Here is a 144,179-nt window from a genome sequence, read left to right as displayed (position 1 = left end):
AACCCATGGACAGTATCTTGTAGTTAGACCTTTGGTTTTTGCCAGTGAGAGACAGGAAAAAACTACAAGTTGGAAACACAACTAATATGGGGTGATGTTTAAGAGTGTTGGACTGATATCTCAGTAAATCCTCACTTGTGACATGGAAGTTTCTCTGGGTAGTCTTGGGCCAGCCATACCCTCTTAACCTAACTTGCTTCATTGGTTGCTGTTTGGAAAAATGGAAGAGAAGAGAATGATGTAAGCCACTTTGAGGCCCCATAAAGATATGCACGATAAATAAATTTTGCAAGATAAGCAAACAGATTTTGATGGAAACCAACAAAAAAGTGCATGATGTGCACAGAAGAACAATTTAAACCCAAATTTGAACGGACAGAGAAAGACATAACTATGCTTTGAGATGGCACTGTGTTACCTCTTCATAGCAGTAAATACTTCTTCATAGTAGTAAATACATCAAGCAATAGGATCTTAATGTTCAAAACTCACTTCAGGAAGCTTTTATTTTAAAGAAAATAGATTGTAATATTTGAATTCTAATACCTAGGTTAGGATTAACCTCTGAAATGCTTACTAGGACTACAATTATATCCACATATTTATCAAACTGAAAGTGAATTCTTATATCACATATTACCATCATTATGCACCTTATAGCATATTAATTTTCTTTTTTCTTTCTTTAGCCTTTATTTGGCATAATATTAATTTTCAAACACAGTTAATTTCATTTTTATAATAAATACATCCTTGAAAATATTATATAGTATATACAGACAATATTATCTAATATTATAGATTTTTGTACGTACAAACCTTAATACAACACATTTTGAAAAAGTAAATCATTTGTGTCAAAAATTGTAGTGTAATGGTTAAAATGCTGTGGTGTGGAATAGGATATGTGAGACCCAAGTTCGAATCCACACTCTGCCATGGAATTTTGCTGGGTGACTTTGGTCCAGTTATTCCCTCTCAGCCTAACCTACTACACAGAGTTATTGTGAAGTTCAAATGGAGGAGAGGAAAATGATGTAGGCACTTCAGTCCAAAAGCACAAATATTTCACAGGAAGTTTTATTAGTGCTATCAAAAGTTCCAGTTTAGATACAGGAAAAAATGGGGAAAAAATTCTGAAGAAAAAAAGTTTTCCCAAAAAAATTGTCACTCCTGCCACCTTCTTATCTCTATATAGAGATATTTTTTTCTGCAGCAATTCTGCTTCTTAATTTAAAAATCATCCATGAGTCAGCTGCAGCTATGAAAACAAACACCCTGCATTTATGTGCCAAGGAGATCACTTTTCACATTCCAGAACTCAAGCCTTGATTGTAGGAGAATTTGGTAAAATGCTGAGGTAGTGGTAGAACGAAATACATTAACTGCACATGCATTCCAGTTTTTAATGTGTGTTTTTTTTTTGCATAGAAAACCCCAAGAATATAGCAGACAAGTTTTAATCCTTCTCTTTATAGTGAGTTTTAACCCAGGAGAACACTAAAGTTTGCAGTCTGGTGTGGTGCATTCTAACACCACTTCAGTATTTACCTTATTTGCCATATTTAAATCAGGCCACTTTCATCCAAAAAAGGAGTCAAAGTGCCCCTTCTTCTGCATGTAAACAACAACTAGGAGAGACTTTTGAGGTAGGAGTGTAGCTGCCTAAAACAACACTCCATGTGGAGTTTAAGAGTGGACAGTCTGGGTCGAGCTTTGAACTGCAAGCTTTGAGCATTGAACTGAGTCTGATTGGCTCCAGCAGCCCAGCTGAACACTGACTGGATTCAGTGTTCAACTGCACACCTGCCACGAACTCCATGTGGAGTTTGGGAGTAAGGCACAGTTGTCAGGAGGTGGGTGGTAGCCTGCCCAACATTCCCCATATTATTTATTCGACACCCTTCTCCAGCACCTCCCCTCTCAGCCCACTGTCTTTATGCTACTGCATTGAGGTTCATAGCCACTTTCTCTGTCCTTTTATGGATAAGAGTGAGCAGCTGAGGTGTATATGTATTTTACTACTGCAAGCTTCCTAAACAAATGGTACTTCCTCTTGAAGCTAAAATGACTGAACTGGTGCGATTGTTCTTTGGTCACATTATGAGAAGTCAATTCAATGGAAAAAAACAATAACGCCAGGAAAAGTTGAAAGCATCTGGAAAAGAGGAAGACCTCATATGAGATGGATCTACTCAATAAAGGAAGCCACAGCCTTTCCTTTGCATCCTGAGCGACAACAGGATGTTTTAGTGGTCGTTAATTCTTAGTTACAGTGTCAGAAATTTCTTGACAGCACATCACATTTCACACACACACATCGAGTTACACTCTCCCAAGTCCTTTGAAATCTCTGTAAGATGCATAATAAGGAGTGTGAAGAGAGGTTCCTGCATCAGGGTTCAAACGAAAAGATTGCAGGAACTATTTTGGCTATCAAATATCCAATTGCTTCCCTTATCCTAATGGCTGCACCTATCTCAGATGATATTATAGTCCAGTGGTTCTCAGCAAAACTTATCCAGCTGTCCTCAACCAGAAGAAGGGCTTGGGATTTTGACCACAACCTGGTAGAACTCCAGACCAGAGACCTGCAAGACCTAGTGTAGTTACTCAACACCTGCAAGACCTCTGTCCAGAGCTTCGCAGGGAGAAAAGGTAAGTAAAACAAACCAGAGGCAGCTCCATGTGGAACTGCCCCTGCAACCTGTGGCAGTTTTGGGACCACCTGCACAAGATCGTGCGATCGGTCCTGAGGCTCCACCAGCACAAATTATGCCAGTGGCCAACCACTTCTTCCACCCGTGCGGAAATGGCCTGGCTGTTGCTGATGCTTCATGCATGTGCCACTTCATGTCATTTGGCTCCTCCAGGCTGCCAGAAAATTTGCCCCTGCACCCCTGGGTGCAGCGTTCTCTAATAACATAACCTTCATGCCCAACGTTTTGGCACAGGAAGGAAGGAAGGAAGGAATCAGACTTCCTTCCTCATCAAGGTATATCAGGCTGTATACATATATTGCATGGGAAGAGGCTGAAACGCTCGCCCAAGACCAGAAATGCTGGAGAGCACTTGTTGCCCGATATGCTACTTAGCATGGGAGGATCTAACTAACTAAACATAGCAGTGCTGTGTGGTTTCCGGGCTGTATGGCCGTGTTCTACAGATCCTCTGAAGATCTGTAGATGCCACAGATGCAGGTGAGACGTCAGGAGAGAATGCTGCTAGAACACGGCCATACAGCCCGGAAACCACACAGCACCGCAGTGATTCCAGCCGTGAAAGCCTTCAACAATACATTTTCTAAACATATATTTCAGCTTTCTGGATAATCTGGAAGTACTTTCACCATTTGAGAGCCTCTTACCCCCTCCAAGCCTTTCTGTCAAATGTTTCTAGCAATTAGAGGGTTCTTTGTCAAATTCAGTGTTCTAGGTGGTCTGGAAGTGCTGTAACCATTTGAGGATGCACTATTAGTTACCAGTTTTATGAGAGAGTCACACATATTGCCTTCAGATTTTATTTTTAGTAATCAGGGCAGACCAGATTTTTAAGGGGTACCAAATTCCAGTTGTCTAACTGGCAGAACAGGTCAAAGATTTTTCAACTACCTTTTGAGAAACAGAAAAGCTGAACGCTAGAACTGTTTCGATCTTGTAATGTATGCCTATGTGTGTCGTAAAGGAGTGGCGCAACTGAAGCTCATACCATAGATGTACTTTTGTACAAAATAAGGCAAAGCCATGCAGCGCAGTCAAGTAGGTCGGGCTGAGAGAGTTCTCGACAAACTGTGACTAGCCCAAGGTCACCCTGCAGGAATATAATAACAGGGAAACAAATCCAGTTTGCCAGATAAGAGTCCGCCACTCTTGTGGAGGAGTGGCAATCAAACCCAGTTCTCCAGGTTCAAGTCCATAGCTCTTAACCGCTACATCACTCTGGCTCCAGGGCCTCAGTGAGAAAGATAGCTCACAAATAAATAAATAGTGATCTGTTTTGTGGCTGTGTAATTAAAAAAAGAATAAAACTGTTCAATTGCAGTTCAGGTATATTGCTAATTTTCTGCCTTTCCTGTTTGGGTATGGTGCAGGTATCAGCTTCACTAAAATGGTTTCGTATCCAGTTCACCTACTTGGAACTGGTCCAGATAAATTTAGTATACAACAGTGAATGCAAAATGTTTATAATTGCAGAAAAATGGCAACAGAATGAAAACGTGATATAATTTAATAGAATAAATTTGTACATTTAAGCTTGCAGTTTGTCTGCATTTAGTACCTTCTTTTCCAGAAGTGTGTGTCATCTTTGAAAACTACAGTAAGTAGACAAAATGGATTTGGGTTCCCACATACTCTTTTAACATTGGTAAGCACAGTAGAATAGAATGCATAATTTTAGCTGATTTCAAATGTTTCTGTTTTTCATCTCTCCAAACAGTGAAGAATAGTAAGCATAAAGGTTATAAGCATCTGTGCTGTATCTAAAGCTGTTCAGGCACATTCAGTTTAGCATTAATCAGATTCCAAAGGGGGAGGGTTATGCTAAACCTCATAAAAGGCAACTTGCTGTCTGATCCTAAACATTTTTGTTCACAAGTAATGACAGAAGGAGCCTTTTCTGACCACCATCAAAAGACACTTCTGTCCTTATGCTTATTGAACTACTAATTTTGAACTTCTAGGGATTCTATTCTGGTTTGGGCTTTGATCAACAAATTCATGTTATGCTTGGATTGAGCTCCAAGTCACTGAAAAAAAAACCACTCTCTTGTTTTTATTTGGGTTTGGTTTCAGTTCAGAGGATTAATTTGCATCAACACTTTCTATTAGCACTACTTTCTGTCTGCCTATCAGCACAGTCCTGTTTGGTCAGAAGTAAACTCCATTGAGTTCAATTGGGTTTAGTATTACAGCCAAAATAACTTCTGTTAACGACAATAATTTACTTATCCTCTCCTCTCCCCTAGGAGCTCTGAACAGTATACATGACTCTCCCCATCCTTGGAGAGGGATGGGTCAATAATTAAGAGGGGATTTAAAGTCAGAACCAGTTGAAATCTATCATACTGCATAATTATATAATTATATACAGCCCATATAATGCAGGTGAAAGTGGAAAAAACATTTTTCCACGAAGACAACGCAGATCTTCTTTCAAGGAGGAATTTTTCTGAACATTTATACAGTTACTCTTTATTTTGGTGTTTTGTTAGCGTGTGTATTTTTGTTGCTGTTGTCTACATGATGTGGCATGATTAATCTGCAGAATGACACCCAGCCATAAAACCCAGATCTAAAAATGTTTCTGAATTAAAAACATTTATAATAAAAGCATGTAAAGAGGCAATGCACTGTAATGTACGTCTGATAAGAAAGACTGACATGAATGGATAATTTCTTTGTGCAGGCAAATAAAATAACTGAAACTGCAGTGAGTACAGGAATGGCTCCTGGTAATCTGTTGGTAAGAGCTGCCGTACATACACTAGTCTCTCTTGGTAAGTCATGAATCTGCTTTCTGGAGACATGAGGATATAATGTAATTAAACATCTTGAACTGTAATACCAACTGAGGAAACACTGAGGTCGATCACCTCAGCACATCATTTGCGCCTCATTCCTGATAGGTTGCTGCGTGTAATCTACCCTCCGTTTATGCGCATGACTGTCGCTTCTATACAGAAGCAGGGGGCGCGCGCTTTTTGCCTGTGCGAGTCTCCCGTTCCGCGCATGCCCAAGACATTTGTCTGTGATTGGCTGAACGGGCGAATCGAGGCAACGGAGATTCCCCACTTTACCAGCTTCGACCTGGGTTCGCCAAAAAAACTGTACCTTCCTGGTGGAGTCGGAAATTTAATGGCAGGACAGAGCAGAGCAGGAATGGACCCGCGTGGAACTCGCTGGATGTGGGGAGTACCTAGGTGGAACCTAGGTCAAGTTAGTGAGTGCGGAATCGACCTGAGAACAGTTAAAAAACACACTCATTCTTCTCTACTGATTTGCCTGCCAATCATTTGATCCACATCTGATTATTTCCAGGCTGCCCACTGAGCGCCTTCCAAAGTATCCTTTCCAAGCCTCCTCCTTTGTGGATGAAAAAGTACAGGAGATGAATTATTTCAATGGCACATTTATAGGACTGGGATTTGCCTGGAGATCTGGGAGTAGAGCCTGGAAGGAAAAAAAAACCTCTCCTGAGGAACTGATCTCTGTGTTATTTGTTTGTTTAGAATATTTTTAAATAATAAAAAAAACACAAGGAATCAGTTCCCCTGGAGAAAATGGCAGCTCTGGAGGGAAGACTCTATGGTATCATGTTATACCCTACCCTACTGCATTCTCTCCCTCTGATAGTGGCCATGCTGGCAGGGGCTGATGGGATTTGTAGTCCATGAACATATGGAGAGCTACAGGTTGCAGACCTCTGCTCTAGGAGATCCACGGGCTCCACCTGGAGTGGGCAACAAACACTATCAATGTGTGACTCCGCCATTTGAATTCTAATGGAACACCAATTATTTGGTTTCAGAAAGTAGCCTCACTGTAGAACAATCTTTAGTTACTCCTTGCTGAAATTTGAAATTTTTAAAGTGTGACAGAAGGTTTTTCTTCTGTATGTTTGCATACTACATTCCTAGACACTGGTTTTCAATGTCTATCAGAACAGTTTTCAAAACACTTAATAATTATCTATGGGTCTGTACCCTCAGAGCGTCGCTCTGAGCCGTTATCTCCTTTTGCAGCATTTGAACTTATCTTGTGGGATATAATTTTTTGTTGGGCTCAGGGTTGGCAATAGTGATAGAAACATATTAATCTTTTACATTTATGGTGAAGAAGAGAAACCACAGCTTTGGACATGCTTTAAACAAGCTATAAATACTGCTATAAGCAAATTTATATCATAAAAGTCAAAGGTATACTTTGTCCTCCAACCTACTCTTGCTTTCTTTCTTGACTTTGTGTCAGACTGGTTTAGAATGGCATTTTCTAAGATCTTCATATTTCATTTAGATGGGGTGGGGAGTTCTGTGGGCTGGCGAAATGAAATGTCACGTTCCTGAAAATGGGAGCCATTCATTACAGGAACCGAAATAAAAGACTCCAATAACTTTGGCAGATATACATTTGCCGTGACTGTCGAAATGCCTGTTGCAATGCCTTCTTCTTCCATGCTTTTCCAGCCACAGCAGAGACAGTGAAGGATATCTTCTTAATTGGAAATGTTTGGGGTGGACAAATGGAGTGTCAGAGAAGAGGGACAGACCATACTGTAAAAGCAGTCATATGAAAAACAGGAAGCCACTGCTAAGAGTGAGGGAGACCTATGCAAAAGGTTACAGACTGTGATTTAGAGAGGAACATCAATGATATCAGTACAGTTCAGAATTGCAAGCAGGGCTGGCCTGTCCACTAGGCAAATCTAGACATTCACCTAAGATGCCAGAACTGGGTGGGGGCAAATAATTAGAGGATCCCAGGAAGCCTCAGAAGTCCAGGGCAAAGAGGAAAGTGAACAAGCATCTCTCCTATGCATGGTCTACCATACCTACCCACTAACCCCGCTATATTCAATGAGATTTACTCCCAGGTAAGAATGCTTTGGATTACAAGCCTTGGAATAAGCTGGTTGATGTTTCGTTATTTTTTGTGCCTATCTGTTGAAGAGGAGACATCGAAGTCATGGTAGAAAATGCCATCAAGTCACAGCAGACCTGACACATTTTCAAGGCAACAGACATTCAGGGTTGGTTTGCCATTGGCTGCCTATGTATAGCGACCATGAACTTCCACATGGCCAAAGTCACAGGGCACCAAAAGTTCTTTGTCCAGTCCTGATTGCAGGTACATTTCCTTACACATGCACACATATACAAAATGCAGGCATGGAAACTGCAGTCTGTCATAGAAGACTCATGCAGGAGGAGAAACCTTATTCCCTTACCACTGTTTTCTGCTCTGGCTGTTTCACCCCTGAAACTGACCATGTGTTCTGTGTTGTGGAAGGGGAAAGATTTTTTTAAAAAAAGCTCTATCGCTTCTCCTACAGGAGGGTGGTGGTGGTTGCAGCAGATTAAAAATTGCCCTCTGCCTTAAAGCAGACTACCAAATTTACCTTTAAGTTCTGCAGAAAGAAAAAGGAAACAGACAAATAAATAGCCTTTAGGGTAAAGTGCATGGTGCCTGTATGTTTTGGCTTTTAACACAGTGAGGCCTGTACAAGTATCTGTTTTTCTCAAATGAACAATCAGGCTCAGTTTTGGAGACCAACATGAACATTCAGGAATGCTGTGATGCTACAATGTACTGAAAAATAACAAAGAACGATGTATAAGTAGGAAGAAGTATGTCACTGAACAGCCTGGCCAGAAAGCACACACACGCACACACACACACCAGATTTTACTGATGCAAACAATACACCAAATGCTAAGGTCCCAGGCAGTTAAGAGAGGGCTGACCTCCAAGCCAGGTAAGCCAGGGACCACAAGCAGATGTGGGGATGGCAGAAACAATGTGGGCCAAAAATCAGAAAATGTATGAGCCCCTCAGAGGTTAAGGAAAGATATGACCAAGATCAAGGAAGGGACCAGGATTAGTAGGGTGGTACAAGGAGAAGGCAAAACAAAAGGCCAAAGAAAAGCCAAGATCAGGTTCCAAGACCCAGGAGTGACTGCATCATTCTTACACTACCAACAAGATGCTCATGGTGAAGAGCCCGGACAGAAGGTCATCACTTTGAACCTTCAGGTACATTTTATTTTATTCAGCTGTTTTCATTGGCCATTTGTGCACTGTGGTCTGCTTTGCAGCAAGTGTTATGTTTACCTTCAGGTCAGATTCTTGATTGGCACAGGTTTTCCCTGCTTGAGAACTCACCATGCAGTAGATGTGATATTGTGGGACAAATGAGTCTCTGGAAATGTTTAGTGCAGTGATTCCCAACCAGGGTTCCATGATACCCTGGGGTACCATGAGCACGTCCCAGGGGTACCATGACTATGCTACCGCCTGCCCCCTCCCCCCCGGAATCAAATGGATTTTGAAGGGGGGGTTGGAAGTACCATGGGCTCCCTTTAAACAACATTGAAAAACAGCATTGTTTTATTTGCCTAAATTCGGTATGGATTGGGGGGGGGGTAGATTTAAAGGGAACTCTCCCTTTAAATCCCCCAATCCATGCCAAATTTAGGCAAGCAAACAACGCGGCTGTCAATGCTGGTTTTCCCTCCCCTCCCCCTGATTGCCACTCCCCCACACCTACAGGCCAAAATTGGAAAAAAACATAAAAAATGCAAAAAAAATCAAATGAACTTCAAGGGTACCCTGAGATATGATGAGCGAGGTCAAAGGTGCTGCGACATCGAAAAGGTTGGGAAACACTGGCTTAGTGCTTACATCAAGTTGATGTTTCAGATGCAAGGGAAGGGGAGGGAGGGAGGGTGGCATGCAAGGGAGGGGAGGGAGGGAGCAGATGAAGAGAACAGTTCTAAACAAGTCTATACACAAGTAATTCCCATTTTATCCAATGGGACATCAAGTCTTCTTAGGATTGCAACAGACATCTTGGACTGAGACTGCCCAGCTTATTGCCACGATCTGAAGTCTCTGCATTTGTTTTTCTGACTTTCTGTCTTTCCTAAAGACCAAACATGCTGGCCATGAGTCAGACAGCCTGAAGGACCAGAGACCATGAGCGATGGATGGGTGTCTGCCACAGGCAATTAATTTGCTCTTGTTGGTTGCAAGAAGACTCAGTGTTTTGTTGTGAAAGACAACAAAATGAACGCTGCCTGTAAGCATATAACTTCACAGGAATATCAAGAGACTCAGTGGGAAAGCTCTCTTGCTGAAGGGAACATTCCCAACAACTTTAATAGTTTGGAGTGTAGGACACAGTTCCCTTCGTTCTGCTCAGTTTTACCTTTACCTTGTTAAAAACAGCACAATTGTGCATCTCTACCTTTTTTCAGTCAGTTTATTTTTCTTCTTTGTTTTTGTTTCGATCCCATTTGTACAATTTCCATTTTTAAAGAAGTGCATCTATTTTGAATTTAGCTTGTTTTGGAAAGGGAAGTATGACTCGCACCCACGTGGTTTTGTCTCAACAAGTTGTTCCAGATGTCAAACTAGGGACACTTAAACTGGATTCGTCACTGATGCTTTGTGATTCCCAGAACAATGTTAGTTTTTCTCCACTCTGTCAGCAAACCAGTCTTGTGGCAGTCAAGTACAGATGCAAATTCCGGATGGTAGCAGCACTAGCCCATAGCAGCACAAGAAAGCAGGAGTCTAGTGGTACATTAATGGCTAGGCATATTTATTCCAGCAAAAACCTCTGTGAGAGAGTTTATTTAATCAGATCTGGGCTCTTTTAAGGCCCCTTCCGCACATGCAAAATAATGTGTTTTCAAACCACTTTCAGAACTGTTTGCAAATAGATTTTGCTATTCCGCACAGCTTCAAAGAGCACTGAAAGCAGTTTGAAAGTACATTATTCTGCATGTGCGGAATAAGCCTAAGACAAGCTCTTCTGAGTCCATCCATTTCTATGACAGAGTTAAGCACATGTCGCAACTTACCCCTGCTGAAATCGGTGCTATTGAAGAAATTCTAAACTGTCCTCTTTATGGTTTCCTGCCATCCTGCTTTCCTGACCTGTACAACTTAGCAAAGAACTTTGCAAAGCAGGGACCCATAGGGTATTTCTTCAAGAGACCCATCTCATCCCCTTTTGGATCCCTGTTGCTGGGTGCTTCTTTCAGCCAAGTGTGTGGTTGCTTCTTTGCATTGAAGGCCTTCAAAACAATAGCCTTTCCTTTTCTGTTTGTGTGTAGATAGTTTTTCTAATAAAACAGCCAGCCAGAGGCAGCAAATACCACCGTGAAAAAATGTGGTAAGTTTTGTACTGATGCTCCATGACATGAAAGCCCTCGGGCTATTTTCTCGGGCCACAAGCAAACATTTTAAATTGTGGCCTAAAAATATGTTTCTGTTGCAGTTGTTTTGGGCATATCTAAATGAACCATTTAAAGATGATGGTGCTTTTTGCCAATTTTAAGTTGTTACAGTTACATTATAGATATAAACAAGAGCCGGTTTTTAAAAATTCCTCCAGGTGAAAATACAGGCAAGTGAATGCAAGCGATGATCACCACTTCCATGACTATTTTGCAGTTTTCTTAGGTCAATTCTGCACTCACTAACTCGACCTAGGTTCCACCTAGGTACTCCCCACATCCGGCGAGTTCCACGCGGGTCCGTTCCTGCTCTGCTCTGTCCCGCCATTAAAATTTCCGACTCCACCAGGGAGGTATAGTTTTTTTGGTGAACCCAGGTCGAAGCTGGTAAAGTGGGGAATCTCTGTCACCTTGATTCACCCATTCAGCCAATCACAGACGAATGTCTTGGGCATGTGCGGAATGGGAGACTCGTGCCAGCGAAAAGTGTGCCTTTTCCCCCACCATTTCTGTATAGAAGTGACAGCCATGCGCATAAACAGAGGGCAGATTACACGCTGCTCATAGCAACAAAATGGAAAAAGAAAAAAAAGAGACACACGCTCACATTCCTGTCGCAACGCAGCAGCCTATCAGGAACGAGGAGTGAATGACATGCTGAGGTGATCCCACCCTCTGAGCTCAGCTCCGGCAGGACGACCTCGGCTGCTGTGGGGAGTGATAGAGGAATCAACCTACATTGGCACTTCAGCCTGACGGGTTGAACCTAGATCGAGTTGGTGAGTGCGGAATCGCCCTTAGATATTTAACTTTCTATTTTTGAAAATGGGAGGGAGGGAAAATGGCATGACATAGCTATGCTAGATCCTGGATGCTAAACAGGGTCAGAACATGGAAGGGAGACCACCAAGGAAGACTTTGCAGAAGAAGGCAATGGCAAACAACCCATCCTTCTCACTGTCAAGAGGTTCACCCTAAAGCCCAACTTCCTGTTTCCCATCCTCCTGGGTTGTCCCAAAGAAAGGGTTCTAACCCAAACACAACCTTCCTGTAAAGTAGGTAAGTTGCATGACAAATGAATGTGAATCCTTCACTGCATAACACAAAACAAACACTAATCCAGGAAACCACAAAACCTACATAATCCTGTTTTAGAGTACTTCTCCGGCCACAATACAATACAAATAGCAGACCCCCATTATAACAGAGAGCTTTCTCCCTGGCAAGATTAAACTCCTTCCCCTCTTCAGTAATGACTGGAAGATTCCACACACTCCTTTCCAGGAGAGACTATGCCCTTGTGGTCGTGATTCCCCATATACGATTCTACACATAGTCTTAAATTGCTTGCTGCATGATGACACTCGTTCTCATTGAATTGGATCTCTAATTGCCAAAGGACAGAAAAGTTCAGATAGATCTTTCATCCAAACTCTCTTGATCGATAAGAACGAGACTGTAACAGCTTTGGTGGCACTGTTTTTGGCCACAGTTCTGGTGGAAAGATCCCACGCAGAACATTCTAAACTTAAAAAGATCAATAAAACGATATCTTCTGCACAATGTAATATTAGACCATTTGTCTAATTTGAAATTCTGATGGTTTTAGGCACAAAAAGGTCTAACTAGACCTACTTTTTGTTGGGTTTAATACGCCATTAAAGGTTTCTGATTTCAGAAGAAAAAAAATAGCAGACCCAATTGGCAATTCCACAGCCTCAGTCTTCCGGTCCAGGTTTTCAGTTATGCTGCACAGATAGCATCCCCACCTATTCACATTCCAGCCTACAGACGCAGCTCCTTTTATCTAAACTTCAGCCAATCTCATTCTTCCTGCCAGGTGTTTCAGCTTTACTGAGCAAACCAACTTTCTTTTAGGAACTGGATTGTTTTCAGCTGGCTCTTCATCCTTGTCTTACACAGATATTCTTTGCAAATTTTACAAATTTTGGCCCTCAAGAAGATAAATCTTCTTGACACTCACTTGTCCCTTGCTGGGGGTCTTGATTAGTCAGCTGTGAGATGACGACACATTACACACATGCACATTAAAACAAAGAATGCTGAACTAGATAGATGTTGGTCTGTGATTTGTGAATACCCATAAGCCAAGGTCTCGGGTTTTCAACTAGCAGGTGGGCCTTGAGTCCTTCTGGAATCATAACTGATCTTCAGACAACAGAGGCCCATTCCGCACAACCAAAATAAAACATTTTGAGGCAGAACATAAAACATTTCCTCTGAGGAGTTCTGCATGGTTTTCAGCCCAAAACGTTTATTTTATTTCCAGCCTTAAAATGTTTTATATGCATCTTGGATTTTAGCGACTCTTTTTGTGAAAACATTTTCAAAACTTTTCACTTGCTGTGCGTATCTCCTTAAATGTTTTACAAGCCTCTCTGCAGTCTCTGGACTTCCTCCTCAGCCCCATTTTCTGAGCTCACTCCATCATCTTGCCTGTTTACTTCCATCATAATTTAAAAAACATTGGGATGATTCCTTTGCAGCTATGAGGACATGATGCATGAGAATCGCAGTATGATTCTTTGAAGCATTGAAACAACAAATCCACAGAGAAGACAAAATAAAACGGGAGAATCACAAAATGGCAGCCAGAGAGCATTTCGAGGGTGTGTGTGCGGACAAACAGGGAGTATTGAAAACAGTTTGCAAACATGTTCAGTGACTTGTGTGGAAATGGCCAGAGATCAGTTCCTCTGGCAGAAAGGACAGTCCCTAATGGCAGACTCTCTGGTATACCGTGGAGTCTAGGACAAACTGAAGTATCATTCAAATAATGGACCCAAATCTCCAGGAATTTCCCAAACCAGAGTTGGCAATCCTACCAGATATTGGGGAAGCAAGGAAGGACCCAACCTCTCTTTCCTGCTCCCCTGTCTTGGGCTCTGTTGAGATGCTGCAAGTGCTGAAGCAGCCTCGAGTCAAATGGCATGGAGAGGAAGAGGTTGAGTTCTTCTCTCACCATTCACTGCTTAAAAACTTGAAGCTGTGTTAAGCTGGGTTTCGCCAAAGGCCACAAGTAGATCTGCCTCTTCATCATAAGAACATAAGGGAGAGCCTGCTGGATCAGACCAGAGTCCATCTAGTCCAGCACTCTGCTACTCACAGTGACCCACCAGATGCCTATGGGAGCTCACATGCAGGATGTGAAAGCAATGGCCTTTGGCTGTTGCTGCTCCCGAGTACCTGGTCTGCTAAGGCATTTGCAATCTCAGATCAAGGAGGATTATTGTCTTTTCTAGCGGCTAAAGTACAGAAGCTTCAGTTTAGTCATTTTAGCTTCTAGAAGCATAACTACCAGGTCTAGCTTTTCTTGGCGTGTACCTTATCAGGCTGTGAAGGAGTGTGAGGTGTGTTTGGTGTTTCCCATGTCAAAATTATACATGCTGTATTTTAAAAAATCCAGGAAAACACTAGGGTGAGAAATTTTCTCCTGGGGTTAAGTTTTCATGTATGCAGAGGGGTTGAGGGGATATTCAAACATTACATACCGTATATACTCTTATATAAGTCGAGTTTTTCAGCACATTTTTTGTTCTGAAAAAGCCCCCCTCGACTTATACACGAGTCAGGTGTATTTTAAAAAATATTTTAGGGTTTTTATTTGTCGGCCGCCAGGGGGCGCAGTTTTTAGGCTAGTGGTACCAAAATATCAGGATATCATCAGGTGGCACTCCTGATGATACTACCCAAGGTTGGTAAAGATTGGTTCAAGGGGTCCAAAGTTATGGACCCCCAAATAGGGTGCCCTATCCCCCATTGTTTCCAATGGGAGCTAATAGTAGATGGGGCTACATTTTGAGGGTCCATAACTTTGGACCCCTTGAACCAAACTTCACCAAACCTGGGTGGTAGCATCAGGATAATCTCTTGCTGATACTAGCTAGGTTTGGTGATGTTTGGTTTAGGGGGTCAAAAGTTATGGACCCCCAAAGGGGGTACCCCATCCCCCATTGTTTCCAATGGGAGCTAATAGTAAATGGGGCTACATTTTGAGGGTCCATAACTTTGGACCCCCTGAACCAAATTTCACCAAACCTGGGTGGTGTCATCAGGAGGGTCTCCTAAAGATACTCTGAAATGTTGGTATTGCTAACATAAACATTCCTCCCCTGACCAAAAATCCAGTTTTGAAGGATTTTAACTCTTGTGTTTTAGCTTGGTTGCTGGTTGAGCTAAGGCTTTTGTACTTTTAAAGTTATTGTTGAGACCATATTGTTTTCCACTTACGGAGCTAGTTTTGTTGAGACCATATTGTTTTCCACTTACAGAGCTAGTTTACTAGTTTTTCTTTGAAATAAATATTCAAAAACATTTAACCTACTGATGTCTCAATTAATGTAATTTTATGGTATGTATTTTTATTGTTGAAATTTACCAGTAGCTGCTGCATTTCCCACCCTTGACTTATATGCGAGTCAATAAGTTTTCCCAGTTTTTTGTGGTAAAATTAGGTGCCTCGATTATATGCGGGTCGACTTATACATGAGTATACATGGTAAATAAAATAATGTAAGAAAAGGAGAGTTTGTATTTATACTCCACCTTTCTCTCCTGTAAGGAGACTCAAAGGGGCTTACAAACACCTTTCCCTTCCTCTCCCCACAACAGACACCTTCCGAGGTACGTGGGGCTGAGAGAGTTCTGACAAACCGTGATTAGGCTAAGGTCACCGAGCAGGAATGTAAAAATGCGGAAACAAATCCAGTTCACCAGATAAGACTCTGTTGCTCATGTGGAACAGTGGGGAATCAAATTTGGCTCTCCAGGTTAGAGCCCATCTGCTCTAACCCATTACATCAGTTCATAGGTAAAGGTGCAAGCACCAGGTCACTACTGACCCATGGGGTGATGTCACATCACAATGTTAATTGAGGTCAACATAATTTATTCTATTATTAAAAAGGATAGTTGATTATATACATTGGTTACATTTATATGTATATAATCTCTGGTGCTAGCCACAAAATACACATAAAACCAGTTTTGTATGGATTTCAATTGTTTCCACTTATTTTTCTAGACTCTTTTTACCTATTTACATCTTATTTTTCCCCTTGATGGGGATCCAAAGTGGCTTATCATGTGATTCACTCCTCCTCCACTTGTTGTCTCAACAATAACTCTGTGAAATAGGTTAAGTAGAATGTGTGATGGGCCCAAGGTCATCCACCAAGCTTTCTTGGCAGAGTGGAGCTTCAAATCCAGTTTTTCCAGGCCTACTCCAACACTCTACCCATTATGTATTGCTGGTTCAAAATCAAGGTGCTAATAATTACCTTTAATGGCCCAATCCAGAAACTGTGGTGGCCGGGGACAGCACCACCACTATGTCACAGCACTGCCTGTAGAGGGCTTCCAGGCGGCACAGGGAGGCATTGAAAACCAAAAAGTCACCAGCCACTTGAAAGTCTCCACAGGGCAAAACAAACTTACGCCACCCAAAAGTGTCGAAAGTGTTCCCAGCCCAAGAACTGGTGGAAACTAAGGTTGGCTCCATCCCTGGGAATGCCCCCAGCCTGTCCCCAGCACCTGACTTTAGACCAGCACAACTCTCAGCATGCAGGCTCTTCTGGGTTGGGCACCACAGAGTTCTGTGGCACCCACCCACCTCCCTATTTGCCCTCCCCACCAGCATAAGTGACATTTATGCCTGCAGAGTGGACACATGCACCAGCATGGCCCCACACCACCAAGATCCAATTTGCCCCCCCCCCCAGATTGGGCTGCCCATCCCTTGATGGCTTGCTTAAATTGGGCTATTGATCATATTATTTTGTTCTGTTCTGTTACACTGCAAGAAGCTTGGAGAACATATTTTGCTGAAAAGCAGGCCAGCCACTGTTTCCTAACCAAACAAATAAATGTTGATCTAATCCATGTTCTGTTTCTTATAGGTTTCCTACTTTTAATGCACAAAGCTTTTCAAAATCAGACACCAGGGAAAAAAGCTTGAATTTTTATTTATGTAAGTTTTAGCATTGATATCTGGAAATCTGAGTCTCATAACAAAGGTTTCAAAGGGAAGTTTCCACAATTTTAACTGCAAGCCTCTTAGTTTCATCTGTTGGCAGCGCTCTCTTTTTTGCTAGTACAATTCTGATCAGAGTTATAAGTCAAGGGACTTATAACAAAGGGTCTAATTCTTTTTAGAAGTATGTTGTGGATTATTTCTTCTTCCTAGAAAAATAATAATAATGATGCCATTGCTGAATATAAATGCAATTGTTTGGGTTTGTTTAGGATGCTCCTAAAACAAATGGAATAATAGATTATTTCTACCAAGGGGCCTATTACTTTGGTTAGCCAGGAGTCAAAGTTAAGTTCTCTATAAAATCCTTTCAAAGCTGGGTGAAAGAGTAAATGTTGAACTGCTTGGCTTTAGGGTACGGGTCCTGAAATGTACATTTCAAAATTCCCTAATGGTAGGTAGTTGATGTAGTGAAGATCTTAATTTATGCCATGTTTATTCTGTATCTCCTTGGTATTGTCTCGAAAGGTCCCTGGCAAAAGAAAAAGCAGATGTTAGATAGAAGTACTGTGTTCAGATTCACTTATGTGGGCTCTCTTAGTGTAAACCTTAATAATAAAAGCTCTTTATCATCCCCCCTTGTGTTTTGTCCTGCGTGCGAGCACATATCTGCACAATGCATTTGCCAAGGATACTTCAGGCTCAAAACACATTGAGCAGAGGGTTGCACTAGATCAGGGGTAGGGAACCTGCGGCTCTCCAGATGTTCAGGAACTACAATTCCCATCAGCCCCTACCAGTATGCTGATGGCCAATTGTAGTTCCCTGAACATCTGAGCAGCCGCATGGTTCCCTACCCTGAATTGTAGTTCCTGAATTTATCTATCTGAACTAGATGGTCAGTATGGCCCCTTTATTATTCTATAATGTCAGTACAACTGAGTCAGAACAAAGCACTTTAAAGACTCGTGGATTTTTAGTTTCTTCTATTGAGAGACTAATAAGGCATTGTGCATATTGAGCCTTAAAAATGCTTAATTTTGACCTGATCATCTTCTACCTGTTTTTTAAAAAATAGCTTTTAGTCTACAGTCCTGTCTGTATACATTCATAGTCTGTATACATTCATTGGTAAGTTGTGAATATAATAACGGGGGCACTGGGGCGGTGTAAAGTGCTGTCAAATCGCAACCAGCTTATGCAATCCTGTAGGGTTTTCCAAGCAAGGGATGAACAGAGGCCGTTTCCCCACTTTTAAAAATGACGTCGGTTTCATCCGGCGTGGACCTTTTCAGCGTGGGAATTGTGTTCCCCGGCTTCCCCTCTGCCCCGCGCAGAGCACGGGGTCATCGAAAGGCGCCGTTTTCAGCAGCGCCAGAAATGACGCGCGCTGAGGGGGTGTGAGAGCAGCAGAGTCGGGGCGGCTGCATTGTCGCCGCCTCTGTAGTGGGGAGTGCCGGGGGACCCCGCGCTACTTGGCAAGAGTAGCGCGCAGCAAATGGTGAGTGGGGAAAGGCCCAGAGACAATTTGCCATTGCCTGGCTCTGCGTCTCATCCCCCAACTTCCTTGGTGGTCTCCTATCCAAATAATGATCAGGCTGACCCTGCTTAGCTGCTGAGATCTGATGAAATCAGGCTAGCTGGGCCATGCAGATCACAGCAATGCTGCCACTTGCTTCTTAAATAAACATGAAGAATGTCAGCTTTAGGCCAAACTACCGAAATAAGTCTCAAAATTGGTCACAAAAAGACCAGTTAATTTATCATTTTAAGCACACATCTAAAGGACCTTATTGATGGTTGCTTGCCGTTTTAAAAACTTCTCACCTAAGCCTACATTGCTGCTTTTATTAATCACAAGAGCAACTGTCACAGAATAATTGGTAAAGATCTCATATTGACCTAAAGAAAATAGAAATCCAGAGCCTAGAAACCATGCTGAGGTAAAATGCTTTTTAAAACGTTCCTCCTAATGCTCTTTGGCTGCATTCAGTCAACCCAAGCAATCTGGAATTTGTTTGTTCCCTGTTTGTTCCCAGACTTATGATTTCTTTCCATCCGACACCACCCTGCTTTTGTTTCTCCCTTTGTGCATGAAAGCATAATTGACAAAACTTCCAGGTCGTCTGACTCCTGTATGGTGTGTCAACTAAATTCAGGTACCTTAAAAAAATGCAGGTTGCTTTTTTTGCAGAAGTCCACGAATTCCCTTTTGCAAGCCATTCGCAAGCTCCACCCCCTCCCCAACCTCAGTTGAAACGGGGGGGGGGGGAGGAGGTTAGAGCAGTATTCTATCTACACCATGCTTAAGTTGCTTGAATCACATGCTACAACAGATTGGTTAAACAAGAGACTTCCCGAAGTACACAGTCACTTCAAATGTAGCTGGTTTACACTCCAAGAAAAGAAGAAGAGGAGCTAGGATTTATACCCCACTTTTCTCAACCCTAAGGCTTACAAACTCTTTCTCTTCCTCTCCCCACAACAGGTGCCTTATGGAGTAGGTGGGGCTGAAAGATCTAAGAGAACTGCGACTAGCCCAAGGTCACTCAGTAGGCTTCATGGGGAGGGGTGGGAAAATAAACCTGCTTCACCAGATAAGAGTCCACTACTCTTGTGGAGGAGTGGGGAATCAAACTCAGTTCTCTAGATTAGAGTTCACTCCTCTTAGCCACTACGCCACACTGGCTGTCCAGATATGAAAGACAAGCTGAATACGGTTAGCTGAAATGTATGCACCTCTCAGTCACTTTTGCTTCAAGCAACCACTTCAAGAATTCTTGGGTAGCCATTTCATCCAGGAGTTCATGGAGATCACTGTTGTAAGTGCCTTCCGAATGTCTTCTGGCCAAGTCTACAGCTTTAGCAGTTCCTTCTGACAAACTTAAAAAAGGAAAAATGGACAAAATAACTTCCTTGTGGTTCAAAACAAATACGTCTCCTATAATCCAGCTCCAAATTTCCACAGCAAGAAGCATATAGCACTTTGACTATCTACTGCCTCTTCAGAAGAATTATATCAGAAAGCTATTTCAGGTTTAGAAAACCATTTCTAAAAATGCACACAGGGAAACATTTTGTGCCCAATGAAGTCAAACACTTTAATCTTGTTTCAGTGGCAGAGATTTAAACACATCTATCTACCCCACTTAAATTTGGCTGGGTAATACATGATATTATTAACTTCTGCTTGACCAAATATTACACATTAATATATTCAAAGTCCCAGTGTTCATGACCAGACTCTGCCAATGATAATGGTCATCTCATGTGTTAAACAAAATAGTGATGTAGTTGTTAATTTTTGTGACTCCACAGTTCCAATAGTAAATGGACCAAAGTCCTCTGGGACCTTGTTTAAATAAACGAAATTACTCCAGACCAGTTGGGTTATGATTTATGGCCAGTGATCATACATACAACTGAAGAGATATAGATATTTATAGAGCTGGTGCAGTTACACCAATAAACATTTGTTATGATGCTCAGAACATTGTAGATGCAGCATTTCAGTATTCTCTGGAAGCTGCATTCCCAAAGGTGAAACCCATTTACCTCACACAAAACAGTAAGGTTTGATACAATGGTATGAATGCAAATGTTTGCAAATTACTCAAGAAAGTATGAGCCAGCTGCCCCACCTGAGACAAGAGCTTTGTCAATACAAAAATGTCCTGGGAACAAATTCTGATTTCCTTGCTTAAAATTTTAATCAAGGACAGAAACAGAAGAGACAACATATTAAACCCCAATACTGCTGTCAAAAGTAAAATACAATATAAACATTCATTGTAAACATGCTACAACCAATATACTTCAGAATTAAATGTTTTCATGCCAAAGCCAACTGTTTATCATATGAGTACTTCCTTTTTGCATATTTATTCCTAGATTATAATTCCTAAGAAGGATTTTGAGGGTGAAAATATTTTGTTGTGATAGACCTAGATGGCGCTAATGATTTTGTTCACAATATGTAAACACATGCTGTACTATTCCATATCCTTTCAATGCTGTGTAAGCAAACAGACCTACAAAGAGAAATGTTAATGGTCCTACAGGATCCTCTTACCTGGTACACTGACAGAACAGTGGCCAGTAGACTGTTGTATTCCTAACCCAACATGCCTTGGATTTGTGAAAATACTTGTAATGTGAAATTGGTAGAGTAGATTTCATATCATTGTTCTGGATGCTGTTATCAAGAGCTTACAGGTTGTAACATGCAATGGTCTTCATAGATTATGGAGTACATGGATTGGGCCTGAGGTCCCCACCATGTGTCAAACACAACAGAACCATATGTGAGTGATAGACTGTCCATGCACACAGTGGCTGATTAGGATTGAGATCAAATTGCAACTGGTAAATGGACTTCTACCCGCTCCCCCTCAAATGCCATTTTAAAACCTAAAACAGTTCCGAGGGAAGTTTGTTTGGAGAAATTCACATGTTCCCTACGATCATGTGGGTTTCTCCAATAACCCAACAACAGGGCCTTCCTTGGGGCCAGTTTCAAGGTGGGGAAATGGAACTGGGACGGAGGCTGAAGCCCCGTTTCCATGTGCACTACTGTCCCAATCCTAATCAGGCACCGTACAGAACTTGAGTACCCATAACTCCTGGCAATTGAGATATGTCATAGTGGGCGGGATGGGGGCGGGGTACTCCAGATTCACCCTGCATACTCCATAAGGTATGCAGAAACTTTTACCACTTCCCAATTATTTCTCTTTATAGTCCCCTCCCAATTTTTTTTTAAAAACCTGCCTTGTTAATCTGTTACATCTGTTTCTTTTTAATTCAAAATTAACCCTTGCTGGGCCTCTTGGGAAGGCCAAAGAGAATAGAACACGAAGTAAGGTACATGAAAACTGGTTTCCAACCTGGTGTCTGATATGGATTGAATTACAAAACTAAACTCTGGCAACTGTTATAGTCAATGAAAACAGCACAATGCCACACCTCCATTAGGTTGCTTCTTTCCCCGCAACAATTGTTAAACAACATATCTTCAGGGGCTATCATCGCTTTACAGCTGTTCCAGTAAAAAGTGTCTCAAGAACTGACATACATCTTGGTTTCCTTCTTAAGTTTCAACTCACACTGTTGACTCTCAGATCTCTTTTTATTATTATTACAGTAATAGTAATCAACCTTTATAGAGTACCGATGACATATATATTGCCTTTACAACTGGCAATAGAGATTAGGAACATGAAACTGAGGGAGAAGGTAAGAGAACCCTGCTCCAAAGAGCTCACAGTCTATAGGTACAAATAAATACAGATGGAATGTGGCCTATTGATCTTTCAACTGCCAAGGCAAACATGCTGGCAAACATGTAGGGGCTCAAAGACTGGTAAGTGTGGGCACTGATGAAGGAGAGTGTGTTAGAAATGATGGAAGAAAAATACTGTTCCAAATGTATGTTTGCTGTGAAAGATGGATCAAAGTCAGCAGTGGGTAGAACAGGCCAAAGAGCAAAAAAAGAAAGGGAGGTTGTAAAAACGTGGTGCGAACAGGATGTAGGTGGTTACTGATAGAGTACAGGTGACTGACAGAGGTGTTGGCAGTCCAGAGTAATGGGATGCTTTGAGGCAGTAGAGAGGGGTAAATACTGTACATCTTGCTGAACAAGAGTGGGAAGGTAGAACAAAATCTTCTGAAGGGGCTGGGAAAGATGGTGACAGTGTGATGATGGGCTTATCAGCTATTTCTTGAAGAGGCTGAGGAACAAAGAAGGAGAGGCTCGAAGAGGAGGAGTCTCTAGAAGCTTTAAGGGTTTTTTTAAAGCTAAAAAAATGCAGATTGTGAAAGAAAGAAAGAAAGAAAGAAAGAAAGAAAGAAAGAAAGAAAGAAAGAAAGAAAGAAAGAAAGAAAGAAAGAAAGAAAGAAAGAAAGAAAGAAAGAAAGAAAGAAAGAAAGAAAGAAAGAAAGAAAGAAAGAAAGAAAGAAAATTATGGTCCAAACTGGAAAATGAGAGTGACTAGAGATGACAAAAAACTCTGGAATAAGATGACCTGGGTGAGGCTGAGAAGGAACTAGTTGATAGTTAACTACAGTATAAGAGTACATTGACCTTCAATATGAACTATTAATGGAGAAATTTCACTTATTCAAGCAAGCGACAGCACAATAAACTTGCAAAGAATTACATTTTAATTGGTCATTGGGTAATAACATGCCCATGGCAACATTTTCATGTACAAATAAGAAGTATGAAATACAATGAGGGAGGGGGGAATACATCACGGTTCCATTAGGCTTTGATTAGTAAAATCCCCCTCCCCCTCAAAAAGCTAAGGAATGCTCAAGGACAGCGGCAGACAGATTCTTACTCTCTTCTCCCTCGTCCGCTCATTAGCCAAGCAATGAACTCCTTGGCTGCTTTCTCTTCCAAGTAAGAGCTGATGTCGCTGGTATAGGTACCATCAGCGTGCCTCTCATATTCGGCGTGGCGTCTGGCAAGTCCATTGCTAAAACAAGAACACTTATTTTAGGAATGTTTCACTTTTGGGCCTTTTGCTCCAATAGCATTTATTCAACACAACCCAAACACACACACACACACACACACACACACACACACACAGATTTCTACAGCACAGCACACACACAACTAGATTTACCTCCCGGGTAATTCCTTGTGTATAATCTTTATTTTCTCCTATACAAGTAAGTTATTTACTCACACTCTGTGCTTGTTCAAGGGTAAACAGATCCTATTGGCCAGCTTGTTGATGACTCAGCCCTGACTGACATGACTCCTACAATGGGGTTGTGCCTCCCTCCCTAACATCCCTACCCCCCAGCATCATCTTAACAACAGTTGTTTCTGATTTTCCCCATGATTTTCTTCAGTCTGATTTAGTCATTTTCAATGAATTGGTTGTTGAATAAAGGGACTGTATGATTACTCTCTTAATAGTGAGGTATAACGAACTAGCCTGGTGGTGCGGATGGGTCCATTGGAGGTACATTTTCTGCAGACCATTCTGGTTGCACAACCCAGTCTCAAGAAAATTTGACTAGCAAAGCTCACTTGGGCAAAGCAGCTGCATTCTAAGAAAAGCTAGTATGGCAAATGCTAAGGTCTCCAAAGGAGAAACGCAAAGGACATAAAAAGTGGTGGTAAAGTTGCAACACAGAAAGGGGGTCAGTATGGTATAGTGGTTAGCAGAGGCATAGCTGGGCCAAACTGCGCCCGGTGCGCATTCCAACTTTCCGCCCCCGCTGCAAAAGGCCTGTTCTCAATAAAAACAGCCTGATGGGAATTGTAGTTCCTCAGGCCATTTTTACTGCCAACAGGCCTTTTGCAACCTGAAAAAGTTCTGAAAAGGAAAGGAACTAAGGTAAGTGTGGGAAGGGGGTGGGGTGGGCACTGTGGGGGGCGCCGTGGGGGGGCTGGGGAAGGGGGAAGGGCCTGGGGCGATTTACCATGCCCCCAGCGTGCGCCTGGTGCACAGCGCACCCCTTGTCCCCTTGTAGCTTCGCAACTGGTGGTTAGTGTAACAGACTAGGATTTGGAAGATCCAGGTTTGAATCCTCATTTGGCCATGAAGGTTGCTAGGGAACCACAAACCTATCTGATAGGGTTACTGTGAAAACAAAAGGTGGAAAGGAGCACCAGGTACGCTGCCCGAGGAAAGGATGGAATTAAAATGTACTAGATACATAGATGGTATCTGTACCCCAGTCATGACATGTTCAAGGCTTGGGGTGGGAAGTAGGTATTAAGCACATGAGAGACACCCAAGCAACTGATCATAAATGACAGCATGAATCCAACAATTAGTGGACTTTGCAGAACAAGATTTTCCCCCTTCCTTCTCCTGCCTTAGTCCATTTAGCCTCTGAAATATTGTTTCAGTGGGAGTGGGTCAACTGACTCTCAGGAACAGCATAGTAACAAATGGGAACTTGCTGTGGAGGGGCGGGGCTGCGTTGGTGGAAATTGCAGCAACCTTTTCTGCTAATGGAAATGTTGTTCCATCAAACAATATGATTGGATTCATACCAAAGGGTTGATAAACCTTAGCTTTGGCTTCAATATATGACATCTGTAAACAGTTACCTCTGCTTCATTTGGATGTGCTTACTGGTGGTAGAAGTTGGTCATGGGAAGAAATTAGATAGCAGGGTTCCTACACTATCCTGGTCACTAATTAGTTTTACTGTGGCTCCATTGCTCATCCATACGCAAAACTGTCTCCACCCAAGTTAAAGATGTCACAGGTTTGGGTCACCCATGTCTTTCTTTTGACACTGGAGTTGGCAATGGATGGAGGAGATAGTGGGCATGTATTACCCAAGAAGTTGAAGTTGCCTTGGATAATTCCCTCTTTGAGACACCACCAGTGCAATGTCTACTCCATAAATGTCTACATGTTTATTTTTGTTATTTTTCCCTCCTGTTTCAGATTTCCATACAATTTTCCATGAGAACTGTGTCTCTGTCATGTCACAGTAGAATAATTTCCTTTCCATACGGGATATTTTATCATCTTTGCAGTACTAGGTCCCATTTCACTTTCCTTAAGTTTCTCTGTTTGTCAGGGGTGTCCAACCCTGACCCTCCAGATGTTCGTTGACTACGATTTCCATCAACCCCTAGCAGTCCCTGATGGGAATCATAGTCCATGAACGTTTGGAGGACTGGGTTGGACACCCCCGGTTTATTTGTTTCTCACTGTCACTGTCACTGGAGAGAAGGAGGTTGGTAGATTTAGTGTCAGGTTAATTTTCTGGGAACCACTTGAGGTAAATTCCGTTAAGGGCTTTTGATGGATACCAACCTACAAATCTCTAAACCTACTAAGAACAACTTCACACATTACAAGTTTTGTGTACAAATGAAACTTCTTAGATTTACATATAAATGTGTAGCATATGTATCTGGCAAACATGTGCATTGTACATGTCCCCAGGGAAATCACTAGCATGCAATGGGCTGAGACTTGCAAAACCAGGTGCCGTGAGTGTGTGGCCTGTCCATACTTAGGGATGTGGTATTGAGCATGCTCCATCCTTAGATATCCTTTATATATATATATATATATATATATATATATATATATATATATATATATATATATATATATATATATATATATGGTGTTATATAGTGTGGCAGGGATGTCTAGGGATGGGCAAATATATATATATATATTTGTATTTTCAGATTTGTCTTTAAGAAATTTTTGATGCTGAAAAAAGAAATTTTTGAAAAAGTAAAACAAAAACTGATACCTCAGATCAGCTCTATTCACTTTTCCCAAAATATTTCTGTTTTTTAAAGCCATCAAGTCACCACTTTGGTTCAGAGGCATCATGGGACAGCTATTTGCAGGGTCGGCTCTCTTTGCTGTCTCCCCACCAGCCAGATCCGACTTCAGGGAGGGAGAGCTGTTTGCAGGCACCAGCTGAGCCAACCCCTGTAAACATCTCTCATGGCTGCCTCACCTCCTTGGAAGCCAGCTTGGGTTTTCGAGGAGACCAGGGAGGGCTGCCTGTGGGGAAAGCCGAAAAAGCCGAAATCTATTCAGCTTTTTCGGCACCGGGCTTTTTCAGCATCAGGCTATTGTGGGGGCTAACTTTTTTTGGAGGGGAAAAGCTACAATGGCTTGGGGGGGGGGTCAAGTTTATCCAGACACTCAGTCCTAAAATGCACCCTGTAGGGCAGAAAACCCTCAGTCCAGCTGGCAGCCTGGGAACAGTGGAGAAGTCAAGGCAAGCCTGCACATGCTCCTTCTACACAGGTTGCCCCACCTGTCCTTTACTTAACTGGGCTGCCGCCAGGCCTTTCCCCAAGCATGTCTGCATGGAAACCTCGGCATATAGCCCACTATCCATGCATGAACTTTGCCCACATTCCTCTCCATTCCAGCAGATCCTCCCAATTCCTGGAAAATATCATTCCAGGGGTTGCAGGATCCATGTGAAAGAACAACCATGTGTGGAAGAACAACCATGGGCTAGACTAGAGTAAGGAGTGAAATAGATCAGTGGAGCTGTCAGAAGTAGGAGGACAAATTTCACCCTTTTGTCTTTCCTTAACCCAACCTGTCCCATGTGTTTCTCTACACAGTTTCCATGACCCTGGGAATGATCTTTCCAGGGGCTAGATGGGGCTGCAGGAACTGAGCAAAATATAGGAAGAGTCCGTGCTCCATGTACAGAGTGGATGAGTACACACCATATTTCCACGTAAACTGCGAAGCAACCCAGGAAATCATATTTTGAGAGGAACTAATCTGAAACGTAGGTGTAGACTGCCCCACTGACACATGTGCCCACAATGCCAGAAGTATGGCTGTGATGCTGCCACATATGCAACTTGAAGCTGTTTCACGCTTGCCAAGTATTTTCAGCACTATCTGCCCACAGATCACTGAATCTGAACAATGATAGAAGTCTCACTCGGTCTGCTACCCCTAAACCCAACTTTTATTGCAGCCTCTGGGACTTACTTCCACAAAACTTTCCCAAGCTAGCAAGCGTGACTGTGGGTACATGTGTGCGTGCCTCTTTCTTCTAAATATGTCCCGATGGACAAAAAAATTGCTATGTAAGGGAGGTGGAAACTCGGCTCACAGAGAAAGGGACATAATGGTTCCAGAATGCCGAACATCACTGTTTAGACGGCTGATGCCCTCAGCTCTGAAAGTTCTACTCTTCTATCAGGAAGATTCTTTCCGGTCAGTTTTCTCCTCAGACAAGATGATCAAATGAGCACTGTCAGTGTTTCACAAGGGAGATGCTTCATGTTCAGCAGCACCCACATAGGAAACTGCTTCACACAAGGATCTCTAGCAATGACCACTGTGCCAGGAATATAATCAGGTATGATACTGAGGCACTGGCCTTTCCCACTCTGTTGACCCAGACAATACAAATAATACACCTGAACCAGCCTTTTGCTGATTCAAACCTTTGGTCCATAAAGTTCAGTATTGTCTACTCAGACAGCCACCCACAGGGTGGGTGGGCCTCGACCAGATGACGGGCCTCTTCCCCCACCCTCCCCTTCCCACAGGGTGGGTGGGCCTTGACCAGATGACTTTCCAGAATCTCCAGTAGAGTCTTTCACACCACCTATTGCTTGGTTCTTTTAACTGGAGATGCCAGGGATCGAACCTAGGACTTTCTGCATGCCAAGAAAATGATCTACCACTGGGCCATGCCCCCTCATTATTATCCATGTTTGTTCAGTTCCCCATATTGTAAAATGTTTAGTCACTTAAAATACCTTGAAAGCTGATCCAGCAGGTTTTCTTTCTCTGTCTCTTCTTGCCTTTGTTGTCTGGAGCAGAGGTCCACAGTCATTAGATTATTGAAATTATATTTGCGCAGGTGGGGAAGAAATCCACTTATCAGTGAACAGGTACAGTGTGCTTTCGTTAATACAATTAATACAATCTTTAGGGCTAAGAACTCTCATGACTCTGGCATTTAATACCATACGGATTCTTCTCAGTTAGTTTAGCTGAACACAGATTCAGACCATTGGGTCATCTATACTCACTCCTGATTGGCAGCAAATCCTTCAGTGGGAGAACCTGGGGATTGCACCTGGGCTCTTTCACATGCAAATAAGGCGTTTTGCAACTAAGCCATGCATCCTCCTCTAGTTATTTTGGCCTCTATTTTGGGGTTACTGTTTTGGCTTGGAGTGCATCTGACAGTACTTTGACAAACAGTAGCTAAAATTATTCAATCTTGTTCAGTGTTTTATAATGCAAGTGTCAGAATAGAGTGCCTATAGCAGCAACAGCTTGTTAAATTCACTGGTGCAAAAAAAAAAAATTAATTACATAGAAGTCACAGTTTGAACCAAACATCAAACTGATATTAACCCCAAAATTGGAATTTAAAAGTTAAATAATTTCCTGATTGAAGATTAGTTTGTTTCAAAGTCCAACTGCATGCCTGCCTTTCCTTTCTAATGCTTATGTTACTCAAGCTGCTTTCACACTTGTTAGATAAGGCACTTTCAATACACTTTGGCAGCCGGTTACAACTGGATTTTCCTGAAACCAGTGATTGCTGAAGTGCATTGAAAATACATTATCTAGCATGTGTGAAAGTAGCCTCAATCATTTACTATTTCACAGTTCTGTTAAAAGCCTAAAAAGGTATTGTTTGGAACTAGCTGGTTTTATTATCAGCTAGTCAGCAACAAAGAGCCAGTTCACAGAACCATTCAAACTTTTACAGTGCAACCCTGAACAGAGTTACAGCCTTCTTAGTCTACTGAAGTCTGTGGAGTTAGAAGAGTGTAATTCTGTTTAAGGTTTTGTTGTTTAACAACTTCTTCATGTGATCTGGTGCCTCTTGATGGACTGGTCCCCTGAATTGTTGGTCATGGGGCTTGCAGTGGTTCATTCATTATTTGGAAGGGCTGTGGTCACGAGAAACAGGATGTGGATAACAATTGGGTTGAGCCATCCGCTTTGAGCATAGATTGCAGCAAACAGGGGAAAGAAAAGCCGTAAACGTGAACTGTACGGTTGTGTGAACCAGCTCTGAAATGCCTTCTCCTGGAGAATAATTTAGGTCTTCATCACTTTTACTCAGTCGTCAAGGAATATTTCCAAGTAAATACGTTAAAGACCAGGTTGTAGGTTTTTGCAGTTCATCATTTACCCCCAATGGGCATGACCTATCCTCAGCTGAAGGCAGATGCAAAGGTTTTGAGTAAGTCTTTGCATACCAGAAGCCAAGTTCAGATACATAAGCCTTAATCATATGAAGAGCCTCTAAAATATGTCATGCTATGCTTGGTTGAACAGTGCAAGGCAAAGAACTGTAAACCCACAGTTTCAGTCCCTCAGCTCTAAAGTGCCATTTTTAATGACTTAAAGAAGAAATAGATTTCAATGGTCTGAACTGTTGGACTCTGGTCTGCTCAGAATGGACTTCCACAAGCCCTGGTTGATGCTCCACAACTATAGGAATGTAGGAAAGGTAACAGCAATCAGCACAAAGATACTTAGGAAGGCAAACTCTTCCAAAGGACAGGATTATACTTACTGATAACTTGGGACTTTTGTTTTTTTCCTATTCAGCTTGGTTGGCCAGTATCATCTGATTACGACATGAGGCAGGAAGATGATGGAACAAATGGTGTGACTGTTGAAGATGACGCATGGCCCAGAGGAAGGGAAATAATAGAACACGTAATGACGAAGTAGCAATGGAACCGTGAATGGAACACTGACGTGCAGGAAGGCAGCAAAATTACGCTGATTGTCAATGTCAGAAAATGGTGAATGATCCACATGGAAAGTGGTAATGAGCGAGGAAGGAAAAAAGTGAACGAAATCCAGAAATTCTTACAACATTTCTTTTCGGAGTTTCTAGTAGTAAATTAGTTTCAGCTAAGGTACAACTATGAGTGATTACAGTGGTTTTCAGATTAATTTCTATGGAACCCTGAGATTCCTTGTACATTTATCTGCAGATCCTCGATGAGAAGATTAGTATTGTGTCAGAAAATTTCTCTGAAATACTGCTTACCAATCTTTCCTTGAACATGCAGCTGTAGCAACGTAGTTCGTTTGAACTGGAACCCGCTTAGTTTTTTCATTGCTGCAGTGAGGCTCGAGAGGTGACATTTGCAGATAATGTGCTCAAAATGCAAACCCCCCTGGTTGTTTTGGTTTAGACCACAGGCGTCAAACTCGTGGCCCTCCAGATGTTCATGAACTTCAGTTCCCATCAGCCCTTGCCAGTATAGCCATTAGCCAATGCTCAGGTTGGGAGGGACTGATGGGAATTGTAGTTCATGAACATCTGGAGGGCTGCAAGTTTGACACCCCTGGTTTAGACTGTTAGCCATAACCTAAAAGTAGTAATCTGGGCACAGTTGCCTGTGATTTCAGACTATGTGATAGGCAACCTTTGTTATTGATGTCAGTAGCTGGCCAACTGGTAGTGATTCTGGTGCAAGCTTGGGCTATCTTGATCCTCCTTGATCTGAGGTTGCAAATGCCTTAGCAGACCAGGTGCTCGGGAGCAGCAGCAGCAGAAGGCCATTGCTTTCACATCCTGCATGTGAGCTCCCAAAGGTATCTGGTGGGCCACTGCGAGTAGCAGAGTGCTGGACTAGATGGACTCTGGTCTGACCCAGCAGGCGCTTTCTTATGTTCTTAAGCTCAGAATGAACCTGAACCCACACAAACCCACATGAAGCTGCCTTATCCTGAATTAGACCATGAGTCCATCAAAGTCAGTATTGTTTACTCAGACTGGCAGCAACTTTCCAGCACCTCAGGCAGAGATATTTCACATCAGCTACAACCTGATCATTTTAGCTGGAGACGCTGAGAGTTAAACTTGGGGTCATCTGCTTGCAAAGCAGAGGGTCTCTCACTAAGCCAGAGCTTCTCCTCAACTTGATTACTGGCAGCCCTATCCAAGGGGGAGGGGGGTAGTAGAGCAGTGGCCGGGGACAATGCTACAGTGCCGCATCCAAAGAGGCAATTGGAACAAGGGAGTGAAGGAGAAAAAACCACTTCTCTCCCAAGGAAGCCCATTGCTTCTTGTGTCTGCATCACTTTTTGTGTCTGCGGTGCAAAAAGTAGACCCCTGCACTGCCACCATGCACTGTATAATATCCCCTCCACTGGTGTATATACCTCTGGCACTGGCACCTGGGTTGGTGCAGTCTTGTGCTGTTTCTAAGCCCCCCCCCCTTTGGATTGCACTGGGGCAGCCCTATCCAACAGCTGGCTGCAGTGCTGTGGCTGCATTGGCCCACTGCTCCCATGGAGGCTTCTTAGTAGTGTGGGAAGGTGTAAAATGTAAAAAGCCCCCATGCTACTGAGAAGCTCCCATTGGGTTTAATGGACTTATGCTACCTTTTTGGCAGCATCCAAAGCATCAGCTGCTGGCACAACGTGGGCAATAGCTGGGAGGAAGCCGCAACCGTAAATGCCCCAGGGAGGGCAAAACCACCAGTGCCTCCTCTTGGATCGGGCTGATAGTCTCTTAGAGAGACCAAAAAGATTGCTATCTGAGTGCTTAGAGAGCAATCCTACGCTCTTTTCCCAGAACTCTGTTCAGGTTTGTTTTGATAGGGTTCACTCCCAGAAAAGTATTCTTAGGATTGTGCCTTGGGAAACTGCCTGTGCTTGAATGATTCCTTCTGGAACCAGTACTTCTGAAACAGACTTGAACTACTGGTAAGCAAATGCAGTTTATCCTCTTAAATACAGTTTACAGCGGAAGAGACAGTATCCGGAGTCACAGTCCAATGACTCACAGAAATGTTTTTTTTTCACTGCCTGCACTTTATAAGAAAGAATCCTTTATCTTATTTTAAATCCTCACTTGGTTTTCTTAATGAATTTGGATTACTGCAATTGTCCAAATACTGAATGTTGAAACTATTTAGTTTCTGTTTGTAGAAAGAGATGCCATTAAAGAACAGTGTGTACGCTGGCTGTACCCAGAGACTATTTATTTTTATTTTACTCCATCTATATCTCATCTTTTCCCTCAGTAAGGATCAAAAGTCCCTTACATAGTTCCCCTCTACTCCGTTTAATCCTCAAAACAATCCTTTGAGGAAGATTAGGCTGAGAATGTGTAACTGGCCCAAGATCACCCATTGAGTTTCCACTGCAAAACGGGAATTCGAATCTGGGGCTCATTCCGCACATGTAGAATAATGCACTTTCAAACTGCTTTCAGTGCTCTTTGAAGCTGTGCGGAATAGCAAAATCCACTTGCAAACAGTTGTGAAAGTGGTTTGAAAACGCATTATTTTGCGTGTGCGGAATGGGCCTGGGTCTCTTAGATCCTAGTCTGATCCTCTAGTCACTACACCCTGCTGACTGACTACAACAATTAACATTACATATGACTATGTGCCCCAAAGTGGCTGGACATTCATCACCTATAGCTTTTTAAAAATGCACAAAGAGAGGGGTTTTTTTGAAAGCCTTGGTCTGGCTATTCTTTTGTACATAAAACATTCCTACCAGACATCTACCATTTGCTTTCAAACTTTGCCAAACCAACTAGCTGTTTTACTGCATCCAGTCCAAAACAACCACAGCTGCAACAGAAGAAATTCTACAAAAATACTAAATCCCACTCTTGTGATTTAAAAAATCTCAGCATTTGGATCCTTCATTCACTTTTATATTATGCTGTTCTAGGATCAAAAATAGGACTAGTGTGGTTTGCACCAGTCTTTGTCCTTAGATTCTGTGATTTGGATATAACTTCTTTTCTTCAGTAACAATTATAGAGGAACTACCTTTTCGGATGAGTAATTCTATGTCTCTGTGTCGAGAGCATAGTAGTTCATATCATCTGCAAAGTGAATGGGGGTTTTCGGTCTCTAAACGTGGAGATTCTGTTTAGTTATCATGGCTAATAGCCACTGATGTGCCATCAACCTGTCTATTCCTCCTTTAGAGCCAACTAAAATAGTGTCTATCAACACATCACTTCACAGTAGCCTCCTCCTTTTTACCTGTTCTGAGACTACTGCCCATTAACTTTATATAGAGTTCAAGTATTACAGAGACAGAATAAAGATTATTTCTATCCATGTTCTCTACTTCATTTATAGTCTTACAAGCACCTTATCTTGTGTCCTCACATGTTAGGCTTCTTTTTTCCAAAATAAAAAGCCCAAGCATCATTCAATTTTGCTTTGTTGTTCCAATCACCTGGTGATTTTGATTGTCCACTTCTGTAATATTGTTTTTGAGATATGGCTACCAAAACTGTATGCAAAATTCCAAATGCTGACATATAGATGTACTCAGGTTATGGCATTACAATATTGGCTGCCTAAGTTATTTTCAAACCGTTTCCTAATAATCCCTCACACAGAATTTGCCTTTCTCACCATTGCTGCACATTCTTTCCTCGTCCGTTCTAACTCTGTCTGGGTATATCAGCCACAATGTCTACTACTTCCAATTTACGTTAATATTATTTTCCCCACATTGTCACCTAGTCATCCAGTCTGCAAAATCCTTTTACAGACCTATCCTGGTTCTCTCCATCCTGGTACCTGCACTTTACTGCTTACCATTCATGATGATTTACAAACCAATGTGCCAGTCCCAATAGCAATCACTTCGAAGAAGAAGAGTTTGGATTTATAACCTGCTTTTGTCAACCATAAGGAGTCTCAAAGCTGCTTACAAACTCCTTCCCTTCCTCTCCCCACAACAGACTCCTTGTGAGGTAAATGGGGTCGAGATAGAAGAGACCTGTGACCAGAGGCGTAGCTAGACCAGAGTGCGCCCGGTGTACCCTCTGGCTTTTGTGCCCCCCGCAGTGCCCCCTGCCCCTGCACCCCCCCATGGTGCCCCCTGCCCCCCCATGGCGCCCCCGCGCCCCCACCCCATTTACTTTTAGGAAAGGAGAAGGCCAGAGAAGAAGGCCGGAAGCCTGCCTGCGTTGCCTGGGCCTAGTGGGAACTACAAATGTAGTTTGTAGGCAGGCTTCCAGGCTGCTCCATTCCTAAAAGTAAGTGGGGTGGTGCACCGTGGGGGGGGGCGCTGCAGGGGGAGGGGGAGGGGGATTTTCCCGCCTTCCACGTGACTAGAAATGGTCCGCCCTGTGCGTCCCGCCCCCCCCTGCCCCCTGGTGGCTTTGCCACTGCCTGTGACTAGTCCAAGGTCACCCAGCAGGCTTCATGCAGAGGAGAGGAGAATCAGACTTGGTTCTCCAGATTAGAGTCTGCCGCTCTTAATTGCTGCACCATGCTGGCTTACTTCATTACGCTGCAATAACTGTTCTGTTTATTCCTACTGTCAGCTTCCTGTTCGACCAGTTTAATCAGTCCATGAGATTATTTGTCTTCATATCCCATGACTGCCAAAGAATTTCTGATGAAACACTTTGTCAAAAGCTTTTTGGAAACCCAAGGATAAATATCTACCAGATCACTTTGGTCACAGATTAATCTCAAAAAACTTCAAAAGGTTAGTGAGACAGTTGTTTGTTTGTTTTACAAAAGACACACTGATTCTTCTCCTTCTAGAATCCCAGGAGTAGAGGACCAGGAACTACATTTCCCATCAGTTTCTGTCAAAGCATGGCCACTGGCCATGCTGGCATTAGGAACTACAATCCTGTCAGCATGGCCAATTGGCCATGCTGGTAGGGGCTGATGGGAATTGTAGTTCCTGAACATCTGGAGAGCCGCAGGTTCCCTACCCCTGGTCTAGAGTATTTTTTTCTTAAACGCCCCGGCTCCCCTTTTTAAAATGGCTGTTTTATTTGCTACCTCCTAATGCTCTAGAGGGGAGGCAATTTTAGCAAAAAGTTGCAGATTTCTCTTAGCTCAACAGTTCCACATTTGAGTTCCTTAAGAGCCCTTGGATGTGTTCCATCCAGACCAGGTGACTTGAACACACATAAAGCTCTGTTGTACTGAACCAGACCTTTGTTAGTTTTTAATTTGCCCATCAGGTCTAGAAAGTTATTTCTCTTCTCAGTTCTTCCAGCACCTGCCTGACCACCACCCCCCCAACTCCAATTTGAATAACTGCTGCACATTTTGTGATGCAAAGAATTTGGCAACTCTTTTCCAAAATTCCGTGTCAGACTCGCTACTGTGCAAACACCATGGGAGCAGAACCAGCTTATTTTTCTGCCCCGCCGCTTACCCTCCTGATCTCTCCACCTGATGTCATATCAGTTTTCAACTCTGCTGAACCCCCAACTGAGCCAGCCCTTCCCAAAACATTCCCCTAAGCACGTTTTCTGCTCATTATATCGACTGTGTGCCATTTCGCCTGGGTTAATCAAGAGTGAAGTCCCAAATGTCCTCATTTTCTTTTCTGTACATGTACTGGTCGCTCAGAGCACATAGCTAGGGAGATATGCACTTTGGGCCGAATGTTAGTGGGCATAACACGGGGTGGGGGGATCTCTTGTTTTCCACAAAAATATGAGAACATGAGTGGGAATGTGATGTGATGCTGTGCCCCATTGTTTTTTGCTGCCGCTTGCTGTGTTTAGGAGTCTCAAGCTGCTCGCCCAAAAACAAATAAGCCAACTCCAAAAAATTGTAGTGGACACCGGGATGTTTGGCAAAGCATGCGTGGACATCGCTATTAGCACAGTGTAAATACAAAAGACCCGGTCTTGTGCAAAACAAACTGGAGTATTTCCTCCCTGTCTTCATTCAATTCCTTCACAGAAGCCATGCAAAGGGAGAAACCGGGATAAAACAGACCCGGATGGTTAGATACTGATTGTAACCCGGTATAATTGTGTCGTGTGGAAACTTCTGTTCTTCTTCACTTGACAACCACTATCTGGTGAAGTTTTTCTGCTATAGTTAACTTCTTGCAGAACAAAACAAGTCTCTGCTTAGCTAGTCATCATATTACAGTTATGAATGTTGTCAGATATAAAGTCCAACGACAATATCGACATAATGAAAAGGCATCTGTTGACCTTGGATTTCATCAATATAGTTGTTAATGCAGATTTTCTCAGGTCTTTTTTGTTGATGTGCCAGTTTTGCCATATTGAATATGACAGTGAGTTTTCCCAGCTATCCTTATCTCTGCTGTTAGTGAAATATCTTGGGTCAGCTGTTAATTACAATGACCCATCAGATGATACTATGCTGCCTCAGCTGTTGTTCTGCCCCATCCTGGCTGTTGCCTTTCCATCACAGCATGAACAGGATCAGGCCTTGAAGTAGTGTAAACTTAAATATGCCAGTTCAAGTGGTTAATGGGTCCCACTAGCAGAAGTTTAGGGTGCTAGTCATAATCCTGTCCAATGGCATGTGCGCTTAAACCACGCAGCCTTCGATGGGACTTCTGTAAACACATATTTGCTGGACTTTAGTCATTAGGAAGTTCTCACACACGTCCCTTCCCCCCAAAAATCAAAGCTGTGCAGGAGCTCATTAGTTGTTTTTGCACGATTCTCATTGATTTGAGTGTAAAGTGTTGTTGAAAGCTTTCACAACTGGAATTTTGTGGGGTTTCTGGGCTGACTGGCTACAGTCTACAGTTTAGCTCCTAATATTTCACCAGCAGCCAGTCACAGATGCTGATGAAACATTAGGAGTTAAAACCACCAGACCATGACCACATAGACCAGAAAACCCACAACAGCCTGTTGATTGCAGGGTAGCTTGTATGGGAGGACTTTCATGCCCATAGTCCACTCTCTACCAACTTCTGTGGGAAAACGTTACAAGCAACTTTAGCTAGTAATTATAGCTAATGTGTGTGCATGGAAGCGTGTGCTTATATACACACTTGTTTCTAGACAGCATTCAGAGTTCTTAACGGTAAGGCCTTAAATATCTTGAGGTCAGGATACTTGAAGGACTGCAACCTCCTATATTATCCAACCCGACAGTTTAAAATTCTCTTTATAGCCCCGTTCTGTTGCCCACTCCTACAGGGGTGGAACAGACAGTGACCAGAAATAGGGCTTTTTCACTGGCCAAGCTTCCTCTGAGAATACCTTCCCCTTGAGACTCTCCTGGCACCATCTGTAATCTCTTCTAGGCACCAGGTTAAATTAAAAGAAATAATTTAACACAGCCTTTTCAACATAGGGGATGGTCTTTTAAGCTCTTTTTACAGTGTGCCTTAGGCAGATTCCGCATAGGCCAAAAACAGCAGTGTGAAAATGATGTAAAAGGGTTTAAAATGGTGTAAGAGGGTTTACACCATTTTCACACTGTTTTCACACTGCTGTTTTTGGCCCATGCGGAATCTGCCTTAGCCTGTTTCATGAGAATCTTTTAAAGCTGTGAAATATTTTTTGCTGTAGTTAGGCTCTGGCTAGGGTTTTTTGATCTGTTTTTTTTTTAAAAAAACATGTTAACAGTTTGTAAAATTTTAACTATTTGTATTCATCTGCTCTATTTTTTGTTTTACCTGTAAGCTGTCTTAAGCAACTTTTCTGCAGAGAGGTGGCAAAGAAATGTTATAAATAAATAAATAAATATTAACACATTGCTACCAGATCTAAGTCCCCAGGATAGGACATATTCTAAATCATAATTTGTGAATGATAGCTGGATGGATAATAGATGGATAGGTGAATGAATGGATGGACGGATGGTTGGATGGATGGACAGATGAATGTTTTCTATTTAAGCATGGCTCTATCTTTGTGAAGCCTGACAAGGCATCCCTTTACATACTTTGAATCCAACTCTTTCTTGGGTTCATATGGCATTATCAAATAATCCCACTTAACACTTCTTTCTCACAGGGGACAATTTATAAGGAGGGTGGGTGGGATTTGAGATGGAGTTGTCTGTTATGCTTACCCGCTTCTTTTACTGCTCATTAACCACTCTACAAAATCTTGAGCTCTCCTCGTGTCCAAGAACTTGCTGTAATCGCTGGTGAATGTACCTTGTGAGTGACGTTTCACTTCGTTCAGCTGTCTAGAGTCATCTAATGGTTCAGTCTGGGAAGCTTTGAATAATCTATAAGTGTGGTTTGTAACAAATTAATTGCACTGACAACTGCATATTTGAAAGGCGCTGTACCTCGTACTGAGCTCCATAGTTAAATGTACATACACACACATTCTAAAATAATTACTGCTAATAAAGTATCATCAGTTGCTTGGTAATGGCAGAAACAGACCACCACCACCATAAGTCAAAGTGCAACTGTTTGAACAGGTAAATTGATGAGCAGCTGTAAATTATACTGAGATATGCTGGTATCTAATGGGAGGAAAATTCAGTTAGTATCTTAAGGGATTTTCCATGCAAGCTTGATTTCTGCTATAAAGAAATGCAACATTTGCTCGGGAGTTATCGCAATATTTAAAATTTGATGGGTGGTGTTTACCTGGATTTCTCCTCTGTTTCTTGAAGGGCACTTTGCCAGCTGCTTTGTACAATCATTAAAAGCAACCCCGCCACAAAGTACATGCTTTTCATTTTCATTGCCTGGAAGACAGAGGTAGAAGGAAAGAAGCGATTATGAGGGACTTCACTATAATTGCTTGGCAACAACAGAAGTGGATTTAGGCTGCAGCAGCTCCAACCAAGGGCCTTTCCCCACTTACCTTCTGCTGTGGCAGGCGCTTTACTTCAGGCCAGGAAGTGGTCCCGCAGCATCTTCCCCACCACTACAGGGCGGTGGACAACGCAGCCAGCTTCCCGACGCTGTGCCAAGAAACAAGCTTTGTCGCGCCCCCTCAGCGCGCGGCATTCCTGGTGCTGGAGAAAACGGCGCCTTTTGATGACCCCCCACAGACCACTTCTGGAAGACTGCCAGTGACGCGGAGTCGTGGGGAAGCCCGGGCACACACCAGAAATGACATGCGCAGTGAGTAGCGCGCAGTGACGGTGGTAGAGGGAAAAATGGGGAAAGGCCCCATAAGTATGACAACCAGGGGAAAACCTAGGGAAGTGGTGAGCAAATCGTCACTGGCAGTCTTCCAGAAGTGGTTGAACATGCACTTGTCAGGGAGTTGGACTAATTCAGATGAGCCTATAGAAGTGCTGCTTCAGTATCCAGTCATCTCTGGGAAAGTGTATGAGATGCTGGAGGGAACACAGGAGAAAAGAGAGTTGAATTCTGCCTCAGATAGAGAGCAGTGACAGCTCAGGTCTGGCTCAGGAAAAAAGGATGGGCAGAATGAAATGTAGCTCTGGTTGGTAATATGACAGAGTGGTTATCTCTGTCTCTGGGAGAAAAGAGAGTGCTTGATTGTTAGGCCTGTCTCTGGTGATCAGCAAACCTTGTACAATTTTCACTTACTCTGGGGAAAGGGCAGGCTGGTGTGGGTGGAATCCTATGTGTGAGAGAGGACCCAGCCTAGAGGCAAGTCAATAAAAGTCTGCTTGTGCCTGAAAGCACTGTAGAAAAGTCTATCTGCTCTTTGAAGCCAGAACCAGTTAAATTTTTGTGTAATAAGCAGGTTTCTACTTTGTCTACTTGGAGAGCTGTGCTGTGGTTTGTTCCTATAAAACCAACCTGTAAATAAATAAATCTTGGTTATTCATGAATCTCGCCCCAATGTTCTCAATAATCTCCTTGTGTGCCACAAAATTTACCTCACAACAGCAAACTCAAAGCCTATAAACTTGCTACCTGTAGAACACCTGAAAACTGAGGGGAAGGTTTATAGTTCAAAATGAACCTAGATCCCAAAAATCTTAGCAGGCTGTGTGTGTCCTCTCAGTAGGGGGGGAAAAAGCTCGTTGCAATATCCATGCCCTTAATCTGACATTACATTGACTTGATTGATACAATCTACCAGTGGAAGCCATAGAAATTTCCTCTTGAGTTTCAGAGCACTATGTGACTATTGGATGGATGGATGGATGGATGGATGGATGGATGGATGGATGGATGGATGGATGGATGGATGGATGGATGGATGGATGGATGGATGGATGGATGGATGGATTTAAACTCTTTCGTATTCACCTCTAAAAAAGGATCCAAAAACGTTTATGGAAAATATCACCAGTACTGGTGGAAACCATAATCAAACACACAATTAAAACTCTGGCTGATTCCGCATGGGCCAAAAACAGCAGTGTGAAAATAGTGTGAAAACAGTATAAACCCTTTTACACCATTTTACACCCTTTTACACCATTTTCACACCATTTTCACAGTGCTGTTTTTGGCCCATGTGGAATCAGTCTCTGATTGTCCAGTTTTTATACTCCTCCAAGCCCCAATCACCCACTCTAAAAGCTGGAAAGTGGATAAACTCCTAATCTTCAGTGGGAGATTATTATGCAAGGTCAGAACTATTGCTGAGGAAGATGCAAAAGGACAGAAACTGTGCGAACTTCCCTGAGGGAAAGTCCACCAAAGTGTTTCTGAGACTATTATAACAGGCACGGCAGTTCATACAGGGAGAGACAGTGTCTCAGGTTTGTGGGACCTTAGTCATAAAAGGAAGGATGATCATCTTCAGTTGAGCCAAGAAAAAATAGGCAACCAGTGTTTCAAAATTAGTGCATCATGTTTAAAGAAGCTTTTTCAACCAAAAGGTGAGCTGTGGCATTCAATGCCAACTTGAAGTTTCAAAATTGCCTACCAGGTTAGTGCAATGTAGAAGTCAGTCTCAACAATACAATTGCCTAGCTTTTGAAAGGTGCTACTAACATGAAGAATGTTCTTACTTGTGATGCACAATGCTGTCACAGGCAACAAACTTCCCTATTAAAATAGGCTGAAGTATATGACTACCAGGTTTGACAGACTACAGCATATGCCTACAGTGCATACGAAGAAGTCCTTTTTGGCAACTTCTACATCTGTTTCCTCATATTTAGGAGTGGGATTTGAGTCTGACTTTATATGTATTTCAGAAAATGCAAACTATTAAAGACTATTAGCTAATCCATGTCGAAGGTTACTTTGTTTTTTTTTCTTGTATATACTGGAGAATTAAATAAAAATTTTTTCCACAAAATTGTATGATCTTAATAGCATATTTACAGTGAACAATAAATGTCTGACAAAAATAGCCAAGGCTAAGTCCCATTGCAAGGCAACAGAAAGTGACTTGGACACACATTTCTTTCTTTAGAAAGGAATTGTTAGCAGCCATGTGAATCTCAAAATAAAATTTAAAAAAAAACATGACCTGAGTTCAATTCCAACAGAAGTCAATTTCAGATAACCAGCTCAAAGTTTACTCAACCTTCCATCCTTTCGAGGGTGGTAAAATGAGTACCTGGGGAAGGGAATAAGGCTGTGCATCCAAATATAGCCAAGCTGAAAAATCCCAGAAAAGCCATTTCAGCTTTTTCTGGGGTTTATTTTGGGCTGAAAATCGAAACTGACTCTCCAGATAAAGCTGGAAAAAACAAAAAACTTTTTTTTTTGGCTTTCAGCTTTTCCCATGGCCTAATTCCCACAGCCCACAAAAGGAAGCAGCCAGCAGAGTTGAGTGCAGGGGTTGGCTCAGCTTTTCCCCACAACCTGCTAAGCCTCCCTGGGCTTTGGTGGCAGCGGGGGAGGCAGCAGCGCTAAATGCAGGGATCGGCTCAGCCAATTTCTGCATCCAGTTCTCCAGCTTAGAGTTGTTTTTGGATTTGACTTCAAAAAACCTGAAAAAAATTGAAAAAACTAAAAAAAAATCTGGTGGGTAAGGTGGGGGGGGGTGGGTGTTTGTTTTTTCAAAAATGTCCAGGTCTTTTAAAGCCAAACCTGAAAAATACCGGGGAAACTGCTGCACACCCCCGGAAGGCAAATTACCCTATAAACATAGTCTTCCTAGTAAACATAAGAACATAAGAACAAGCCAGCTGGATCAGACCAGAGTCCATCTAGTCCAGCTCTCTGCTACTCACAGTGGCCCACCAGGTGCCATTGGGAGCTCACAAGCAGGATGTGAAAGCAATGGCCTTCTGCGGCTGTTGCTCCCAAGCACCTGGACTGTTAAGGCATTTGCAATCTCAGATCAAAGAGGATCAAGATTGGTAGCCATAAATCGACTTCAAAAAACTTCAAAAAACATTACAATGTGATGTATTGTCGAATACAACAAATTATGATGTGACATTACTCCATTGGTCAGTAATGACCCAGTAATGACCAGTGCTTTACTTTTAATAATAATTATCTTTAGCCCACTCATTCCTATGGCTAGCCTATGCCCTATAACCTTAACACGCAGAAGAATGTATAAAGCCATATCTGTACTATCTTTATACTCAAATTCAGCTATAAGGCTCAGTTTGGTGAGGTAGTTCAGCAGTGCAATGCTGCCTCCCAGTGCTTTTTCTCAAGAGGGCATGTTCTTTCCACAAAACATTAAAACTTTATTCAGCCTTTTATGCATGCATTCTGCATGGCCCTTTTCAATATTATACGTGCCATTTAAATGAGGGAAAGAACCAGAAAATACCCATATCACCGGAAAGACCAGACACAAATTGTGAGAGCAGTTAGTTCTGCTCCACAGAGTCCAGAATGGTTTGTACATCCCTCTCTCCTCCGTTTTATCTTCACAGTAGCCCATGACATATGTTGGGTGAACAGATCCAGTATCCCAGAGAGCTTTGTTGCTTGGGGGGGGGGGGGGGGGGGGGAAATTAAACCCAGGCTTGCCCAGTCCTAGTCTGAAACTTTAACAATTATACCACCTTTGGCTATGTAAGGCTCAGCTTACATCTGCATGCCATTAGATCTTCATATAGGAATGGAACACTGCCTACAGGAACAGGTTTGGTGAAGAAAGTATGCTTAGGATTGCAGTGTAACCCCCTACCACAAATACTCTGACTTCAAAGATGGCATACATGAATGCTCTTAAGCTACTTGTATGCATGAAGTGAACTGCCAATAGTGACCAAATTCTTCAATACGGAACTTTCTCATACTACCATTTGTCCTTCAGCACAATTCTTTATGCTGTGTAAGTCAGCACAGTTCCTTTGAGAAAGGTAGTTTACACTTCCCGCCAAAGGTCTTGGAGCACCAATGACACCATCCTAAATAGAGTTATATTCTTCTAGGCCCGTTGACTTCAACAGACTTAAGAGGGTTGTAATTCTTGTACTGTCTGATGTACATGCACTTCTGAATCTGCCATAGTGCACTCCATGTACACCAAAAGAACTTACTTCATTATTATACTTATGAATCATTTTTTCCAGTTTGAGAGGGAAAATAATTCTGTGTCTCAGACAACTTCTGTCCTTTTCAAAACAAGATGAGGATAGGGTTGCCAAACTCCAGGTGATGCTTGACAACAGATCTCCAGACAACAGAGATCAATTAATGTATTGTCAAAGGCTTTCACGGCTGGATTCAACTGGTTCTGGTGGGTTTTCTGGGCTGTATGGTCCACCAGACCACGGCCACACAGTCCGGAAAACCCACCAGAACCAGAGATCAATTAATCTGGAGAAAATGGCTGTTTTGGAAAGGGAACTTTATAGCATTATACCCAGTGGTTTCAGCAGGTTCACACCACTTCGGCAGAACCGGTTGTTAAAATGGTGCTTGTAAACAACCAGATGTTAAATTATTTGAATCCCACCACCGGAACTGGTTGTTAAATCATTTGAATGCCACCACTGATTATACCCCATTGCCCTCCACTCCTCAAAATCGACCCTCCTCTGGCTTCACCCCCAAAATCTCCAACCTGGATCTGGTAACCTCATATGTGGAAGTGCACAATATAGTCAACAAGTTTTTTTTTAAAAAAAAAAAATTCCAGTACCACATTTCACTTTTGTGACTTTCTCGCACTTCCATGATTACGCACACTTTCTGTACCTGCCTTACAAGGAAATATTGCAAAAATCTTATGCATGAGCTGTATGCATATTGCCTTTAAATAAAATTATACATATTGCCTATAAATGTAATTAAGGTTAAGCAATCTTCTTTCTCATCAAGTAAAAGATTTCGGGGGGGGGGGGTGTTTAATAGAGAAAAGATCGCAAAACAATCTGTTGACACTGCCTAACTTCTTGCAAACTACATTCAATTTATCAAAGAAAAGCTAAAGAGAGGCAGCCAATCTGAGACTTACCTTCAAATATGCAGATAGAGAAAGTATGGAGCAGCAGGACAGACGGCAAATCTTTCCTGGGATTTCAGAAAGCTTTGAGGATCCTGATGCGTCTGTGAAGTAGTCTCTTTCTGCACAGCCTCATATATATATATACCAGTTCAGCTTCAGTAAGCACTTATGAGACTGCATCATTGCCGACAGTTTCTTTACTCAATTTTTTTTGGTGTGGTAAATGTAGTTTGTTTCCCATTCTTTGCATTTGACCAGTTTTTTATGATTGATTGCACACATTTGTTCTGCTTACTTTACTATGACATCAGTGTCAAATAGGGCCTAACAGAAGAACAAAGGTGACGTGTCATCAAAAAGTGTATCTATCACAATTATTGCAAAGAGATCCACACTAGCTTTCAAGATTTTGGGGCGTAATTGATCGCTCCCCCCCCCCCACACACACACATACAAAAGATCTATTTTAATTTATTTGTAGTAGCTCAAATACTTGGGACACAATTCAATTAAAGGTATACCTTCAAAATCTTACTGATTTTAATGGTAGAGGTTTAAGCAAATGCACAAGTCTTCCTCCGAGTCTCTTGAATAATCTCCAGGTGGTGGCTGGAGATCTCCCTGAATTACAGCTGGTTTCCAGGTTACAGAGATCAGTGCTAGTGGGGGAAATGGCTGTAAGATGGACTGTATGACATTACAACCCACTGAGGTCCTTTCCTTCTCAAAAGCCTTCCCTCCCCAGACTCTACCCCCATCTCAAATCTCCAGAAAGTTCCCTACCTGGACCCGGCAACCATATGAATAGTTCCTGTGGTGGAATTCAAATAATTTAACAACCGGTTCTGGTGGTGGGATTCAAATAATTTAACAACTGGTTGTATACAAGAACCATTTTAACAACCGGTTCTGCCGAAGTGGTGCAAACCTGCTGAATCCCACCACTGAATAGTTCCCATGATTTCACACTGAGGGATGGGCAAGTGCCACCACTACCCTTGGAGACATAGTTGTGGGACAGCAAGACCTATACTCCATTCCTGATGTGCTATGGCTGAAGTTGCCAAGTCCTCTCAGGCCCCCAATAGGGGTTAGGGAGATAGGGTTGCCAGATACAGGTTAAGAAACTCCTGGAAAATTGGGTGTGGAGCCTACAGAAGAGTGGGCTCTTAGAGAGGTAGAATGCCATGGAGTCCATCCTTCAGAGCATCCATTGTCTGCAGGAGAACTGATGTCTACTGTTTGGAGATCAGCTGTGATTTAGGAGATCTCCATGCCTCACTTGGAGGCTGGCACCCCTAGTCATGGTGCATCTTCCGTGTCCTTTTTCCAACATATTCCATCTATGATCAATCCTCTGCATTAAAACAACGCACATATCCAAGCCTCTTTGCGGTTTCCTTGAAGGGAAAAAAATACAATGTTGAGAGGCAATGGGAAGCAGCAAGAAGCCTAAAGCCAAATGGAAAGATTCAGTGCTGATTGACCATGCTGGCCATGCTGGCAGGGGCTGATGGGATTTGTAGTCCATGAACATCTGGAGAGCCGTAGTTTGCAGACCCCTGGTCCAGCCAAACCCACTTAGCCATGTAATCTGTGCTAACATTATTATTTTGCATCAAAGTAATTTACAGGGCCACAAAGTGACTAACATTTTTTTTAAAAAAACATATTAATTAATGAATTAATTTTTATTAAATTAGATTTTATACCATGCAAATAACAATATTTGATGAGAGGGACCTTCTTCTACTTTCCCACTAACGTCCAACTTTTTCATGTCAGTCAATAGGAAAGAACAGGGTTAAGTGTTCTCCTGATCTTTTTGGGGGTACTTTTTAAACATCACTTCTTCAGATAATCTAACGTATACTGAGTGTGGTCATAGGAGAAAGATAACCGCCTCATTCTTGTTTGTTTACATTTAAAAAACCCTATCATTCATTGTCATGTTTCTTTTCTTTTGTAAATAAAGGGTAAAAGATGTTAAAAGTTGGTTTTATTCTTGTATATTTTAAAGATAATTTATATATTTTCTTTTTTACATACAAAAATTGATCAATAATCAAGAACAATATAATTTACAAACAAAAAACAGCATAAATTACAAAACTGTCAGAAATAACGGCACAAGAATCAACTTGGCCCGTAATTTCAACAGGGGGCAAGGCACGCGGTAAGCGCTTCAAGAAGGGAGCATGCGTGTCCCTGGGCAGCTGAACGTCCCGCCTCACCACCTGGCAATTTGCGCGTTGACGGGCGTGGGCACTTGGGTGGAGCAAGCCACCTATATAGGGCAGCAGGCAGTGGCCTCGGCCTCTTTTTCAACACATCAAGGCGAACTGACCCACTCGCCCTCCCAATAGGGATGGGATTCTTTTAGTTTATCTGTCACAGCCCTTTGGGGGCGGTTTGGGCAGAGGAGCACATCATTTTGGGGGAGGACCGAGCTTGCAGGCTGGACCTCCCCGCCTAGGGAGGTCTCCATAAGAGGCAGAAATGGGGAAGGGCACGGGGAGCATGCCCATAAGGGCCTCTGCTGGTGAGCCCGATGCCCCATATGACAAGGCTGCAGGGAAGGGGGCGAATGCCCCATGGCCAAGAACCTCTGTCCTCCCCGAGTGAAAAGGGAGGAAGGCTGGTTCAGCCTGGAAAGCTGATCAGCAGGAAGATGCGCTCCTCTTGATCGCCCAGCTTCTTTAAGCATTGATTAATAAAAAGGGCTGCGGCCTTATTTCAATCCAAGCCGTGTCTATGCTTATTTCAAGTAGCCTCTGCACATCTGGCCGCAAATACATAACAGACTCGGCTTATTCACTCAAATAATCATATAACCAGTCATTTGTCCCATTATGACTTACATTAAAATCTACAACTTCCTGCTTGGGGGAAAAAAACCTGAAGTATAGTTCCCAATTCTGCTAAAACACTTATATCCAAACAACACAACATAACATTTCTATGAAAATCTTTATTATATTTTATGTCATGACATAAGATAATTTATAACCAGCTTCAATTTATTAGTATTCTAATTGTAGTGTCTTCTCCATTTTCATCCAACTATTAATGCAGAGTAATGTACATGAATGTTGAGTGAAAAACATTCTTTTGAGACTCCAGGATCTAAATGTTTGAAATTAAGAAATAAGTCTCCTTCTTCCATTTCCCAAATAATATATAATTCAATCTGTTTAAATCTTGGTGTTTATCAGTTGTATGACTTGTTCTGATAGTCACTGAAACTTGTACTGAAATGGGAACTTTGTGTAATTAATTTTGATAAGATATTCATCTTAACTGCATTTGTTCTATCTGAAAGACTGTGTTTTTTTACATCAATGCATTGAAAGGACTTTAAAAGGAAATCATTGCTTTCTTTTTTTTAAATTCTGATATTTAGTTAAATTCTGATATTTTGCTGTTCTCAAGATTAAATACCAGATCCTCACCACCCCCCTTGCTTATAGTTGTTTGTTTCTCCATCAGTACATTTTTATGAAAACACATAAAATGTTATCAGAACGTATTATATTTGTTAAATATACAACAAAACCATCAGCACATGTTTACATTTCATGTTCACATTTCATTTTCCCCCTAATAATAGCTTTACACTGCAGAAAGCTTAACTGATTGCAGAAAAAGTACAGCTGACCAAGAATATCTTTGTTTTGAAACTCTTTGTACATCATATGACTCGGTCTGAAATAAGTCCATTAGTGAAAGTACTTTATATTTTCATATTCTGACTAGGCTTGAGTATCAGTAAATTTTAGGTTTCAGGTTTTTTTCTATCTTGGTAAAGCTGAATAGAGATGATTTTTTTTGGCTCTATTCAGCTTTTAACAAAAATATTCTGGTTAAACCTGACAAATTTTCAGTTTTCCCCCTCCCCTCCATTGGAGGAAACAGTGCTGGGGGGAGAGAACTGCTCCCGCCCATGCTTCTCAATGCCCACAGGACTTGAGAAATGCCAGTGGAAAAGCGATCCAGTATGTGGGCGAAACTGGGCCTACTCTCCCCCCAGAGTACGATCTTGTATGTGGGGCTGCTCATCCCCCATGGAGGATCAGGTCATTTTTCCCCCAACCTGTACTGCCCAAGTCCTGTAGTGCTTTGTCAGCTAATGCCGAGGGCAATTTTGCAGTGGGGGCTGCTCTCTCATCCCCCCAGCTTCTGCCTCCCAAGCCCTCCTAGAGATGGATATGGTGGGGAGATTTGGGCTTGGACCAGTGCAGCATTCAGATCTCTCCACTCCAAAAGCCAATAAAAGTCGAATCATGTTTGGCTTTATCGGCTCCAAGGTTGTTGTACTGGGAAATTGTACTGGGAATCATGTTTGGCTTTATCGGCTCCAAGGTTGTTGTACTGGTTTGCCCCTAACTTATTTGTATTAATTGTTGTACACCGCCCGGAGCCCCTCGGGGATAGGGCGGTATAAAAATCGAAATAATAAATAAATAAAAATAAATTAATTAATTAAAAACAAAATAAGAGCGGTTTTTTTGGTGATTTGGATTTACTGAATCACCAAGCCTAATTCTATCCCATTTTATTTATTTATTTATTTATTTATTTTATTCGATTTCATAGGCCGCCTCATCCCTGAGGGGCTCTAGGCAGCTCACAACCACCCCAAACAATCACATAACAAGTTCAATTTTAAAAAGGACCTCCTAGTAAATGGGTCTTAGAAGTGCTTAACTTTGGCTTGACCATACCTCTGTATTTGAATATAAATAAATGTAAATAGGGATTAAAAGCATATGTTGCTGAGTCACAGAGAGTATAAGTATTCTCAAAATTACAATTTTAACAGCTTCACGCTGGGGTCCTCAGATGGTTAAGTCTATGGGGCCAATTACACAAATTTGGAAGGTTATAGACCAAGCATCTTTATGGCAGCTGTTTCTGATCAGGTGCTCCCTGAAGGTAGAAAGGGAATGCTTCCTGGGTTCTTCTGAAGTACCTTCTGCTTCAGCGAGGAAAGCCAGTGTAGGCTTCTTTGTTTTGGAGAAGAAATAGATGGGTACTGAGAAAACTATTTGTGGGTACCATGATACTACTTGCATTTTAAAATAAATTATTGGAGTGCTGTCAACATGGCACTGCCCTTGAAGACTGTCCAAAAACTACAATTGGTACAGAACATTGCAGCCAGACTGTGAACTAGATTGAGTGTATGACCATATCACTCCAGGCTTTGTCCCATCTACAGTGGTTTCAATTTAAGGTGCTACTATTGACCTTTAAAGCTCTGTACAGTCTGTGACCAACATATCTTATGTACACTCCAGTCATCTTTAGAGGCCCTGCTTCAGTTGCCCCTGCCATCTGAAGCTGGGCAGGTGGCAACCTGAGAAAGGGCCTTCTCAGTTGTGGCACCAACACTTTAGAACTTTCTCCTCAGAGATATTCACCTCTCTCCTTTCATCAGTGTTTTTTTTACCATCGGACAAAGACTTTTTTTTGTCTGGCCTACCCCAAATAGTGGTTATAGGCTCTCCTTCTAGCAATAATTCAATTGTGTTTCAACTGAATTATGTTATAATTCTGACTGTATTTTCATTTTATTTTATAATGTTTATAATGTAGTGCTTTATAATTTTAACTGCATGTTAAAGAAACACGTCTTACTTTGACATGCCTCTGAAGATGACACGGCTTACTTTGACATGCCTCTGAAGATGATAGTCATAGATGGGGGTGAAATGTTAGGATACAAATGACCAGATTACAGCCACACAGCCCAGAAAACCTACAACAGCCAGTGTATTTTTCATTGCTGGAATGTTTTAATTTTTTAAAAATGTTTGCTGCTTTATAGATCATGAAAGGGTGGAAAGTCGGCATCAAAATGACTATTCCAAAAACCATCAAGAAAGGTTCATGTTTTCTTTCCTTCCTTCCAAAGGTTCAACTCAACAAATCAAATGCCTTCCCTGCACAGACTGGTGTGGAAGCAGAACAGACAGGTCTAAGGTATGGACCTTTCTAAAGCCTTTAGACTCAGGAAGAAGCACCATTCTGTTTTAAGTCTTTTTGTTAACCTTCCTTCATCTGTGAGAAGAGTGACAACTCTTGAATAAGACACCAGGTGGCATGCAGGGTGCAATTTCTTTCATAAGGCTGTGTGGTATTTTAGAGAAGGGATTAAAAACGTTAAGTGCCCTTTCACATAATTTACAGCACCTGACCTAATTTTTTTTCTTCATTTCATGCTCACTTGCACTGGTGACAAAGACCCTTATGCTTAAACTCTTACTTCTGAAGTAAATAAATTTAGGACTGTAATATCGGAATAAAACTTAAGTATATTTGGAATGTTTAATAAGGCAGATAATTTACCTGCTAGAAATTATTTCAGTTGTCTTCTCCCACCCACCCCCATTTTCGATGTTAATTGTTTGCAGGGTCTCAGTTAAAAATCTTTCATATTTCATCCTGAAGGGGTTCAGGCTGTAGCTGAATCTGGTCCTTCTGGGTCTGATCCAGATCCAAATGATTGAAGCCCTGAACTGGAACTGTATGTTTGCCAATGAGTCAGTAAAAATCCCTTATTCAGAGCATGAGGGTGTAGCTGGAAGATTATGTCAGCAGACAACTTTGGCCAAGAAGTATCTGATTGGGCTGGGAAGACAATTTCTAATTGAAAGTAATAAAACAATAACACTGAGATATAATAGGAGCAATTCAGCTTGATTACTTTCTATTAGAGCGCTGCTGCACAATATACTAAACAGCTGTACCCTGTTATTGCAAACTGTCTGGCACATTGGAAAAAAATGTAATATAAATATGTTTGTGATTTTCTTGATCATTAAATGTGAAACATAACATCTCGAACTTCTAGGTTTGCTAAGCAAGCCTTTCTATAGTCAAACTTGGCAGAAAATGTGAGTGAATGTTCATCCTGGCATTTATTCAATAGCCTCTCACTCAGAGTGCCAGTGGGCTGTAGTAGTTAAGAGCTGTGAACTCTAATCTGGTGAACCAGGTTTGAGTCCCCACTCTTCCACCTGAGCGGTGCATTCTTGTCTGGTGAACTGGATTTGTTTTCCTGCTTCTCCGCATGAAGCCTGCTGGGTGACCTTGAGCTAGTCATAGTTCTCTCAGAACTCTCTCATCCCCACCTACCTCACAAGGTGTCTGTTGTGGGGAGAGGAAAAAGAAAAAGAGTTTGTAAACTGCCTTGAGACTCTTTTTAGTTGAGAAAAGTGGGGTATAAATCCAAACTCTTCTCTTCTTCAATTCAATGGAACTTACTCCTGAGGAAGTGTGCATATGACTGCAGCTAGAATAATTTACAAACCCATTCAGTATTTTGTTCTCTGTGTGAATATGTACATGTACACAAAGAATGGTTTACAGACAGCTGGGATGCTGAATCATTGGTTCGATTTCATCCCTGTAGTTTCATCACAAAAAAGAAAATACTATACAGAGTAGTAACAAGAGAAACTCAGAAAGGAGATCATAAAATGAGGTTTAGTTACTCCTTCAACCATTCTCTTGGACTGGGTCTCCATTCCTTTGATCTTCATTTCATTCTCCTCTATGCTGAAAGTATATGTCCTGTTTTAGAATGTAGAGAAACGCCAAGTATCTGAACCAGACTTTAGACTGTCGTTTCAACACATGCAGTCTCCAATATCATATGGTTGCAGTGTTAAAAAAAGTTGAATTTGATGAAATTCCACCCTTTGCAAAAGCTGCAGGATACCTCACTTCTTTTACTTTGCCCGAAACAGCAGGACCATGTCCAGTAACAGGATGCGGTGGCAGAGAGCAGGTGGAGGACAAAGCATAAAGTGCTTGCAGAGCCAAAACAGCCCATCTGCTTCATACCTGGCATTCACTGTGTACAGAGGCGTAGCTCCAAGGGACGGGGGGAGGTGTGTGTGCAATGCACTGGGCACGGGTCCCTATGGGGGTGTGGCGAGGGCATGGTGGTGGCATTCCGGGGTGGGGTTGGAGGACGCACCAGTGCACTGGGTGCTTTCCCCCCTTCCTATGCCTCTGTGTACTTCCTGTGGACTGTTCATAAACTCCTTGAAAGAGGAGGAGGGGAGGAAATGAAGAAAGCTTTTGGACGTGACCCACAGACTTGGCGAGAAAGCGGCACACCAAAAGGGCAGGCAGTTATGACACTGTTCTGCCCACAGCCAGTGGCCAGAGAGCCGAAGACCAGAGTTGGGGATCTGCTTCAATGGGATCACTGGGCAGGGAGAGGCCAGGGTTAACACTTGCTTGTACCACACAGAACAGAAACTTAAGTGGACACTTACACTTCCCTCTTTACTGTCACAGTAACTGTGTCCCATTGTAATGAGTGATGTTATAGAGTAGACCTATTATGCACCTGAGGTCTGCTCCTTATTGATCATCCAATTGACCTCCTTATTGAGCATCCACCCTTTGGATTGGATTCTTGGTTACGCTGTGATTTTAGCCTCTTCAGAACTCACCAGAAGTGGGATCCAGCAGGTTCTTACAGGTTCCCAAGAGTAGGTTACTAATTGTGTGTGCCGAGAGGGGGTTACTAATTGGTGATTTTGCCATGTGATTTTTGCCTTAGTTACGCCCCTCCTCCCAGCAGTAGTGCGCAGAACTTGAAGCAGTCTAGCAGGAGGTGCACCGGCGTGCGTGGCAGCCTGCGCCTGCATGCATTCATTTCCCACCCAAGGACCGGCACAGTGGCTGCGTCCTTGCCACAGCCCTGCCCAGGAATGCCCCGCCCCTGGAATGCCCAGCCACGCCCCTGTCGTGCCCTGCCCAGCCCCACTGGCGCTACACCACAGTTTGAATCCCACCACCATGGGAACCTGTTACTAAAATTTTTGGATTCCACCACTAGAACTCACCATGGCTCAGATAAGAGTTGATCCACAGTTTCTGAAAGCAAGCAAAGTGCAAACACCCCCCTCACTCCACAGAGAAAGCAAAGGGAAGGAGCATCCATTTAGCCTGCTTTGCCTTTGCTCACCCTTCCCCTCCTTCTCCTGCCCACCCAATAGCAGTTAGTATCACTCTTTAGGTCAGCAGAGGGCCATGGTGGGTTTCTTTCTTTCCTTCTTGTAAATTTGCATCATCTTGGGAGCATCATCTTGGGAGAGATTATTGAAGCGGTCAATAATTATATATCATTTCTCAGTTTAATTGGCAGCGTCACATTTCTCTTTTGTTCTTAATCATATCAAACTGATTACAAAAAAGACCAAGTAAAATTTATTCATTCATTTAAATTTTATTCATTCATTTAAAAAAAATAAAACTGATGTTTTCCCCAGCCCTCAGATATTTGTACTTGCACTGAACATTTTGGAGACCGTAGATAAAACAGCTAGGGCATTTCAAGGGAAATAGTAATTTGGAAAAGACTATAAAGTAAAATTTATTAGGCACCTTCTGTAGAGTTTGAATTTGCATTTATAACCCGCTTTTCTCAACCGGAAGAAGTCTCCAAGTGGCTCACAAACTCCTTCCCTTCCTCTCCGCACAACAAACACCTTGTGAGGTAGGTTGGGCTGAGAGAGGTCTGAGAGAACTGTGACTAGCCCAATGTCACTGTACCCACAATAATATCCAATTAGTTCTTCTTTTCAGAGTAATGGTTTGGGATCCTGGCCCTGTTCAATGCCACACCTTCTCCTTGATTTGCAAAGAGACTGCACCAGTGAGGGCATCTTTGTTGGCAGACTTTACAGAGCCCACAATCACTCTTTTAATTAACTTGGTTCCATGTTATACTTGCTTATATCGATGTTAACTTTCACAGAATTATCACTCTTTTCCCCCAGAACAATTAGAGAGAATTCTGATTGCATTATCAACAAAAAAAACTCATTAGCATCTCGTAATTGGCAGCGTCTCAACTCCCCCCCTCACAAACCCTTTACTCAATTTAATATTTTCTAAAGAGTTCTTATCAAAGTCGAATTTAATCATCAAAAACAGCTTGGCAGAGGCATTTTCATAAAGATGTATCTGAGGAGATTGTTCAGAGACAGAAATTATTACAATCAGATTTTCTGAAACAAAACGATGGCTATACCAGGTTAACATTAATTTCTACAGGTTTTTTTTCTCTTAATCTCACTTGACCAATCCTTGATTTAATCACACAATCACATTTTAAAATGACAAATGATTTCTTTTGCTCATTCAAAAATCCCCACCATTTTTTATTCTGCTAGTGGCCTGTTACTCATTAATTGATCCATTTGATATTAACATTAGTGGTGGTATTACCCTTAATCTACTCTGCCAACATATATGTTACCTTTAGATCAATTTCTCTGCTGCTTCCCTCAAGAAATCCTGAGACTTTTACTTTGGTCTGGATGTTATGACAATCTTTGGCTTCTGCCATGAATTCAGAAACAGAAAATGAAACAAGGAGATAGGGAAGGCAGAAGCAACTTTGACTTATTCTAAGCTCATCAGCACAAAACTGAGCTTGATTATGTTTTTCAGCACTTAATCTTTATTTATTTTATTTATTTATTTATTGTTTCAATTTTTATACCGCCCGATCCCCGAAGGGCTCCGGGCGGTGAACAACAAAAGTCAGAGACAAGCAGGAGCAATATCATACATACAATATAAACACATAGGCTCCATCTCCTGTCAACAGTAAAAAACTTAAAACCAGCGGAAACAGATTAATACATAAAACATATTGAAGATAAATGTTCTAAGTTGCTGATGTGGTATTTTCAAAAAGTATACTATCAGTCTGAACACTGTTATTTAAGTATTAATATAGCCAAGTATTAATATAACAACCTTATGGCTGTTACCAGACTGAACCTGATGGATAGGTGCACGTGTGTGTATGAGCTTGTGATGTCGTTCTGGCCTCTTGGTAGCTTTGCATGCCAGATAACAAACGGCTTGCTGACTTCTCTAGCAAGCTTTCTCCCAGGCTTCCAAAGAAAGAATCTCTTCTGTAGGAGTTTCCTCCTCCAGACAGAATAAAACAACACAAGAAAGCTCCTGGCTGCAAGATGTTAAGAAAGTCCAATAGCTTTTTTTTATTCAGGAACCAAAGGAAGTCTCTTTAGGTGATCAAGAGAGACTGGATAATAGTCCTTAAGAAGCCAAACCTCTGAGCACATTTTAGCAAAGAGGATCCCAAGCCTTGATGTCCTCCTCAGTTATCTGATCTTTCTAGCCCACAGCTGTTGCTTGTTAGGTTAGCCATTAATCACCCTCAGGTGTTTGCCTTCTAGGAGATAACCTCCTTTCCTACAGGCAGTGCCCCAACTGGTAGTGCTTGAGGCTGCCATGAAACTCCTACATACAGCGTGAGGGGCTGTTTTTAGACTGCAGTGCCCCTACCTATTCCGCCAACCTTATGAGGTGGCCCAGGAATGCGGTGCTAAGATGGAGTACCATCCTCCACATTGGCTCAGTGTCATCCATAAGTTCAGAATTCTCCCAAGTACTAATCTCATCTTCTAGTTTCCTAGCTCCTCCAAAGAATATCTTGATTTACACTGGCATTGTCCCAAAGCTGTTATTAAATCAGCTTCATTCTAAAAACTTAGTTTTCTCCAGTACTCCCCAGACTTAGAACATTAAGTCTGCGTGCCAAACATTAAGTTTAAGTATCCACCACTTAACTTAAGTGTCCTCCTCTTGTTTTTCTCCAAGAAGACAAGAGCTATCTTTGCCCTGGAAAGATTAAGCTCTCTTAAAATGTGTAGAGGGTCTGATCTTCCCTATAGATTAGCTGTCCCCCCTATAGTCAGTGCCCAGGATTTACTGAACCTCTGGTTCAGTTGTGCTGCATGTCATCTGCTTTCACTGCCTCTTGGGAGACTGCCTCTTGGGAAACTTCTTAAAGGGACAGGGGCTTACTAAAATTCCCTCCCTTTGAAGACTATACAGAGAACTAAACCATGCTAGCTATAGGGGTAACTGGTACTTAAATAGAGAAAATAATAAAGGCTTCTGTGGGAGCATGACACTCAACTAACACCTTATCAGAAGCTTGGAGTTCAGTGAAGACTTTTGGGATCTCTTCTTCAGGATAAGGTAATTATCACCTACTTTTCCCCCAAAATCCCATTCTATCTCAGACCTATACACCCTCAATGCTATCTATAACCTAGAACTGTGTGATTTCTCTGTGTGCTTTGACCATTTGTGTGCTTGTATTTTTATTATTTTACTTTTTATAATAAAATTGTTAAATCCTACGGATTTCTAAGGAGAAAAAGGCATACACAGGTGGAAAAGATCTTGTAAACTTATCCAGCCTCTTGTTAAGCAACATTTATCCTTGCTGATTCCCCCATTCTAAAGGGGGCAGACCCCAGCACTTTGGGTAACATGACATTTCCAAAAGAGATGTGAGCACTTAGATTGGACTTTAAAGGGGGAAGGGAAATGAAATATGCACAGCCTTTTGAAATTTGGCTTTATTTTATCATTTATTTTCCACCTAGCAAACACCCTGCGACACAAACTGGTATGTTTACGTCAATGAGAGAGGTGATCATCAAGTCTTCTGCAAACCCCACATTCAGTCTTTAGAATATGCTTAGCCTAGAAAAGCAGAAATTCTTCTCCTTGATATGAAAACAGTGAAGGCCAGTGGAAGAAGCCTGCTTCAAACCGGGGAAAAGCACTGCTTGAGGAAGTGAGTCATGTGCATGTAAAGATGTTTAAGAGAAGCACCTGGAATGGCATGGTTCTGGTCAGTGTACCACTAAAAAGGAAATAAAACGTAACACGTATTAAATTCTGGAATGTAATAAAAGCCAGCTTAGATCAGAGCAAAAGCCTACCAGGTCCAGCATTTTGTTCACCCTGGGGTCAACCAGTTGCCTCTAGAAAGCCCACATTGCAGGATGACTACAACAGCATCATCTTGCCTGTCCCCGTCAGCAGCAACTGACATGAAGAGGCATACTACCTCTGGTACTGGACAGGTAGATATCCATCATGATTAGTAGCCACTGGTAGTCCCATCCTCCATGAATATGTCCACTCCTTTTTTTAAGCCTTCCAGGTTGATGGCCATCACCACATCCTGGTGACAGAGGCGTAGCAAGGGGGGAAAGCACCGATGCATTGGTGTGTCGTCCGCCCCCGTCCCACCCCGAAACGCCCCTGCCACACCCCACAGGGGCGCATACCCCCGTCCTCCTTGAAGCTATGCCTCTGCCTGGTGAGAAGCTAAAGAACCAGACAACTAGCTCTATGGACACAATGAAGATTTAAAACAGCCATATGTGCGTATGTGCCCCATTACAATTTATTTTTTTTTGCCATCAAGTCACAGCTGACTTACTCTGGCCCTATAGCAGTGGTGGCGAACCTTTGGCACTCCAGATGTACTGGACTACAATTCCCATCAGCCCCTGCCAGCATGGCCAATTGGAGTGCCAAAGGTTCGCCACCACAGCCCTATAGAGTTCTCCAGCCAAGAGATGTTCAGAGGTGGTTGACCATTGCCTACCTCCGTGTCCCAACCCTGGAGGTCTTGGAGGTCTCCCAACCAAATACTAACCAAGGTCAGGGCTCAGAGTGCATGACTGGCTTAAGGTCATCCAGCAAACTTCCATGATGCGAGTGGGGATTTGAACCTGGATTTCCCAGGTCCTAGTCCGACAACTTTAATCACTACACCACACTGGCTCTCTCCTTGACATTACTGTTGAGAACAGTTTTTAAAGCAATGTTGGAGGCTTTCACGGCCGGATTCGACTGGTTGTGGTGGGTTTTCCGGGCTGTGTGGTCGTGGTGTGGTGGATCCCACCACAACCAGTTTTTAAAGCAGTTTGTAGTAAGGCACAGAGAAAAACACATTTAAAAACATTTCTCCAGGAATAGAATAGTTTTCCAGTTTTTCAGTTTCATAAGGGAATTCACATGTACAAAAGAAAATTTCTCATTTGTATGTTGCCCTGACCACTTTGGAGAAAGAATGGGACAACAGACAGAAATGGCAATATTTTCACACTGTTTGGCTATCATATCCTTCACTGTCCTCAGGCAGTTGATTTCCTGAGAGGAAATTTCTTGAACAAGTGGAAAGAGAAGAAAAAAGATCACTGTCAAGGAGTTGTACAGTGGCGTAGGAGGTTAAGAGCTCGTGTATCTAATCTGGAGGAACCGGGTTTGATTCCCAGCTCTGCCGCCTGAGCTGTGGAGGCTTATCTGGGGATTAGCCTGTACACTCCCACACATGCCAGCTGGGTGACCTTGGGCTAGTCACAGCTTCTCGGAGCTCTCTCAGCCCCACCCACGTCACAGGGTGTTTGTTGTGAGGGGGGAAGGGCAAGGAGATTGTAAGCCCCTTTGAATCTCCTGCAGGAGAGAAAGGGGAGATATAAATCCAAACTCTTCCTCCTCTTCTTCTTCTTCGATTTGGCCTCACTGAAGCCATTTTCTGAGTACTGACCTCCATAGCATCTTAAAGGTTAATTTGCCACTGTATTAGCTCAATCCTTACAGCTGGTGTTTGTAAAGGGAAATGGACTTCACTGTTTGTAGGCTGATACAGCCTTGACGATCATAGACACTCTTAATCAGCCATGATTTGCAACTGGTGAAGTCACCTCTTAAGTTTTGGGAATGGGAGAGATAATTGGATTCAGCTGTGGCTCAATCAGGCATATTGTATCCCTACTTGCCATTCTACTTGCACAAGATTTTGTGCAACCAGTTTCTGGGTACTATAATATATAGGGATGAACACGCTAGGTATTTCACAGAATCTTGTGCAAACAGGTTTGTGCTGCATCTATGTTTCTGTTTTTGCCTCTCTGGATCCAAGCCAGGGAATTTCCATCCAGAGATAAGGGTACTTCTGAGCCCTTATCTCTGGCAGGTTTTTGCCAGTTGTTAAAATCAGCTCAAAGATATAGTAGCCCATAATTTTTGTAAAGCTTTCAAAAAGACTACCAGCATCTAGAAGTTAACCGTGCCTTTCCATCAACATTTTCCCAAACCTGCTTCAAGTATGATCTTCCTGGAAATATTGTACCAAAGTGGCTTCGGGGAAACCAGTAGTGGTGGGAAAGCTGAAAGGAGGATAACCACATGATCATGTCATGCAGAAGCCCCTCAAAAACAACTGTTGCAGTTTGGGAAGGAAGGCAGAGCAAGAATTCTGTGCGAAAACTGCTAGGTAAATAAATTATAATTCTAGAACGTGAGAATGATACCGAAGAATCTCCTCTCTCAGCATTCATAAATTCCTCTCTAAAGGGATAACAACCAGCCAACACACATCCAAGACAAGATAAACTGACTCCCAAGATGTTTCAGTCACAGTAGCATTTTTCTTGCAGTCTGTCTCTATTTTTAAAAATTATTTAGCTCAGGCTTGCTCCTGGTTAATATTTCCAGTGCAGTTTAAGTTTTAAAACTCATACTTCCCAGCTGGGACTTCTGCCAGTGCATCCACTCTGTCCCGCAACATCAACTAAAGCGTGATGTTGGTATTCAGACAGTACATTAAGGCTTAAATAACTTGATGATATCTACCATTGCTTGGAAATCCACTTGTGCATCGACTAAGGCTTTGGAGATCTGCGCAGAGTTCTGAAAATGTACATTATCTGCAATAAAAAATAAAGGGTGAAAAAAAATTAAGAGGAAGAAAGTGGCTGAGGGGGGGGGGGGCGAGATAAATGCCAGAAAGTACGCAACCACGGTGCATTAGTCTCATGTTGTGAGTTTATCGAGTGACATGGCAAATATGATCAACAATGAGTCAGTATTGCTTGATGGAAAAATGGAAATGCCTCTCTGAAGTGCTGACCCTAATCAGAGGCGCAGAAAAATGCACAATGTTTCTTACAGCAATTCTGCCTCACTCTGCCACTAGCTTTTCATATAGCTCACCATCTGCTGTTCCATGGATGAGAAGATAATCCACATTATGGAAGTTCTCTGCCCTGGCCATCACTGTTGAATTCTGTTAGGGAGAAAATTTAGAATTCAGCTGCTGCAGAACATCAGTGGAGTGGTGCTTTTTCACACCTTTCATGCAAATTAAGGACAAAGAGTCTAGAACTTCTCAGGTTAGGGGGAAAAATGCAAATGAGGCCCCTTCCGCACATGCAGAATGATGCACTTTCAATCCACTTTCAATGCACTTTGAAGCTGGATTTTACTGTGCGGAATAGCAAAATCCACTTGCAAACAGTTGTGAAAGTGGATTGAAAGAACATTATTCCGCATGTGCAGAAGGGGCCTAAGGGAAACACAGTTTTATAAAATTGCATATGGGCTGGAGATAGTGGATAGACACAACACTTTCTTCCCTCTCCCATAATACTAGAACTTGGGGGCACCTAATAAATTTGATCTGTCCGGGCAGACAGAAGGAATCCCTTTACTTAATGAATAATTAAATTCTAGAATTTGCTGCCAATACAGTGATGGTCAGTATGACACAAGTGTCTTTAAAAGGGGATTAGACAAATTCTGTGAAGGACAGGGACCATCAGTGGCAAGTACCCATGGCAACTAAAGGGAACTTCCACATCCAGAGGCTTTAAACCTCAGAATAATACCAGTGCTAGGAGGCAACTTCAGAATAAAGTCCTGTTTGTGGGCCATCCAGGGTAACTGGTTGGCTGCTGAGTGAAACAAAATGCTGAACTAGATGGATCCCTGTTCAGAACCAACATGACAGTTCTACCATTTTGCCCTGCATGTCTGTGGCATAAAATGTTTCAAGTAAATAGGCAGATAAACCTAGGACCTTCTTCTTGACCCATTGACTTAAATGGACTTGGGAGGGGGTAACTCCTGCTTAGGATTGCCCTGAATGAGGAATCATGCCTTAGAATTCACTTGCAAAGAAAAACAGCTCATGCAGAAGTTTTCTGTTGTGGAAGACTAGTGTGATGGCTTTTTCTTGGAAAGTTCTTCTGCTAAGAGCCCTCCCCAAGTTGTTGCTTTCAGAAAAAGGGAATAGAGGATGTGTTATTTGGAGCAGCAGAAACACTGCTGGAAGAAAAAGGGTTAAGAAGTCCTTTGCTGAGCTTCTGCTTTAGATCAGAGTATACTTGACAAAACACCCTGTTTAATAAAGGTTTATTCATTGAATAAAGGGGATACATTGAAAGAAAAGACAGTTTCCCAACTGAAGGCTGAGGTTTTCCAGTTCAGAAAGAGCTGTGTCCCAAGATTCTGGGGGGTGTGCATTTCGGCTCAGCAGCTGATATTTTTTAGAGGAGTATCGGAAGGGATCCATGTGGCAAACATATGGGATTAAGGACATAAACATATGGAACTGCATACAGCCAACACATAGTCCACATGCCAGAGATGGAGTTATGTCAATGTACAAGCATTCTGTGCTATTCTGCATTTGTTTTTTCAAGCTCAGATTCCACCACCCCCTCCCAAAAAAGCCCCTCATGCTCTCATTTTTTTTAAAAAGGACATTTCCTTGTACCCAAGCAAGCTATTGTTCCAGAGCTGGAAGTGGTCCATAACGAAATTCTTATGATGCAAGTGTCACGCCATTACAAAAGAAGCCACTCAATATTTCCACGTTTTCTCTGGGACGAAAATGAAACAGTGGGAAAGGAAAGGACAAAAAAGAAACAGCTCACCCAAGCTAACACATCCCTGATCACAAAACCCTAATGTTTATGCTACAGGTTTTCCATTTCATTTTTGCAGCCATGAGTTAACTCAGTGGTAGTTGGGTAGGTTCCTGGACAAATTGCAAGTACATGGAATAACTAAGCGATGTACTTTTGGGTTCGAATTCTAGAAAGCTTTGCTTATTTGAGAAAGCACTGTCCAGATGTGTAAATAGGGACCAGTGAAATTATTAATGCTGTTGGTTACAACACCAGTGTTCGGCATTTCATGTGGTCTTTGGTTAGTGGTTGTGAACCAGCGAACCTGGCCAGTTGTTTCACTTCTCTGTTGTTAAGTTGACGTTTCAATTGGTTTTATTGTTCTATATCAGGGGTCTGCAACCTGCAGCTCTCCGAATGTTAATGAACTACAATTCCCATCAGCCCCTGTCAGCATGGCCAATTGGGGCGGGGGGGGGGGTGGGGGGGGGGGGGGGTGGGGGGGGGGGGGGGTGGGGGGGGGGGGGGGTGGGGGGGGGGGGGGGTGGGGGGGGGGGGGGGTGGGGGGGGGGGGGGGTGGGGGGGGGGGGGGGTGGGGGGGGGGGGGGGTGGGGGGGGGGGGGGGTGGGGGGGGGGGGGGGTGGGGGGGGGGGGGGGTGGGGGGGGGGGGGGGTGGGGGGGGGGGGGGGTGGGGGGGGGGGGGGGTGGGGGGGGGGGGGGGTGGGGGGGGGGGGGGGTGGGGGGGGGGGGGGGTGGGGGGGGGGGGGGGTGGGGGGGGGGGGGGGTGGGGGGGGGGGGGGGTGGGGGGGGGGGGGGGTGGGGGGGGGGGGGGGTGGGGGGGGGGGGGGGTGGGGGGGGGGGGGGGTGGGGGGGGGGGGGGGTGGGGGGGGGGGGGGGTGGGGGGGGGGGGGGGTGGGGGGGGGGGGGGGTGGGGGGGGGGGGGGGTGGGGGGGGGGGGGGGTGGGGGGGGGGGGGGGTGGGGGGGGGGGGGGGTGGGGGGGGGGGGGGGTGGGGGGGGGGGGGGGTGGGGGGGGGGGGGGGTGGGGGGGGGGGGGGGTGGGGGGGGGGGGGGGTGGGGGGGGGGGGGGGTGGGGGGGGGGGGGGGTGGGGGGGGGGGGGGGTGGGGGGGGGGGGGGGTGGGGGGGGGGGGGGGTGGGGGGGGGGGGGGGTGGGGGGGGGGGGGGGTGGGGGGGGGGGGGGGTGGGGGGGGGGGGGGGTGGGGGGGGGGGGGGGTGGGGGGGGGGGGGGGTGGGGGGGGGGGGGGGTGGGGGGGGGGGGGGGTGGGGGGGGGGGGGGGTGGGGGGGGGGGGGGGTGGGGGGGGGGGGGGGTGGGGGGGGGGGGGGGTGGGGGGGGGGGGGGGTGGGGGGGGGGGGGGGTGGGGGGGGGGGGGGGTGGGGGGGGGGGGGGGTGGGGGGGGGGGGGGGTGGGGGGGGGGGGGGGTGGGGGGGGGGGGGGGTGGGGGGGGGGGGGGGTGGGGGGGGGGGGGGGTGGGGGGGGGGGGGGGTGGGGGGGGGGGGGGGTGGGGGGGGGGGGGGGTGGGGGGGGGGGGGGGTGGGGGGGGGGGGGGGTGGGGGGGGGGGGGGGTGGGGGGGGGGGGGGGTGGGGGGGGGGGGGGGTGGGGGGGGGGGGGGGTGGGGGGGGGGGGGGGTGGGGGGGGGGGGGGGTGGGGGGGGGGGGGGGTGGGGGGGGGGGGGGGTGGGGGGGGGGGGGGGTGGGGGGGGGGGGGGGTGGGGGGGGGGGGGGGTGGGGGGGGGGGGGGGTGGGGGGGGGGGGGGGTGGGGGGGGGGGGGGGTGGGGGGGGGGGGGGGTGGGGGGGGGGGGGGGTGGGGGGGGGGGGGGGTGGGGGGGGGGGGGGGTGGGGGGGGGGGGGGGTGGGGGGGGGGGGGGGTGGGGGGGGGGGGGGGTGGGGGGGGGGGGGGGTGGGGGGGGGGGGGGGTGGGGGGGGGGGGGGGTGGGGGGGGGGGGGGGTGGGGGGGGGGGGGGGTGGGGGGGGGGGGGGGTGGGGGGGGGGGGGGGTGGGGGGGGGGGGGGGTGGGGGGGGGGGGGGGTGGGGGGGGGGGGGGGTGGGGGGGGGGGGGGGTGGGGGGGGGGGGGGGTGGGGGGGGGGGGGGGTGGGGGGGGGGGGGGGTGGGGGGGGGGGGGGGTGGGGGGGGGGGGGGGTGGGGGGGGGGGGGGGTGGGGGGGGGGGGGGGTGGGGGGGGGGGGGGGTGGGGGGGGGGGGGGGTGGGGGGGGGGGGGGGTGGGGGGGGGGGGGGGTGGGGGGGGGGGGGGGTGGGGGGGGGGGGGGGTGGGGGGGGGGGGGGGTGGGGGGGGGGGGGGGTGGGGGGGGGGGGGGGTGGGGGGGGGGGGGGGTGGGGGGGGGGGGGGGTGGGGGGGGGGGGGGGTGGGGGGGGGGGGGGGTGGGGGGGGGGGGGGGTGGGGGGGGGGGGGGGTGGGGGGGGGGGGGGGTGGGGGGGGGGGGGGGTGGGGGGGGGGGGGGGTGGGGGGGGGGGGGGGTGGGGGGGGGGGGGGGTGGGGGGGGGGGGGGGTGGGGGGGGGGGGGGGTGGGGGGGGGGGGGGGTGGGGGGGGGGGGGGGTGGGGGGGGGGGGGGGTGGGGGGGGGGGGGGGTGGGGGGGGGGGGGGGTGGGGGGGGGGGGGGGTGGGGGGGGGGGGGGGTGGGGGGGGGGGGGGGTGGGGGGGGGGGGGGGTGGGGGGGGGGGGGGGTGGGGGGGGGGGGGGGTGGGGGGGGGGGGGGGTGGGGGGGGGGGGGGGTGGGGGGGGGGGGGGGTGGGGGGGGGGGGGGGTGGGGGGGGGGGGGGGTGGGGGGGGGGGGGGGTGGGGGGGGGGGGGGGTGGGGGGGGGGGGGGGTGGGGGGGGGGGGGGGTGGGGGGGGGGGGGGGTGGGGGGGGGGGGGGGTGGGGGGGGGGGGGGGTGGGGGGGGGGGGGGGTGGGGGGGGGGGGGGGTGGGGGGGGGGGGGGGTGGGGGGGGGGGGGGGTGGGGGGGGGGGGGGGTGGGGGGGGGGGGGGGTGGGGGGGGGGGGGGGTGGGGGGGGGGGGGGGTGGGGGGGGGGGGGGGTGGGGGGGGGGGGGGGTGGGGGGGGGGGGGGGTGGGGGGGGGGGGGGGTGGGGGGGGGGGGGGGTGGGGGGGGGGGGGGGTGGGGGGGGGGGGGGGTGGGGGGGGGGGGGGGTGGGGGGGGGGGGGGGTGGGGGGGGGGGGGGGTGGGGGGGGGGGGGGGTGGGGGGGGGGGGGGGTGGGGGGGGGGGGGGGTGGGGGGGGGGGGGGGTGGGGGGGGGGGGGGGTGGGGGGGGGGGGGGGTGGGGGGGGGGGGGGGTGGGGGGGGGGGGGGGTGGGGGGGGGGGGGGGTGGGGGGGGGGGGGGGTGGGGGGGGGGGGGGGTGGGGGGGGGGGGGGGTGGGGGGGGGGGGGGGTGGGGGGGGGGGGGGGTGGGGGGGGGGGGGGGTGGGGGGGGGGGGGGGTGGGGGGGGGGGGGGGTGGGGGGGGGGGGGGGTGGGGGGGGGGGGGGGTGGGGGGGGGGGGGGGTGGGGGGGGGGGGGGGTGGGGGGGGGGGGGGGTGGGGGGGGGGGGGGGTGGGGGGGGGGGGGGGTGGGGGGGGGGGGGGGTGGGGGGGGGGGGGGGTGGGGGGGGGGGGGGGTGGGGGGGGGGGGGGGTGGGGGGGGGGGGGGGTGGGGGGGGGGGGGGGTGGGGGGGGGGGGGGGTGGGGGGGGGGGGGGGTGGGGGGGGGGGGGGGTGGGGGGGGGGGGGGGTGGGGGGGGGGGGGGGTGGGGGGGGGGGGGGGTGGGGGGGGGGGGGGGTGGGGGGGGGGGGGGGTGGGGGGGGGGGGGGGTGGGGGGGGGGGGGGGTGGGGGGGGGGGGGGGTGGGGGGGGGGGGGGGTGGGGGGGGGGGGGGGTGGGGGGGGGGGGGGGTGGGGGGGGGGGGGGGTGGGGGGGGGGGGGGGTGGGGGGGGGGGGGGGTGGGGGGGGGGGGGGGTGGGGGGGGGGGGGGGTGGGGGGGGGGGGGGGTGGGGGGGGGGGGGGGTGGGGGGGGGGGGGGGTGGGGGGGGGGGGGGGTGGGGGGGGGGGGGGGTGGGGGGGGGGGGGGGTGGGGGGGGGGGGGGGTGGGGGGGGGGGGGGGTGGGGGGGGGGGGGGGTGGGGGGGGGGGGGGGTGGGGGGGGGGGGGGGTGGGGGGGGGGGGGGGTGGGGGGGGGGGGGGGTGGGGGGGGGGGGGGGTGGGGGGGGGGGGGGGTGGGGGGGGGGGGGGGTGGGGGGGGGGGGGGGTGGGGGGGGGGGGGGGTGGGGGGGGGGGGGGGTGGGGGGGGGGGGGGGTGGGGGGGGGGGGGGGTGGGGGGGGGGGGGGGTGGGGGGGGGGGGGGGTGGGGGGGGGGGGGGGTGGGGGGGGGGGGGGGTGGGGGGGGGGGGGGGTGGGGGGGGGGGGGGGTGGGGGGGGGGGGGGGTGGGGGGGGGGGGGGGTGGGGGGGGGGGGGGGTGGGGGGGGGGGGGGGTGGGGGGGGGGGGGGGTGGGGGGGGGGGGGGGTGGGGGGGGGGGGGGGTGGGGGGGGGGGGGGGTGGGGGGGGGGGGGGGTGGGGGGGGGGGGGGGTGGGGGGGGGGGGGGGTGGGGGGGGGGGGGGGTGGGGGGGGGGGGGGGTGGGGGGGGGGGGGGGTGGGGGGGGGGGGGGGTGGGGGGGGGGGGGGGTGGGGGGGGGGGGGGGTGGGGGGGGGGGGGGGTGGGGGGGGGGGGGGGTGGGGGGGGGGGGGGGTGGGGGGGGGGGGGGGTGGGGGGGGGGGGGGGTGGGGGGGGGGGGGGGTGGGGGGGGGGGGGGGTGGGGGGGGGGGGGGGTGGGGGGGGGGGGGGGTGGGGGGGGGGGGGGGTGGGGGGGGGGGGGGGTGGGGGGGGGGGGGGGTGGGGGGGGGGGGGGGTGGGGGGGGGGGGGGGTGGGGGGGGGGGGGGGTGGGGGGGGGGGGGGGTGGGGGGGGGGGGGGGTGGGGGGGGGGGGGGGTGGGGGGGGGGGGGGGTGGGGGGGGGGGGGGGTGGGGGGGGGGGGGGGTGGGGGGGGGGGGGGGTGGGGGGGGGGGGGGGTGGGGGGGGGGGGGGGTGGGGGGGGGGGGGGGTGGGGGGGGGGGGGGGTGGGGGGGGGGGGGGGTGGGGGGGGGGGGGGGTGGGGGGGGGGGGGGGTGGGGGGGGGGGGGGGTGGGGGGGGGGGGGGGTGGGGGGGGGGGGGGGTGGGGGGGGGGGGGGGTGGGGGGGGGGGGGGGTGGGGGGGGGGGGGGGTGGGGGGGGGGGGGGGTGGGGGGGGGGGGGGGTGGGGGGGGGGGGGGGTGGGGGGGGGGGGGGGTGGGGGGGGGGGGGGGTGGGGGGGGGGGGGGGTGGGGGGGGGGGGGGGTGGGGGGGGGGGGGGGTGGGGGGGGGGGGGGGTGGGGGGGGGGGGGGGTGGGGGGGGGGGGGGGTGGGGGGGGGGGGGGGTGGGGGGGGGGGGGGGTGGGGGGGGGGGGGGGTGGGGGGGGGGGGGGGTGGGGGGGGGGGGGGGTGGGGGGGGGGGGGGGTGGGGGGGGGGGGGGGTGGGGGGGGGGGGGGGTGGGGGGGGGGGGGGGTGGGGGGGGGGGGGGGTGGGGGGGGGGGGGGGTGGGGGGGGGGGGGGGTGGGGGGGGGGGGGGGTGGGGGGGGGGGGGGGTGGGGGGGGGGGGGGGTGGGGGGGGGGGGGGGTGGGGGGGGGGGGGGGTGGGGGGGGGGGGGGGTGGGGGGGGGGGGGGGTGGGGGGGGGGGGGGGTGGGGGGGGGGGGGGGTGGGGGGGGGGGGGGGTGGGGGGGGGGGGGGGTGGGGGGGGGGGGGGGTGGGGGGGGGGGGGGGTGGGGGGGGGGGGGGGTGGGGGGGGGGGGGGGTGGGGGGGGGGGGGGGTGGGGGGGGGGGGGGGTGGGGGGGGGGGGGGGTGGGGGGGGGGGGGGGTGGGGGGGGGGGGGGGTGGGGGGGGGGGGGGGTGGGGGGGGGGGGGGGTGGGGGGGGGGGGGGGTGGGGGGGGGGGGGGGTGGGGGGGGGGGGGGGTGGGGGGGGGGGGGGGTGGGGGGGGGGGGGGGTGGGGGGGGGGGGGGGTGGGGGGGGGGGGGGGTGGGGGGGGGGGGGGGTGGGGGGGGGGGGGGGTGGGGGGGGGGGGGGGTGGGGGGGGGGGGGGGTGGGGGGGGGGGGGGGTGGGGGGGGGGGGGGGTGGGGGGGGGGGGGGGTGGGGGGGGGGGGGGGTGGGGGGGGGGGGGGGTGGGGGGGGGGGGGGGTGGGGGGGGGGGGGGGTGGGGGGGGGGGGGGGTGGGGGGGGGGGGGGGTGGGGGGGGGGGGGGGTGGGGGGGGGGGGGGGTGGGGGGGGGGGGGGGTGGGGGGGGGGGGGGGTGGGGGGGGGGGGGGGTGGGGGGGGGGGGGGGTGGGGGGGGGGGGGGGTGGGGGGGGGGGGGGGTGGGGGGGGGGGGGGGTGGGGGGGGGGGGGGGTGGGGGGGGGGGGGGGTGGGGGGGGGGGGGGGTGGGGGGGGGGGGGGGTGGGGGGGGGGGGGGGTGGGGGGGGGGGGGGGTGGGGGGGGGGGGGGGTGGGGGGGGGGGGGGGTGGGGGGGGGGGGGGGTGGGGGGGGGGGGGGGTGGGGGGGGGGGGGGGTGGGGGGGGGGGGGGGTGGGGGGGGGGGGGGGTGGGGGGGGGGGGGGGTGGGGGGGGGGGGGGGTGGGGGGGGGGGGGGGTGGGGGGGGGGGGGGGTGGGGGGGGGGGGGGGTGGGGGGGGGGGGGGGTGGGGGGGGGGGGGGGTGGGGGGGGGGGGGGGTGGGGGGGGGGGGGGGTGGGGGGGGGGGGGGGTGGGGGGGGGGGGGGGTGGGGGGGGGGGGGGGTGGGGGGGGGGGGGGGTGGGGGGGGGGGGGGGTGGGGGGGGGGGGGGGTGGGGGGGGGGGGGGGTGGGGGGGGGGGGGGGTGGGGGGGGGGGGGGGTGGGGGGGGGGGGGGGTGGGGGGGGGGGGGGGTGGGGGGGGGGGGGGGTGGGGGGGGGGGGGGGTGGGGGGGGGGGGGGGTGGGGGGGGGGGGGGGTGGGGGGGGGGGGGGGTGGGGGGGGGGGGGGGTGGGGGGGGGGGGGGGTGGGGGGGGGGGGGGGTGGGGGGGGGGGGGGGTGGGGGGGGGGGGGGGTGGGGGGGGGGGGGGGTGGGGGGGGGGGGGGGTGGGGGGGGGGGGGGGTGGGGGGGGGGGGGGGTGGGGGGGGGGGGGGGTGGGGGGGGGGGGGGGTGGGGGGGGGGGGGGGTGGGGGGGGGGGGGGGTGGGGGGGGGGGGGGGTGGGGGGGGGGGGGGGTGGGGGGGGGGGGGGGTGGGGGGGGGGGGGGGTGGGGGGGGGGGGGGGTGGGGGGGGGGGGGGGTGGGGGGGGGGGGGGGTGGGGGGGGGGGGGGGTGGGGGGGGGGGGGGGTGGGGGGGGGGGGGGGTGGGGGGGGGGGGGGGTGGGGGGGGGGGGGGGTGGGGGGGGGGGGGGGTGGGGGGGGGGGGGGGTGGGGGGGGGGGGGGGTGGGGGGGGGGGGGGGTGGGGGGGGGGGGGGGTGGGGGGGGGGGGGGGTGGGGGGGGGGGGGGGTGGGGGGGGGGGGGGGTGGGGGGGGGGGGGGGTGGGGGGGGGGGGGGGTGGGGGGGGGGGGGGGTGGGGGGGGGGGGGGGTGGGGGGGGGGGGGGGTGGGGGGGGGGGGGGGTGGGGGGGGGGGGGGGTGGGGGGGGGGGGGGGTGGGGGGGGGGGGGGGTGGGGGGGGGGGGGGGTGGGGGGGGGGGGGGGTGGGGGGGGGGGGGGGTGGGGGGGGGGGGGGGTGGGGGGGGGGGGGGGTGGGGGGGGGGGGGGGTGGGGGGGGGGGGGGGTGGGGGGGGGGGGGGGTGGGGGGGGGGGGGGGTGGGGGGGGGGGGGGGTGGGGGGGGGGGGGGGTGGGGGGGGGGGGGGGTGGGGGGGGGGGGGGGTGGGGGGGGGGGGGGGTGGGGGGGGGGGGGGGTGGGGGGGGGGGGGGGTGGGGGGGGGGGGGGGTGGGGGGGGGGGGGGGTGGGGGGGGGGGGGGGTGGGGGGGGGGGGGGGTGGGGGGGGGGGGGGGTGGGGGGGGGGGGGGGTGGGGGGGGGGGGGGGTGGGGGGGGGGGGGGGTGGGGGGGGGGGGGGGTGGGGGGGGGGGGGGGTGGGGGGGGGGGGGGGTGGGGGGGGGGGGGGGTGGGGGGGGGGGGGGGTGGGGGGGGGGGGGGGTGGGGGGGGGGGGGGGTGGGGGGGGGGGGGGGTGGGGGGGGGGGGGGGTGGGGGGGGGGGGGGGTGGGGGGGGGGGGGGGTGGGGGGGGGGGGGGGTGGGGGGGGGGGGGGGTGGGGGGGGGGGGGGGTGGGGGGGGGGGGGGGTGGGGGGGGGGGGGGGTGGGGGGGGGGGGGGGTGGGGGGGGGGGGGGGTGGGGGGGGGGGGGGGTGGGGGGGGGGGGGGGTGGGGGGGGGGGGGGGTGGGGGGGGGGGGGGGTGGGGGGGGGGGGGGGTGGGGGGGGGGGGGGGTGGGGGGGGGGGGGGGTGGGGGGGGGGGGGGGTGGGGGGGGGGGGGGGTGGGGGGGGGGGGGGGTGGGGGGGGGGGGGGGTGGGGGGGGGGGGGGGTGGGGGGGGGGGGGGGTGGGGGGGGGGGGGGGTGGGGGGGGGGGGGGGTGGGGGGGGGGGGGGGTGGGGGGGGGGGGGGGTGGGGGGGGGGGGGGGTGGGGGGGGGGGGGGGTGGGGGGGGGGGGGGGTGGGGGGGGGGGGGGGTGGGGGGGGGGGGGGGTGGGGGGGGGGGGGGGTGGGGGGGGGGGGGGGTGGGGGGGGGGGGGGGTGGGGGGGGGGGGGGGTGGGGGGGGGGGGGGGTGGGGGGGGGGGGGGGTGGGGGGGGGGGGGGGTGGGGGGGGGGGGGGGTGGGGGGGGGGGGGGGTGGGGGGGGGGGGGGGTGGGGGGGGGGGGGGGTGGGGGGGGGGGGGGGTGGGGGGGGGGGGGGGTGGGGGGGGGGGGGGGTGGGGGGGGGGGGGGGTGGGGGGGGGGGGGGGTGGGGGGGGGGGGGGGTGGGGGGGGGGGGGGGTGGGGGGGGGGGGGGGTGGGGGGGGGGGGGGGTGGGGGGGGGGGGGGGTGGGGGGGGGGGGGGGTGGGGGGGGGGGGGGGTGGGGGGGGGGGGGGGTGGGGGGGGGGGGGGGTGGGGGGGGGGGGGGGTGGGGGGGGGGGGGGGTGGGGGGGGGGGGGGGTGGGGGGGGGGGGGGGTGGGGGGGGGGGGGGGTGGGGGGGGGGGGGGGTGGGGGGGGGGGGGGGTGGGGGGGGGGGGGGGTGGGGGGGGGGGGGGGTGGGGGGGGGGGGGGGTGGGGGGGGGGGGGGGTGGGGGGGGGGGGGGGTGGGGGGGGGGGGGGGTGGGGGGGGGGGGGGGTGGGGGGGGGGGGGGGTGGGGGGGGGGGGGGGTGGGGGGGGGGGGGGGTGGGGGGGGGGGGGGGTGGGGGGGGGGGGGGGTGGGGGGGGGGGGGGGTGGGGGGGGGGGGGGGTGGGGGGGGGGGGGGGTGGGGGGGGGGGGGGGTGGGGGGGGGGGGGGGTGGGGGGGGGGGGGGGTGGGGGGGGGGGGGGGTGGGGGGGGGGGGGGGTGGGGGGGGGGGGGGGTGGGGGGGGGGGGGGGTGGGGGGGGGGGGGGGTGGGGGGGGGGGGGGGTGGGGGGGGGGGGGGGTGGGGGGGGGGGGGGGTGGGGGGGGGGGGGGGTGGGGGGGGGGGGGGGTGGGGGGGGGGGGGGGTGGGGGGGGGGGGGGGTGGGGGGGGGGGGGGGTGGGGGGGGGGGGGGGTGGGGGGGGGGGGGGGTGGGGGGGGGGGGGGGTGGGGGGGGGGGGGGGTGGGGGGGGGGGGGGGTGGGGGGGGGGGGGGGTGGGGGGGGGGGGGGGTGGGGGGGGGGGGGGGTGGGGGGGGGGGGGGGTGGGGGGGGGGGGGGGTGGGGGGGGGGGGGGGTGGGGGGGGGGGGGGGTGGGGGGGGGGGGGGGTGGGGGGGGGGGGGGGTGGGGGGGGGGGGGGGTGGGGGGGGGGGGGGGTGGGGGGGGGGGGGGGTGGGGGGGGGGGGGGGTGGGGGGGGGGGGGGGTGGGGGGGGGGGGGGGTGGGGGGGGGGGGGGGTGGGGGGGGGGGGGGGTGGGGGGGGGGGGGGGTGGGGGGGGGGGGGGGTGGGGGGGGGGGGGGGTGGGGGGGGGGGGGGGTGGGGGGGGGGGGGGGTGGGGGGGGGGGGGGGTGGGGGGGGGGGGGGGTGGGGGGGGGGGGGGGTGGGGGGGGGGGGGGGTGGGGGGGGGGGGGGGTGGGGGGGGGGGGGGGTGGGGGGGGGGGGGGGTGGGGGGGGGGGGGGGTGGGGGGGGGGGGGGGTGGGGGGGGGGGGGGGTGGGGGGGGGGGGGGGTGGGGGGGGGGGGGGGTGGGGGGGGGGGGGGGTGGGGGGGGGGGGGGGTGGGGGGGGGGGGGGGTGGGGGGGGGGGGGGGTGGGGGGGGGGGGGGGTGGGGGGGGGGGGGGGTGGGGGGGGGGGGGGGTGGGGGGGGGGGGGGGTGGGGGGGGGGGGGGGTGGGGGGGGGGGGGGGTGGGGGGGGGGGGGGGTGGGGGGGGGGGGGGGTGGGGGGGGGGGGGGGTGGGGGGGGGGGGGGGTGGGGGGGGGGGGGGGTGGGGGGGGGGGGGGGTGGGGGGGGGGGGGGGTGGGGGGGGGGGGGGGTGGGGGGGGGGGGGGGTGGGGGGGGGGGGGGGTGGGGGGGGGGGGGGGTGGGGGGGGGGGGGGGTGGGGGGGGGGGGGGGTGGGGGGGGGGGGGGGTGGGGGGGGGGGGGGGTGGGGGGGGGGGGGGGTGGGGGGGGGGGGGGGTGGGGGGGGGGGGGGGTGGGGGGGGGGGGGGGTGGGGGGGGGGGGGGGTGGGGGGGGGGGGGGGTGGGGGGGGGGGGGGGTGGGGGGGGGGGGGGGTGGGGGGGGGGGGGGGTGGGGGGGGGGGGGGGTGGGGGGGGGGGGGGGTGGGGGGGGGGGGGGGTGGGGGGGGGGGGGGGTGGGGGGGGGGGGGGGTGGGGGGGGGGGGGGGTGGGGGGGGGGGGGGGTGGGGGGGGGGGGGGGTGGGGGGGGGGGGGGGTGGGGGGGGGGGGGGGTGGGGGGGGGGGGGGGTGGGGGGGGGGGGGGGTGGGGGGGGGGGGGGGTGGGGGGGGGGGGGGGTGGGGGGGGGGGGGGGTGGGGGGGGGGGGGGGTGGGGGGGGGGGGGGGTGGGGGGGGGGGGGGGTGGGGGGGGGGGGGGGTGGGGGGGGGGGGGGGTGGGGGGGGGGGGGGGTGGGGGGGGGGGGGGGTGGGGGGGGGGGGGGGTGGGGGGGGGGGGGGGTGGGGGGGGGGGGGGGTGGGGGGGGGGGGGGGTGGGGGGGGGGGGGGGTGGGGGGGGGGGGGGGTGGGGGGGGGGGGGGGTGGGGGGGGGGGGGGGTGGGGGGGGGGGGGGGTGGGGGGGGGGGGGGGTGGGGGGGGGGGGGGGTGGGGGGGGGGGGGGGTGGGGGGGGGGGGGGGTGGGGGGGGGGGGGGGTGGGGGGGGGGGGGGGTGGGGGGGGGGGGGGGTGGGGGGGGGGGGGGGTGGGGGGGGGGGGGGGTGGGGGGGGGGGGGGGTGGGGGGGGGGGGGGGTGGGGGGGGGGGGGGGTGGGGGGGGGGGGGGGTGGGGGGGGGGGGGGGTGGGGGGGGGGGGGGGTGGGGGGGGGGGGGGGTGGGGGGGGGGGGGGGTGGGGGGGGGGGGGGGTGGGGGGGGGGGGGGGTGGGGGGGGGGGGGGGTGGGGGGGGGGGGGGGTGGGGGGGGGGGGGGGTGGGGGGGGGGGGGGGTGGGGGGGGGGGGGGGTGGGGGGGGGGGGGGGTGGGGGGGGGGGGGGGTGGGGGGGGGGGGGGGTGGGGGGGGGGGGGGGTGGGGGGGGGGGGGGGTGGGGGGGGGGGGGGGTGGGGGGGGGGGGGGGTGGGGGGGGGGGGGGGTGGGGGGGGGGGGGGGTGGGGGGGGGGGGGGGTGGGGGGGGGGGGGGGTGGGGGGGGGGGGGGGTGGGGGGGGGGGGGGGTGGGGGGGGGGGGGGGTGGGGGGGGGGGGGGGTGGGGGGGGGGGGGGGTGGGGGGGGGGGGGGGTGGGGGGGGGGGGGGGTGGGGGGGGGGGGGGGTGGGGGGGGGGGGGGGTGGGGGGGGGGGGGGGTGGGGGGGGGGGGGGGTGGGGGGGGGGGGGGGTGGGGGGGGGGGGGGGTGGGGGGGGGGGGGGGTGGGGGGGGGGGGGGGTGGGGGGGGGGGGGGGTGGGGGGGGGGGGGGGTGGGGGGGGGGGGGGGTGGGGGGGGGGGGGGGTGGGGGGGGGGGGGGGTGGGGGGGGGGGGGGGTGGGGGGGGGGGGGGGTGGGGGGGGGGGGGGGTGGGGGGGGGGGGGGGTGGGGGGGGGGGGGGGTGGGGGGGGGGGGGGGTGGGGGGGGGGGGGGGTGGGGGGGGGGGGGGGTGGGGGGGGGGGGGGGTGGGGGGGGGGGGGGGTGGGGGGGGGGGGGGGTGGGGGGGGGGGGGGGTGGGGGGGGGGGGGGGTGGGGGGGGGGGGGGGTGGGGGGGGGGGGGGGTGGGGGGGGGGGGGGGTGGGGGGGGGGGGGGGTGGGGGGGGGGGGGGGTGGGGGGGGGGGGGGGTGGGGGGGGGGGGGGGTGGGGGGGGGGGGGGGTGGGGGGGGGGGGGGGTGGGGGGGGGGGGGGGTGGGGGGGGGGGGGGGTGGGGGGGGGGGGGGGTGGGGGGGGGGGGGGGTGGGGGGGGGGGGGGGTGGGGGGGGGGGGGGGTGGGGGGGGGGGGGGGTGGGGGGGGGGGGGGGTGGGGGGGGGGGGGGGTGGGGGGGGGGGGGGGTGGGGGGGGGGGGGGGTGGGGGGGGGGGGGGGTGGGGGGGGGGGGGGGTGGGGGGGGGGGGGGGTGGGGGGGGGGGGGGGTGGGGGGGGGGGGGGGTGGGGGGGGGGGGGGGTGGGGGGGGGGGGGGGTGGGGGGGGGGGGGGGTGGGGGGGGGGGGGGGTGGGGGGGGGGGGGGGTGGGGGGGGGGGGGGGTGGGGGGGGGGGGGGGTGGGGGGGGGGGGGGGTGGGGGGGGGGGGGGGTGGGGGGGGGGGGGGGTGGGGGGGGGGGGGGGTGGGGGGGGGGGGGGGTGGGGGGGGGGGGGGGTGGGGGGGGGGGGGGGTGGGGGGGGGGGGGGGTGGGGGGGGGGGGGGGTGGGGGGGGGGGGGGGTGGGGGGGGGGGGGGGTGGGGGGGGGGGGGGGTGGGGGGGGGGGGGGGTGGGGGGGGGGGGGGGTGGGGGGGGGGGGGGGTGGGGGGGGGGGGGGGTGGGGGGGGGGGGGGGTGGGGGGGGGGGGGGGTGGGGGGGGGGGGGGGTGGGGGGGGGGGGGGGTGGGGGGGGGGGGGGGTGGGGGGGGGGGGGGGTGGGGGGGGGGGGGGGTGGGGGGGGGGGGGGGTGGGGGGGGGGGGGGGTGGGGGGGGGGGGGGGTGGGGGGGGGGGGGGGTGGGGGGGGGGGGGGGTGGGGGGGGGGGGGGGTGGGGGGGGGGGGGGGTGGGGGGGGGGGGGGGTGGGGGGGGGGGGGGGTGGGGGGGGGGGGGGGTGGGGGGGGGGGGGGGTGGGGGGGGGGGGGGGTGGGGGGGGGGGGGGGTGGGGGGGGGGGGGGGTGGGGGGGGGGGGGGGTGGGGGGGGGGGGGGGTGGGGGGGGGGGGGGGTGGGGGGGGGGGGGGGTGGGGGGGGGGGGGGGTGGGGGGGGGGGGGGGTGGGGGGGGGGGGGGGTGGGGGGGGGGGGGGGTGGGGGGGGGGGGGGGTGGGGGGGGGGGGGGGTGGGGGGGGGGGGGGGTGGGGGGGGGGGGGGGTGGGGGGGGGGGGGGGTGGGGGGGGGGGGGGGTGGGGGGGGGGGGGGGTGGGGGGGGGGGGGGGTGGGGGGGGGGGGGGGTGGGGGGGGGGGGGGGTGGGGGGGGGGGGGGGTGGGGGGGGGGGGGGGTGGGGGGGGGGGGGGGTGGGGGGGGGGGGGGGTGGGGGGGGGGGGGGGTGGGGGGGGGGGGGGGTGGGGGGGGGGGGGGGTGGGGGGGGGGGGGGGTGGGGGGGGGGGGGGGTGGGGGGGGGGGGGGGTGGGGGGGGGGGGGGGTGGGGGGGGGGGGGGGTGGGGGGGGGGGGGGGTGGGGGGGGGGGGGGGTGGGGGGGGGGGGGGGTGGGGGGGGGGGGGGGTGGGGGGGGGGGGGGGTGGGGGGGGGGGGGGGTGGGGGGGGGGGGGGGTGGGGGGGGGGGGGGGTGGGGGGGGGGGGGGGTGGGGGGGGGGGGGGGTGGGGGGGGGGGGGGGTGGGGGGGGGGGGGGGTGGGGGGGGGGGGGGGTGGGGGGGGGGGGGGGTGGGGGGGGGGGGGGGTGGGGGGGGGGGGGGGTGGGGGGGGGGGGGGGTGGGGGGGGGGGGGGGTGGGGGGGGGGGGGGGTGGGGGGGGGGGGGGGTGGGGGGGGGGGGGGGTGGGGGGGGGGGGGGGTGGGGGGGGGGGGGGGTGGGGGGGGGGGGGGGTGGGGGGGGGGGGGGGTGGGGGGGGGGGGGGGTGGGGGGGGGGGGGGGTGGGGGGGGGGGGGGGTGGGGGGGGGGGGGGGTGGGGGGGGGGGGGGGTGGGGGGGGGGGGGGGTGGGGGGGGGGGGGGGTGGGGGGGGGGGGGGGTGGGGGGGGGGGGGGGTGGGGGGGGGGGGGGGTGGGGGGGGGGGGGGGTGGGGGGGGGGGGGGGTGGGGGGGGGGGGGGGTGGGGGGGGGGGGGGGTGGGGGGGGGGGGGGGTGGGGGGGGGGGGGGGTGGGGGGGGGGGGGGGTGGGGGGGGGGGGGGGTGGGGGGGGGGGGGGGTGGGGGGGGGGGGGGGTGGGGGGGGGGGGGGGTGGGGGGGGGGGGGGGTGGGGGGGGGGGGGGGTGGGGGGGGGGGGGGGTGGGGGGGGGGGGGGGTGGGGGGGGGGGGGGGTGGGGGGGGGGGGGGGTGGGGGGGGGGGGGGGTGGGGGGGGGGGGGGGTGGGGGGGGGGGGGGGTGGGGGGGGGGGGGGGTGGGGGGGGGGGGGGGTGGGGGGGGGGGGGGGTGGGGGGGGGGGGGGGTGGGGGGGGGGGGGGGTGGGGGGGGGGGGGGGTGGGGGGGGGGGGGGGTGGGGGGGGGGGGGGGTGGGGGGGGGGGGGGGTGGGGGGGGGGGGGGGTGGGGGGGGGGGGGGGTGGGGGGGGGGGGGGGTGGGGGGGGGGGGGGGTGGGGGGGGGGGGGGGTGGGGGGGGGGGGGGGTGGGGGGGGGGGGGGGTGGGGGGGGGGGGGGGTGGGGGGGGGGGGGGGTGGGGGGGGGGGGGGGTGGGGGGGGGGGGGGGTGGGGGGGGGGGGGGGTGGGGGGGGGGGGGGGTGGGGGGGGGGGGGGGTGGGGGGGGGGGGGGGTGGGGGGGGGGGGGGGTGGGGGGGGGGGGGGGTGGGGGGGGGGGGGGGTGGGGGGGGGGGGGGGTGGGGGGGGGGGGGGGTGGGGGGGGGGGGGGGTGGGGGGGGGGGGGGGTGATAGCACTGACCCCTGTAGCGTGTATGTGAAGCCTTGATTTTTTGCCCCTATGTGCATCACTTTACATTTTGCCACATTGAACTGCATTTGCCATTTCTGGAGTCTACCTATCTAATTTATCAAGGTCCAGCCTGGAGCTCTTCGCAATCCTTTGTGGTTCTCACCAATTCTTCTACATAATTTGGTATCATCTGCAAACTTGGCCACCACGCTACCCACCCCTACTTCCAGGTCATTTATGAATAGGTTAAAGAGCACTGGTCCCAAAACGGATCCTTGGGGGACACCACTCCCGACATCTCTCCATTGTGAGAACTTCTCATTTACACCCACTCTTTGTTTCCTGTTTCTCAACCAGTTTTTAATCCATAGGAGGACTTCCCCTCTTATTCCTTCATTGCTGAGTTTTCTCAACAGTCTCTGGTGAGGAACTTTGTCAAAAGCCTTTTGGAAATCCAAGTAGACAATGTCCACCGGTTCACCCCTGTCACAGAAAGATGTGGACACATTACTGCAACAGGCTTCTGATTTTGGGTGAAGTGTTAGAAGCTAAAACCACCAGACCACAGCCACACACCTTGAAAAACACACAACAGTCTGTTAATTCTGGCTGTGAAAGCCTTTGACAATACACTCAGTTATCTTTCTTCTCTGAGCCATCCCTTTGTACTCCAACATGGAGAAACCCCACTGGGAAAACAAGAGAAGGAAACACTAAGCCTTGGATGCAACTGTTTATTTTTGCAAACATCGTGGTCTCTCTCTCTCTCTCTCACACACACACACACACACACACACACACACACACACACACACACACACACACACACACACACACACACACACACACACACACACACACACACCCGGGGATGGGGGGACGGAGAGGATGTCCAAATACTTGTGTAGGAACAGCTGCAGATGGAAAGTATAAACCAAGTACCTGGGATTAATCAAGAAAACAAGATGATAAAGCAGTATACATACCCATCCCCATATGGCTATTCTGTTCTCATCAATAAATCCCATGTCTATAAACTTCCTGTTGAAAATAAAATAAAACAAACCATTACTTCAAATGTGCAGGAGTTGAAAACGGCTTTATCAAAAATACTTGGGGGAATTGCATTCGTGATTTTCTTCTTTATTTTAATGAAGCAACACCTTATGAAAACGATGACAGTTGCTGTAACACATTCTTATACCCTTAGCAATCACATTGTTATGATTTATACTAGGTTCTGAGATTGGCAACGCCAAAGACAATGATCTCAGGATGCTGCAGAGCCCAATAGCTCTTTAGTTATTTTGCTTATATATTGCTTTTCTTTTCAGAAAGCAAGACAGAGCAGCTTAGAAGGTCTCCAGGGACTGAGCAGGTCCAAACCTTCTGACTTAACAATCTTCCAGTGGGCTGAAAGAAACAACGCTCAGAGTTTGTTAGTGTTTAGAAACCATGTCCACATTACCCACTGTTGGTGTTCCCCGACCTCGTCTCGCTCTGGCATGAAAAATCACACCAGAAGTGTTCTCGCTTTCCCTGGGGAAACTGAGAAGCATGCATGGGGCAAGAGGAAGTGTGTCAGCACGCTGCAAACAAGAAGCACGTTGCAACAAGATTTCTTGCCCCGATGTGCCTCCTCTCTTGGCGCACCGCAAACAGGAAGTGTGTCGGGAGAAGATTTCTTGCCCCTACACACTTCCTGTCCCACCGCGCACCAAAGCGCCACTGAGTAATGGGGCGCTAAGTTCATACTCAGTTCAAGAGGGTTGTCTAACATGGAACGCTTGCATTCTCATGAAAGAACCAATGTGTGAATAACCCACACTTTTGTCCAGTGTAACGGCTATACATGTGAATCTTTCACTCAGCACAGAACATCTGTATCACATCAAGCAGCCAAACAGGCCAAAATGCTGATTCTGTTCCATTTACAAGCTAAGGGTTTCCAACGGCCTTGCATGAGGGTCAAATAAAACGACAATGTAGTTTTTCTACTACTTACATTTGCACGGGCTTGAAAATAACGTACAATTTACTATGTTTATATTTAGCCATTTTGTGTTTGAGAAATCTGACACTATAAAATCCTTTGCATGTTCAGCTTTTCAGCACTGAACCAATTGTCATGAAGTGCCCTAAGCACTCACAATACTTAATTAACATGTAGATTTTCAAAGCCATGGTTTTTCCACGCCCACCCTCCTAGGCAACCTAAATGGTTGCTGTTTCTTGGTCTTTTCCACTATGGTATATTTTCTCTGAAGTGGACAGCATCAGGCTAGCCCAATCTCTTCCGGTCTCTGAAGCTAAGCAGGGTCAATCTTGATCAGTACTTGGATAGGAGGAGGGACAGAGCAAGGGGAAAAAGCACCTGCCACGCCCCAGGAACGCCTTTACCACACCCCCGCAGGGGCGCACACCCAGAGCGTCATGCACCCCACGTCCCTTGAAGCCACACCTCTGGATGGGAGACCATTAAGGAAGTCCAGGGTTGCTACGCAGAGGCAGGCAAAGGCCTCTTGCCTTGAAACAGATAGTGCGTCCAGATTCCTGCAACTGACTGTGTTGGGTTAGCAAGGGATCAGGAGTCCTCAGAGAAGGAGGACAACCTGCCCCCAAGGCCACCGTATTGAGAGGGGAGTCAGCAAGGTGTGGTGGTTAAGAGCAGATGGACTCTAATCTGGAGAACCAGGTTAGATTCCCCTCTCCTCCACATGAAGCCTTCTGGGTGACCTTGGGCCAATCACAGTTTTGGGTGTTAGGTTCGGATATGGAAACCAAGGCTGCAATCTTACACACAGTTGCCTAGGAATACGATGGCTTTACTTTGAAGTCAATATGCATAGAATTGGACTGTAATGTCTGAATCCTACTCAGCCCTGAAACTTAGGCTCATTTCGCACATGCAGAATAATGCACTTTCAAACTGCTTTCAGTGCTCTTTGAAGCTGTGCGGAATAGCAAAATCCACTTGCAAACAGTTGTGAAAGTGGTTTGAAAACACATTATTTTGCGTGTGCAGAAGGGGCCTAAATGAGTAGCTTTGGTCAAGTCATCGTCTATCAGTCAAAGCTACCTTGCAGAGTGAGGCTAGATAGATATTTTTATTATTACGGCCTTTTGGCCAGCCAATAGAGTGAGGCTAAAATACTGTTCTGAGCTACTCCGGGAAAGGGCAAAATAACCTACAAACAGAAAGTACCATGTGGTGCCAAAGAATGTGGAAAATAAATACTGCCTGAAGATAACCTAGTAAAAAGTTCCAGAAAGCGATTTGTTGGAGAGAACTGAGCCTGTGGGGGAAGGGAATCCCAGCTGTGCTCCATGATGCTGTAGACAAACAGTGCCGTCCTAAGGATAAAGTTAAGTGTTCTGGGAAGTCCATTTGAAACAGCAACAAGAAAATGGAAACAGAGTCAGAAAGGAACAAGCAGGTCAAGGGCTGTTTTCTTTGTCCCTGCCAATGGCTTGAAACACTCAATCTACAGGAAGCCAAACAGCAAAGAAAACAAACAAGGCAATTTTCACAACAGGGACCCCATCACCAGTACTTTACATGAGAAGGCCATACACCAGTCACGGACAAAACAGACAGTTCAGACTGGGAGGGGTTAGGGCCACATCTGTGGACAGAAATGCTTCATTCAGCACACTTCCAATTCCTCCTCTGCATTCCCAGCCTCTGGCCTTGCAGTTGTGAGGGAAGCCAGCCTTCTGTGAGTCTTCAAGTAGTTTGCATTGCGCTGACCCGTATATAGAATACACTTTTTTTATTGTATTGTTCTCATATTTTTGCAGTTGTGAGAATTTTTGAACAGGCTTAAAGTGAAAATACCATCTGAAAAAGTTGAATTTTGAGCAAACTGAATATGCTTTACCCATTCCCACATTTTGTTATAGTCCCAGGTTTGAAAGGTCTCGAGGGGAGGTAAATCATAAAGTTGTAGAATAGGAGTCAAGACCTTGAAAAGAGCCCCGGCCGACTGTCCCATCAATCAAAGATGCTTATTCGGAGGGTACATGATAGAGGGCCTTTTCAGTGGCAGCCCTATGGTTATGAAACAATTTATTTAGGGAGGTATGTCTGATCTCCTCGCTTTTGATCTTTAGGAGGCAACTTAAGACGCGGTTTTTTTTAAGGATTACATTTGGTTACGTTTACTGGCAGTTCTGAGTTGTGATTTAAAATTTTGGGTTTTTATGTTCTTAATGTATTTTACTTGGTGTGGGTTATCTATGTGGTAAGCTGGCTTGAGCTCCTTAAGGAAGAGTGGCGGCTGATAAACATTTTAAATCAATAAAATAAATAATCTTGTGACCCTGTTTTATTCACTCTTTGTACAGTTCCTATTGCGTTGTTGTAAATTGTGTAATCTGCCTTGAGTCTCAAGGAGAAAGGTGGACCATGAATGAACTACCAAATAAATAAAGAAAAACATTCTAGTGATCACACAGAATGTGCACTTTACCTTAATACTCTCAGTAAATCTGGAGACCCACCTAGAGGTGTATCTACGGAAAATGTAGCCTGGTACAAAATCTGAGTTTTCCGCCATGCCCCCCCCCCCCCCCCCGGTATGGGTGGCCGCCCTCCCCCACCACAACCAAAGTTTTTTTGCATGAGGTCTTGAAGTCAGTGTATGGACCTGGGGAGGAAGGAGGAGGGGTGTGGGGGTGATTTTCTGCCCCCCACGTGACTAAATGGTCTCAGCCCAGGGACATTTGACCCCATATGTCCCGCTGGGCAGTATACCCCTGGACCCAGCCCTAAGGCTCCCCCTGCTACTTATTACCACATGTGCATCTTCTCTGGACACTGCCATGCAGCCATGGGACAGCTGGAAAACAAAAGGGGGCAAAGCATTTCTGGAGCCCTTCATTGCCCTCTGTGATGCCAGCATGCTTACATTCCAGCATCAGGATGGGCTCATGACTTCCCATTCATGAAGCTGTCCACAAACCCTCCCTCTCTTTGGTTGGGGGAATGGAATGAAATTTGGAAGACCACAGCATTACAATAATCTTTTTGCAATCCCCAGCTGTCTGACTTTCTCAGTAGACTGTTGAGAGAAGAGCAGCTTGATATTGCTCAGTATCAGATGGATGAACACCTAGCCAAGTTTTCTGTTATCTTCGAACACTTCAAAGCAATGCAAACTAATTTATAGCTTTTATGGTTACTGTAAAGCAAGTGATGGTCTTGTTGCGCAGTACAGAAGTAAACAAACATAGTACAGCTACTGAATGGCAAAGTCTCCCCTTAATTCCTTGGTTTTAATTCAGCTAAAAGCCAACATCCCCCTTGCACACAGAGGAAATGGACGAGTCAATATGCAGGAACAGGATGGAAGAGATAAGAGAGAACCCATAGAGCTATCCTCGAGCAAAAGGTGTGAGGATAAGGTTTTTATGGACTCCATTCTGCCACTCAGAATCTACCTTACTTGTCAAGCCCTGATGCATTTCACACATTTTAAAACCATTGCCCATGCACCAATCTGTTCCATGTGCTGTTTTGAATATCATATAGTCCCCTGGAAATATTTGCTAACATGCACAGAGGTGCTGAAAGCCACAAGGTCCCTGAAACTTGCCTAAGGACTGTGGTTGATGTCAGCAAACCTAGGAACCAAGAGGAGCTTGTTCTCATGGTAAACACTGCTTGAAAGATTGGCAACAAGTAAGGTAGATTCATAAAGAGTCTGGTGGAATCTTAAACATGGTTTTCATTCTTTCTTTTTTTCAGAGCTTCTTCCTGTCTACCAAACACAACACAATAGATCTGGCAGTTCTTTGATGTATGAAGTTATCCACCTACTTCATTTTATCTTTTGGTGACACAACTGGTATTCTGTAACAAATAAATCTTCCCACAACCACTTTAGCAGACCACTACCAGTGGGTAGGCCATTCTGTTAAAATGGGGGGGGGGAGGTGTTTGCCATGCAATAAGGATCTCCTTTGGTTCCATGGTTACTGCCTCCCTAAATAAATGATCTGATATATGTGGAAAATTCACACTTAGGTGGCAGTTAATGGAACCTAATGGGCTAAGACATTTCTGATATTGAAATGTAGCCTTACCTTACTGCGGAGATTTGATCTCCAACTTCATAAACTCCAAGTTTCCGATAGACTGCATACAGCATCTTATCACCCTGGAAGGCTGTTCCTCGGCCATCCACAAGGGCCACCACAACCCCTTCATTGCTGGCAAGATAGGTCATCCAAGTGATGCCAAAGGTATGTTTCACATTTTGACTGCAAGGTCCTCCATACCTACAGTAAACATTCACGTAATCTCAATTTCAGGTACCTGGGACCTTCCTTTTAAAACCAAAAAGATAGCAATGACATTTAATGTAGCATAAGTTAAACTAAATCACTAAAACTCACTGTTTGCATTAGCTTCATCTTCGTAGGAATCCCTAAGCCACAACATCCTAATGGTAAGATAAGATATTTTGCCATGTGCCATTTCTTTACCCAACGTGATCCCCATATTAGGAAATGCAAAAATGGGATTGTTGTACTATATTGAATGCCTTCCATGTTTATAGTTTAGCACTGGGGTCTGCAACCTGTGGCTCTCCAGATGTTTATGGACTACAATTCTCATCAGCCCCTGCCTGTAGGGGTGAGCCCGCGAACCCAGCAGAACCGTAGAAAGAGCGCCTGGCATGCCGGTGCCGGCTACGGCCTTCTGGGCGCACTCGCTCCCCCAACCCCCGTTCCCCCATGAGTCACAGGTCATGAGATGCCTGACTCACGCGTCAACAGATGTCCCAGACAAAGTGACAAAGCGGCTCCTGCCCCTAGGTGTGGATTAGATCCAGACGCTGACATGCTTCCTCCCAAAATTAGCAGGTTCCCTATGAGATCATGCATCGCCAGCGATGGTCTCCTGCTCTCCTGCCTCCCGGTCCGCCCACATTGCCCCCCCTCTTGCAAACCCTAATAAAAGGAGGCAGAGCCTAGCACACGGCAGAGTTGCCAGGATCACGGGATCCCGCGCTTCCTGCTACTGGCTCTCTCCACCAGATGGAATCTCCGCATGTCGTCTCTTCCTTGGGGCCTCGTGGGCAAGACTACACCTGCCACCATGGCCAATTGGCCATGGGAATTGTAGTCCATGAACATCTCGGGGAGAACTGAAGGTTGCAGACCCCTGGCTTAGCACGCTGTGGATGTAAATGCTAAGGAGAAAACTGTACACAGTCTAGGCCTCTATTATTTAATTCGTAGTCTTGAAAAGGAGAAAGCAGAACCTTAACTCAGGTTCATATGCCTCTCTCTCTCTGCACACTCACACAGACACATATCTGTTTAAGAGTCATAGATTTAATGTATGTGCAAAACTAGAAAATTGGGGGCGGGGGGAGAAGAGCTCTCTGTGTGACTTTTCTAGAATCCCCCGACGACATGGACTGAGGCTGAAACCCCACTGGGCTCCTAAGGATCTTTTCTGTTATTGCAAGCACGTTGGGAGGATATCCTCTCTTTAGTTTGCCCTCATGATACAAAGCTGTGCTGTTCTTTATTTTAGAAGCAAGATCCATCTGGCAGACGATACAAGTCTATAAAAACTAGGACAAAGAGGCTTAGAGACAGCTTCTACTCTAGAGCTGTGGCTATGCTGAACTCCGTGGCTTCGTGTTGATGTGTTTGGGGCTGTGTAGGGATGGGTGGAGGAAGGGGAAAGTGAGGATGGGGTATGAGTCTGAAATTGTGTGCATCGAGGAATGCTGCTGTAAATTTCGTTGTGCGTGCACAATGACAATAAAATGCTTATGCTTATGCACCATCCAAGCATATAGAAACAAAGCCAGTTCCAAAAACCTCCCTAACTGTGAATGTGCTTTAAAAAAAGAAATATGAGCATAATTCAATTAGGTGGATTAGCCATATAATTATTAAGAACCTCAAGAAAGCAGATGTTGTGAATCAGTTTAATATTGTTCTAATAGAAGTTCTTAGGCCATATTCAAACTTGACCACTCATTTCTTTCTTTGCACCTCTGTTTCCAAGGGTCAGACTGCACATTCTGTGGAAGACCGGTGGATGGATCTTTCAGTGTTTAAATTAAGGTTAAACAGCAGTCACAGAGACTGCGGAACTATATGAATTGGGGCTGAAACACCATAAAAGAGTATTTCCTTTCCCTCAGCATCGTTGATAGAAATGTCCTCCCCCCCACCCCCCCACCCCCCCCCCAAAAAAAAGCTGCAGTTAGCTCTGGTAAGGGGAAAGGTCCCCATACTTATGTATATTTTCCCTATTTGGTGCAAGTCATTCCTTGGCACAATGGTCCCAAGCCATTCCTTGGCACAATGGCCCCCTCTACAGTTATGTTCAGACAAATAAATGTTGAAAGATCCAATCACACATCACTCACATGTAGGCTGAAACTGACATCTGTTTTACTAAGCAACTGTCCAATATTATTATATATGTCACTATACATGCCTTATCTTACATAGCAGACTTATGCAAAAATAATCTAAAAATGTTTTTTACATACACCTGTATGAGAAGAGGATACTTCTTGGATTTATCAAACCTTGGAGGTAGAACCATCTTGTACCAAATGGCTAATAAAAAAAGACATATCACAAAATAAATAACTGATGATAACAATGAATCCTCCTTATGACTGGTGTCCGTAAAACCAATGCTAATTATTTGAAATATAAATGTTAATTGCCAGCAGGATTCAGACAGTGGAAACCAGAATTGCCATAATTTAGGGAATTCACTGTGAAATAACGAATTCTTCTAATTTTAAAATACTTGTCTGGTCACAGTATATAAACAAAAAGTTTATTCACCCCAAGCTTAATGAAAGAGGGAATTAAAATAACTGAAATAAAGATAGCCTAATTACTTCATTGATGAGCTTTAAAATGTTACAGAGATCATGACCAAATGATTCAAATATCTTTCAGTTAACTGTTAGTACAGTCATTAATGTCAGGGCCAGAGTTTCTCAGAACAAAATGACAGCTCATACAGCCCAAAGACTGTACGATGTAATCCCAAATAACCCCATTTACATGTTGTGGTTTTCAGGCTGGATTGGAGCGGCCACTTCCTCTACTTAAACTCAGCAGTTTTTCTCAGATGTGCAGTCACCATTTTACATTTTTATACCCCATTTTTTCCCCTAGTGAAGACCTAAAGCAGCTGACCAGATCATTTTACTCTCCTCCATTTTAGCCTCACAACAATCCTGAGAAGTATGTTAGGCTGAGAGAAACCGGCCTTTTCTGCACAAAGCATTTAAAGCATTTTGCAAACGTTTAGAAAAGAACTGTTTTCCTGTTTTTTGTTTGCACAGCACTGAAAAATAAAGCGGGTCTGTTTTAACTGTCTCTAAGAACATATGTAATTCTTGTACAATCTGAGTAGCTATCATGCACTTCTCATGCATTCATTTTCACACATAATATAAAGTGAGCAGGAAACAGATTAAGTGCATCATACTTACTGAAACCGTCTATTTCAAGTTTGTTAATTTCCTCTGTAGGCATGCTGATTTTCTGCAGATCCAATTCCAGTTGCTTATTGTCTTCCAAAACTTTAATCTCTACGTAAAAGACATGTTTAGATTAGCGATAATTTCTCTTTCACAGTTTCTGATCATTTATGAGTTGTCATACATACATCTGTGGAAGTAGACATGAATATAGAAGGAAACAAATCTATTGAAGCCACATTTGTAATATTGAACCCACGTTTATAATAGGAAACAGCTATGTGGGCTTTGAACAAAAAAGACAGAATTCTCAGCCAGAGAAAAGAACAGAAAACATGTTTCTGGATTAAAGCTTTTGTCAGTGTTACAAAATAAAAAGGGCCCAAATGGGGCTCAGTGCTGACACAAATAAGGTGTTTTTTTTTTAAGGAAAATAAAATTGGTAAGTTAAGGTCTACTGGAGGGATGAGGGGAACGCTTCAATAGCCATGTGCGAAGAAAATAGTAGACAAAGATTTTTATGGTACTGAAGGGCTTCTTAGAGATGCTTTGCAGAAAGGGAAACGACAGAGATGAAGACTTTGCCAGAAATCCAAATATGGACCTGGCTTCCGGTGACTTCACTTCTGGAAAACGCAGCGTCCCTACTTTAATTACTACCTGTGTATATTCAATACTTAAGTTCTCATCAGTGCTACTTCCTAATAAAGGGCTCAGATAAATCCCGTGGAAAGTTTGATACATTAGTGCGTGATGTGTAAATCATCAGCAACGGTTAAGCTGGGATAGCTTCACGATGTGATGGAGCCATAAGCGGGACCCTTGCCGGTCCTTGCAATGGTAATATGGTGCCAGTCGCTGGACCCTGGAATGGCGATCCACTGGGCCTTTGGGTAGAAAAAAAGAGAGGCAATATACGGAGAAATTGGGCTGATGGAAAATTCCATCGATTCTTCACCGTGTACATACTGGGATTTTCCAGGCAAGAGACATTCAGAAATGGTTTGCCATTCCCTGCCTCCACATCACACCCCTGGTAGTCCTTGAAGGTCTTCAATCCAAGTACGAACTTCTGAGATCTCAAGAGATCAGGCTAACTTGAGGCTATTGAGGTCAGAGTTAAAGGGATAAGAAACTAATAAACAACTGCAAGATAGGGTTATCATAGAACAATCAATTTAAGTATACTCTTTAAATCTACCTGCTTCAGTGAGCCAGGAAGTTCATATAACGGGTTTGTGACAGCGCAGTGGTGAATCCGCGAAACCTGTAAGTGCCAGAGGTGGGCGAATTTAGAGCTCTCCCTGCGGGCATGCTGCACAGAGTTCGTCGTGTGATAGCGTGTAATTATTTCAATGAGATTTATTAGTATTTGAAACCAAGGACCTAGTTTTGGGGAAGCTGGCGGTGCAGGGTAACCCTTTGTTCAGCGCTGTTAAACCCTAAGCATTGATTTTCGCCAGGAGAAGAACTAAAGCATCCCATTACTCCGGGAGTAAGCTACGCCGCTGGGTGAATGCTTTGAGCTGGAGTAAACCCTCCTTGTGTTGTGATTCTTTTACCCGCTTGAAGCGCGGCAACAGCAGCTTCAAAGCAAAGCTCACCGACTACCACCAAGCTTACTCCCTGGTAAATCGTGCACCTCGGTTTATTTTTTCTAGCGTCAAACCCCAGCATTCAGCAAACCGCCATGCCGGCACCGCTGCCTTAAATAAGTGCGCTTTGGGTTGCAAAGTTTGGGCACCCTGCCTCTAAAAGTGTTCGCCGACAATAGAAGGAATACGCAGACTCACCAAAGCGCTAACAAACCATAGAATGGTATTCGCCCGTCATATATACATATTTGAACAGGTCTAGAAATAAACGTCCAGGGTATATAGAACAACTGGCGATATATTTAAAGCTTTACAGCTAGACTGCAGTGGCAGTTAAACTATTTTGGGTTTCCCTGATTCAGTTGCATGCTGTAAAACCATTTCCTGCTTCCATGAGCAACGAAACATCAAAAAAAGATATAAATCCTCTCTATCAAACATTTCCAGCTTTACAGGAGGACAGGAAATAGTGGGATTTGTTGTGAAACAAGTGGTTTATGTTGCATAGCTAATAGTGCAATCCAGTTTGCCCACTGACTTCAACAGACTTAACTGGTCTAATACTGCATAGGACTGTACTGTTAATACGGGAGACACAAGAGCCATGCCGGGATTTGTACTGCCAACAGAGTAATCTGTAAGGTGAAACAGGAGTATGCGAAAAAACCGGGCTGAATACAAAACAGATTCAATATAGCAACCATGTATCACAATGCTGATTTCTATAAAACCATCGAAAACTGGGAAGCAGTAGAAACGGGAGTGCACAATATAGAGATTTCATTTATTTAATTCATTCATACCCCACTTTTCTCCCCAATGGGGACCCAAAGGGGCTTACAGCATTCTCCTCTCCTCCATTTTGTCCTCAGCAGTGACATAGTGCCCAGGGGGCTGGGTGGGGCGGGGGAGTTCTGGGGGCGCAAGACAACCGCGCGCCCCTGGTGCAGTTCCCCCTCACTCCGCCACTGGTTCTCAGTCACAACAACCCTGTGAGGCATGTTAGATTGAGAGAGTGACTGGCCCAAAGTCACTGAGGAAACCTCCTTCACCTGAGTAGGGATTCCAGTCTGGCACTCCCAAATACTAGTCTGACATTCTTAATCGCTACACAGCACTCAATTTATTTCATAACTTTTTGGAAACAAGGCTTAAAATGTTTAAATAAATATATGCTGCAATGGAAAGAAAATGAGATTTAAATCACAAACACACATAGAACTATTTAGGACTGAAAGTGTCAGATGCTTTAATCTTAGAAGATTTACAGCCCAATCTTATGTAAGTTTACTTGGACTTAAGTCCTACAGTTGACTGGGATGCACTCCAAAGTAAGCAAGCGTTAGATTTCAACCTCAGACTATCAACAAGGCACACAAATGTACATAATTAAAAATACCTCCGTTGTATCTGTTGTCGTAAAGAGTAGAAATGGTAGACATCTGGACCTGAAGAAATTTTAAACCAAGAAGAGAATTGCTACGGAAGCAATACCGTGATAAGTTACCGTAATTGTTACTGACAATGACTTTGTGCTTTTTTGGTATCTGTGTTTTTCTTTTATCCTATGGCAATCATTCTCATTTGCTTAAGGTTCCAGTCCATGGTATATGTTCAGGAGGGTGGCATGTTAGGAGACCACCATGCATGTCAGTGCATTTGACAAAATTATCTCCTTTCCACTAGCTTCCGCGTCCCCTGTATTTGTCCTATACCAGTTTGAATCTTTAATTGTTTGGCATCATGCTAATTAACTTCCCCTAGAGATGCCTAGATTCTTCTCTATGTTTTTTTTAAATTGAGTAAAATTACTACTAATTCATGGAGTGTGCAGCCCTGAAAATTCACTGCATAAACCGCAAATACTTTCGCCTCCAAACCGTGGTCCTGAAACCCAGTGGTTCTCCGTGATATTCGCGACCATAATTCCCATCAGCCCTTTAGCATATTCCCTAGGGCTCTGAGGTCCAATTTCTATTGCAGAAATCATGCAGCGGTGAGCAACCTTTAAAGCTCAGTCCCTTAAAGCAATACCTAACTCCAACCTGGTCACTTTCGCCCTCGGCGGGATGCTGGCGCGAAAGATCCGTGTTCACATCACTCACATGGAAGTTGCTCACCGGAAGAAACCGCTGGGCCATTACGGTATTTTCTGGCAATTTTGTCACTACCGGTATAGGTTCTCTTTATCTTTGGCATGTGGTGACTTCATGCAAAAATAATCTAAAAATGTTTTTTACATACACTCAGGTATGCGAGGACAATACTTCGGGATTTATCAAACCCTGGCGATAGAACCCTACCGGGTGCTATGGGTGGGCAGTAATTGAAGCGGGGTTCACAACCCAGATAAAGAGCTTTATGCTGGTAACACCCACACTGGAACACACAGCAGGAAATCGAGACGCACACAGCTATATCAGCTTCCCAGCATGGTCCTTCTTTATTGTGGTCACCAAAGCAACGTTGCTCTCTCTGACAAACCGGTTTCACATCTGCATCGTTGAGTCCGTACAGCACATGAGCGGGTCACTGCCGCATCATGGGCGCATTTCACCATCCAACTCCAGAACGATTCTTCCCACCAGCCCCAGAAAGCGAGGCTGTCTGGCTATTGAGGCACGCGCTAATATGACACCTGTCATTTCATTCTGGCGATCAGACATTGAATGTCCTGACAACCATCTTGTTCCAAATGGCTGGTTCATGAAGTAACTGGAGAGCCACAGTCGGTAGACCTCTGGCCCAGTTCGATCTCAGGCAGTCCTTCAAGCACATGAGAGAATGCACGCGCAATCCTTAATTTCCTATTAATTGGTTTGTGCGAATCGCCATTCCACACAGCTGCAAAGTGGATTGAAAGTACATTATTTTGCGTTTGCGAAAGGGGCCAGTCTCCCTGAAAGCTGGCGATAAAATTTAAAAGTCGTCTCCTTCGCTATGATGCCTTCCTTTCTCAAAAGCCAGCTGCCAAAATTTGGGCTTGTACTCTTTTAGGTAAATATCCACATCACAGTCTTCAATCGAATGAGCAGTTCTTCTCAGAAACACTAAGAATTGAGTTGGGGCGCAGAGGAGAGTACTGGGAACAGAAAATTCTCAGCAAATTATGATGTTTCGGATCCTTGAGGGAAAGAGTCAGGGTGATGAAGCCCTTGTGTTTCTTGTTGGAAGGCACAAGAACTCGTACCTAGCTATCGCGTTCCGCAGATACCGCAATAGCAGCTCCATGGGGTGGTCTTGAGCTTAACTAAACGCGGTGGCAGAGAGGGGAAGGTTACAGCTGTAAAGCAGGCCAAGAGAAGGTGGAATTTAGGGCCTTTTCCGCACATGCAGAAAGGACACTCTCAATCCACCCCGGCCAATGTAATTTTGCAGCTGGATTTTTCTGTGTCGAGTAGCAAAATCCACTCGCAAACCATTGTGAAAGTGAATTGAAAATGCATTATTCTGCATGTGTGGAAGGGGCCCAGGAGGCACAAAACCCACATTGAATGTTTCATGCAAAGTCCTCATGCCATCCATCAGCAAACACAAGGGCTTAAAACAGATTGAAGCTTGTATTATAAAAAGAAAGCATCTTACTATGCAGCAGGGGCGTATCTCCAAGGGGACGGGGGGCACGGCGTACTGGGCACGTGCCCCGTGTGGGTGTGGTGCAGACGTTCCGGGGGCATTCCAGGGTGGAGGCGCTCCGGGGTGAGATGGGGGGCAGAGGACACACTATTCCCCCTTGCTACGCCTCTGCTATGCAGCTTTTTCCATGCATCCATTCTCCCATCTGTTTACCCTCCTCCCATAACATGGAGAGTGCAATCAAAGGCTCCCTGGTATAGGAATCCTCCAGCCAAATTCCAGTTTGTTAGGATGTCTGAATGCCGGTTCTGTGCCTGCGCAAACTGGAGTTTGTTTCCTTTTCACAAACTGAAACTCTAAACCGCAGTTCAAGGTAGGGTATAGTTCTGTATGATACAGAAGTCTTTACAAACTAATAGACTCCCTAGCCTACCCTCTAGGGATTAAGTCAGAAATGTGACCTTTATTTATTAAAGACGTTTGACTCTCACAGATGCAGTGATCCCCACTGTTATATAACCTGATCCCAGAATTAACTGAGTGCAACAGGATCTGGAGGAATTGTCGTAATGCATTTCTCAAGGCAGGTGCATTTCCTGTATGATAGCATCCTGGGCAAGGATGATTGAAAGGTGTTGTCATTCTGTTACATTTGCTTCTTTGCTTAGCTGAGAACTCTTATACACTTGCACGCTTGAACGCCCAGTACAGATCACACAGCATTATTAACAACAGAGGCAGTAAGTCACTAGTAGACTGAATGTCCCATTAACATGTTCCCATTCAAATGCAGATGGCTACAATAATGGCAACATTTCAGCCTTTTATTGAACTTTATTACGTTTCCTACCAATCTGTAAATCTGTGCCTGATGCGTGCGTTTGCTTTTATAACAACGGAGCTTTTAGGATGGGGGGTATTTTTTTTTAATTTACAAAATTCATGCCTCATCATAAAAAACATGCTTTGAAAACCACTAGGACAAAACAAAAATAATTCCAAGAATTCAAACCAAGCTAAAATACACAGACAAAAACATTAAAAACAATGATTTGAAGCACAGGGCAGGAAGAAGTTGAGGCTGTTTCCGCACACACATGGAAACGCTCCTCCACCGGCATGAATTGCACCGGTGGAGGCTCAAGGACTGCTTGCACAGCAGCGTGCGAGCAGCCCCAACTTTCTCCCCAGATGGAGAGGTGGCTCCGCACAGAGTCGCCTCTCTGTCAGCCCCCTCCACTCACCGTCCTGTCCAGCGCTGCTCTGGAGGGTTGGAGGGACATGCCCACGCTGCCTCTGACCCCTGGAGGTTGGAGGGCAGCGTGGGCATGTTCCCCTCCAGAGCGATGCTGGATGGGACAATGAGTAGAGGGAAGGGGGGAGACAGCGTCTTCCCACCGGTGCGGTTCGCACAGCACTGGTGGGAAGACGGCACTTTTCAAAACCCTCACTCAATGAACAAGGTTTAAAGCGCCGGCTTCACGCCGCTCTGGGGTGGCCAGGACGGCGCTACAGCTTTGCAAACGCTTCTCCAGGGACAGCGTTTTTGCCTTCCCTGGGGCGCTCTATTCCGCTCATGCAGAAAGGGCCTGAGTGACAATCAAAAGAAAAACAGATCTTCACCTGCTGGAAGAAAACAGTTAACAGAATTGGACAGATGAGTCTCTCCTGGGAGAGTATTAGGTCTCAAACCTTAAGACAATAAATGGACTCTGGAATATTGATCAGCAGCATTTATTGATTAGGCACTGGGTCTTGTCTAGAGCCAGGTGTAACGTCTTCTCACCTGCCCTTATACATGGCCGCTTCCAGAAGCTCTCTCTATCAGATAGAGTATGCCCATATTGCCCTACTCTGGTAGAAACGTTGGAACATATCATATGCCACTGTCCTAAATATAAAATACTGAGGGAAGCCCTATTAACACCGATTATGAGCAAAGTCCCTTCCAAAGTCTGCATTGTCAAATTACTGAATGGGAATGATCCTGTAATCTTAGGGGAAACAGCCCAATATTTGTTCCAGGCCATGACCCTAAGAGAAATTTACACCACAGGCAATACTCTCTCCTTGTTACATTGATATTTATCAATATTTATCTGCAGTAAAGGTCACTGAATTTGATATAGTTCTTAAGTGGTTCTGTTAGATAAATATGACAGGTGGATCTAAAGTGACTAACTGTGTATTTCTTTGGTGCTCTTTTTTTCATGTATGGATCTTGGGAATATGGTTCTTGGGAGTCTGTTGTTGTGCTCTCCAAGTTTCACTAGGAATAGATAGAGACATTCCCAGATTGTGGGGATGGTTGAACTCCTCTGAGTCCAGTGGAGGAGCCCCTGTGGGATATGTAAAGCCTAGATCGGGTGTACATTGGTCTATTCTAAGCATAACTCTCCCCATGTCATAACTGAACCAACACCCAAAGTATTGTCTTTGTGACAAGGCTTATGCTGTGCTGCCGAACTGCTTATGTAAACCAACTGCAATTTTTGTCCATCTGTATTTTATCTTGTCATGCCAATAAAGGTTTTGTATATGGTATTGATTAGGCATTGAAGCACCAAAGATTGGCAAAGCCAGCTCTGACAAACCTGGCTCTTGCCATCCCCTTTATCCCATTGCAAGTCTTCCCTCCCACTTTCCCAAGAAATTGTGAAAAACAGTCCCTGGAGCTAAGGCACCCCAAGGTCGGCGGCAGATAGTAAGAGGAAGCCACCTGGCATCCTGCCCCTATGACATAACGGATGCAAGTCTGTTTCCTATGGGACCAGAGTGTCAGGGGAAGCCTAGTTATCTACAAAGCTTGTGAAGCCATAAAGTAAAGATCAAGGAAAGATCAAAGAGAAAAGTTGCCAGGTACACAAAAAGAGTTGTGGGGGAAGCTCAAATCCAACAACCCTTTAACATACACAGGATCTTACAGAGTTGTGTACACAAGCTTGTGCACTGGATACCATATGCGCTAGGTGCCAAAGCAGACAATAGTGTTTCTCATGTGGTTCTCTGAGGGGTCATGATTCAGCATTTTCCAAGCCCAGTACTGAATTTCTTCAAGATACTGAAGGACAAAAATCCAATCATTTTCTTTTGAATATTCAAATAGTCACTTGGAGACCCATTACTGGTGTTTTGAATGCTTAATGTGAGGTTACAAGTGCTCTCATTCTAAACACTGCCTTAGATTTTAACTCAACCTACAACTTCCTTTAAAGAATGAATAAGTCATTATTAAAGTGCTTTGAAGCAGAAACATCTGCTCGTATCCTAATATTTTCTGTCAACAGAAGTTAGTTTCCATTGATGGAGAAAGGTGTCCAGTTTCACCAATATCCTCCTTCCTCAAACCCCCACTCTGCCCGCCCCCAACCTTTCTGTGAGGGCTCCTTGACCTCCAGAGCTAACATTTCAGAGAACTCAGTGGGATGCCAAAGGAGGCAATAGGCAGGAAATTCCTGGTCCACAAGCTTCACATTACTCTTGATTGGTCGGATACAAACCACCATAATGTATATTTGAAAAGGCAATTGTGATTATATTTGGCTACATAGTCTACTTACCATAACACAGTAAAGCATAATAGTTGGCATTGTAACTAAATTTTGCTCCATAATACTGGCATCTTTCTTTTCTTAAATTGCAAGTAATACATTGCTTGACTGGAGGGTCTGTTTGAAGATTAATTCTGTAACAGAATTAGCAAAGATGAAAAAAGTAATTATTTTGGTCCCAAATTCCCTGGACCCACTGGAAATCCAATACAACTGTTACAGAGCTGTCATCAACCTCTGACTATCATCAACTTTTTCAAACTTATTTATATATTTAAATATTTGTATGTTGTCTATCAAACAAAAACGAACAACATATTACAAAGAATAAAAATCACAACAATGCGCTAGGTGCCAAAGCAGTAAAAAAAGTAAAAAGTTATGCAGTAAAAAAAGCTGGAAAAGGAGAAGGCAAAATTTTAAACAAGAGACACTGAAGCAACCATTCAACAGCAACAATAAAAACAACATTACATTTAAAACATGCAGAGGGAAAGGATAAAAAAGACTTACTTAAAAACTTCTTATCTAGGTAAGTCTTTCCATGCAAATTGTTTGAAGAGGAAATCTAAGACATCTTAGAGGAAATCGAAGATGTCTGCCACTCCTGTGTATTATGTAAGATTCTGGAACACATTCTGAAGTGTGTTCCAGTCAGAGAATCCCTTCAGCAGAGAATCCCTTCAGCGGGTGCAGGTGGAGGGTGAAACAGACCAGAGAGTTTAACAGTTGGTCAGGAAACACGAGATGCCTCCTGAGTTCTGCACAGCCAGGCAGGAGAAGTCTTGCAGACGACTTGAGAGGGAAAAGTCCACCTTTTAGCGTCTCCAAAATAAGACAGTTTGGGCTGAAATAAGACATCCTGAAGGTGTCATGGGGAAAAAGCTGTGTGGAGTTCCTCCTCAAGATGCCTTTTTTGGCGTCCTCAGGATGTCTTATTTGTGCTGTGCAGAATGGACCCGTGTGTACACACTTCTACATAGTTCTTAAATGATTAATTAATGAACACAACACCTTCAGTGTTCAAGGAGTGGTGGGGGGGCAGAAGGTGCCACCAAGTCGCAACCAACTTGGAAAACGCAGAGTTTCCAAGGCAAGAGACGTTCAGAGGCGTTTTGCAATTTCCTGCTTCTGTGAAGCATCTCGGGACTTCCTTGGCAGTCTCCCATCTAAATACTAACCAGGATTGACCTTGTTTAGTTTCTGAGATCTGGATAGATTGGGCTGGACTGGGCCATTCAGGTCACAGTGTGCAAAGTACAAGGACACAAGCCCTAAGTACCTCACAATCTGAAAAATAATAGAAGAGAGACAACAAAGAGACAGAAGCAAGGTGGAGGTAAACACAGGAAGGACATGCTGTCATTCCTTCTGCACTTGATTAAGCTTGCTTTAAGCAGGGAACATGAATTTTGACTTGCTTTTCAGAGATTTGAAAGAAGTGAAAAAAGGTGGCGCAATACTATTGTTTGAAAGAAGCGGGAGACTTTGCACAGCTGAGAGGGTGAATCTGGAGGGGCAAAAGTCAGTAGTGTTTCTGGACATCTGAATTAAGTAAGAAGAGGCAAGACTATGGGGAACTTTGACAGTAACAAGGGTTAAAAGTAACCTTTCCACAATAATTAATAGAAATTATCTACATTTGCTTCATAGTTATCAGATATCTTCTTAAATTGACCAACAATATTACTTAAAGCTTGGTGATGACTTACTTATAAATATTCCTTCTCCCTGGATAGCCTTCAAATTCATTGCTTGAATAGAATCTGGAAGACAATTTATCATGTCATAAAAACTATGGTTTGGCAGCACAAGGAAAACATGAGGCGTTAAGTGTTTTGTGACACATCTGGGAAAAACGAGAAGAGTTTGGATCTATTCCCTCCCCCCTTTCTGTCCTGTAAGGAGACTCAAAGGGACTTACAAACTCCTTTCCCTTCCTCTCCCCACGACAGACACCCTGTGAGGTAGGTGGGGATGAAAAAACTGTGATCAGTTCTCAAGAACTGTGACCAGCCCAAGGTTACCCAGCAGGAATCTAGGGCCGTTTCAGCACGGGTGCTGAGGGGTGTGTGTGTCGGCATAGTTTATGCCGGCGCGCCCCCGCGGGACCGTTTGCATGGATGGTCCTGCTGGAAGCCGTGCCAGCAGCGCAGCCTTCACACAGGCTGCGCCGCTCCCAAACGCTGCTTACTCCTGTCGCCTTCTGTTGCGTTGTGGACCCTGGCCAGAGTGACGACCCTGGAGAATTGGCAAAAAATCCAAACTTCACATACACGCTACAGGGGTCAGTGCTATCAGTCACAGACCAGGAAAGGGATTTAGGCGTCTTAGTTGATAGTTCCATGGGAATGTCAACTCAATGCATGGCAGCTGTAAAAAGGCAAACTCTATCCTGGGGATCATTAGGAAAGGAATTGAGAATAAAACTGCAAAGATTGTCATGCCCTTATATAAAACAGTGGTGCGACCGCACTTGGAGTACTGTGTCCAGTTCTGGTCGCCGCATCTCAAAAAGGATATTGAGGAGATAGAAAAAGTGCAGAGAAGGGCAACAAGGATGATTGAGGGACTGGAGCACCTTCCATATGAGGAGAGGCTGCAGCGTTTGGGACTCTTTAGTTTGAAGAGGAGGCGGCTGAGGGGGGATATGATTGAAGTCTACAAAATTATGCATGGGGTAGAAAATGTTGACAGAGAGAAATTTTTCTCTCTTTCTCACAATACTAGAACCAGGGGACATTCATTGAAAATGCTGGGGGGGGGGGGGAATTAGGACTAATAAAAGGAAACACTTCTTCACGCAACGTGTGATTGGTGTTTGGAATATGCTGCCACAGGAGGTGGTGATGGCCACTAACCTGGATAGCTTTAAAAGGGGCTTGGACAGATTTATGGAGGAGAAGTCGATTTATGGCTACCAATCATGATCCTCCTTGATCTGAGATTGCAAATGCCTTAACAGACCAGGTGATCGGGAGCAACAGCCGCAGAAGGCCATTGCGTTCACATCCTACATGTGAGCTCCCAAAGGCACCTGGTGGGCCACTGCGAGTAGCAGAGCGCTGGACTAGATGGACTTTGGTCTGATCCAGCTGGCTTGTTCTTATGTTCTTATGTTCTTAATGAGGCCAGGGGGCGTGTCCCCTGACCTGCACAATGCGACAGAAGGCAACGGGAGGTAAGCCGCGTTTGGGAGAGCAGGGGGGGAAATGCCAGCTTCCACCTGGTGCTGTTTGCATGGCACCGAATGAAAGCCGGTGTTTGCAAAAAACCTTGCTCCCTGAGCAAGGTTTGAAAACACCGTTTTGGCGGAAACTGAGTGCTGCTGCAGCAATTTGGCAGCGGTGGCTGTGCGAATGGTCCCCGCCCAAACGGTGTTTTACCAGCCCGATGCCGCCACTTTTGGCCTGTGCGGAACGGGCCTAGGAGTGGGGAAATAAATTTGGTTCACCACATAAGACTCCATTACTCATGTGGAGGAGTGGGGAATCAAACCCGGTTCTCCAGATTAGAGTCCACCTGTGTAGGGATGGGTGGAGGAAGGGGAATGTGAGGATAGGGTGTGAGGTCTGAAATAGTGTGCATCGGGGAATGCTTGTAAATTTCGTTGTGCGTGCACAATGTCAATAAATGCTTCTTATCTTATCTTAACCACTACACCAAACTAGTTCTCTAAGTATAGTTGGATTACTGAGAAGAGAGAACAAAAGGAGAAAAATGTCCCTGTTTGTTACATTCTCTCCACTTGCCGCCAGGAACTCTAAGCCAGAAAGCAAAATTCCAAAATAGCAAAGAAATACAAATATTAACTAATATTAATAAATGCTCTTTATTTTTTAAAAAAACCAGATTGTTTACAATACTATTAATAAAGAAATTAGCATTTTGCTTTGATTCGTTAACACTTCTACATACCCCCCCCCAAGTGTCCCATTTTACAAAGAGTGTGATGAAGGATATTGTTTATTTCTGAATCCAGGAAGAAAACACTATGGCCCTTTCCGCACTGCGGAAAGGGCGCCCCTGCACCGGCAGGAATTCTGCCGGTGGAGAGGTGGGGGCCGTTCGCACAGGAGTGTGTGAGCGGCCCCCGGTGAGGCCAGCGCGGGAGAGGCTTGTCGCCTTCGTCGCCTTCGTCGCCCTGCCGGACTCCTAAGACCCGCCCACGCTGCCCTCCGACCTCCAGGGGTCGGAGGACAGCGAGGGAGGGTCTTAGCAGTCCAGTAGAGCGATGAAGGCGACAAGGTGAGTAGGAGAGGGACGAGGAAAACAGCATGTTCCCGGCGGTGCCATTCGCACCGCGCTGCCGGGAATGCGCTGTTTTCCAAAAACCTCGAGGCGGCCTGACGCCGCCCTGGGGGTGGTGGAGGGGAGCCAGGTCGGCACTGCTGCGTTTTAGCAGCGCCGCCTGTGCGAATGGCTCCCTGGGAACAGCATTTTTGCCGTCCCCAGGGCACCATAAATGGCCCGTGCGGAAAGGGCCCATGTTTCACTTAGAGTATTCAAGGGCTCCAATATGATGTTATAGATTTGCAGCACTATTTATTCAAAAGGTTAAGTAAAACAAATGAACATTTCAGACAACCTCATGAAACTAGCAGAATGCTTCTACACACACATATCGGCAGGCAGAACTGAGTAAACAATGGTTTTTATGCATGCCCAATTCTCCACCTATTCCAGCTGAGTTTCAGAAGCAAGTTACAAAATCCCTGACGATACCAATCACTGTATGGGATGGGGAGAATGACAGGGGATCATTCCTACCCTCTTCCCCCTCCTCACTAAACTGCTGGATTGGTGCTTTTCAGACTAGGCTTCCTCTCCTTAATGTCAGCAGTAATACGAGAATACAGGTGAAATGGATGGGGGAACTTAGGGTTGAACAGAATGTTATGCTAGAGATCGTATCTAGATTTTAATTTAAATATAAAAAGAAGCTGTAGAAGTGATGTAGAGAAGCAGGATTGTAATGCTTCTCTCCCTTACCATAATTGATTATCCCCACTTCTCAACTGTTTTGGCAGCAGTAGGAAAAAGTGACACCTACGCTTCTGGGGCTAAAAGCAGCCAAGGATTACTGGTAGTATATTGAGTAAGAGAAATGAGGACCTGGATTAACCCTGTCTTCAATCCCCATAGCTGCAATTTTGATTCATTACTTCCCTCTCCTTCATGGCTGCCAGTGGAATCCTAAACCGAATTAGACTCTTTGAAATCAATTATATCCACTGAAATCAATGTGCTTAGACAGGTGGAATGATGGTTAAGATGTGCGTGTTCTGTGCTGGCAAGTCACTTCTGAGATGACAAACTAACAAGTTAGTGACTTCCAAAATATCCTCTTATCACTGGCAGCCTTGCTCAGGTTTGGCCAATTGAAGGCTGCAGCTTCCTTTATCGAATCAATCAATCCGCCTCATACTGGGTATTCCTCTTTTCCTGCTTCTTTCAACTTTTCCTACCATTATTGTCTTTTCCTGTGACGCTTGTCTTCTTATGATGTGATCAAAGTACAATAGCCTCGTTTGAGTCACAGCACTTAAGATAGCACTGTAAATTACACATCTGACCTGCCAGTCATGGATACTCAACATCCGTTATGGCACAGTAAAATATGTAAGAGAAAATTAATGCACTGTATAGATGCATAGCTAAATTGTCATTTAACATCAAGGCCTTTCCTCGGTCATTTACTGTTAAAGGAAATCTTGTCATCTGGAAAGACTCTGTATTTCCTGATCTTTGAAAATGGGGCTGTTATAACAGAAAAATCATTGGTATATCAAAGGTAAATTTTATTTACAAATGACACCACTAACACACCATTCTTTTTCAAATACTTACATTGCGTCATCAGTTACTCTGTAAATGTATATGGCTTCCCATGGCCCGCTAGTGATTGGTACTGCATTTTTCTATGAAATCAACAAATGTAAAGGCAATAAGTTAGATGTCGAATTCTTAGGCATATGTGCTGCAGTACAGACATGAATGTGATGTTATATCTTTGCTCGACATACCACAGAGTCTTTGACATAATGGATATGTTTATAACCATTCTTGTCACTAAAAATTTTGTAATAAGAAATGGCATCTGAAGTGAAATACGGAGCTGAAACAAAGAACTGGAAAACATAAAAAGAAATGGGAACAGAAATTAGTTCCTTTTGAGCAACACAAGCACCAAAACAGGCAACCAGACTAAGGCCCTGATTTTACCACCCCACTATATAGATATTTCATGTCAAATTAGTAAAATCTGGCACACAAAGTTTACATCATAATCATGGATTTTACTGAAATTTTGTTACGTCTTTATACCTGTTGAAATGAATCTAGAATTTAAATGTTTAAAAGATTCTGTCACTGGGAGCATGACCACTCCCCTCTAAAAGGTTGTTCAAGTCACATTTACCATAAAAGACAGTCTTTCTTGTTGCCACAGAATAAGTACTGTATGTATAACAGGCAGGGACGGAGCGAGGGGGGAAAGCGCCCGGTGTACTGGTGCATCCTCCGCCCCGCCACGCCCCGTCCCCCCAAATGCCCCTGCCACACCCCTGCCACACCTCTGCAGGGGCATGCACCCGGTGCGTCATGCCCCCACATTCCCTTGGAGTTACGCCTCTGATAACAGGTATTAAGACCTCATTATAAAGCCCGAAATTTCACTGTACAAAATGTAGAGAACAACGTACTAAATGAAACAGAAATGCAACAATAATTAATAGTCAAACGTTTATATGTTAATTCCTAGATTTTTCTTTTATCTCTGGTATGAACGCAGATCCATTCCCAACCTATATTCACTTAATCAAGTACATTTTATTGTGATGTTTTCACACATGTTTTTGGGTGCTAAATTTCTGAAAAACACAAAAATCTCTAATGTTGACCATCAAATCAACATGTTCAAAATGCACTTCTTTGGTAGTTTAGGATGAAATATTCTGCAGTTAAGTTTTTGAAAAGACTAGGAACATGAGACGTACAGTAGCTAAAGCAAATGTTTGAGAACTTTGCTCCAGATGATATGAGATAAAAGCCCTTTCTGCACATGCAGAATAATGCACTTTCAATCCACTTTCACAATTGTTTGCAAGTGGATTTTGCTATTCCGCACAGCAAAATCCAACTGCAAAGTGGATTGAAAGTACATTATTCTGCATGTGTGGAAGGGGTACTTCAAAAACTGCTTCTATATATATCCCATCTGGCCTTTCCCAAGGCCTCCAGATTGGCTTATTATAGTAAAAAAAAGGCTATTCCCTTGAAAACTGCATAAGCTGGAACAATAAAACAACTACACATCATGCCAACCAGCTATAAAGAAGTAAAGCCAAAACAATAGCATGCTAAAATCACACTACATACAACTAGGTTGCCAGCAACTGGCAGGGGCATTACATAGAAGTAGGAGCTTGCTAGTGCTATTGTGATGCAGGACCAGAGCAAGGGGAAACTGCACCCAGGACACACGTGCGCCCCGCGCCCCAGCAATGCCCCCACCCGCCCTGGAACACCCACGCCATGCCCCCTCACACACTCGGTGCATTGCGCACCCCCGTTCCCCTTGCCGCTACGCCACTGCTGTGATGTTACCAGCAATGCAATACATCAGTTCTGATATGCCAAGAAGAGACCCTATCGTGTTGCTAGCAATTTTCCAGAGCATCGCCTGATGCAACAATAGTACTTCCAGGTCAGTGTAGAAGTGATGTCATGGTTTGGCATGACACAGATTGCCCTGCTCCCAATTTTCTCCTAACAACCAGCTGGGTGGCAATAAACAATGCCTGTAAACTTAAAAGTATCCTGAAACAAAAAAAAAGTTTTTTTTTCTTTATCATCCTAAAAAATCCAGGGGAGTTGGAATGTTTAGTGTGCTACTGCAAGTTTTATTATTTCTTGCATAAAGTAGTTCATTGTTTATGATTCTTCCCAATCTACCTTGCCACTTCCTTGATCATGCATTTAGTCATCATTATATATTTTTTAAAATTTTTAAATAAAAATTCAACTGTAGAGCCTTGCATTTAAAATCACATTACTTTCATGTTACCCCTGCAGAATGTGTGCACTTCATGCAGGCATAGATAGTCACGATGTGCTTTGGCGTTATTACGATAAGATCCGAGATCAAAATTAATGAGCCATGTTGGTAGTAACTGATTGGGAACTGGTTCAGTCCCACTCAGAGGTGCCTTATTATAAGAACACAAACATACTGATTGCGGCAACATATATAAAGTAGGAGTGTATTGTGATTCTTATGTGTGGAATACATCTTCATTCTTTCTACTTCTGTTTCTCGCATCAAATGATGCTTTGTTTTAATTTATTTAAATCATTTCTTAAGACCATCTGTGCCTGTTTTGAGTAAACAAAAACAACTTTTGAACAAGATGTGTAATGCATGGATTGACAACTGTAAAAAGCAAGTCTTTTGTACAGATCAGTTAGGACAGTGGTTCTCAACCTTCCTAAAGCCGCGACCCTTTAAGTTCCTTATGTTGTGGTGACCCAAGCAGCAACCCGCTCTACACTGTTCATGAGTTCATCTGGGGAAGCGTCCCTCCATGAGCCTTCTCTCTGTTTTCCTGGCCATTTGAATTGAGGAAAGAATGGGGGAGGTAGCCCTGCCCACCTGGCTGGGGGTTGCTCTGTCCTCCGGATTTGGGGTTGCTCTGCCCTCCGGGGATTGGGTTGCTCTGGGCTCTGGGGATTGGGTTGCTCTGGGCTCAGGTGGGGTTCTCTGCCCTCCCCACTGGACAACTCACCTTCCCGGCCCCCCACACCCCGATCTTGCCTGGATCCGGCATCAGCTCCAGCTGGAAGGGGCAGATCTTCCTCTGCGATGGCGGTAAACTCCTTGCTGGTCCCGCCTTGCAGCCTCGCTCCTTCATCGGCCCTATAGGGGCCAGAATCGTGGCACAGCTGATTGCCAGGTGCCAGGAGCCTCTGCTGTGATGGAGGAGCTGCACCCTTCTTGGCCCGGGTCTTCTTCTTTGTTTTCGGCGCCGCAGCAGCGACGGCAGTAGCAGCTGCTACCTTCTCCCGGGCATCCTCCTGCGTCTTGTTGGGGGCTTTTTCCCCTTGGCGGGTTGCTGCTTGGGTCCTCTCAGCTGAAGACCTATGGAAGGTCTCAGGTGGAGGTGAAAAAGTCTGCGCCCGATCTGCCATTACGGCGTGGCTACAGCTGAGAGGGTGATGGGAATTTCCTGGTCTAAGGTGGTCTTGGTGGCCCCTGTGAAAGGGTCATTCGACCCCCAAAGGGGTCGCGACTTCCAGGTTGAGAACCACTGAGTTAGGAGATATGGAATGCTCTTAACAAAACCAACACTTAAAGAGAATAGAAATCATACTCCACCAGCCCATCCTGTCTGGCTTTCTTCTACATGCTGCCGATTCTGCAAAACAAAATCAAGTTAAATAGCATCAGGATGAGTGAACGCCATACTGATACACCGCCTGCTCACTGGGATTCATATCAAAAGTATTTTCTCTAGGCAATGTATGTGTGTGCCAAGTTTCACACTTTTAAGTCAAAATGCATGATTTTAGGCAGGATTGCCTTGTAAAAGTATCAGAATGTCAATGAATAAAAGCACAAATTTTCAATTAAACACAGAAACTGTCAAAGGAAGACTAGTTCAGAGACTTACACAGGTGACAACTGTTGGGCATGGCGAGGAAACATATTTCTCTCCCCACTGTGCAAGTTATAAGTATATAATAATAATTTTATTAATCAGGATTATACTATCTAGGAAGATGCCTAAGCAGAGTTGCATCCATGTAAGTCCACTGGCATCAATGGAGTAGAAGGATGTAATTCAAATAGCACAGTGGCTCTCCCTATAGTATAACTGCTATCTGCTAAATGCAAATTGCAATTCATATGGGCATCATTAGAATTAAATGTAGAAGATCCAGCGTGGTACGTACCAATTAACTGTACAACCACCTGAAAGTATCATCAGGTTCTTTGTTGCCTCCTTGTGAAGGATCACTCATATGTAAGGCACATTTTTGGCTCTACCTAAACTGTAAAATGGCCTAAATTCCTACAACTTGAAGAATAGTTGGTTTTTATACCCCATCTTTCTCTACTGTAAGAGTCTCAAAGCAGCTGACAGTCACCTTCCCTTCCTCACAACAAAACAGGCATATTGTGAAGTATGTGGGACTGCAAGTGTTCTGAGAGAACTGTGATTGGCCCAAAGTTACTCAGCAAGCTTCATGTGGAAGCGCAGAGAATCAAAGCTGGTTCTCCAGATTAGAGTCTACTGCTCTTTTTTAAAGGCCTTGTGTATGCTTGCAGTGCCACCTGCCAGAAGCCACGAAAGGGCAAGCAGGGTCCATAGGTGGGGGGCAAGGCCTAGGGTCCACAGCTCTTAACCACCATACCATATTGGTTCTCTGTCTACCCAGCAATATCTTAAAACTGCTAAAAACTTTCCTGAGTTTCTTTTGCAGTATTTCTTGTGCGTTTACGAAAGGTTCCCCCCTTTATGAGAGGTTCTTCCAAAGTCACCTGAAATATTTTCTGACTTTAACTGAACTTTTCAGTAAATCAAACTTTCACAAATGAAAAAGAGTAAGATTTTTATATCTTTTCTTCCTATTTTTCAAAACCTTCTATTACACAGAAATATTTTTAAAATACATTATAACTTCATTTCTTAAAATAGTTATACCCCACCTTTTCTCTTGGCTCAAATAGCTAGTAAAATATTAAAGGGTAAAATAAAACTCCTGAATACCTTCTTCTCCCTATAAAAGATTTACTTATAATCATGTAAAAGTTCACACCATCATGTAAGTTCATATCATCATGTCAAAATTGAAAACTCTGATTTTAAAAGAGAAAAAAACTTGAAGTTTAATCCTCTTTGGTCTGTTTGACCTTTGATCCCAAGATGGCTACCCAAGAATGGAAACCATTTCAGTGCAGTCTTACGCAGAATTGTTCCATTCTAATGGTGCAATTCTAGAATCACAGAAGGAATCATGGACACATAGGCCCTTTCCGCACTGCATTGTGCACCTGCACCGGCAGGAATCCTGCCGGTGGAGGGGTGGGGGCCGTTCGCACAGGAGCATGCGAGCGGCCTCTGCAGAGGCCGGCACGGGAGAGGCGGCTCCACACGGAGCCGCCTCTTCCCCGTCCCCCCCACACTCACCTTGTCGTTCTGCATCGCCCTGCTGGACTGCTAAGACCCGCTCACGCTGCCCTCCGACCTCCAGGGGTTGGAGGACAGCGAGGGAGGGTCTCAGCAGTCCAGTAGAGCGACGCAGGATGACGAGGTGAGGGGGGGGGGCGGGGAAAACAGCGTGTTCCCGGAGGTGCCGTTCGCACCACGCCGGCAGGAAAACACTGTTTTAAAAAAACCTCCCTCCAGGAGGGAGGTTTTTGGGGGCGGCCTGATGCCGCTCTGTGGGAGGTGGAGGGGAGCCAGGTCGGCGCTGCTGCGTTTCAGTAGTGCCGCCTGTGTGAACGGCGCCTTAGGGACGGCATTTTTGCCGTCCCTAAGGCGTCGTATTTGGGCCGTGCAGAAACGGCCATAGAGTTGGAAGGCACATCCAGGGTCATCCAACTCAGCTCCCTACACAAAGCAGGAAATTAAAAAAAAACCTTGCCCACCCCCCTCCTGCTCCACACGCAGAGGATGGGGGGAAAAAAACCCTCCAGGATCCCTGGCCAACCTGGCCTGTAGGAAAATTTCTTCCTGACCCTAAAGTTGTGATTGGCAGTACTCCAATCTAAGTTCATTCATTTCAATGGGCTTAGGCTGGAGTAACCGTGTATAGAATTGTGCTATTAGTCCATCGACTAAGGTGAATAAATAAAGGAAGGTGGATTTTGCTTAAGACTGCATTGCCAAATTCTGTTAAGCGTAACACACACAAAAAGAAGTCACGGCACTCATCAGTGTCATCCTACAACTGAATAGACCAGGACACCAACAAAATGAATGCTGGCTGAACCATTCATCTTGCCCTTTCCTTCAGTCAGGCAATCCACTTTCCCCCTTATTTTTCAAAGGCGGATCGCATGCATTCATATGCCCACGTCCACTTATTCATTTAAAAAAACCAGTAAAACTGCTGTGAGATTTTGGGGGATTTTCTGGGTGGCTCATGGAAGCATCAAGCAACCAGAACCAGACATAACCAATTTCTGCTTGATGCTTGCAGAACTGGTGCATGTTTTCTGGTTGGGGGTTTGTTTTGGAGATAGGTGTTGTGGATGGAAGATTATATGTATGTGTTGATTACAGTCGGGGGACTTTCAGAGCCGCCTCACTGCTCTAAGGGAACAGTCTAGTGGTGAGATTCAGCCAGTTCGCACCACTTTGGCAGAACCGGTTGTTAAAATTGTGCTTGTAAACAACCAGTTGTTAAATTATTTGAATCCCAAATTATTTGAATCCTACCACTGGAACAGTCCCAAGCAGATCTACTCAGAAGTATGTTCAATGTTATTCACTCCCAGCTAAGCAATCGCAGCCTCAAACTGTTACTTTGGTCTTTATGCTTAGCTACTTATGAAAAGGCAGAGTTTGGGGGTTTATGTTCTACTGTTTCCACAGATGTACAGGACATATTCTACAAAAGCTGAAAATACTCTATTAAAATCACACTGCTATGATAAAAGTCATCCTGTGTTTTACAGTGCAGTTTTAAGCAGACTGACTCTTCTAAGCCCTCTGATTTCAATGAATGAAGAAGAAGAAGAAGAAGAAGAAGAAGAAGAAGAAGAAGAAGAAGAAGAAGAAGAAGAAGAAGAAGAAGAAGAAGAAGAAGAAGAAGAAGAAGAAGAAGAAGAAGAGTTGGATTCATATCCCCCCTTTTCTCCTGTAGGAGACTCAAAGGGGCTTACAAACTCCTTTCTTTTTCCCCCTCACAACAAACACCCTGTGAGGTAGGTGGGGCTGAGAGAGCTCTGTAGAGCTGTGACTAGCCCAAGGTCACCCAGCTGGCATGTGTGGGAGTGCCCAGGCTAATCTGAATTCCCCAGATAAGCCTCCACAGCTCAAGCGGCAGAACGGGGAATCAAACTCGGTTCCTCCAGATTAGAGTACACCTGCTCTTAACCACTACGCTGTTGCTGCTCCTTAGAAGGGACAGTACAGTTAGATACTGACTTATTACAAAGTGCTTCGTGTACTGCCAACATTTCAAATCAGTTTTTGGTTCAGCCTTTCAGTGTTCCAATTCCTCCATGAAAATAAATGATTGGCAGGCTTTGGTTGACAATCTTGTATACACATATACAGAATATGTTTACTTTTTGCCAGAGTCATTTAAACATTCTGTTGATTCAATATTTTATTACAGTCTGGACTCCCGTGAAATGTTCTCAGCGAATTTACTCTCTGAAGACAGAGATTTTGCAGTTTTAAAAATCCACAGAGTTGCATTTCAGCAAAACAATTCCTTTCTCCAATTGGTTCAGTCTTTTACTGAATGTGTATCTGATGGAAGGGAGGGCAGGAAGCCTAGAGTTGTCTACTGGCAGTGGCTGTCGGCAGAAACCTTTTGCCTTTGCATGGGCAGGAAACTGAGACAAACTACACAAATAATTGTGAAATCTGCAAATCAAAAGCATAAATCTTTTAAAGTGCTACTTGAGACTCCTGTTTAATTTTGATGTAAACATTTGGTAATGGTTACCAACACGAATGTAAATATTGTGCGGGGTGGGGAAAACCTTCTCCTTACATGGGGAGAAAAAAGGATACATGATTCTGCCACTTGGAAAGAAGGAAGGGAACTGAAGACACTTTGAAAATCCCACTGTGGCAAGAGGGAGTTGGAGGAGATGCACAGAAGGAAAGGACAATAAGAAGGATGTCATATGGACCACTTCATATGGGCTACTTTCCCTTTTATTGAAAGTCATCTCATAGCATTGTGGGGGAGAGCAGCAGAGGCGTAGCAAGGGGGAAAAGAGCCCGGTGTGTCCTCTGCCCCCATCCTGCCCCGGAACGCCCCCGCATGCCCCCACAGGGGAGCACACCCGATGTGTCGCCCCCCCTGTCCCCTTGGAGCTACACCTCTGGAGAGCAAGTTGGAGACTGAGGGAAGCACAACAGTGGAAGTGCTTTGCTGCCTTGGAGGCTGCTTCTTCTTCCTCTTTCTATGTGTGGTGTGGGAAACCACCTTTCAGTGTTAGATGTCTACTACTTATCCTTATCCGTATTCTAGCGACACACACAGTTCCTGCCATTCCAATTAGTACCTAACTAGTCCTTATGAACCAGGCCTAATTATCAATCCAAACCTAACAAACAATGCAGAGTAGATGGAAAATGGCCTCCTGAAAGACGCGCCCCCCCCCCTCCCAATTGTATGCTATTTTATGCTCTGGGTTTGTTTTTATTAATGCAAACATTTAATGCTTCTCTGGGTTTCCCCATCAACTGGGGTTTTAACAGTTATTTGCTTTTATCATTACCGTATATACCGGCGTATAAGACGACTGGGCGTATAAGACGACCCCCCCACTTTTCCAGTTAAAATATAGAGTTTGGGATATACTCGCCATATAAGAGTACCCGGTGTATAAGACGACCCCACACTTTACAGATGATTTCCCAGGGTTCAAAAGTAGTCTTATACGCCAGTATATACAGTAAATGATTTTCATCTTGTTTTGTTGGTGGGCAGGCAGGTCAAACAATTTTTGCTCTGGAGACGGAGAAAGCTTATAAGACTCCCCCAGTCTTGTCTCTGGTACACGGGGTTGCCCTGGCCTGGCTCAGAATTTTTAAATTCTGGATTCCGAGTACACTTTATGGCAGGTTCTCGTAGCCTATTGTATCAACTGCTGTCAGAATCATGTCACTCTAAGTGGATAAGTATAATGGAAAAGAAATTACTTCTGGCCCAGAAAACTATTATCTTATTAAAAGAAGGATCCTAGAGAATGAACAACATGAATTGTTGAGAGAAGCAGGCATGAGCTGTCTCCTTAGGAATTAAATTATTGCCAGGCAAAATGGTTGAATATTTATCTCTCCTCAAAAATCCAAAACGTCACAGGGTTTATTCATTAGCTCATTTTAATTCCCTTCCATCTGTTATGTTATTCGGGAGATTTCAGAGAATACCATTAGATAAAAGAGTATACTCCTGTGCAATGGGAGCTGTTGAAACAGTTCAACACATTCTATTGGCCTGTCCAACTCACAGAGCATTGCGTGAAAGATTGATCTCTCCTATCCTTGAAGAAAAAAGGAAAACATGTTTTGCACTTTTGTATTTTATTCTGGTTTTAATGCCAATAAAGGCTGAATGAATGCATGAAAGAAAGGGTCGCCCAAGACAGATATCCCAGCCCTGTTCCCAAAAGAGACTTCTGAGGGCAGACTCTATGACATCAGAGCCCTATTGAATTCTCTCCCCTCCTCCCTCCCAAATTCCACCCTCCCTAGGCTGCGCCCCCCAAATTTCCCAACAGGAATTTCCCAACCCTACCTTCTCCAACCTGGTGCTGTTATGTCAATGTGGAAGTGGGTCTGTTATATTTTTCGTATCACTTGACATTTTTGTGTACCTGGGATTCTTGGTTTTTTGTTACGCTGACTTCTCAGCTGAACATTTTAAGTTCAATTACTGCTATCGCTGGCTTCTTAATAATGTTAGGCTGCTACAGTTGTTTTATCGACATTTTCATATTATTTTATTGCTGGCCTTTGAATGGCTCTTAACAGCTTAAAGATGTCAACAGTTAATACGATACTTCTACGGAGCATGTCAACATTTACTGCTGGTTATTTTAATTCTTTATTGATTGGTTTTATGGCCTGCTCAGAATATGGAAGCCGGACCATGAAATACATCTCTTGTGTTTGTGCTTTATATATTTGTCTAGTTTGGAGCTGTACAGCATATGCAGATGGGGGAAATAAATCCCTAGCCATTTCTGCTCAGGAAAAGGCACGGAGGGGAGGCAGGAGTTCCTCCTTGCCCCATGCAACTATCTCAAGTCAAACTGGGCTCCTGAAGGCTTTTTAAAAATACCATACCCTGCAGAGAAAGAGAGTCTTCTGGCCCTAGCTCATTACAAAATATTGTGTGTTGCTTGGTCTGCTCATGGGGAACCAGGGAAAAGGGGTGGAGGATATGCTTAAAATAAATATTTAGCATGTGTGAAAGTAACACATACCGTTTTCTGGCAAGGCACACAGGTTGCTCTAGCACAACCAGCAGATTCAAAACAGTATTCTACAACAGGGAAATCACAAGGACTTGAGCATTTCATTTTCTCCTCTTGTACTATTTCCCCTACTCTGGAAGCCCCTAAAACCTCTCCCCCTTTCCATTTCCTTCCCTCCTTTTCATCAACCAGCCAACCTACCTTGATCTTTATACCTGTGATTTCAGCTTTTCCTCCTTCTCTACCTTGGAAGGCATGGGAAAACTATGGCACAGTTGCTGGACACTGAGCCCAGCCCAACCCAGCTAAGAAGTGGGAAACTTGTAGGGGCTTTCCTCTTTCCCTCCTTTTGGCAGACCCTTACTTTTACCACCTTCCTTCCTGCCAACTAATCAACCTATTGCTTAACTACCCCCTATCTACCAATATATTTATTTATACTCATCATTTATAACCTGCCTTTCTCCATAATAAGGTGCTAAAGCAATTTATATAATTCTTTTCTCTCCACGGTATCCTCACACAACCTTGTGGGGTAGGTTAAATGAATGTTTGACAGGTGAAAGGTCATCCCCTGGGCTTTCATGTCAGAGTGAGGATTTAAACCTGAGGTTCCCAGATCTTAGTCTGAAATTCTAGCCATTTTATTTATTTATTCGATTTACACCACACTGGTTTGCAAGGAAGCTGCTGTTGAACAGTAACAAGCAGTTAGGTCTGGGTGAGTCATGCAGGTCTGCTAGTAGTAATTCATAGGGTGGTTACTGATGGCCCCGGACCCACAAAGTCCAAAACAGACCTGGAACTGGCCATGCCAGAGACACATTCTGTAAGGTGTGACTGCCTAACAACTGTTGCGACTGTCTAACAACGGCCATTGAGGGCATCTGTTTCTTAAAGCTACAGGTGTTGCTTCTATTATTGGGGGGGGGGGGCAGTCCCCCAAGGTATTTTTTAAAATTTCAGATTACTCTGCAAACCTGGGGAGTTTTCCAGGTTTCTGTCTTGTCTATGGCCCCAATCTCTAGATTTACATAACTTCAGATTTAATCCTGTTGAGAATTAGATCTATTGATACAGATACAGGATCAGGTGAAATGGTGCAAGTACAATTAAACTATTGCTAGCTCATCTAATGCATTTCCCTGTAAAGCACCCACTATTCAAATAATGTGCTGGGCTCATATAAAATTAAACACAGCTGCAGCTCAATTCAAGTGAAAAGTGCAAATAGGCCCTTGATACAACTAATAAAGGTAGTATAATTGACTTCCACAGGGCTGTTTATATTTGAAAAGCTGGGCAAAGGTATTGGACTAGGGACATTCTGCCTGATGGTGCAAATTCTTACTTGTATTTCAATTTTTACTCATAAAAACAGATTTGCCAAGTCATTGGGATATTTCCTTCAGCAGCTTTTAAGCTTGTGCTCAGTACATACACTTTTGGGCTTGCAGAATGACATTCCCTGGCTATATTTGACCACTCTGTTTTTATTATCTCACAATATATGGAGTTGTCACCATCTCTTATGCATTATAACTTCCGGTTTAATCGGAAAGCAAAGAACGAGATGGAAGTATTTTTCCTGCGCAGATCTTTTGAGCAAACACGGCTTAATGGAGTTCTCCCATCTGCTTGCACTTCTGTTAACAAACCACTGGTGCACAGATTTATACGATAAAAGCACTTTATAAACACACTACAAAAGAGGTTTCAGCAGCTATTTGAAGAGGCAAGGACATGCTGAGAAGCACAGTTTCTGACTGGATGTTGCCAAGATGCTGACTACTCTAGTTCCAAGTCCAGCAACTCCTTCACATAGGTTAGAACAGTGTTTCCCAACCTTTTCGAGGTCAGGGTACCCTGGACCTCACTCTTCCTATCTCACGGCACCCCTGCCGCCACCCTCCACCTTCCCCTCCCATTGCCCCTGCTTGCCACACCCCCACCTTCCCCTCCCAGGGTGAAGGGAAGCACTGGGGAGGGGGGTGGCTGCTGACCTTGTGGCAGGCCCGCCCCTGCCCCATGGGCCAGCTCCATGTCCTTGCTGGCGCCGGTGGGAGACACCACAAAAATGAGGGGGGAGGGGCGGTAGTGTTGCCGCGGTACCCCTGGGACATGCTCACGGCACCCCAGGGTACCACGGTACCCTGGTTGAGAATGGCTGGGTTAGAACATGGATTAGAACATCTAGAACACATTGGCCTTTTAATAACAATATTAGCTCTGCATTGCATGCACAGGGTTTTGGCCTAAGGGTGTCATGGTGGGAAATGCTGGTCACAGCTGATTTATGGTGACCTCATAGGGTTTTCAAGGCAAGAGATGCTCGAAGGCGGCCTGTCATTGCCTTCCTCTGCGGGGGCTGAGGCAGTTCTAAGAAACTGTGACTGGCCCAAGGTCACCCAGCAAGCTTTAGGTGGAGGAGCAGAGAATCAAACGCAGTTCTCCAGATTAGAGTCCACCGCTCTTAACCATTACACCACACTGACTCTCTCTGCCTAAGGATGTGGTGATGAAAATCAAGTGACAAGAAATGATTTAAGTGGGAAAGATGAATGAACATAAGCAAGGCTAAAATAAATGGGTCTATAGTAGCAGCATAAGTCAAGAGGGAAGCATAGGTGTTTGGTCTGCAAGTTCTTCCATTTCAAGTGCTCCTGGGAAAGTCCCCAAAAGAAATGTGGGGGAACAGGTCTTATTCTTTCATGAAGGATGGCACAAGATTAAGTTACTGCAATGATTCTGGATATGTATTCCACGTATTGGTTTTAACCTAAAATTGTATACAAGTCCGTCAATATGCTGTGGATACAGAGGCTCATTCCGCACATGCAGAATAATGCACTTTCAAACTGCTTTCAGTGCTCTTTGAAGCTGTGTGGAATAGTAAAATCCACTTGCAAACAGTTGTGAAAGTGGTTTGAAAGCGCATTATTTTGCATGTGCGGAAGGGGCCAGAGAGAAATTTTTGTCTAATTTTTTCCCCCTCCTTTGGTCTAGAAATAATGTACTTATTATGGAACAGAAGTGGTACAATATTTTATCAGGACCAACCAATGGCTCAAGTGAACAAACACACTTTCAGGTTTCTGAGAACTCTTCATCAGGCTAACTGTTAAGTAAAAGGTCTGGTGTGGTGAACAGGGCTAGTGTACTTAGGAAGGCCCGCAAAGATCGAGTTTCAAATACCTGCTCATCGTAAATCTCAATGGGTACAATCAGACCAGTCATCCTTCTGTAACTTACTTACCACTGAGAACTGTTAGGAGGATAAAATTTTGGGGAAGAGAATCGCAGAGACTAAAATAATAATATAAGGAATTAACTTTGGCTGCTGTATTGACAGAAAGCTTGCAATTATCTCCACAGCTTTTGAATACAACTCCACAGTCCTTTGAATACAACTTGAATACTTACGCTCCCAAATTCTGCAGTCCCCCTATTTCTTTTGTTTTGGTTAACATCCTGTCTGATAAAGAATTCTGTGGAACTCCAGAATGTTAATCTAAAGCAAGTCCAATGCCATCTTAAAAACTAACAAAAAAATTTTCAGGACAAATTTCCATCTGCCAGACCTTTGTTTCCAGAACACCTACATGAGAATACATTTTGCTAGTGTTGAAGGTTCTACTGGAAAAGACTAAATTTCTCCCCCTCTGAGAACGGCAATGACAAACCACCTCCGAACGTCTCTTGCCTTAAGAAGTATTATGCTATTCTTGAGTTGGTATATTTTTTTAAATGAACAAACACGATTGCCTGCATTTTTTTGTATATAATTATCCTGCATGCTCATCAGTGACTGCTTCAGCAACTTTATTTCAAAAGCAAGCTCTGTTGATAAAAAATACCTCTGGGCATATCCAGGATCTGGAACGGTCGTTGTAGTCACAAATAGCCAAGACAGAGAAGTTCTGGACTCTTCTCAGCCATTGAACACCAATTCGGTTATCTGTTACCCATGTGATCCAAGTAACATAATGATCGCTGGAAATGAGAGAGGTAAAAGAAGGATGCTTTTACTATGAGAACAGTGTGGTGTTGTATTGATGCACTTATTACAGATCAGACTATGTGTTCTGAAGGCCCTGGAAAATCAAGCACAACTCTTTCCACTCTTGATCCACAAAACACATCAGAGCGACCACACAGAAAACAGCCCTCCAGGAAAAGTCCAGGGGTCATTCCGCATGGGCCAAAAACAGCGGTGTGAAAACAGTGTGAAAATGGTGTAAAAGGGTCTAAAACGGTGTAAAAGGGTTTATACCATTTTCACACCACTGTTTTTGGCCCATGCGGAATCAGCCCAGGTCAACTGAAATAATAGTATTTTTCTATGGAAAAGAGAAACATCAAACAACAGCAAAGAAGCAAAAAAGGTAAATATAATATCACACTACCTTGGTGCAATCATTGCTGGAGCAGGTACTTCCATAGGACCTAAAACTTCAGGGTTCGTGGTGTCTATGACAAACACTTTAACCGTAGGGTTTTTAGCCCCAGCCTTCAAAGAAAATGTATCATCAGGTTATTCAACTTGATCTTTGGATTATTCAGTTAAGATATTTAAAAATAAAACATGGGCTTCAGTTTTCAGGATAATTTTTCCCCAGCTGCTTCAGAGACATATGAAATGGTTTTTGCATGACTTTGTGGTTAAAGCACTGTGCTGTGTTTGAGACATTTTTTTTTCAGTTTTATTATTATTTATTAATTTTCCTATATTGCCCAACTCCCAAAGGGCTCAAAAAAATTCTTGTTCAAGTCATCTTCATGCAGGCCACCTGGTTATTTACTCTGAATTTATATGCATATCTTTTTGCCAATAGAAGTGTTCATAGTATACTCACATCAGTTAACTTGGCTTATGACAGGTGCCATTCCCATAGTAAACATTACAGTATGATTAAGTGTTTATATATATAAACCTTTATTAGGCATAGAATCCATATAACAGCCAACATTGTCCAAACAAGTATCCCATACATGAGAACCATCGCAGGTAATCATTTCAAAGTTTCTATAAGGAACCTAGCTACAAAAGTTAAAATCTCGGAGGTGGAATTGTTTAGTAGAAACGTAATCTTCCCCACAGCAGAGTATTCATTAAAGATTACAGGACAAAGAGCAAAAAGTCTGGTCCTAGATCCCTCGTATTTGGGGCAGTCGAGCAATATATGTTCCATGGTTTGAATCGCTGTGATACAATGGGGACATGATTATGTATTTTTTGTAGCGATTGGTTCCCCCATTTATGTTCCCTTTTAAAATTTAAGAGGAGGATTCAGTCCCTAGTCACACACTTCCCTTTCTTCGTGGATTTTTCGGTAAATAAGAATCACTTCATAGAAAAGTGGTTAGATTAGTCCTAGGGAGACCCAAGTTCATTTCCCCGCTCAGGATTAATCTCACTTGGTGACCCCGAGCTAGTCCTTCTCTCCTATTCTAACCAACCCTACAAGTTGTTGTATGCATGCATTTGAATTTATTTTTTTAAATCTCATTTCCCTCCCAAATGGGGATTCAAGGCAGCACAGGACATCATTCTCCTGTCCTCCATTTTCCACAATCAATAGCCTGGGAGATTGAGTAGGCTCTGAGAGAATGTGACCAGCCCAAGGTTACCCAACAAGCTTCCCTGACTGAGGGGCCCAAATCACATTATATGGCAGGGGTCTGCCAATTGGCCATGCTGGCAGGGGCTGATGGGATTTGTAGTCCATGAACATCTAGAGAGCCGCAGGTTGCAGACCCCTGTTATATGGGATCTCTTGTGACAAAACAAAATGAAGGAGCGGGTGAACTTTGAACTCCGTGGAGGAAGGGAATGGCTGACAAAAAAAACCCCAGTAACAATGAATAACTACTGATACAGATATCAACCATGAGCAGAACTCTAAAACTCTGAGAGCTGAAAATGCATTTATGGGGAAGAACTAGCTTTAGCTCTTAATCATATAACTTTCAAAATATACACTGATTTTCAATTGAACACCAAGAACGGAGGACAAGGCTGTGACTCAGTGACTTTGTGCATTATATATATGCATAAGTATTCCAATCTAAACTTTGGAATTTTCACTTTTAAAAGCAGGTGTATGGAAAGGCCATTCTAGAGTACTCTGGAGAGCCACCGCCTATCAGGCTCCAGACAATAATGAGCAAGACAGGTTGACTCAAAGTCCACTACTGTCCTGTTGTTACTAGTGCACTCCTAAGTAGAGTCATACCTTTTGAAGCCCACTGAAATCAGGGGACTTAAAAGGGTGCAGAGGATTGCACTGCAGAAAACAAAAATATTCTGCATGATAAAACTTTGTTCAACTGAATGATGACCTTTTATTAAATAACCTACCTTTGGATAGGGAATAGTTATTTTTCTAGGATACTGATCCACACCATAATACGAGTATTCAATAACAGGTATGTCTGAATCATTGAACTGAATATATGCCATGTTCTTTCCATTTGGAGACCACCAGAGTGCATACTTTACAGCAAGCATTTCCTCTAGGAGAAATCAAGTCAGAGGTCATCCTTTTTTTTACTACAGAAGATTATGTTATCTACTATTACCTTATAAGGGAACAAATATATACAAAACATATTCTCTATTCAGAAACAAAGGCACCATACAAGAAGGCTGTACTAGTTAGTGATCTAGTTCTTCCACAGTAACAAGCAAATAGGTAAAGTAGTATGTAGGGGTTTGTTTCTGTTCTGCAGATGTTCTGAAGCTCCTCTTCTTCTGGCTGAGCAACAGAAAGGTGATGGGGGAGGGGAAACAGGTCACACGGTCTGCTGCTGACATAGTGCACTAGTTGTGAGGATGAAATGGAGGAGACAGGAATGATGTAAGCCACTTTGGGCTCTCACTGGAGAGAAAGGTGGGGTATAAACAGAGGTGGTGGGATCAGCAGGAGGTTACTTCACCAGTTCCCAAGAGTGGAGTTACTCATTAGTCAATGTGTGCCGAGAGGGTTACTTAATTGGGTCTGCTTTTCCGTTAAGAGAATTCCACTAGGTCCAAAAAATCGCACATAAAAGTCCTGTTGTTTCCTATGTGGCTGGTTAGCGAAGGTAGAAAACGGGATAATTCTCCCTGTTGAGCTGTTTTAAAAACATGTTTTAGAAATATGGTAAAGTTCCTTGTTTAAGGAAAGTATCCTTCTTTTTTGAATTTCTAGAAACAGAAATTAAAGCTGTATTTGAAAGTATTAAAGTAGTACTGACTTAGAAAGGCAGCATTCAATTAGAAGAGAGCTGCATTGCTGTTTCTGTTGGCAGTAGACGATAGGACTTGCTATAGTGAGTTTAAATTATGGACAGAAAGATACCAGCTGGAAATTAGGAACTTTTTTTTACAGTAAGAGTTTTTTACAGTAACAGAGAAATTATTAATGCCCCACCCCCGGAATGCCCGGCCACGCTCCCATCGTGCCCCACCCAGCCCCATTGGCGCTACGCCACTGTTGGAATCCCACCACTATGGGAACCTGTTACTAAAAATTTTGGATCCCACCACTGGGTATAAATCAAGTAAATATCAAATAGAGCTGATGATGGAGGCCAAAAAAAATGTTGTTTGACTGGTGGTTGAGAAGAAAGCAGGGGAAAACAAGGATATGAGGACTGCCAGGAGGAGGGAAAGAAGAAAAAGCAGGAAGGGGATACAAAGGCATTTGGGATCTCCACTGCGCAACTAAACTGGGCTCATGGCTGGCCAGACTTTTCCCAGGGAGAAGCTGCCAGGAGCAGGGAAGAGGGAAAGCCAAAGCTAGAGGGACAGGGAAAAGGAGGTTGGCTGGTGCACAGAAGGATAAAAGGAAAAGAGGAAGAAAAGCTATAAGACTTTCAGTGAATGGAAAAAAGAAATTGTAGAGGAGGGGAAAATGAGATGCCCTTCACATGTACTTTGGGGTCCCCTCAGAGGCGTGGCACCCAGGGAGCCGGGTGAGGTGCGACGTCCCAGGCAGAGCAGCGGCAGAGGTGTGGCCAAGCCGTGGAGGGGGCATTCTGGGGGCATTCTGGGGCAGGGGCGCACTGTGTGCATATGCCCTGAGCGCAGTTTCCCCTCACTCCACCCCTGGGTCCCCTATTTGTGTATATAACAGCAACAAACTTTTTATTGCATTAGCAACAAAAGCCAAAGCAACACTACTTGTATATTTATCAGTCGTTACAATTTATGAACATAAAAATGTTTTATGTTGATTATTTTTACAATTTAAGCAGGGTTGATGTTTGATTTTATTGCTGTGTAGCATTTGGCAAATCATACTTGTCGAATGATCAGTTATGATGATCAATAACTAGTTTCTCCAGAGGGCTTCATGAAGACACAGTTGAAGTCCTTTCTGTCCTTCAAACAAACCTTCTGGAAATCCCATTTTCATAGCAGTTGAATGTTGAATCCTTCTCTTTTTTTCATTCTGGCCTTTTCACTGTTAACTGCAGGTGGAATCCCTTTATAGAGATAGATTTGGCCCAAGTCTGCGAGTCAGAGATTCTTAACATGGGTATTTTGTTTTAGAACCGTTCTCATTTTAAATGTTAAGCTTTTCAAGCGGAATGTTCTCAAGCAGAATTCTACACAGATATATTCAGTCAGCTTTACTTCCAGGAACGTGTCCTTAGAATTTCACTTTGGGTTGCCTCACCCCTGTAAGGGGAAGGGGACAGTGGTGGGATTCAGCAGGTTCGCACCACTTCGGCAGAACCATTTGTTAAAATGGGGTTTGTAAACAATCAGTTGTTAAATTATTTGAATCCCACCACTGGAAGGTGATCCCCCAATTTGGACCCCTTCCCCCTGGCACTTTTCAGACTGCTGATGGAGGTCTTAACAACCGTAAATTGAGGCTTCAGCCTGGTCACCGTCAGCATGTTGACATCACTTCCAGAAGTGACATCATCATGTCAGCGACTACATGGGAGATGTTCTGCTATTTGGGCAAAACCAGCTTCTACCATAGAGCTTCACCCAGATACCAGAGTATCTCCCACACTGCCAGGAACATTATGTCATTTCCAGAAGTGACATCAATGGGCCAATGGTGAACAGGCAGAGGCCTCAATTTTCAGCTGATAAACCCGACCTATCCCCATCCCTAGCAACCCTAATTGCACTGAATGTCTTTCATCATGCAGTTTCTTCTCCCATTTCACAGGCCACTTTATAGGCCCACTTTATAGATTCAAATTCCATTATAGAGCAAGAAATTTAAAAGCAATGTCCTAGTGGTGTCTTTCAGAAGCAAAAAATGTCTTAGAGCTATAGGCAAAAAAGTTACATGCTGTAAAATGAAGTAAACAATTTTATGTCAGACATCTGAGGCAACAAAAGGCGTTGAAGATATAAAAAGCTCAAATAAAGCATGTTAAGAAACTATATTTCTTTATGAGAAATAAAAACTTAATAAATAAATATAATAGGGTGAAGGGTTTTTTTCTGGCCCAATCACCTTACATAGTAATAATATTAATCTTAAAATGCTGTTACCTTCATAAACCCAGTCTGGAATTCCATTAAATATCTCATTCTGTTTTCCATTAGTAGTTATTTGAATAGCAGGTTTTCTAGGATCTTCTTTCAAATATATATTATTCTGATATACATATGCCTGTGAGGTGGAAAAATCCAAATTTTTGAGGCAATTATACAAGGCACAATGTTAATTATGTAGTCAAAGCTGTTGCACATATGTAGTAAATGCTATTTAAAATCAAATACATTATTTGATCCAAAGAGCCTTGTTTCTACAATTTCATGAGAAGACGAGTGGGGATCATATATTACTCTCTGAAAGTTCTGTTAGTGTAAAACTGACGTATTATAAGATGTCTAATGTCTTTGCTACCCCTGATAGATTTGTGGAGAAATGGTCCGTGTTTATTATGAATTGGATGATGAAGTCCAAGATAACATTGTACTTTAACGTGCACTTGAGGAGAGCCAGTATGGTGTATTGGTTAATGTGTCGGATCCCCACTCAAGCCATGGAAGCTTGCTAGGTGACCTTGGGCCACTCACACACTCAGCCCTGACCCTAGCAAGTACTTGTATGGGAGAACTCCAAGGAATATCAGGGATCTGAGCAGTGGTGGGATCCAAAAATTTTAGTAACAGGTTCCCATGGTGGTGGGATTCAAACTGTGGCATAGCGCCAATGGTACTGGGTGGGGTGCGACGGGGGCATGGCCTGGCATTCCAGGGGGCGGGGCATTCATGGGCAGGGCTGTGGCAAGGACGCAGCCGCTGCGCCGGTCCTTGGGCGGGAAATGAACGCACGCAGGCGCAGGCTGCCACGCACGCCGGTGCACCTCCTGCTAGACTGCTTCAACTTCTGCGCGCTACTGCTGAGAGGAGGGGCGTAACTAAGGCAAAAATCACATGGCAAAATCACCAATTAGTAACCCCCTCTCGGCACACACAAATAATTAGTAACCTACTCTCGGGAACCTGTGAGAACCTGCTGGATCCCACCTCTGGGGTCACCAGAAATCAAGTGTAACTTGGTAGCAAAAAAATTAGATTGAGATTACGGTACAAGTATTTTATATGGAATGCAATCACTGGCTGTTCTGGCATAGGTTCATATATGACACATAATTAGATGGAATTAGAAGGGTTTTTGTCTATTTGATAGAGCTAAATTTGTATTGGCATGTTTTCTAGTCATATTTTGTAAACAGATTTGTAAAAGATATAAAAACAAATTACGGTCCAAGTTGTAGGAGATGACTCACTGTTTAGGGCTGCAGATGAGAAAGAGAATCAGAATTCCCCTGTGTGCAAGGGAAACATCCCTCTGGCATATACAGATATTCGATCAATCAGTGGATATGATGTAGGCCTTGGATCAGACATAACTGGGCCAAATTCCCATTCAGCTTTGCTGCTCAGTGGGGAGCCTTGAGCAACTAATTATTTTTCCCTTTATTCAATTCCATAGATTTGTTGTGTGAAAAAAAGCACATATATTTTCAAATTTACCACCTTAAGTTTCTTGGAGAAAGAGCAGAAAAGGGTTTGGAGCGGCCCAATTCCTTCAGTTTTGCTGATAAAGAATGGCATGATAAATACATACACTTTGACTCACATCCGTGTGATGGCTTTATAGACAAGGACTGAGTCCATATTCAAGTTTTTGTGCACCCATAAGCCCTGTGCAAGCCAACTGCACCTCCACCAACAAGAACATGGGGCTCTCTTTAAACTGAAAATCCTTAAACCTTTCTTCCTGCTGATTTCCTCAGCTTTAGGGGAGAAGCAGAGAAGATGGTTATGGGATCCTATCTAAACAAAAGTTAGATGAGCAGTGTACTCTCAAAAGGGTGGGGATGGGTGGGCATCAGAGGCAAAGAAGCACTGTGTTGAGGTAACACTTCCCCATCCCCAGTCTCAGTAACAGCATGATGCTTATTTCTGATCCAGCAGAATCCTTCATTTTAAGAAAGCAAGCCCACTTTTGTCCATTATTTAATTCACTAGTCCAGTGGTTCTAGGTCTGTCTTGGGACACTGAAGATGTCCAGAATCTGCAGTTTTCAGGAGTGTAGTAAGCAGGCTCTACTGTCTTGGTCCTTGAACCTGGATCTGTCAAGTTCTGAACAAGCCAAAGCATTTTGCCCGCAGCCAAACACTGTCAGCCCTACTGCTAAAGCACCTGATTTCTCTGTGTACAGAGTTCTAATGTAGCATAGCTCTATGCATTAGCAAAGTGTCACCTTTAACGTTCAATATTTTTAAACACAGTTGATGAACGCAGATAAAAGGCCGGTGAAAATGATGCCTAGGCAAAAATCAAAGGCAAATAAAATCTCATTTAGGGCATGAAAAAGTAATATTATTCTCACGCTTCACCAGCTTACTGACCAATTTGTGTCCAGTGGGTGACCAGGATATATACTGAATGTTGTCTGGAAGCTCGTATTCTTTGGCAAAGACCCTAAAACAGCAAAATAATTTTGCGTGAATTAGTATTATTGCATGAATTAGCATTGTTATGATGCAGCCCACTGATTCGAAGGAAGGGCGTGAAATTTGGCGGCTGTTAATATCCAAATCCCCCGTGGCAAGTTCACTGGGTGACCTTGGGCAAGCCACACACTCTCAGCCTTGGCCCTGGCTAGTGTTTGGAAGGGAGGCCTCCAAGGAATACCAGGGTTGTGATTCGGAGGCAGGCAATGGCCAACCACCTCCAAATATCTCTTGCCTTGAAGACCCTACGAGGCCACCATAATTCAGCTGGGACTTGATGACAAAAAAAAAAGAGAGAGAGAGAGAAGTTCAATGGATTAAATATACTCAACCCCCCCCTGCTGAATCCTCGGTGTTTTTACACTGCAGCGTATTTATGCAGAAAACTTATATGCTGCCTCTACTGACACCTGCTTAAGGCAGCTTGCAAAGTAAAAACAATACACTAAAATTGTGTTTAAAAAATGTAAAAACAGTCAATACTAAAATAAGCCATAAACACAAGCCAGGATAAAAAAAACAGCATAACTTTGAGCATCTAAAAATGATATCCATAAAACAGTCCTCGGGATAGAAATAGACAATAAAAAAGAAGGAACCCAGCAGTTAAACCCTTTGGGGATAGGGCAGTATAAAAGTCCAATGAATGAATGAATGAATGAATGAATGAATGAATGAATGAATGAATGAATGAATGAATAAATAAATAAACAAACAAACAAACAAACCTCTAGAAAATAAGTCTTGGGCAGCCCCATCCAAATGTGGTTGGGGTGGGGGAGGCCATAAGGGCCATAGTGGGCAGTGTGGCTGCCTTGTGCTGGTGCATTTGCCTTCCCCAGGGCACATACCTTGGTGGAGGGGGCAGATGCGCATGTGGCTGTTCATATCACAGCCCCACTGCTGCAAAACCTGGAAGTTCGGGCGGCTGTGTCCCACTCTGGGCGCTCCCAGGAATTAGGGATGGTCATGCAGCACACCAACCTTTGGATTTATGCCTGTCTTTCAGTGGCAAACTTCAATTCAACCCTAGGGGGCTTCTTGGCATTGAGGAGATCCTGGGGCTTATTGTGCTCCCTGTGCCACTGAGAAGCCCTTTTGGAGGCAGCAGAGTGGTGCTTCATTTGGGCCATGGCCTGCCGCCTCTGGGTTTGGATGGGGCTCTCAGTCACTCTGGCTGTACACTTGCTGAACTTACTGTGCTTCCATCTATCACCTCACAAACACTCAAAGCTTTTATGTCTGACCAATTTTTTTTATCTTACTTTTAGTTTTAAAAAATCCTGTCCATTCTAAATGTAAGATTTCTCCATGTTATACCCACAGGATATTCCTCATCACACCCTAATGGATTTTTGAGCAAAAATAGATTGGTAAGATGACTGTGGATAACGTGACTGTTTGATGAAGCTACCTCAGTTTTCCTAAAAGGAAAATATGCTGATAGAAAGGAATGTAAACAAAAGACTGAGCAGATGCTACACAGATGTAACTGTAGTAACAAGTTTATTGTCTTAGCCATAGGCCTTCACAATCTCCTCATACCAAACATAACAAAATTAAAACCGACACAGAAAACAACCCATGTATACCAATATAGCTACACAAATATAACTGGGGCTTCTTCCACACATGCAGAATAATGCACTTTCAAACTGCTTTCAATGCTTTTTGAAGCTGTGCGGAATAGCAACATCCACTGGCAAACAGTGGTGAAAGTGGTTTGAAAATGCATTATTCTGTGTGTGCGGAAGGGGCCTGGGTTTCAGTACATAAAAAAAAGTATTATCCTTACCCATGGATAAGATCATAAATGTGATATGATGCTGTATAAGAGTACCTCCAAAGCTGAAAAAAAAGTCACATCAGAAAGGCATGATTATTGTGTGAAGCCTCTTCCCAAACCTTCTACAAAGGCCTTTACTCTTTCCAATGTCCCAGCTTCTTTATAAAGCATGATGTAAACAGCAGGAATATCGCTATGATAGCTATGTGATTTCTAAAATGTTATGTCTTAGACCAGTTCTCACATATGGAAGCTCGTGGAATTATTTTTAATAGTACTAGTAGCTCCATGTGTAAGGCAAGAAAATGTTCAAGTTACTCATTATGTAGACTGCCCAATGGCTTGCAGAGTTTCCACTCTAGCACCACACCTTCCAGGAACTAGTGCAGAGACTAAATTGACTGAGAAATTAGGGTGATCTACAAGGTAATCTTGACCTGGGTGGCCAAGGCCAGTCCGATTTCATCAGATCTTAGAAGCTAAGCAAGCTCTGCTCTCATTAGTACATGAATGGGAGTTCATCAAGGAAGTACATGGATGGGAGAGTCCATCAAGTGTTGCCACACAAGGACAGGCCTCTGTTCATCTCAGTTCATCTCTTGTCTAGAAAACTCTATGTGGTCACTATAAGCCAGATGGGATTTGATAGCATTTTACTCAAACAAGTTAATTTGCTCTCACCCATACTGCCACTTCCACATTGTGCTGATAACATTCAAATTTGTCTTTTGCATACACAGTCTCCTCATGTTATTCAATGTATCAACATCACTCTACGATATCTATGTATCTATACTGGAAACCAGCATGGGGGCATTCACTGCTCCAAACTGAGGGCAAGAGAAGACTAGGGAGGAAATGACAGGATGTCAATTGGAAGACTTTCAATGACTTTGCAGAGGAAAAAATGCAAACAGTTTGATTGTCGCCATTCCCACACTTCCCTCAAAATATCTAAATACACCCCTGACTGAGAGATGGGCAATCCTCTTCCTGTTAGAGAATCTGCCCAGCAGCAGAAGGTGCTGTGCATGTTATTTTCCTACAAAAAGACTTCCTGTCAAAATCACTAGGAGAAAAGAAGAAATTGACCCCTAAGACACGTTCTCTCAGCAAACGCAATGGATTTCGTCAGTAAAAATAAGGGCAGTGAAAGAATCCTTTATGGCCATTTATTTCTCCACTATAATTCCTTGTTCACAGCCATACCCGCCCTGAATTCTTTACGGGTTCCCACTTGCAAAAAAAAAAAAAAGACCCCTATCATTTAAACAATAAACACACATTTTACCTTAGAGTAATTGCTTTCCAACAGTATAAAATTCTGGTCAGCGGACAATGCATAGTTGGTGGCTTTTACTTTGCTCTGGAATGTTAAGAGATCAATTAGAATCCTGCATATGATTGTCCCTTCAATTAATTCTCATTCCATCCATTTACTGCAAACCTCATTTGTAATACATACAAGGGTGCTGTTAGACACAAGAGTGACTGACTGCCCAGATTCAGCGTTGTACAGAAGAACATCATCTTCTGCAGACTGGTAAAGATATTCATTTCCTTAAGGAAGAGAAAAACAATGCTTTAGTTGCACACTAGATGTAACTGCAATTCAGTTTCACTGCAGCATCTTGAGAAGTCTAGTAGTCTAGTAGGATTAGAAACAGAAGAGTTGTGCTATTAAGTCTTCCGATCTACGTGGATACATAACAATGTTATTTTGATGCTGTCATTCCAAAGAACCAAAAACAATACAATAAGATCCATAGAATATTTGGGCGGGTGGGAATTTAAGACTAGCTAGAATGGAAGCTACACTTTGCTGAACCTACAGAACAAAGCCAATGGCCTCCTGTTTAGGAATGCAGTTTACAGAAGGGATATCTCCATCCATCCCACGTTTCATAATATAAATGCTTTATTTTTGAAAAGCAACTCTACAGTGCGCTATGCAGAGCGATTCTCTTTTACTGAAATCAACTGACTTGGAAAGGTATAACTATGTTTAAGATTGCACTATTAGACTCTGAGTCATTATTATTATAAACAATTCAATTGTTTATAAATGTGCATGCCAAAACCCCCCACCTTTGCATTAGAAAAAGGTGCCTGATTATCTGTGTGGACGACATTGCTAAATTATTGCAAGAATTTTTAAAGAAAAAATACTCTTCCAAAACCATTGGTGTTTTTGCAATTTGATCTTGAATGCATCCAAAAGGGAGTTTTATTAACCTTGTTGAGGGTCTTCCCTTCCCCAATTTGCTTGTGTCTCCCTCTCACAAATCTGAAACTGTACTTTTTCCATTTGTTTCGCATTAAGGGCTTGCCTTTCTGCTCCTGTGGAGTAGCAGAAGCCACTGAAAATGGTGCTTTCCCAGAGCTAGCGAAGAGTTCTTCCATGTGGAAGGAATGCAATATGCTCTAATATGCTAGACTGCACAGGATGGATTGTTTGAACATAGAATATAGCTCTCAGAACATAGCACTGAGATACAGTGGCTACATACATAGAGAAAGTCAATGGGCAGGCCTCCCACTGTAGCAGGAGATGTCTTTAAAATTTTCTGGTCCCTGCTGGTATTGGCCAGTGCGGGAGGGGTGGGGGTTGATGGGAAATGGCAAAACCAATACCAACATCTTCTTGTTGGGCAATGCTCTAGGATTTTTGGATGAGTCCTAGAGTATCTTCCTGACATTACAGGTTTGCACAGGAAGTGATGTCATGCACCAATACAATGCTGGCATACCTATTGCCATCCCTCAGTCATCACAGAATCATCATAGAGCATAGGTGTCAAACTCGCGGCCCTCCAGATGTTATGGACGACAGTTATGGACTCATGCTGGCAGGGGATGATGCGAACTGTAGTCCATAACATCTGGAGGGCCGCGAGTTTGACACCTGTGACATAGAGAAATGAGTTGCCAATCACCAAATTCTTTTCTGAATGTTTAGAATGTACTGGTTAGATACGTACATGTGTACACAAATAACTTACCTGAAACCCAGTAAGGAGAATATGTTTTGTACTGGTAATTTCCATCTAGATATTCTTCTAAGGTTAAAGAGTGAAGATTGTCTTGATCTTGCTGAGCTTTAGAAATAGGACAGAGGAGACAACATCGGTAACAAGTTTAGGAAAGGGCGGGAGCTCAGCAAGGAATAATGCCATAGAGTCTACTCTTCAAAGTCGCCATTTTCTCTAGAGAAACTGATCTCTGCCATCTGAATATCAGTTGTAATTCCAGGAGATCTCCAGTCGCCACCTGGAGGATGGCAACTCTACAATCATCCAATTCAAGTTTCACATCAAACTGCCAAATTTCAGACATCCAGTGTAATTTTAGAGAAAACGTCATTAAAGCTCTGAAATGACCACATCGTGTCATCGTCATTTTCCTTTGCAGCCTTTGTCCCTTACAGAGTTCACAGGTTGGATCCAGTGTAAGAAAAACTAAAAAGTGAATTGTTGAAAAATATGGGTCCAGCAATTTGTGGGCAAAAGGACTGCAGGATCTTCCTCACTTTCCCCTCCCCAGCCCCCTGGAGCCATTTTCAATCCTGGAAAAGTTTATACCCAGAGTCAAGATACTCAAGTACTAATAGCCCCATTAGTCAGTTGGCTGCATTAAAGAGAAGGAAGGGGGTGAAACCACTGTTTCCTTTCTCATCTATGAGTGGGAATAAATAGCACTTTCTGCTGGCAGTTTGTGGGATCCAGACCACATTTTGCACAATCTTCAGTTTAACGTTTCCTTTTGCATTTACTAATTTATTGTTAGTATAATTTAAAAACAAACGTAATTGTCCAGCTAGAGGTTTGACTTTCCTACCGGTGATTTTATACACATTTGGGTTAACATTTGATAAATACTATATCGAGAAACTGGTGAAGATTAATATTGGTTTAAATAATGATTTAATGTTCATGGGGGTAATGGAGGATAGAAGGATAGATAAAAAATATAGCTATATGTATAAAATAATGATCAAAGCAGCACATGCAACAATAGCTTTAGGCTGGAAATAAAAGAAAAAATGGACACTCCAGAAATGGTTGGAAGATATTTGGGAACAAGTGACACTGGACATTTTCGATATAATAACAAAAAATAAACTGTGGCAAGATAAACACAGCGAAATTTTGAAGATATGGACAATATATGTGGACTGGATGAAAGAAGCTGGAGTCAATGAGGAAATATGGGAGAAGAGATTACAAAGAATGAACTTACTGCTGTTTGATAAAATCATGAAGAAAATACAGGGGGGAGGGGGGAAAGGGGGAAATGTATTGTTTGAAAATGAATGAAGAAGAGTATCAATATAAAATGGAATATTCAAATGATACAATAAAAAATTAAAAACAAACATTTGACAAATACATAGGTGACTAGGTTTTTTGTTTGGCCGTGTTCAAGACTGGATTTTTTTTCTTCTAATCTTGACTGTGTGGGGATCCTTCACTGATTCATCAGAATATAGGCTGTTTTTACACAGCACAGTTATACTGGGTTACAACTGGTATCTTACAGTCTATTTTATCCCGGTTTCTCCCACATGGCTGCCTGTTCCCGTGAAGGAATTGAGTGATGATCGGGAGGAAATATTTAAGTTTGTTTCGCTCAAGCCTGGGTTTTTAGTATTCCTACCACAAGCAGAGGTGTATCTAGAAAACTGGAGCCCGAGGACAAAACCTGAGTTTGCCCCTCCCAGTATGGGCGGCCACCCTCCCCCTCCACGACCAAACTCGGCTTTGAAAAGGTTCACCACCACTGTGCTAGCCTAAAAAATGCACCCCTTGCAGGCCACAAACTGAAAAAACACTAAAAAATACAAAATATACACGAACGAACCTGAATGTTTTGCGCCCTCCACTAGGGAGCGCCCAGGGGCATGGGGTACCCACTGTCCCTAGGCAAATACGCCACTGACTGCAAGTGTACCTGCGCATGTGCAAACATCCCCGGTGTCCTGCGTTCTGATTGGCTGTTGTTTTGGGGCGGCAGCTTGAATGAACATCTCCATCCTGCCTTTTGAATTGCTGGCGCCTGCCTTTATACCTGCGTTACACGTCACATCACATTCCTGCTTTACATCTGCTTTACACACATGCGGAGATCAGGAGATCAGGGGGGTGGGCAGTGGGAAAATCAGGCAGCTGGGAGGGGAAAAGTAAACTGGTTCTGCTCATGTGGTGTTTGCACACACAGCCGTCAAATTCAACATGGGATTTTTGAAAAGAATTGCCAAATTTGCGATTTTCGAAAATTCTGGGATGAGGGAAATGTCAGGACTGAGAACCATGCGAGCTTCTTGGCTAGACTGGGATATTTCCCCTGCTCAACCTGGGATATTTGAACCATGCAGAAACTACCATAATCCTGGGAAAGCTTAAGTCAACTAACCAACATAAACCAAAATAAATCTGAAGACATTTCAACTACAGCCCAGTTGGGTTGATAACTGCTTTGAGTTATCAAAACAGTCCAGACAGAGTGATAATTTTTTTGTGATACCTATTATGAATATTAAGATACTCATTAGAAAATACATTAGTCAAAATGAGGAACTTACTAGTGGAGGAAAATACACGCAGACGTTTCCCTCACTCACACTCCATAAAAATCTGAGTCTTCTTTCACAGTCACAGGGCTCCTGAGTCACACTTTTAGTACAAGGATTATTATGAACTCAGTGGCCCACTGAATACTAAAAGAGGGGGGGGGCAAATCATGCTGAGGAAGAAGAAGAAGAAGAAGAAGAAGAAGAAGAAGAAGAAGAAGAAGAAGAAGAAGAAGAAGAAGAAGAAGAAGAAGAGGAGGAGGAGGAGGAGGAGGAGGAGTTTGGATTTATATCCCCCCTTTCTCTCCTATAGGAGACTCAAAGGGGCTTACAATCTCCTTGCCCTTCCTCCCTCACAACACCCGGTGAAGTAGGTGGGGCTGAGAGAGCTCCAAGAAGCTGTGACTAGCCCAAGGTCACCCAGTCGGTGTGTGTGGGAGTGCACAGGCTAATCTGAATTCCCCAGATAAGCCTCCACAGCTCAGGCGGCAGAGTGGGGAATCAAACCCGGTTCCTCCAGATTAGATACACGAGCTCTTAACCTCCTACGCCACTCCAGCACACATTCATATCGGTGGATTTGCCCTCTCTGAGGTACTTACCTCAGCAGAGGGAGAGAAACATCGGTTGGTGGCTGTTGCTGTGACACACAGCGCTTGGACACTGTGCCCAGCGCCTCAGCAGCATTCCCATGCTGTCATTAGCTGCGTTGGCACAGCAGGGGTGGTCCCAGGGGTGGAGCTGACATTAATAGGTTTCTACCTTGGGTTTGTGACAGTTATGCCATGGCCCCGGCTCTTGGACTATCCATAGAGCCCAAATGGAAGACTCTCTTGGCAGTGTGGGGCAGTGTTTTTTGTTGTTTGCCTCCCCACACTACTGGAAATCCCTTTTGGAGGCAGTGGGGCAGTGCCATTGTGGCACTGTTGTTAAATTAAATTATTTGAATCCCACCACTGGGGATAAGCATGACAAATTCTTCCTCAACAAGTAGCCTGCTTGCTACAAAGAGGTACCTAAGACTTTATCACTATTTTCCAAATCTTGAAAGTCTGCTTGATCACCACCCCTTGCATGCATGCAAAAACTGATGATGAAGGAAGCCGACAGGAAGCAAACTGTTCAGTTTGAAATGTGGTATTGGTGGAGAGCTTTACGGATACCATGGACCACCAAAAAAACAAAACAAAGAAGGAGGTTCTACATCAAACCAAGTCTGAATTCTCCCTCAAAACTAAAATGACTAAACCATTGTACACATCGTGAGAAGAAGAGTCTCACTGGAAAAACACTAGGAAATATTGAGGGCAGTAGGAAAGAGGAAGACCCAACATGAGATGGATTAACTCCATCAAGGAAGTCATGGCCCTCAATATGCAAGACCGAGCAAGGCTGTTAACAAATAGAATGTTTTCAAGATCACAATGATGCTATAAATTGGAAGCGATTTGACAGCCCATCACACACACAACCACCTGAATGCTTCCTGGAAACGGACAAGCAGTGCATGAAAGCAGCAGCTTTGTACTGTCAAAGGACCTCAGTAAACCAATATTCAAAGCTATACTCTCTCTGACTCTGGAGGTTCTGTTCAGCTAACAAAGCTCATAGGTGTTGGCCACTGAGCCAAACAATTTGCCACTGATCCGAAAACCATCATCATCATCATCATCATCATCATCATCATCATCATCATCATCATCATCATCATCATCATCATCATCATCATCATCATCATTATTATTTTATTAGACTTATATACCGCCCCATCCCCGAAGGGCTCTGGGCGGTGTACAACATATAAAATACAATATAATTTAAATAAACATTTAAAAGCAGCGATAAAATTTCCCAGTGCGTATTCCAAATATAAAGACTCAAAATTTAAATTTAAATTTAGATTTAAGATGTAAGGTGGCGTCCAGCATTCCAATAATATAAAATCCCTCCCTCCCCACGGTAAAGGGAGGCAAGGCGAGTCTTATTAGATGATTAGCGGCCCAGATGTTAAGGGCCAGGGAAGGGGCACCATTAGCGGCTGGAAATTCTCCCAAAGGCCCGGAAGTGAACAGCTCACCTCAGCAGGTCCTACAGAACTCCCTAACTCAAGCAGAGGGCCCGGACAGCCGGAGGAAGAGCGTTCCACCAGGCCGGGGCCAAGGCTGTGAAGGTCCTGGCCCGTGTGGAGGCCAGCCGCATCACCAATCCCCTTTTGAATTCTCTCAGTCTATGGCACCACCACATTTAGTGAAAGATTCCATAAATTAATTGTACATCTTGTTCTCAAAAGTAGGGTTCCTTGCCCGTTCCTATCCTGAACCAGTTTTGGGGAACTTAACTTTTCTTTTCCAAATGTCTGAACCACATTCTTGACTCCTATCTCTGTAACAAGGACAATTTGGGACTTCTGCTACTCCTAAGGTCAAATATTCACTTCTGTTAGCTTCAACGGGTACATATTTTTAATGGCAACATTTGGTATTTTTCTGTAAGGTAACTATTACACGTCAGTTTTATTGTTGACACTGCTCCTCTCTAGTATTAATGGAGAAGAAAGCTGTCAAGGTTTTTTTTAAAAAACGACAGAAGGGCAATCCAGATGACTTAAATATCACTATCAAAGCAAACACTGAGTTGATAAGCTTTGAAAATAAAAGGGTTGTGGAAAAAGTTAATTTCCCTTGAAAACAACATGACACTTTCTAATCCAGAGCTTTAATGTGGAGGATAAAACCTTCCCCTGGAATCCATGTGCCGTTCATAGACTGCCTTCCGCAATATGTCCCTCCCCATGCTGATGTAATCTGTTGAGTCTTCACTTTATGTGCCCCAGCAGCTGGAGAGTTCCCCAGGAGGAAAGATATAGCAGAGCCTTCATGGTGGTGGCACAAAGATTATGTAACAACCTTCCCCAAGAAAGCTCTTTTCACACTTGTTGGGTGGTCTAACAGGGCAGGAAAGATTGACGGAGGTCAGGAAATGCTTTCCCGCCAATCTCAGTTTGTGGTGGGCTAGCTCTGTAAAAGACTAGAAATTACGTATTGTTTCGAGGTGAACTGCTCTTTTACAAGCACTTTTACTTCTTCCTTAATCGTTACTTTTTGAGTGTTAGGGATTGCAAGTTAGAGTACTTCCTCTTGGATTGCTCCAGCTTCTTAACTACAGTGTTTTCCCCCAACTTTACACTGCAACAAATTGATAAACCATGACATGAGGAGGATTTGGGTGGGAGTCATGTCTTACAGAAAAATGGCGTGCTTAGCTATGAATGGTCCTCTTTTATTTTTAATGGGCTAACTGTCAAAGAACAGCTCTCAGGTGATCAGACAAAAGGGGGGGGTTAGTTACCAAGTGTGTGGGGGGAGGACTTGTCTCTGGGCTTGTCTGTCTCTTTCACTCACACGCAAACATCGTTTTTAATTCTCCGGGGGACTAGGGACCTGCACGGTGGCAAGTAGGGGAGTAAGATAGGATACTACCTGCTGGAACACCAAATTTCAATCCAAGGAACTTTGCAGGTGATCATTTTTTAGTTTGACCTTGAAAGACCTGAATTTTTTTTTTTTAAAAAAAAAAGCTGGCATGGGATTCAAAGTCTTTTAAAGCAGATCAAAAAAAAATACTGGGGGAGAAAGTGCACACCCCTATTCCTAACCTGTCGCTGGGGACGCTCTATAGATGCAGAGTCTTGTGAAGTGATGAGGAGACTGAATGATGGATGAGTCGGGAAACCATAGAGTTGGAAAATCACCAACTCACTTAATTGCATTGGTCAGACCTTGATTTTGCAGCTCAAGTTCTCCATCTGTAAAAGGGGGATAATACTAGTCCACTTTGCAATGCTGTTGTAAGGATTACTGATGTAATGACTAATACTTGAACTTATTTTTAAAGTGCCGTTTCAAAGACTAACAAATACATTTTGGCATCAAGGTGGTCTTGCATAGAAATAGCTGAACTGAACTATATTGTGACAAGAGATTTTGCAAGAGGAAAAATATCCTAATTTATCAGATGGAACCAAAGAAGGAATTGACCATATACTGTACGTGTCTGCAACAATTAACAGCAGTAAGCCTTTATGTATTTAAATAATATTTTGGAAACTTGGAAAGCTGCTGCTGTAGTCCAGCTACAGCTGTAGTGCTGTAGTGATCCCTAAGTAAGAGAAAAGATGCAATAGACCAGGGGTCTGCAACCTGCGGCTCTCCAATTGGCCATGCTGACAGGGGCTGATGGGAATTGTAGTTCATGAACATCTGGAGAGCCGCAGGTTGCAGACCTCTGCAATAGACATTACATTGTATAAGCCCCTATCCCTGTTAAATGTTGTCTGTATAAACCCCAGGCGACTGTGTTCAATAGAGATCCCACTGAGATCAACAGAACTCACTGCCCAGTTTTTATGTTCACAACATTTTTTGCCTGGGTGTGGATAACATAATTCAAGATTATGACTTGGACCTCCTGGAACGTTTCCTCATACAAAAGGGATTCCCATCTGCAGAGCATGACTTCCCCTCCCCCATCTCCCCACAACTAAAGGTGCTCCCTGAAACACTGATTCTGGGGTCCCTTTTCCACTAGAAGCAGCACTTCAGGAGGCATCTAAGGCTGCAGAGTGAGAAAACTGTGTCTTGTGGACAAAAATCCCTCATGTCTGAGGAAATGCTCCAGTGGATCCAAGCCAATCCATCAATATATGTCGAATGATCAAAAATGGTTTTGTGCTAAACAGGAAGATTTCACATAAGAAAGTACTGGATGAAGCAACTACCTGCATATTGCACATATCTAGGATAATAAATAAAGGTAACAGCAATAATCCTAATAATGATGAATCTACTTTGGACCCAAAACATCACAACTGACAGCACCTGAGACATACCATGAAGGTCATCAATTTCGAAGCAAACATCAACACGTAGATGGCTGTCCAAAACACGTATTGTAGCCTTGTCAAAGTACATTACTTGTGCGCTTTTCACCTGAAAGGATTTCTTGCATTGACACGTGCTGGCATTTGGATAACGTCACTCCAGTGGTCCTACACCTTATCAAATGCTTAGCAATGGCAACAAGGCAAACAACTTGAAAACGGAAAACCAATTCCTTTAACCAACCATTAGCTTCAAAAGATATTGGCAGATTTATATCTCTTTCCCAAATTCTATGAATGTTAAAACCAGTGGAAAAGAAGGCCACTGGAATAAGCCTTACCGGGCGTAGAGTTACGGGCTTTGAGTCTTTCCAACGTCATCTTACCTCCTGAAGGAAATAACACAATGCACATCACAAGCAAAGCCAGCAAAAGGCACGAGGTGACTCCAACAACGATTTTCATCCGGGTCTGCAGGATAGAAACCAGTTACAATCGAAGTCTTTCCTGAGAGCACAAAGCTCTGGTGGTTTTTGCTGCAGCTTATTCTGCCCCACCCTCCACCCCGGACAATAAGATTTCAGCCGTCATCTGCATTAAGCACGCCAACGGCAGTTCTCCTTGAAGTGTGAGCGGAATAATTCTTGATCATTTCTGCTATGGAAAACATCTGTCTGCCTCCGATATTTCCTCACAGTAGACACAGCCCTTTTTTAAAAGCTGAAAATCAAATTTTAGGAGGTTGTTTTTACAGACCTTCATTCTTTCGGATGCGTCCTAAAAGATTTCCAGCCCTCTTTCGCTCTTCTGGGTGTCGGACACTGGCTCTCCAAAAACTGCTTAAAAAGCAGAGTCAGCGTTCTCAAATGGAGGCCAAACTCTCAGGCAGACTTTTTTTCCCCCTACATTTTTTCCTGTACTGTGCCAAATTTCAAAGGGTTTCCATTAAATTGGAAACAGATTGGTGAGGGCGTTCTCAGTCCTGAATTGAACTTGTGGGTGGCTGCAAAGGGTCGTATCGCTTCCCTGTTCATGTAAATCATGACCCAAATCTGATTACATGCTGTGTCTGTGGGTTTTATGACTCAACACCAAATGGGACATGCATTTCTGCTTTCTGAGGAAAGCATTTACAGTGTGTTTTGGCATCATGTGTAGATATCTTATTTACAATTTAAATGGAAAATTCATAGTAAAGGAACAAATTAGTGAAAAACAAACAAACACATGCATAATACAATCCCCCACCCCCACCCCCCCACACACTCACACTCTGGCTGATTCCGCACGGGCCAAAAACAGCGGTGTGAAAATGGTGTGAAAACAGAATAAAGCCTTTTACGCCGTTTTAAACCCTTTAACACCATTTTCACACTGTTTTCACACTGCTGTTTTTGGCCCATGCGGAATCAGCCTCTGTTGGAACCAAGGTTTCTGTGAATGGGGCAAGTGTGCAGAAACAATTTTTACCAAGTTTACCTTCCTCCATCAGCTCTCTGAGGGCCTCCGTAATACCCAGGAGGCTGGGAACTCTGTAAAAAATAGGGTTGCCAACCTCCAGGTGAGGCCTGGTCATCTTCTGGAATTACAATTCATCTCCAGACTACAGAAATCAGTTCCCCAGCCGTTTTGGAAGGAGGAATCTCTGGCATTATACCTTGCTCCTCTGCAAATCTCCCTCCCCCGCCCCCGGCTCCACCTCCCCAAACCTCCAGAGCTGGCAACTCCAGGCCAAAAAAAATGACAGTTATGAGGGTGGGGGAGGCACAGCAGCAAATAAAAAAATCTGCTAAAAATTCCCCCAGGCTACTTTCTCCTGCAAACATTCACTTCTATTTCCCTGCTTGCTGCATCTTCCCATTAGGATACAAGGATAAGGTGACCAGCTGTCCCGCTTTTGGCAGGACACTCATGCTTTTCCGCAATGTGTCCTGCATCCCGCGGGGTTTTAAAATTGTCCCGATTAGGCAATGCGCTCCTGCGGCCGTGTGCGCCGCCGCACTGCCTTCTGGGGCGCTTCCCTGTTTCCTGACCGGGGAGCGCCGCAAAAGGCAGTGTGCTCCTGCGGCCGTGCAGGTGCGCGCACGCGCGCAGCGTTACAGGAGTAAAAATCTGGTCACCTTATACCAGGAGGCCTCCAAATACTTAGCAGCAGGTTAGGGGGTGCTCGTAGAAATAACCTCCACAAACTCACTCCACTTATGAAAACTTGGATTCAACCCATTACATGTATTTGTACACAGGAATATAAATCTCAGAGATTTAAACAAGAATACTCTTGCTAGGCATACTTTCAAAAAAAAATAAAACAATGTGAGAAATATATATCTTCTGAACAGAAAACGAAACATTTTCTTTCTTTCTTTCTTTCTTTCTTTCTTTGTCTGGATGCATATTTGTTAATATTAATTAATTTTTATTATTTTAATATTCCCCCATCCCTTCTCTCTGCCTCCATTTGCCTCTGAATTCACTGGCTGAACTTGTCAATCCACACTGGGTAGCTTAAATGACAGGACACTGAAAGTGAAGAAGCAACTCCCAACAGTAGTTCTGTGGCTACTATTAAGATTGCGGGAACTTCTTTAAATGCAGCGGGATCTTGATTACAACGTTTCACTCTTGACAACTGATGCACCCAATTGGTCTCTTAGCAGCTTTTCCCTGTTGACTTGCCTGGCAGTTTTATTAATACCATCTGGAATGGGTGAATGAGCTTAACCTTTGCCATTCCTAGGTCCCGACTCCCACCAAGAGTACAGTCTCTTCAGGATACTCTGCTTTGGATGATGAAGAGTTAGATCTGACCAGCCTTTCCACTGGTGAAAAAGGGAGGAGGAATTCCTTTTGGCCACCAAAAAGGCCATGCTGAGGATCATGGGATCTGTCTGGACAAAAGCCGCAGGGTCTGTAATAATGAGGGGGCAACCGAACAAGACTGAAGAAAACAAGTTGGCTCAATCCAATCTGAAGTGACAAGGATGGCAGTATGACCTGATTTTGTGCAGTATAAGAAGTGCACGATGTATACATGCTATTGTTTGTTATGGGCAATAGTTATAAAGGGTACCAGCTGTAATTGCTGTCAGCATCCATTCTGAATATTGATGGATGATCCCAACACAGTGCACAGAATTAATGTTCTCCAGAATACCTAGCAACTCAGAAGCTGAGCGTGGACACCCTGCTCTGTTCAGTATTTTCACACCTCTGAAATATTTCCGCTCGCATTTTCCATAATGGCTTTGGCAACTACTGTCCATAATCCGATAGCTCCACTGGCTTGCGGAAAGCATAGTGCTCAGGCAAAGCTTGGCCTAGAAAATGTTTGCACTAAAGGACATTTCTCCGATCAACTGTACAATTACCCTCTGCTAAACCCACTGACTTCAATGGATTCAGAAAGGTGTAATTTAAGGTGTTTTGGATTGCACCATAAAGCCATCAGCTGAGGACTAAATCCTGCTCAACATATGAAGGAGAAAGATGAGACAGCACCTTCCATTCTGCAAGCTTATTAGAGGAGGGCTGCATTTTTTCACTTTAGCGAGAGAATGTTTCTATTTTGTTGGCTTCTAAACCAATAACTTTGGCTATCTGTGCCTGGTCCCCCACACTACACATGTGCACCTACACTTTCTGCAGCTGCAAAAGGTCTACATCCTGTTCAACTTACTGAAATACTGAGCACAGAAATCCAACAAAAGCAGACCTGTTTCTGGAATACCTGCCAAATATCCATTTAATGGCCTTTGCAGCTGATTACTTACATCACCACTGGAATTGAATCAGACCATTCAAATGTCAGTAAGATTGCAACACCCAGTTTATAGCTTTCACAGAAGGCATGCCAGAATTAGGAAAGCCAAACCTCAGCCCGTTTGAAGAAACCATTGTCTTAAGTTATTAACAACAACAACAAAAATCACAGCAGAAACACAACAGTTTGGATCAGGCCATCTAGCCCAGAACCTGACTATCAATGGGTCTGGAGCAGATTCAGGAGACTGATCACAAAACATTGGACAAATAATATATCCCACCACCAGAGGCTTGGGGGGGGGGGGGAAATGGCACCCGGGGCAACACTTGCTCTGAAAGTGCCCCCCACCTAACTGCTAATAGAAGGACTATCTTCATCCTGAGGAATTTCAGAGGAATCTCCCGCTCTGGCTCGAATGGAGATCCAGTCAGGGCCGATAGAACTGTGTTTAATTTTCATGTAGGAAATTGGTGGTTTGTGCACCATCCCTTGTTTCAGTACCTTTGAGAACGCATACCACATAAGGGTGTTTGGAAGTAGAATATCCCTCTAGTGTTGGCAGTACTTTTTAAACCAGATCTGGTGCCATCTTGGAGAAACTGAAGGATGTCTGCCAGGGTCAGAAATAGAGGTGACACACCCTTCCATCTACCAGTGGTTCTCAACCTGTAGGTCGCGAACCCTTAGGGGGTTGAACGACCCTTTCACAGGGGTCGCCTAAGACTCTCTGCATCAGTGTTCTCCATCTGTAAAATGGATAAATGTTAGGGTTGAGGGTCACCACAACATGAGGAACTGTATTAAAGGGTCGCAGCATTAGGAAGGTTGAGATCTACACAGATGTACAGACACTTTTCACGTGCACTCATAGATTGTGGAGTGTCTTCTAGAGGTATGACGATGTCAGTTACCTCCATACTGTAACCTAGGGGTGAAAATAAATTCCACATGGCTAGCTGTAATTTGTCCAGATTGGGATGTAAAAATGACTGTTGTCAAAGTAGGTCTGGCAAATATGGGATCCAAAGAGGGGCCTCTGACAATCAGTTGTATTGTTGAAAACCCAGGCCTCCTCAGCCAAAAGGGAGCCATTATGATCACCTCTGCCTGCTGCTCTTGTACTTTTCTGAACAATTTGTGAAGAAGAGGTATTGGAGGAAACACATACATCAGACCTCTGGGCCAAGTGGATGTCAGGGCATATACTGCCTCCATCTCTGGATGATGGAACCTTGTGAAGAACCTCGTGAATTGGTGGTTCTGAGGCAAGACAAACAGGTCCACCTTCGGGCTTCCAAAGCTGCGCGCCAGATTCCGAAAAACTTCCTTTTTCAATGACCATTCTCCTTCTTGGAAGACTTTATGACTGAGTCAGTCCACTTACATGTTCAATTCTCCCTATTCATGTTCTGATTTCAAGGAGGAAAATCACATCTCTGCCCAGGTCCGAATCTTGGAAACTTCTCAATGTTGGGAAGAAGATTTCCAACCACCCTGCTTGTTCAGATACTGTTGGGTTGCAATATTGTCCAGTTGAATCAGAACATGATCGCCAGTTATCTGGTCTTCAAAGGCCTGTATTGCCAAGAACACTGTCAGGAGCTTCAACTGATGCTTTGTAATTGGTCATATGTTACACTGTTTTGCACCTTACCTGTTTATTAAATCACTTATACACTCATATTCTAGTGTTGAATTATTGCTTTTAGCAGCCTTGGTACAATGTTTTTTGTATTGATGTGCTGAGTCATTATTAGGCAGTTTCATGTGTTCAATGTGGAAAGCAAGCATCTTCGGAAGAACTGGGCTCACGGATCCACGGCAGAGCACATGCTTTTGATTCAGTTTCTACCATCTCCAGATTAAAAGGAAGTCACATGCTGGTAAATGCATTTGAATAGATGAACCAATGCAACTTCATGTCAGTTCTGCTAGGAGTCCACAGAATGTTTGTTGGATGACAGTAAGTTCAGCATCTGTTACCAAGCTGGATAAATAAAATATAGACTCAATACAACCATCTTCAAATGAAACTGAGGCTCATTCCGCACATGCAGAATAATGCACTTTCAAACTGTTTTCAGTGCTCTTTGAAGCTGTGCAGAATAGCAAAATCCACTTGCAAACAGTTGTGAAAGTGGTTTGAAAATGCATTCATTTGCGTGTGCGGAAGGGGCCTGGGAGAGACATTGAAGGGAGTGGAACTAAAGCAATATTGTCTGTTTGTTTGTTTATTTTCCAAATTTCTTAATTGCCCCTCCCAGAACTGGCTCAGGCGATTCACAAATAGGCAATAAGACAATAAAAGTGTCTCGGCGTATGTAAACTCGTAAAAAGCTGAACAACAGTCTAGAATTTATGGTAAATTAATTCTACAACTAAAACAGTCCAATTAAAATTTAATAAATATTTAATAAATTTAATAAATGCCCCTAACTGAACCAACTGCTATGGCTGGATCAGATGGTAGACCAATAAACGATGGCGACAGTCATAAAAGTGTCACACCTGCACTGGAGCAACACTCCCACGGGGGATAGATGAAAACAGCCGCGCCTCAACCGAATGCCTGGCGGAACAGCACAATTTGTGTGTGTGGAAGCTATAATCTGCAGTTCCAGGGAAACAATGGGCTTTTCCACATAGATTTTTTCATTAGTTCTGGCCCCATACTGCTTCAGTTGATCCCGTGATTTCCACATGCATTTTCACGTCCTTAATTTTTGCTTCCCTTCATCCACTTTTAGCTCTTTTTCTGACAGCTGATTTTGAGCTTCCTTCTTTCTTGCATATAATGCTGCTCCCACCTATCTCCAGCTCACCTTTTGATGGACTGCATCATCATCAAATCATACCTGATGGACCGCCTCTCCCCATATTGCCCCGTTAGGCCCCTCGGCTCCTCGAAGCAGGACCTACTGGTGATTCCTGGCCCAAAAGCAACCAGGCTGGCCTCTACAAGGACCAGGACCTTTACAGCCCTGGCCCCCACCTGGTGGAACAGGCTCCCAAAGGACACCAGGGCCCTGCGGGACTTGCAGAGCTTCCGCAGGATCTACAAGATGAACCTGTTCCGCCAGGCATTTGGCCAGCCTGGTTAAGTACATCTACCATTCCATCTGGCCTCCTGTGGGGATGAGGGTGAGGAGAGGAGATAAATGAGCCATCTGCATTTATATGGTTTTGGTTTTATTGAGTATATATTGAACTGTTTTTATACCGTGTTTTTAAAGTATGTTTTAAGATTGTTGTTCACTGCCCTAAGTCCCTAGGGGGACGGCGGTTAATAAATCCTAAATAGATAGATAGATAGATAGATAGATAGATAGATAGATAGATAGATAGATAGATAGATAGATAGATAGATAGATAGATAGATAGATAGATAGATAGATAGATAGATAGATAGATAGATAGATAGATAGATAGATAGATAGATAGATAGATAGATAGATAGATTCCCTCTTCTCCCCTTACCATCCTGAAGCCAGATTGCCTGGGTTTTTTTTTAAAAAAAGTACTGAACTATCAATATACTGTTATAACGATGGGCTTTCCAGCTTTCATTTTACATCAAAAAGTACATTTCTAGCCCTTACGCTTGCAAAAGATGTGCTTTTATTCTTATATCTTCATGTGGGAAGGAGATAAAGACTTATTTTTTTTAAAAAAAGCTGGACACTAAACCTATCATTACCACAGTATATCAATGCAATGATATTTTAGAGTAGTTTTTTTAAAATGTAGCTGCGATACTGACATATCAGCATAAGCCTACAGAAAAATATTAAAAGGGTGTGCGCGCGATGACTCCACTAATGACGACAGTTTCTTCCCTTGAACATCCTGATCATTTAAGGCATGTTGTGTGTGTGTGGGGGGGGGGAACTGACCACGCAACTGCAGAGGGAGGGCAGACGTGCAGAAGAACCGTGCCCAAACCAACCGCAATTCTTGGATCAACTGCCAAGAAAATGAGAAGCAAGTCAAGCATGCAGAAAAGCCCACTGTTGGGATAGCGTCATAGCAGAGTCAGGAGGGAACTAACGCTGAATACAATTGCTGGCTCCATTTTCTTGCTCTTTCTCACTGTGAACCCCTTTGCTGCACTGGGAGCAGCCAATGCCACAAAGATTTGTCCTGGGCTCTCAACGCAGCAGAAGCAGCATAGCATCTTTTTAGCATGACTAACCAAAATATTACCAAATAGGGAGCAAGTGCCTTTTCAGAAAAGATGTTAAGTTTTTAAAAAGCAAAACAAAAAAGGGAAGGGGCAAAGGGAAATTAAGTTTCAGAATATAATGGGAAAGTCCCACGTATGGAGTTCATAGACCAGGGGAGAAGACCTCGTGTTTT

At 48.0% G+C, this 144,179-nt stretch overlaps 2 protein-coding genes across 3 annotated transcripts; both read right to left on the bottom strand.

The window, feature by feature from the left end:
- Window positions 1–16,941: 16,941 nt before the first annotated feature.
- Window positions 16,942–44,535, bottom strand: GCG (glucagon). 2 transcript variants are annotated; one of them, XM_048486677.1, is made up of 7 exons: window positions 44,448–44,535; window positions 38,777–38,877; window positions 38,242–38,403; window positions 28,204–28,257; window positions 23,294–23,431; window positions 19,692–19,835; window positions 16,942–17,484 (listed from the first exon to the last, which is right to left on the bottom strand). In XM_048486677.1, exons 2-7 carry the CDS (start codon window positions 38,872–38,874, stop codon window positions 17,448–17,450), a joined length of 633 nt encoding a protein of 210 aa, XP_048342634.1. In that variant the 5' UTR covers window positions 38,875–38,877; window positions 44,448–44,535; the 3' UTR covers window positions 16,942–17,447. The 2 variants fall into 2 exon arrangements, with proteins under 2 accessions (XP_048342634.1, XP_048342635.1); XM_048486678.1 differs by lacking the exon at window positions 38,242–38,403.
- A 10,926-nt stretch (window positions 44,536–55,461) lies between these two features.
- On the bottom strand, window positions 55,462–136,990 carry LOC125426223 (fibroblast activation protein alpha). The gene is made up of 25 exons (XM_048484483.1): window positions 136,817–136,990; window positions 136,402–136,531; window positions 128,615–128,710; window positions 127,078–127,172; window positions 126,904–126,978; window positions 125,622–125,674; window positions 123,722–123,794; window positions 121,347–121,467; window positions 118,200–118,354; window positions 116,245–116,348; window positions 115,696–115,831; window positions 105,036–105,080; window positions 101,691–101,795; window positions 101,515–101,585; window positions 97,377–97,430; window positions 95,670–95,798; window positions 91,265–91,277; window positions 89,937–89,979; window positions 86,955–87,053; window positions 85,989–86,058; window positions 83,551–83,745; window positions 78,450–78,504; window positions 60,306–60,378; window positions 59,946–60,019; window positions 55,462–57,159 (listed from the first exon to the last, which is right to left on the bottom strand). Exons 1-25 carry the CDS (start codon window positions 136,820–136,822, stop codon window positions 57,061–57,063), a joined length of 2,169 nt encoding a protein of 722 aa, XP_048340440.1. The 5' UTR covers window positions 136,823–136,990; the 3' UTR covers window positions 55,462–57,060.
- Window positions 136,991–144,179: the final 7,189 nt, after the last annotated feature.

Source organism: Sphaerodactylus townsendi, linkage group LG02 (assembly GCF_021028975.2).
Source record: "Sphaerodactylus townsendi isolate TG3544 linkage group LG02, MPM_Stown_v2.3, whole genome shotgun sequence".
Taxonomy (NCBI): Eukaryota; Metazoa; Chordata; class Lepidosauria; order Squamata; family Sphaerodactylidae; genus Sphaerodactylus; species Sphaerodactylus townsendi.
Note: the sequence above shows the minus strand (reverse complement) of the source record. Positions and strands in the feature narration are given on the sequence as shown.

Coding starts and splice junctions, on each gene's coding strand:
- GCG (XM_048486677.1), bottom strand. CDS start 38,874: ATGAAAATGAAAAGCATGTACTTTGTGGCGGGGTTGCTTTTAATGATT. Junction 38,404..38,776: donor GAAACAGAGGAGAAATCCAG/GTAAACACCACC, acceptor CCACACTTATAG/ATTATTCAAAGCTTCCCAGA. Junction 17,485..19,691: donor GAAGCAAAAGTGACTGAGAG/GTGCATACATTT, acceptor TTCTTTTGCCAG/GGACCTTTCGAGACAATACC.
- LOC125426223 (XM_048484483.1), bottom strand. Junction 125,675..126,903: donor TGGAAAGCAATTACTCTAAG/GTAAAATGTGTG, acceptor CTTTTTTTTCAG/CTTTGGAGGTACTCTTATAC. Junction 101,796..105,035: donor AGACAGGATGGGCTGGTGGA/GTATGATTTCTA, acceptor TATGTTTTCCAG/TTCTTTGTTTCAGCTCCGTA.